The 137,707-nt window shown below is 56.9% G+C and overlaps 4 protein-coding genes and 1 long non-coding RNA gene across 16 annotated transcripts in view; 3 read left to right on the forward strand and 2 right to left on the reverse strand.

The window, feature by feature from the left end:
- Window positions 1–9,521: 9,521 nt before the first annotated feature.
- OGDH (oxoglutarate dehydrogenase) lies at window positions 9,522–71,813 on the forward strand. Of its 6 annotated transcripts, none has more exons than XM_070059886.1 (24): window positions 9,522–9,624; window positions 25,007–25,255; window positions 37,216–37,389; window positions 38,749–38,839; window positions 45,338–45,382; window positions 52,511–52,626; window positions 56,937–57,091; window positions 57,316–57,462; window positions 58,539–58,629; window positions 58,791–58,970; window positions 61,969–62,097; window positions 64,296–64,475; window positions 64,802–64,954; window positions 65,341–65,443; window positions 65,604–65,732; window positions 65,951–66,101; window positions 66,301–66,428; window positions 66,529–66,707; window positions 66,867–66,938; window positions 67,376–67,504; window positions 68,161–68,233; window positions 70,331–70,494; window positions 70,595–70,749; window positions 70,841–71,813. In XM_070059886.1, exons 2-24 carry the CDS (start codon window positions 25,034–25,036, stop codon window positions 70,959–70,961), a joined length of 3,087 nt encoding a protein of 1,028 aa, XP_069915987.1. In that variant the 5' UTR covers window positions 9,522–9,624; window positions 25,007–25,033; the 3' UTR covers window positions 70,962–71,813. The 6 variants fall into 6 exon arrangements, with proteins under 6 accessions (XP_069915987.1, XP_051709025.1, XP_069915989.1 ...); XM_051853065.2 differs by lacking the exon at window positions 38,749–38,839 and adding an exon at window positions 38,958–39,060; XM_051853064.2 differs by lacking the exons at window positions 9,522–9,624; window positions 38,749–38,839 and adding exons at window positions 9,929–10,067; window positions 38,958–39,060.
- LOC103349517 (uncharacterized) lies at window positions 70,977–82,682 on the reverse strand. Of its 3 annotated transcripts, none has more exons than XR_007922281.2 (3): window positions 81,336–82,682; window positions 80,631–80,925; window positions 70,977–75,918 (listed from the first exon to the last, which is right to left on the reverse strand). It is a non-coding gene; the product is annotated as an uncharacterized lncRNA (long non-coding RNA). The 3 variants fall into 3 exon arrangements; XR_007922282.2 differs by lacking the exon at window positions 70,977–75,918 and adding an exon at window positions 78,847–79,086; XR_007922280.2 differs by lacking the exon at window positions 70,977–75,918 and adding an exon at window positions 78,847–79,172.
- A 46-nt stretch (window positions 82,683–82,728) lies between these two features.
- On the forward strand, window positions 82,729–99,882 carry ZMIZ2 (zinc finger MIZ-type containing 2). 3 transcript variants are annotated; one of them, XM_051853069.2, is made up of 19 exons: window positions 82,729–82,842; window positions 89,521–89,632; window positions 89,721–89,835; window positions 90,088–90,290; window positions 90,457–90,640; window positions 90,791–91,051; window positions 91,235–91,417; window positions 91,953–92,021; window positions 92,121–92,289; window positions 92,763–92,907; window positions 92,987–93,197; window positions 93,830–93,935; window positions 94,092–94,249; window positions 94,968–95,035; window positions 97,374–97,442; window positions 97,575–97,819; window positions 97,928–98,097; window positions 98,177–98,416; window positions 98,959–99,882. In XM_051853069.2, exons 2-19 carry the CDS (start codon window positions 89,583–89,585, stop codon window positions 99,064–99,066), a joined length of 2,754 nt encoding a protein of 917 aa, XP_051709029.1. In that variant the 5' UTR covers window positions 82,729–82,842; window positions 89,521–89,582; the 3' UTR covers window positions 99,067–99,882. The 3 variants fall into 3 exon arrangements, with proteins under 3 accessions (XP_051709029.1, XP_051709028.1, XP_051709030.1); XM_051853068.2 differs by lacking the exon at window positions 82,729–82,842 and adding an exon at window positions 83,040–83,198; XM_051853070.2 differs by lacking the exons at window positions 82,729–82,842; window positions 91,235–91,417 and adding an exon at window positions 83,040–83,198.
- Window positions 99,883–114,576: 14,694 nt separating this feature from the next.
- On the forward strand, window positions 114,577–117,999 carry PPIA (peptidylprolyl isomerase A; the record flags this gene model as incomplete). The annotated part of the gene is given in 5 exon segments (NM_001082057.1): window positions 114,577–114,686; window positions 116,510–116,540; window positions 116,628–116,716; window positions 116,912–117,084; window positions 117,751–117,999. Coding segments are annotated over 5 exon segments (495 nt in total).
- A 14,889-nt stretch (window positions 118,000–132,888) lies between these two features.
- The window catches only part of H2AZ2 (H2A.Z variant histone 2), a 14,417-nt gene continuing 9,598 nt past the window's right edge, over window positions 132,889–137,707 (reverse strand). For 2 of the 3 annotated variants that reach the window (XM_070058412.1, NM_001170941.1), the window contains 3 exon segments: window positions 135,981–136,094; window positions 133,859–133,988; window positions 132,889–133,216 (listed from right to left, as the gene is read on the reverse strand). In XM_070058412.1, the coding sequence (XP_069914513.1) occupies window positions 133,155–133,216; window positions 133,859–133,988; window positions 135,981–136,094 (306 nt within the window). In that variant the 3' untranslated portion in view covers window positions 132,889–133,154. 3 annotated transcript variants of the gene reach the window in all.

Genomic DNA, 137,707 nt, shown 5'->3' on the forward strand with positions numbered 1-137,707 from the left:
CGGCACCAGCCTCTGTCTCTCTTCCTTTCAAACACAATGAAAAGAAATAAACATTAAATTTTTAAATGATAATGAAAGAATACTGTAAATAACTGCACACTGACAAATGAGATAATTTAGATGAAATGAACAAACTCCTAAAACTACATAACTTTCCTGAAGTAATACAAAGAAAAGTCCAGACCTGGATAGCTTCCTTGGTGATCTATGAAACACTTAAAAAATCATCAGCAGTAGTCCTTCTTTTTTTTTTTTTTTTGACAGGCAGAGTGGACAGTGAGAGAGAGAGACAGAGAGAAAGGTCTTCCTTTGCCGTTGGTTCACCCTCCAATGGCCGCCACGGCCGGCACGCTGCGGCCGGCACACCGCGCTGATCCGATGGCAGGAGCCAGGAGCCAGGTGCTTTTCCTGGTCTCCCATGGGGTGCAGGGCCCAAGCACCTGGGCCATCCTCCACTGCACTCCCTGGCCACAGCAGAGAGCTGGCCTGGAAGAGGGGCAACCGGGACAGAATCCGGCGCCCCAACCGGGACTAGAACCCGGTGTGCCGGCGCCGCTAGGCGGAGGATTAGCCTACTGAGCCGCGGCGCCGGCTAGCAGTAGTCCTTCTTAAACTCCGCTATGGTTTGAACAGATTTGGCTCCCAAAAACTCACACAGACATTTAAATCCCAAGTGTTATGTTTTTTTTGTTTGTTTGTTTGTTTGTTTTTTGACAGGCAGAGTGGACAGAGAGAGAGAAAGAGAGAGAGAGAGAGAGAGAGAGAGAAAGGTCTTCCTCTTTCCGTTGGTTTACCCCCAAGCGGCCACTATGGCTGGCGCGTTGCGGCTGGCACACTGCACCAGTGCGAAGCCACAAGACAGGAACTTCCTCCTGGTCTCCCATGCAGGTGTAGGGCCCAAGGACCTGGGACACAGCAGAGAGCTGGACTGGAAGAGGAGCAACCAGGACAGAATCCAGTGCCCCAACTGGGACTAGAACCTGCGGTGCCAGCGCCACAGGCAGAGGATTAGTCTGGTGAGCCGCAGCGCCGGCTCCCAAATCTTATGTTAACAGTTGATGAATTCCGGGGGAGGTTTGATCCAATCACAGTATCTGGAGGTGAGCCTTTGGGAAGTGAGCGGACTGGATTAGGTTGCTAGGCTGAGGTTCTACGATCAGATTGTGATGGCTTTATAAAGAAAGGCCATCAGGAAGGTAGAAGAAAGGTTTATCCTGTCTCTCTGCTTCCTGGTTCACCACGTGACCAACCCTCCGCTACCCTCTAACGTCTTCAGATGCCCAAAGCAATGGGGCCCTCCGATCTTGGACAGTGAACCTCCAAAACTGTGCGCTGGTATCCACTCTCCTCTCAGTTATTTCAGCTAAAGTCATGGAAAACTAACACAAATGTCCAACAAATTTAACAGAGGGACCAGTTCCTAGCTCATTCTATGAGGCCACCATTATCCTGATACTTAACAAGATGAAGACCAAACCCAATATTAGACCACTATTTCTTAGGCTATATATAGATCCTCAACAAAATACAGCAAGTTAAACCTGACGGCCTACGGAGAGGATTGCACACCACGACTCTGGGCTTTGTCCCAGGAAAGCAAGGGTGGCTCTGCAGGGCAGGCCCACTGCGCACTGGCCCTTCAGCCCACTGCATCTGGGACTGCACCTTGAGTTCCTGCCTGAGTCCAATGAGGCAGAGCATGCAGACACAAGCTCAGTGGAGCGGGTTTATGATCCACAGACGGGCAGCAAAGGGCAAAGAAGCCCCGGGTCAAGGACAAGCAGCTCTCCCCAGACTCGGGGAGCTGCCCAGGAGTTCTGTGTGCACTTGCCCCACGTGCACCCCAGCTGGTGGGCCCTGGGAGGCAGTGTGCCCAGGTGTGTCCCAGGGGCCTCATGACACACTGGGCTAAGAGCTGGAGGACGTCCTGTTTCCAGGAGGCCTGGAACAGAGCCTCGCTTTGCTGGCCAGTTCTCTGGTATCACAGGACGCTGCGTTCTCGCACATTCTACAGTCACTCTTGAGAACCACAAGTGACAACGGGTGGAGAATTGGATCAGTTCAAGGCCATCCAGAAAAATGTCCTGTAAGGTCAACATAAAATTAATATAACACATCACATTAACAGAAGGAAGGGGTGAAACACAGGACTATCTCAACTGATGAGCAAAAAGGAATTTGACAAGATCCAACTCCCTTTCATATTAAAAACATCAGTGCTCAAATAGGAATAGACAGGAACTCCCTTAACATGTTAAAGAACATCTATGAAAATTCCACAGCAAATGTCATACTCTGGTGGAAGACTGAGTCCCCGACAGCCAGGAACAAGACAGGCACGCCCAGTTTTACTGCTCTGCTCACCACTGTCCTGGATGTTCTAGTCAGAGCACTTGTGTAAGAAATAGAAACAGCCGGTGCCCATACAGTGAAGGAAGAAGTAAAACTATTATTTCTGCCCACAGACAACATAGTCCTTGGGGCCAGCATTGTAGCACAGCAGGTAAAGCTTCTGCCCGCGACACTAGCATCCCATATGGGCACCAGTTCGATTCCCAGCTGCTCCACTTCTCATCCAGCTCCCTGCTAACTTGGGCAGTGGAGATGGCCCAAGTGTTTGGGTCCATGTACCAATGTGGGAGACCGGAAGAAGCTTCTGGCTCCCAGCTTTAGCCTGGCCCAGCTCCAGCCATTGTGACCACGTGGGGAGTGAACCAGCAGATGGAAGATCTCTCTCTGTCTCTCCCTCTCTCTCTTTAACTCTGCTTTTCAAACAAATAAATAAACATTAAAAAATAAAGAAATATCCCTGTCAATCTTTTGTGCTCCAACTATTTTTTTCTTTTCTTTTTTTTTTATTTTTCTTTTTCTTTTTCTTTTTTTTTTTTTCTTTTTTTCTTTTTCTTTTTTTTTTTTTTTTTTTTTTTTTTGACAGACAGAGTTAGACAGAGGGAGAGAGACAGAGAGAAAGGTCTTCCTTTTCCATTGGTTCACCCCCCAAATGGCTGCTACGGCTGGCGCCGCGCCGATCTGAAGCCAAGAGCAAGGTGCTTCCTCCTGGTCTCCCATGCGGGTGCAGGGCCCAAGCACTTGGGCCATCCTCTACCGCACTCCCGGACCACAGCAGAGAGCTGGACTGGAAGAGGAGCAACCGAGACAGAACCGGCACCCCAACTGGGACTAGAACACGGTGTGCCGGTGCCGCAGGCAGAGGATTAGCCCAGTGAGCCACAGCGCCAGCCTGTGCTCTGACTATTAAAAACAGAGAACATATGCGACTGTACAGAAAATTCCAAAGAATCCAGAAGAAAGTGACGAGAGCTCATAATCAAATTCAGAAAAGTTGTAGGATAACATCAACACCCCAAAATCAATACACCAGTAATGAACAATTTCAAAGGGAAATTAGGAGTGCAATTCCATTTACAAATTCATTGGAAAGAATAAAATATCTAGGAATAAAATTACTCAAGGAGGTGACGCCTTTTATAGTGAAAACTGTAAGACGTTGCTGAAAGAAATTAATGATGGCCTAAAATAAATAGAAAGAGATCCTGTGTTCATGGACTAGAAGGCTTACTACAGTACAATGTCAATAATACAAAAAACGGTCCACAGATTCAACACAATCCCTATCAAAATTCCAACAAACTTTTTCGCCTTTTCCATTTGGAAAAGCCAATCTTCAAATCCATATGGAATCGCAAGGACACTGAAGAGCCAAAACAATCATGAAAGGGAACAACAGAGTTGGAGATTTGACACTTGCCAATTTCAGAACTTACCACAAAGCTACAGTAATCAAAACAGCATGGTACTGGCACAAGGAGAAACCTTGTGTGATAGAACTCAGAGTCCAGAAATAAACTCAACCTCTATGGGGAGCTGATTTTCAGAAACGCTACTAGATTCAACAGGACTTGATTCCTAAAACTCATGTGGCCATTTAAACTCCATAACCTCATGTTAGTGGTGACAGACGAAGGATGGAAACTAGATCTAATATGGCCTCTCGGCGGTGGGTCTGGTGGGAGGTGGGACTTGCTCTCCAAACGCTGTTCTTGTGAAAGGGTTGGTTATGCAAGCCGGGCACGCATCCTGTGTCTCTGCTTCCCGGCTCCCCGTGTGACGGTTCTTCCACACCTGCTCCACCAATGCCAGCTCTCCCTAGAAACCAGAAGCAGCCGACCTGTGAACCTCCGAACTACAGGATGAAACAGCCTTTTCCTGCCCAGGAAGCCCCTCTCAGGCACTCTCATCAGAGCAACGGAAAGCTAACGCAGGTGCCAAGTCCATTCAATGGGGAAAGGCTGTCTTTCCCACAAATGCTGTTGACAACAGCTGGACTTCCACAAGCAAAAGAATGAAGCTGGACTCCTACTGCACCTCATGTACAGCTAACTAAAAGCCATCGACAAAGCAGTGAGTTAAAACCATAACACGTTTAGAAGAACCGTGGGAGCAGATTTTCCTGACTTTGGATTTGGCAGTGGATTCTTAGATGCGACATGAGCAATGTCAAAAACTGTGATGGGCAGGAGGGACACGGGGTAAGGGGCGGCAACACACAGATGAAGAGGCACATTGCAGTGCAGTGATGCCAGCTCACGACAATGAGCTGCCCACTGTGGGAAGAACTAGTTCATACTGTGTACATGTATGGAAACATTGCACTGTGCCCATAAAATACACACTAGCCAAAAATAACAATAACAGGGGCTGCCACTGTGGCACAGCGGGTTAATGCCCTGGCTTGCAGTGTTGGCATTCCACGTGGGCACCAGTTCGAGTCCTGGCTGCCCCACTTTTGACCCAGCTCCCTGCTGATGCGCCTGTGAAAGCAGCAGAGGATGGCCCAAGTCCTTGGGCCCCTACACCCATGTGGGAGACCCGGAAGAAGCTCCTGGCTCCTGACTTTGTTCAGATCGACTCAGCTCCAGCCGTTGTGGCCATTTGGGGAGTGAACAAGCAGATGGAAGATCTCTCTCTCTCTTTGTAACTCTTTCAAATAAATAAATCTTTAAAAATTTTTTTTAAAAAACAACTTAAATAAAAACAACTTCTACAGCATGAGCAACATTAAAGACGTTTGGCCTGTGGTGGCAGAATACCACGTTGGACTGCCCCGATCCTGGGTTTCCCCCTGACTTGCCAAACTCAAAAAACCTCTTATGTTCCCCCCATTCTTTTCCTGCAAGTTCCCCTATTTATTATTTTACCATGGGATTTATTTAAGTTCTTGATTTCCAAGAAGACATACTCAGAGCACTACAGCGCTATGCATGCCTGATTCCAAGCCCCTCCAAGGAGAACTGGTGCGCCAGCACTTCTGCATACCAGCTCCCTCCTACCTACCCCATAAAACCACTTCCAAGGCTCCTGTTCAGGGAGTCAGATTGGAGCATTACTTCTGACCTCCTACTTGCCTGCCTTGCAATTAGACTGTCCGCAAACCACCATGGCTTCTGACACATGTGGGCAGACAGCCACACCCTGTTTCCATAACAGCGGTGAGCACAAGGCCATGAACACCTAGGGCCCATGAGGGACAGACGAGAGGTGGGGCACCGCCTACCCACTGCCACAAACCACACATCAGCCCCCTACCCTGTGCCACACAGTGCACCTCTAGTATATATTTCTTTAAAGATCTGCTTATTTATTTTGAAAGTCAGAGTTAGAGAGAGAGGCAGACAGAGAAAGGGAGGTCTTCCCTCTGCTGGTTCACTCCCTGGATGGCTGTAATGGCCGGGGCTGGGCCAGGCCAAAGCCAAGATCAGGAACTTCCTGTGGGAAGGTGCTGGAGAACTTGGGCGTCTGTGCTGTCTCCTGTAGCTGCCCCCATAACCTGTACCCAGAACCCACCTGCTCATCCAGATCACAAAGGTGGGGGAGACAGGCCAGCAAACCCCACGGCCATACAGCTCCTCCACACCACCATCCGGTCCCATGGGCCTGCCATGTCAGGAGAGCCGGCTCTATCAGAGGTCCAGCACCTTCTGAGCGTAGGCCCTCCCTCCCAAACCACCAACATAAACTCCTTAGGAGCAACAAAGACAACTGTTAAAAGCTTCTGTTTTTCAAAGTTTTTGTCTTCAAATATTTCATCATCCTTTTGGAATAACACATCATGGAGAACATTAAGATAGCCCGAAATTTTTAATGTCACTCAATTGGATGCCACATTCTACATCACTAACAGGTTTTCTAAATGGAACCATTTGCTACAAAAAAAAGAAAAAGCCCCCACTTACCTCACCTATTTATTATCATAAATAGGAAAAGCAGCATCATTTGCCATAAATAGCAAAGACAAACTCAAAAATCATGAGGTCAGCATAGTGAAGGGCTGACTTTTTTTGTTTAAGATTTTATTTATTTATTTGAGAGGTAGAGTTACAGACAGCGAGAGAGGTCTTCCTTCCATTGGTTCACTCCCCAAATGGCCACAACGGCGGGAGCTACGCTGATCCGAAGCCAGGAGCCAGGTGTTTCTTCTGGTCTCCCACTTGGGTCATCCTCCATGCCTTCCCGGGCCACAGCAGAGAGCTGGACTGGAAGAGGAGCAACTGGGACTAGAACTCATGCCCATATGGGATGCCGGTGCCGCAGGAGGATTAGCCACAGCACCGGGCTTTTTTTTTTCTTTTAATTTTTTTGACAGGCAGAGTGGACAGTGAGAGAGAGAGAAAGGTCTTCCTTTGCGGTTGGTTCACCCTCCAATGGCCGCTGCGGCCGGCGCACAGCGCTGATCCGAAGCCGGGAGCCAGGTGCTTCTCCTGGTCTCCCATGGGTGCAGGGCCCAAGCACTTGTTCCATCCTCCACTGCACTCCCGGGCCACAGCAGAGAGCTGGCCTGGAAGAGGGGCAACCGGAACAGAATCTGGCGCCCCGACCGGGACTAGAACCCAGTGTGCTGGCGCCGCAAGGTGGAGGATTAGCCTAGTGAGCTGCGGTGCCGGTGGGCTGACTTTCTATTACTGCCCATCAATGTCTCACACTGATCAGCCTCATGACTGTCCTCTTGAAAAAGGAGAGGAAAACTGTCGCTCCCCCATTCGCGGAGGAACGACACTAGACCCTGCGCTGTTCTTTTGTCTGCTCGGCCCTTCCCGGGTTTGCTGCTGGTCCTTCCCGGGTTGGCTGCCGACCCCTCCACCTCCGTGGAGGGGCAGCTCCCCCTGCCACTTTCCCCACTTCCGCGGGGGAGCGGCACACCGCCGGCCGGCTCTCTCGGGGGCTGCTCAGATGTTATCCGGATGTTCCTGGTGCATGTTGTCTCTCTCCTCCTGTATAGTCCTCTTCCACCAATCCCAACTCTGCTACCCACACGCCGAGCACGCTGCTCTCCTCCAATCAGGAGCAGGATCAGCTCCTGCAGCTTGTCAAACTGATGAGGCAGCTGCGTAGAGGTTGTTTGGTCTCTTTCTCTCAGCGCCATATTGTGGGAGAGCAGATGCATAGAATAAGTCTTAATTCCAGTAACTTAGTCTAGTCTCAGTTGCTCCCCACAGAAAACAAAGCGTTGTGAAAGATACAAGCATGAAATGAGGCTTTCCCCGGCTTGGAGGGCCTGGTCTTGGCCCAGAAGAGAATGCAGATGCGAGACACAGCAGTGGTCAGCAAGGCAGCAAAGCTGAGAGGAGCACTGGTCGGAGCCAGCAGGTGCGCAGGGAAGAACCGAGCGCTCACTTGGTGACGAGTACGTGACAGCGCAGGAGGGCGGCCCAGCAAAGGGCTGAGCCCTGTGTTCAGACTGCAGTCCTGTGGGCAGGAGTACGGGTTCCCTCCTTCTCCCTGCCTCCCTCTTGTGGGAAATTGTGGGTGGGGAGTTTTCTGGGTGTGGAGTTCCCACAAATCCTCCTAGGACCTCATGAGCACAGTGTTGTGGACCTAATGGTCCCCTTGGTGAAGGGCAGGGGAGTTCCCCTGCGCTGGCCCCTGGGAGATGGTACAACTGCTGGGCTGTTTGCAGGGTGTTTCCTTGTTCCACTGCATATAAGGCTTTCTTTAAAAACGTTCATTTTCAGGGGTGGTGCTGTGGCTTAGCAGGTAAAGCCGCGGCCTGCGGTGCCGGCATCCCATACGGGCGCCTGTTCAGGTCCTGGCTGCTCTACTTCTGATCCAGCTCTCTGCTGTGGCCTGGGAAAGCAGTGGAGGATGGCCCAAGTCCTTGGGCCCCTGCACCCACGAGGGAGACCAGAAGAAACTCCTGGCTCCGGATCAGCCCAGTGTTGTGGCCACTTGGGGACTGAACCAGCGAATGAAAGGCCTTTTCTCTCTGCCTTTCAAATAAATAAATAAATATGTATTTTAAAACACTCATTTTCTGCAGCCCCTCTTTGGCATACGCTACTATGCACCTACCTACCTTAACAAATTGGCTTCCAGGGTTCCTGGGGGGATTAACGATAAGGAATTCTGAGGCTACGGCTGGGGGTTAGAGGCAGGTGCGCACCCAGGTGGCCCTCCTTTGCTGGGTCAGCAACAGGCCGGGCACCTGATCTTGAGGGGCTCCCTCCATTTGAGGCCTCCATGTGGGACCTGGGACCCAGATGTTGTCCGTAGAGGGCACAAAGGAGGCCGGTGCCGCGGCTCACTGGGCTAATCCTCCGCCTGCGGCACTGGCACACCAGATCCTGTCCCGGTTGCCCCTCTTCCAGGCCAGCTCTCTGCTGTGGCCCGGGAGTGCAGTGGAGGATGGCCCAAGTGCTTGGGCCCTGCACCCCATGGGAGACCAGGAGAAGCACCTGGCTCCTGCCTTCGGATCAGCGCGGTGCGCTGGCCGCGGCGGCCATTGGAGGGTGAACCAACGGCAAAGGAAGACCTTTCTCTCTCTCACTGTCCACTCCGCCTGTCAATAAATAAATAAATTTAAAAAATTTAAAAAAAAGAGGACACAAAGGAGCTCCTGCGTCTGGCGACCCGGGACGCCCGTGGGGTCGGCGGGACCACCACTCCCTCAACTCAGTCCTCACGGAGGGGCTGCTCTGCGACCAGAGGCCGGAGATTCGCTCCGTCAAAGCCGTCCCAAGGGCTTGCCTCAGTACTTGACGAACCGTAACTCACCGGACGTCATCAGTTTGGAAAGACTTTTCCCCAAATCCTAACACTCTGAAAGGGGCCCATCAGCGTTCTATCTCGGTCGAGGGCTCTGGGGCCAGGGGCCGGGTGGGCCCCTGCCTTCTGCACACTAAGGGTGGAACACTCAGAATAGCGCAGCCGAAGCGCCAGTCACAGAGCCTGGCGCAAAATGGGCGCCTACTGGCGCGGACTTTGTTGCTCAAATTCGACCCATTTCACCGCTCTCGAATTCCCAAGAGGCTTAGGAAACACGGCTGTCAGGCACCGGGCACTGAGGCCGAGGAAGCGGCAGCTGAAGCCCACCCGTCCGTCCTGCGGGCCCGAGCACAGGCCTGGGTTGCAGCAGCCGGCGCCCCTACCCCACCGCCCTCAGAGTCCGGCGCGCTTCTGTGACGCCACGACGCCAACTCGTGGAAGGGGCGGGGCTCCTGCTCGGGGCGGGGCTACGTGCTGACGCCACGCGCCGGGGCGGGGCCGAGAGTTTGGTGCCCCGGAGCGGGGTGTCGGCGCCTCAGTCGGGTGGAGCCGCGCGGGAGACAGGTAACCGCGCGCCGCTGCGGGCTGGGGGCAGGGGCCGGGGGCTGCGGCGCCCGCAGGCTCGAGTCGCTGGTCACGGCGAGGGTGGGGCCCTGCGCCCTTGGAGCCGCGGGCAGCTTGGTGACCCGGAGTGGAGTAGGACAGAGCGGGCGGACGGGGCGGTGGGAGGGGCGCGCCTGACGAGCGGGCGCGGCAGCCAATGGCGCGGCGAGGCCCGTGGGGGCCTGGGTGGGCCCCGGCGGCGGAAGTGGGGAGCGGCGGCCAGGGTGACCCCCAAGGTCGCGCGGCGTCACGTGTCGGGCGGCGGAGAGGGCGTCCCGTGCGCCCCGCGTGCCTGTGGCGAGCCCGCGGAGGGCGCGCGCGTCCTTGAGCGCCGCGCGGGGCGGACGGAGCCGCGTCCTCGGGCTTCGGGGGGCCCTGGCACGTTTCGGCGCCGCGTTCTTGAGGTAGCGCCTCGCGCGCCGTAGGACGCGCCCACGTGAAGTGCGCCATTCCGCGTCCGGAGTGAACCGCTCGCGGGCGAGACACGAAGGACTCCGGAGTGTTGGCAGAGCGCAGCGAGGAGCTGGGGGTGCCGCGGCGCGGGCTGGGGAGCCTGGTCCTGACGCGCGGTTCCCAGGGGCTCTGCGTGCGTGGAGCACTTGGTTTTAAAATGTTGAGGCTTATGTAAGTCAGGGAACCTACTCCGTTGGTCCGTTCCGTGCGGGTACAGGGCGCGGAGTCCTGTACCCACTTCTCTGCTTGATACGCTCTGGAGACCACAGCCGAAGACTGCCGTTGGTCCAGGCCGGGATGCGGGGCGTTTCTGCCGCCGCGGACCCGGTGCCTTCTCGTACCACACCCACCGCTTAGCGCCCTGCGGTGGCCTCGATTCGTGTTGGGAATGCAGCAGCCGGACGTGCCGGCGAGTTCACCCAGCTGGCCGCTGGCGTCTCTGTTTCCCTCCAGGCTCTGCGGTGGGCTTCTCTCTTCCTCCGCGGAGGGCCGTGGCCATCTGGGCTGGCGCTCCCGTAATGCCGGTTTACTTCCCAAGGGCTGGTGATAGGTCAGGCACAGCCCGGGTTTCCCACGTGAGTGGCCGGAGTCTGCTGGACCTGTGGCCGCTGCCTCGCAGGTGTGCGTCAGAAGGAAGCTGGGAGTGCCCGAGGCGTTCTGGTGTGGGCGGCAGCTGTCGCCCCGGGGCTAAATGCCCACTGCCTCTTGTGCAGGTTTCCATGTGAACAAAGTTGACGTTTCTCTGAAATAAGTTACCGGAAGTGCGATCCACAAGTCAGAGCAGCTGCGTGTTGAATCTAGCAGAAATGGCCAGCTTCCTCTGTGGACTGGCCGCGCACTCCCCGCAGCAGTGTGTGTGATCCGGCTTTTCCACAGCTGCTGACGCTATTTTCTACGTCGGCCGTGCTATTAGATGTGTAGTGATGTCTCATTATGTCTGTAATTTGCACCTCTCTGGTGGCGAGTGACGTTGACCATCTCCATGTGCTTGTTTGACATCCTTGTGTTCTCTTGGGTGAAATGTTTACTCATAGCCTTTCCTTTTTTTTTTTTTTTTTTTTTTTTTTCTCTAAGATTTTTGTATTTATCTGGAAGGCAGAGTTACAGCGAGAAAGAGCGAATTTTCCATCTGCTGGTTCACTCCCCAAGTGGCCACAGCCAGGAGCCAGGAGCTGCTTCTGGCTCTCCCACATTAGTGTAGGAGCCTAACACTTGGGCCATCTGACGATGCTTTCCCAGGCCGTTAGCAGGGAGCTGGATCAGAAGGAGAGCGGGAACCACCGTGTGGCGTGGCGGGGTAAAGCCCCAGCCTGCAGTGCTGTCATCCCATGTGGGCGCCGGTTCTAGTCCCGGCTGCTCCTCTTCTGATCCAGCTCTCTGCTATGGCCTGGGAAAGCAGTACATGTCCAAGTCCTTGGGCCCTGCACCTGTTTGGGAGGTCTAGAAGTTGTTCCTGGCTCCTAGCTTTAGATCAGCTCAGCTCTGGCCGTTGGGGTATCTGGGGAGTGAACCAGTGGATGGAAGACCTCTCTCCATCTCTCTGTAGCTCAAATAAATAAAATAAATCTTAAAAAAATAAAAAAAGAAGTAGAGCAGCGGGACTCCCAGCTGGCACGCATATGGGATGCCTGTGCTTCAAGCTGCGGCTCTACCCACTGCAGCGCTCGCCCCATGTTTGCCTGTTTTGTAATTGGATAAGCGTTGAGGTTTGGAAATTCTTTGTATATTCTAGATAGCAGGTCTTTTTGGATGTGTATTTTGTACATATTTTTTCCTAGTCTGAGCTTGTCTTTTCATCTTTACTGCATCTTTTGCGGAGCAAAAGTTTGAGGGTTTTTTTTTTTTTTTTTTTGAGGTTTATTTATTTGAAAGAGTTACACAAAGAGAGGAGGAGAGAGATCGATCCATCGATCTTCATCCTCTGGTTCACTCCCCAAATGACTGCTACAGCCGGTACTGAGCCAAGCTGAAGCCAGGAGTCAGGAACTTCTTCTGGGTCTCCCACATGTGTGCAGGGACCCAGCACTTGGGCCGTCTGCTGCTGCTTTCCCAGGCACATTAGCAGGGAGCTGGGTCGAAAGTGGAGCAGCCCGGTCCTGAGCCAGCGCCCAGAGGGGATGCCGGTGTCACGGGCAGCAGCTTTTACCTGCTATGAGCAATGCCAGCCTCAAGGGTTTTAGTAAAGAAAAAAATTATTTTTAAGATTTAATTGTTTTATTTGAAAGGCAGAGTTCACAGAGGGAGAGAGATCTTCCATCTGCAGGTTACTCCACAGATGGCCACAGTGCCTGGGGCAGGGCCAGGCCAAAGCTAGGAGCCTGGAATTCCACCCGGGGCTCCCACAGCACATCAGCCCGGAGCTTTATTGGAAGTGGAGCAGTTGGGATTTGAACCTGGTGCTCATACAGGATGCTGGTATTGCAGGTGGCAATGTGGGTCCCCATTTGATGGTCCTTCACTTTGATGAAGTCTGGTTTATCAGTTTTGCTTTTGATTAGATTGCGCTTTTGCTGTCAGATGTAAGAAATTTTTTTGTTGAGCCCTAGTTCCTGAAGGTTTTATTCTGTGTACTTTTCTGGAAGTTTTATGCTTGTGCTTTACATTTAAATTGATTAATTTTGAGGTGATTTATGTATATTGTAAAGTTTTTGGCCTTTGGTTTTTCTGCTTGTGGATCTTTAACCAGGACCATTTGTTAGAAAACATCCTTTCTCCACAAAGTGGCTTTTGCACTTTCGTCAAAAATCAGGTGTGGGGCTGGTATAGCAGGTTGAGATGCCACATGCGACGTCCGGATGGGAGCTCGGTTCAAGTCCCAGCTGCTCCACTTCTGAGCCAGCTCCCTGCTGATGCACCTGGGAAAGCAGCGGAAGATGACTCAGGTGTTGGGCCCCTGCCGCCCATGTGAGAGGCCCAGGTGGAGTTCCCAGCTGTGGCCATTTGGGGAGTGGAGCAGCTGATGGAAGTTGTCTCTGTCTCTCTCTTAACTTTGCCTTCCAGGTAAATCAGTAAATCTTAAAAAAATCAGGTGTGTGACTGTTTCTGCGTCCTCTGTTCTGTTGATCTGTCTCATCACCAGTGCCACCCAGTGGGTCTTGAAGTCAGGTAGACTGATCTTGTGTTTTATTCCTTATCAGGATTGTTTCTTGCTAATCTGGTCGCAGCGTCTCATGCACACTGCCTGGGGACCCTGGGGGACACACTTAGCCTATCCGATCCACCACAGCCGTGTTGTCTGTTGCCTTTGCATGTTTTGTATTGCCAGAGTGTGCTGATGTGACTGGTGTTGGGGTAAGGATTTTGCATCTGTACTCATGAATGATGTTAGTCTGAAGTGTGTTGCTTTTAATTGTCTATATGGGTTTGACACTAGGAAAATAATAACTTCATAAAATGAATTGATAAATGTCCTCTCTTCCTGTGTTTTCTGCAAGATTCTGTGTGGAACTGGAACTAATTCATTTTTAACATTTGGTAGAATTCTCCAATGGAACCATCTGGGCCTGGAAATAGCTTTTTCAGCAAGTTTGCAATTACAAATTAAATTTCTTTTGTAGTTAATAAAGATTAAGTTATCTGTTTCAAATTGGGTGTGGTGTGATAGTTTGTACTTGTTTTTGTCGATTAGAGTGAGCTTTTCAGGACCGTAATACCGGAGAGAAACTGATTTACGAAGGAAAGGTTTCCTTTTGCTCATGGATTTCAAGGTTCGCACTCCGAGCTCGGGCACCCTCTGGTCTGCTGTCTGAGGGTGGTGAGCTATGGACTGTGTGCAGAGGAAGGGTCACATGACAGCCAGGGCGCAGAGAGGAACGGGGGTAACGCGGCAGCTGGTGTGGTCTGGCCTCCTAAAGCCGCCATGAGCTGTTCATGGGCTCTGCCCTAGCAAACTGATTCCGTCCAGTCACCTCCCACAGGCCCTCCCTTCAGACTTGGCGATTGGAACAAGTTCCCACACTCTCTGTCTGCACCAGTAATGTCGGGCCGTGGAGTTTATGCGTGTGAATTGGGAAGCCAGCTCATGTTCCCCTTACAGCAATGTCCTTGCCAGTTTTTTGTCCAGCTGTTCTACCATTGTTTAAAGGTGGGGTCGAAGGCTCCAGCTGGTAATTGTGGCTTTGTCATTTTTTCCTTCACACCTCTCAATTTGGTTTACATGTTGTACAGCTCTTATTTGGTACATACACAGTTAGGATTTTTTAAAGATTTATGTATTTGAGAGGTAGAGTTACAGGCAGAGGCAGGGAGAGACAGAGAGAAAGATCTTCCATCCGCTGGCTCACACCCCAAGTAGCTGCAACAGCCGGAGCAGAGATTCATCCAGGTCTCTCACGTGGGTGCAGGGACCCACGCGCTTGAGCTGTCTTCCACTGCTTTCCCAGGCCATCACCAGGGAGCCAGATCGGAAGAGGAGCAGCTGGGACACAAACCAGAGCCCATATAGGATGCTGGCGCCACAGGCAGAGGCTTAGCCTGTTATGCCACAGCGCTGGCGCTACTTTTAGGATTTTTAAAAATATTTATTTGAAAGGCAGACCCACAGAGACAGAAGGAGAGACAGAGAGAAAGATCTTTCATCTGTAGATTCACTCGCAAGAAGGCTGCAACAGTCAGGATTTGGCCAGGCTGGAAGCAGGAGCCAGTAACTCCATCCCTGTCTCCCAGGGGCCCAAGTACTTGAGTCACCCTCTGTTTCCTCACTGTCGATGTGAGCGCCCCAAGTGGCAGCTTAACCCCTGTGACTCGATGCTGGCCCTGCTGCTTTCTTGATTCATATTTGCATTGAGGCCAGCTTTGTGTTAATAAGCCCCTGCCTTCAAGTCATGGCTGCTCCACTTCACAACCCAGCCCCCTGCAGATGTGCCTGGGAAAGCAGCAGGAAGATGGCTCACTCACGTTGGAGACCTGGATGGAGGTCTGAACTCCTGGCTTCAGCATGGCCCGTCCCCAGCTGTAGTAGCTATTTGGGGAGTGAACTAGTGGATGGAAGATTTCTGCCTTTGCTCTCTTTTTTAAAGATTCATCTATTTATTTGAAAGGCGGAATTACAGAGAGTCAGAGAGAGAGAGGTCTTCCATCTGCTGGTTCACTCCCCAGATGACTGCAGCAGCTGGAGCTGCATCAATCCAAAGCCATGAGCCAGGAGCTTCTTCCGGGTCTCCCACGTGGGTGCAGGGGCCCAAGCACTTGGACCGTCCTCCACTGCTTTCCCAGGCCGTAGCAGAGAGCTGGATCAGAAGTGGAGCAGCCGGGGCTAGAACTGGTGCCCACATGGGATGCTGGCACTTCAGGCCAGGTCTTTAATCTGTGCACCACATCGCTGGCCCTCTCAAATAAATAATTATTTTTAAAAATGTATTTGTGGGGTCGGTGAGTGGCATAGAGGGTAAAGCCACCATCTACACCTGCATCCTGTATGGGCACCAGTTTGAGTTCTGGCTGATCTGTTTCCAATTCAGGTCTCTGCTAATGGCCTGGGAAAGGCCGTGGACAATGGCCCAAGTGCTTGGGCCCCTGCACCCACACGGGAGACCGGATGAAGCTCCTAGTTCTTGGCTTTGACTTAGCCCAATTCTGGCCTCTGCGGCCATTTGGGGAGTGAACCAGCGGGTGGAGGAAGATAACTTTCTCTGTCCCTCCCCCCATCTCTCTCTCTAAATAAGTAAATCTAAAACAAGAAAGATAATCTGACCAACTCCTGTCACCATGTCAGATACTGGAACGTCCCTTGTCTAATGCCTGGAATTTAGAGTTTTCTGTGAAAGGCAGAGATGCAGGTCTTTCATCTGCTGTTTCACCCCTCAGCTGCCCACACTTGCCAGGGCTGGTCAGGCTAAAGCCAGCAGCCCTGAAACAGTCTAGGTCTCCGTGCGAGTGGCAGGGACCCAGGTACGTGGGCTGTCATCTGTCTCCTGGGCACATCAACAGGAAGCTGGTTGGGAAGAGAGGGAGCAGCCAAGTCTCAGACTCGCTCAAGCAGTGGCTTAAGCTGCTGCACCATAACTTAGCCTGTACCATTTGCCAGGTAATTCTAATGTCTGTGTTGCCTTGGTTTTGGTGTCTATAGATGTCTTTTCAAAAGTTGTGATCAGGGCTGGCACTATGGTGTAGTGGGTAAAGCCGCCATCTGTGGTGCCAGCATCCCATATGGGTGCCGGTTCTAGTCCCGGCTGCTCCTCTTCTGATCCAGCTCTCTGCTGTGGCCTGGGACAGCAGTAGAAGATGGCCCAAGTCCTTGGCCCCTGCACCCATGCAGGAGACCCAGAAGAAGCTCCTGGCTCCTGGCTTCGGATCCGCACAGCTGCAGCTGTTGTAGCCAGCTGGGGAGTGAACCAGCAGGTAGAAGACCGCTCTTACTTTCTCTCTGCCACTCCTTCTCTCTGCAACTTTGACTTTCAAATAAATAAGTCTTTAAAAAAAAAAAAAGTGACCATCCTAGTTTCAAGTAATCGCTTATGTGAATGAGTTCATGAAGTCTTGCTTATTTGAAAGGTAGTTATGGGGGCCGGTGCTGTGGTGTAGCAGGTATACCCTCCACCTGCAGTGCCTGCATCCCACGTGGGAGACCTGGAAGATCAGATCGGCGTAGCTCTGGACTTTGTGGCCATTTGAGGAGTGAACCAGAGGATGGAAGATCTCTCTTTGTGCCTCTTTGTAACTCTGCCTTCCAAATAAATAAGTAAATCTTAAAAAAAAAAAAAAAAAAAGGTGGTCTTTGATTGCACCTGGGAGACTCTGGATACTCTGTTAGGAAACTCTTGGTCTTATTTATGTCTTTGTGCACACAGAGCAGGCTTCTCGGAGTGCTGGGGAGTCGTGGGTGCTGCCTGGTTGCTGGGCAGGGTATCTGGGGGAACTCCTTGTCACGGTGTGTGGGTGTGAGTTCTGCATTAGGCCTTGGTGATAGCACCCTGCCTGGGAGGGAGGGGTGTGGCCTCATCACTGCTGGGCGGGGTTGGAATCCAGGTCCCCACCTGCTGTCCCCTGAGTGGGTGAGGTGGGGTCACAGTGTTCCCTGTGGCTTTTGGCTGCAGCAAGCAGCTGTTTATCTTGCCAGCCCTTTGCTTGCAAAAATAGGCACTTGTAACTTTATTATTATTTTGTCTAACCCGTTGACATTTCTGGGTCGCAGATTTCCCCGGTGTGTATTCTAGGACTTGGAACTTGGAGCAAAAAGAACACTGGGCTCTCAGTGGATCTCAGCCTTTCTCTGGGTGCTGAGATTCCTGGCCGGTCTGCTTCCCTCTGCTCACCTTTGCCCTGTCTTAAACACAATGGCTCATGCTTGTAGTTGTATGAAGCAGGGAATAGAAGTCCTGCTTATGCTTTGGTAAGATGTTGATGAATTGCCTTGCTTTTCATACAGAGTGATTAACTTGCACTTTCTCAGCACTTTTAAGAAGTGCCTTATTATTATTATTATTATTATTATTTTATTTGATAGGTAGAGTTAGAGAGAGAGAAAGGTCTTCCTTCCGTTGGTTCACTCCCCCAAATGGCTGCCTCGGCCGGCGCGCTGCGCCGATCCAAAGCCAAGAGCCAGGTGCTTCTCCTGGTCTCCCATGCAGGTACAGGGCCCAAGCACTTGGGCCATCCTCCACTGCCTTCTCGGGGCACAGCCGAGAGCTGGACTGGAAGAGGAGCAACCAGGACAGAACCGGCGCCCCAACTGGGACTAGAACCCAGGGTGCCTGCGCCGCAGGCAGAGATTAGCCTAGTGAGCCATGGCGCCGGCCAAGAAGTGCCTCTTGACCTGCTCTTCAGACCACTGCCACTCTGGCCGCCTCTGGTGCTACAGCACCGGAGCAGTCAGATTCTGGCGCCTCGGAGGTGTCAGTCTCTCCAGTGATGATGGCCTGTGGGCTGGTGAGCCGAGGGGGCCTCTGTGCCACGTGGATGCAGCCTGTTGACGTTTCAGGCATTAGGTGGCTGCCGCTGCACATTAGCTGATGTTTAGCTTTATCTTGGGAACTTGAGGTTTTTAGAGATACCACTACTTGGCCTTTCAGTCCTGCTAAGTGGTAGTTCTGTAGTCATAGAAATACTTTGCAGAGTGTTTTCATGTTTGTATTATGTGTACAAAAAAGAGGGGCAGGCGTGGCCTAGTGGTAACCTGCTGTTTGGGGCACTTCTTCCCATCTCAGGGTGCCCAGGTCCAGTCCTGGCTCCGCTGTCCGCTCCAGCTTCCTGTGTGCTTTCCCCTGCCCCCTTGAGCATTGCAAGTGGATTTTTGTAGACACTGCCTTTTAAGTTTGGCCTCTGCCTGGCCCGAAGTGTATTGACCATTTTGTGTAGGGAATTAAAGATGGCCCCTCAGGCCAGGTGAGGAACTTGTAGTGCAGACCTCAAAGGCTTCATTCTTTAAACAGAATCTTAATATCTTGAAATTAATAGATTACACCTTGTGTACTTTTGTGTATGTTATTGGTAGGCTCACATCTTTACTTAGTACTTTTTTTTTTTTTTTTTTAACTTTTATTCAGGGGCTGGCATTGTGGTGTAGTAGGCTAAGCCTCGGCCTGCAGTGCCGGCATCCCATATGGGCGCCAGTTCAAGTGCCGGCTATTCCTCTTCCTATCCAGCTCTCTGCTTATGGCCTGGGAAAGCAGTAGAAGATGGGCAGGCGAAGTGCTTGGGCCCCTGCACCCATGTGGGAGACCTGGAAGAAGCTCCTGGCTCCTGGCTCCAGCACCGGCTGTTGTGGCCATTTGGGGAGTGAACCAGTGGGATGGAAGACCTTTCTCTCTGTCTCTCCCTTTCTCTGTTTAACTCTGCCTCTCAAATAAATAAATAAAAACTTTTTAAAAGTTTATTTTTTAGGTAGAAACAGATTGAGATTTATTCACTTCTCAAATGCCCACAACAGCAGGGGCTGCATCAGGCAGAAGCCAGGAGTCAGAACTCACTCCAGGTCTCCTACGTGAGTGGCAGGGACCCACATACTTTCCATCATCTAGTGCCTCCAGGTGCACATTAGCAGGAAGTTGGATGGGAAGTGGAGCTGTAATTGGAACCCCAGTACTCCAGTATGAGTTTTGGCTGTCTCATGCCTGTGCCAAATGTCCGCCCTCATGTAATTCTTTTTAAAGATTTATTTTATTTATTTGAAAGAATTACATAGAGAGGTAGAACCAAAGAGAGAGAGGGAGAGAGGTGTTCTATCCGCTGGTTCACTCCTCAAATGGCTGAAATGGCCAGAGCTAAGCTGATCCGAAGCCAGGAACCAGGAGCTTCTTTTAGTCTCCCACATGGGTGCAGGGGCCCAAGGACTTGGGCCATCTTCCGCTGCTTTCCCAGGCCACAGCAGAGAGCTGTCAGAAGTGGAGCAGCCGGAACTCGAACCGGGGCCCATATGGAATGCCTGCACTGCATGCAGCAAGGGCTTTAACCCACTGCGCCACAGCACTGGCCCCTGATGTGATTTTTTAAGAAAAAACTTCATTCAGATACAATCTGCATACTATACAATTCACCCATTTAAATTGCACAGTTAAGGGGCTGGTGTTCGGCCTAGTAGTTGAGACGTCTGCAAACTAAGTGCCTGGACTTGACTCCCAGCTCCTGCGTCCTGCTAACGTGGACCCTGCAGGCAGCAGCGGTGGCTCAAGTGGCTGGGTTCCTGTCACTCATGTGGGAGATGCAAATTGAGTTGCTGGCTTCTGACATCGTTCCAACTCAGTCTCTGGCATTGGAGTATTTGGGGAATGAACCAATGGTGAGCGCTAGCTCTTTCTGCTTCTCAAATTAATACATGAAATTTTTCAATAAATAATTGCCTGGCTTGTCATCCCTCATTCTGCATCCATCCCCTACTCCAGCACTGTCTGGATTGGCCTGTTCCGGACGTTTCATTTGGCAGTGGGATCATTAGATGTGATCTTTTGCTTCTGGCTTCTTTCTCTGCGTGTGAGATTCTCAGAGTCTGTTCATGTTGTAGCAGGTGCGAGGCCTTCCTGTTTCATTGCAGAATACCATTCCATAGCACGGTGTTCTGTGTTCTGTTTCTCCGTTTGTTAGCCAATAGACATTTCTACTTTTTAGGTTTTATTGGTAATGCTGCTGTGAGCACTAAGTTTTTGTGTGGACAGCGGTTTAACAAAACCAGATAGCATTCCCGCTGTGAATGTGTGAGGATTCCAGCTTCTGTCCTGCCGTGCCGGTGCTTCCTTTTCAAGGATAGCCAGTCTAGGGAAGGTGCCGTGGTATCTCCTGGGGTTTTTGCTTGTTTGTTTTCAGAAGATCTATTTTGTTTATTTGAAAGGCAGAGTGACAGAGAAGGAAAGAAATCTTCTCTCGGCTGGTTCACTCCCCAAATGGCCACAAGGCTGGTCTGGGCCAGACCAAAGCCACAAATCTGAAACTCCATCCAGGTCTCCCATATACGTGGCAGGGGCCCACGCACCTGGCCAGCATCAGCAAGGAGCTGGATTGGAAGCAAAGGAGCCAGAACTCAACTGATGCAAGATGTCGGGATCACAGTCAGCAGCTTGATTCTTTGTGCCACAACGCTGGCCCCAACTCCTTGTAGTGGTGTGGGGTTTTTTTGTTTGTTTGTTTGTTTGTTTTTTAAGTTTATTTGAAAGAGGTGGGGAGAGAGTGCACACAGGCACACTCCCCTCTTCTGGTTAATTCCCTGATGATTACAGTGCCTGGGGAGTGAAACTGGTAGATAAGACTTAATCCAGGTCTCCCGCGTGGACAGTGAGAACCGGACTACTTGACCCTGCTGTCTCCCAGGGTCTGCGTTAGCAGAAGGCCGGGAACAGGAGCCAGGGCTGGGAGTCAAACCTAGGCGAGCTCCACCCCTGCCGCTTTGCCTGCTCTTACTGGGTTGTCTTTATCATTTAAGAGTTCTTTCTTTGTATCATGCAAATCTAAGAGAAATGATTTGCAGATAACTTCTGTGTCTTAATTTTGTCATAAAGGGTGCTTTGGAGCACAGAAGTTTTTTATTTAGGTGGATTTCAATTTATCTGATTGTTCTTCCTTTGCACTTTTAGTGTCATAACCACAAGTCTACAGCCTGAACCAAGGCCATGAAGATTTGCTTCATCATAACTTAGAAGTTATATCTCAGTGTCTTATAATTGTAGCTCTTACAGTTGGGTCCTCTGTTCATTTCAGATTAATTTGTATATGGAGATCCAGCTTAATTCTCTTGCACTCATCCAGTTATCCCAGCACTTTCACAAGACTGTCCTTTCCTCTTTGCAACTCTGCCTTTTAAGTAAGTAAATTAATCTTAAGAAAAAAAAAAAAGACGACGATGACGATACCCAAGGCCGGGCCTGGTATTTGGCGTTGCGGTTAAGACACACCATTTGAGGTGTAGGCCCCTGACTTCGGCCTGATCCAACTCTGTTATGGGTATCTGGGGAGTGAATCAACACATGGAACATTCTCTCTGTCCTTCTCTCGGTCTCTCTGCCTTTCAAATAAATAAAAATAAAGGATTTTTAAAGAAGATCCTGAGACAGAGCAGCTCATAAAGAAGATGTATTTAGTACATAATTTTGGAGGCTGAGACCCAGGCTCAGACAGCCCTTTGGATCAGCCCAGCTGGGGTGTTGCGTGGTGAGCCGGGAGTCTGTTTATATCAGGAACTCCTGGAAGAACCGGGGACCTTTGAGATCTGCCCTAGTATCTTTTAAGTGCAGTGGCCCCAGTGACCCCGCCACTCCCGTCTCAAGGGTTCCGCCACCTCTCCACAGAGTGCACGAGAACCGAGCTTCTGGCCGGTGAACCTTTGGGGTACACTCACACCACGCCCAAACTGTAGCATCACCCTTGTCAAATAGAAATTTTCTTTTAAAGCAGAAATCGGAACAGTCGGACTCTGGGTAGTTCAGAGCTTTCGGGAAGGGGTTGGCACAGTTGAGTGGCTCTGCAGGTGGCTGTTCCTAAAGCTGACCGACGTGTAAGGCAGAAGCTCAGCTGGCCACCAGCTTGCTTTTGTCTTCAGTATCTTCTTGTTACGTAAGAGAGAAAGAGCAAGGGTAGGTTGCTGGCGTCAGCCGTGTGGGTCTGCCAGGCTGGACGTGAGCCGCTGTCCTGGCTGGTCCTCCGCTGTAGGACACCTGTTCCCACCATCCCAAGGGAGCTCGAGTGTTGTGACTTCCGGGCAGTGCTGTGTCAGATTTGGGGGGTGCAGGTGGCTTCTCATGATTTATTCACAGCATCGCCTGGAGGGAGGTCATATCAGGGGGAGCAGTGCCTGCTGGTTGGGCTGTCACAGCTCCCGAGTTGTGTCCTGCTGGTTAACCAGGGCAGGCTGCTGTGTTCAGGAGGTGACCCCACTCACGCAGCAGGAAGACTGACGGGGACATGGACCTGAGCAATACAAAATGAGTGTCAATGGCAGAAGCGTTAGTGTTTTTGCCATCGACATTAGGGCTTAAATTTATGAGTGGGAAAAGCACTGGAGTGTCCCTGGAGGTAGGGAGGACTGCTGCAGTTAGTGTGGCGTCGGCTCAGAACCGCTGATTTCTCAGGTGGAAGGGCGCCCAGGGCGTGAGGCCGCGCTCGCTGTTACATCTGAGCGTGTCGCTGTTCACCTTCCACGGTAAGGAGTGGGTTTCGATGGTGGCCGTGGTGGATTCGTGGGCTTCACGGACTCTGCTGTGCCCTTCTGCTGGCCTGGCTCTCCTGTGGGGGAGTACGATGTCAGTGTCTCTGGGTGCATTTTGAGCAAATCTGGGCCAAAAGGAAGGTTCTAATAAGCAATAGAGATTTTTTAAAATGTATTCATTTTGAAAGAGTTTGAGAGAGAGAGAGAGAGCGCTTCTGTCCACTGGTTCACATCCCAAATGGCTGCAATGGCCAGGGCTGGGCCAGGCCGAAGCCAGGAGCCGAGAGCATCACCCGGGTCTCTGGGTCGGGGCAGGGCCTCAAGTACTCGGGCCATCTTCCACAGCTGTTCCAGGCCATCAGCAGGGGCTGGATTGGAGGTGGAGCAGCTGGGACTCACCGGCACCCATGTGATGTTTTCATCTAGCATTTATTTCTGTGTAGTTCTTAGCCATCTCAGAGCTTGGGTTTCCTTTAGGGAGGCGTGGACGTGGGATGTAATTCCAGCTTTGCAGCCAGGCCTGCAGTTCTGGACAGGCCCACAAGCAGGCGAGGGTTTGACCAGCCAGCACTTTTCATTCCCTGGAGCCCTCATGGAGCCTTTTACTCTCCTCCTTGACTTCTGACCTTCGGCCCTGAGGCTGAGGGCTGTGACCCGGCCTGCGGGACACCCAGACCCCCGGGCTGCCCCTTGGCAGCCGCGCCTCTTGAGAAGAGAACCCCCTTTCCTGGGCCAAGCAGGATTTCTCGGTAGCGGAAAGTGGCTGGAGACCTGGAGACCCTTCGGCAGCAGGCACCTCTCATCTCTGGTGGACACATCACTTGCTTTAGACGTTGGCTGTTTTTGATAGAGAATTATAGATTAAGCAAATCCGTGAACATGTTGAGTTCCCACCTTCTGCTTGCCCCAGATGCCCCACCCCCATCCAGAGGAGGTCTGGCTCCTCCCCCTCCTCTTTGTTTTCTTCCTCTTCCTCTTCTTCTCTTTCTGCTTCCTCCCCTCCTTCCACCTCCTCCATCTCTTTTCCCCGCCTTCCTCCGTTGTTCCCTCTTGCCTTGGCCTCCTTGTCCCTCTCTCCAGCCCTGGGGTCCAGGTTGCTGAAGAGCCAGCCAGGCAGCTTGTCACGGAGAGAAGAGGGAAGAAGGTTGGTTGGAATGGGAGCCCTGTGACCCAGGTGAGGTTGTGCGTGGTTCAGTCGCATGAGTTTGCCCACCACCCAGGCCACAGGTACAGTGACAGCTGCTGTGAACTCTCCCTTGTCTCAGTGGTGGCGGTGCCTGTGACGTGCTAAGTTGTGCACACCTAGCCCCAGGGCGCAGGAGGGGGCTGAGTCAGGCCCTCAGGCTCCCTTCACTCTTCTTCCCAGCACTGCAGCGCTCAGTCCTCCCCTCCCATCTCTGCCCTGCTGCTTCTGGTCATCTCCTCCCTGCCTGAACGGAGCCCACCTCCCCGGGGGGTGCTGGCTGTGGCCTGCACCTCCCAAACACTTGGTATTGTCTCCCAAGTATATTTTATGTTTGCTTCTCCTCTGCTCAAAGGAAGGTTATTTGAGGGTAAGCAAAGTATTTGCTCATGTTTCTGTATTTTCCAGAATGCCGTGTGTACAGCAGGTGCTTGATTAGTTTCTGGCTAGGTTAGAAAATGCCTTTTTTGGGGACTGGCTCTGTGGCATAGTAGGCTGAGCCTCTGCCTGTGGCTCCAGCATCCCATATGGGCACCCTTCATGTCCCACCTGCTCCTCTTCCAGTCCAGCTGTCTGCAAATGCCCTGGAAGGCAGTGTAAGATGGCCCAAGTGCCTGGGCCCCTGCACCCACGTGGGAGACCTGGAAGAAACTCCTGACTCCTGGACCTTGGCTGCAGATTGGCCCAGCTCCAGCTGTTGCAGCCATTTGGGGAGTCAATCAGTGGATGGAAGACCTCTCTCTGTCTCTCCTTCTCTCTGTAATTATACCTCTCAAATAAATAAATAAATCTTTCTTTTTTAAAAAATGCCTTTTTCATTCCCAGTTTCCAGCCTTTGCAATTGTTTTATACAGTGTATGAACTTAGAGTGCTGACGTCCTCCAGTGTAGACAAGATTTGGACTTCTAAGTGACAATGGTGGTGGCTATGCTCCCACCTTCCCTGGGCTGCCGTGGCGTCCTGCACGGTCCCTGTATGGGGCCCACATGTGCACCATGGGACAGGATTGGCACACTGTCACAACCAGACTCACACACCAAAATCTCTCCTGGACAGCCAGACTTAGACAAGTTTTTTTCTATTAGCTTTATCTCCTAAAATGTTCTTTTTTAACTTTACTTTCTTGTTCTTTTGCGCAGGCTGTGGTGAAAGGCTTCAGGACTGAAATGCTCCACTTAAGGACTTGTGCTGCTAAGTTGAGGCCGTTGACGGCCTCCCAGACTGTTAAGACATGTTCCCAAAACAGGCCGGCCGCGGTCAGGACGCTTCAGCAGTCTCGGTGCTACTCTGCACCTGTTGCCGCCGAGCCCTTTCTGAGCGGGACTAGTTCAAACTATGTGGAGGAGATGTACTGTGCTTGGCTGGAGAACCCCAAGAGTGTGCACAAGGTAAGGCTCAGGGCTGCGGGTGCTCAGCGTGGCGAGTGGGCCCGGTGCCGCCCGGCCACCCAGGTAAGTGCGCACCCGTGGCTTCAGTGCCGGGCGGTCGGCCACAGCCCACATTCACCGCAGTGTGTGCATCAGGCCTAGAGCTGCCCAGTCGAAGCCAGCAGCAGGCACCGACCGTATGGAGACCTTTGAGAACATAGGATGTGCAGGTGCTGCCCCACGAAGACAGGAAGCACGAAATGAGGATGCACGCGTGCAGCTCCGGGAGGCCGTGAGGAAGCACACGCGTATACTCCAGGAGGCCATGAGGAAGCACACGCGTATACTCCAGGAGGCCGCAAGGAAGCACATGCGTGTTCTCCGGGAGGCCGTGAGGAAGCACACGCGTGCAGCTCCGGGAGGCCGTGAGGAAGCACACGCGTGCAGCTCCGGGAGGCCATGAGGAAGCACACGCATATACTCCAGGAGGCCTCAAGGAAGCACATGCGTGTTCTCCGGGAGGCCATGAGGAAGCACACGCGTGCAGCTCCGGGAGGCCATGAGGAAGCACACGCGTGCAGCTCCGGGAGGCCATGAGGAAGCACACGCGTGTACTCCAGGAGGCCGTGAGGAAACACGTGCAGCTCCGGGAGGCCGTGAGGAAGCACACGCGTGCAGCTCCGGGAAGCCGTGAGGAAGCAAGGAAGTGAAGAAGCACACATGTGTGCCCCGTGATCTCCATAGGCTGTCGCAGGATGAGCCGTGTAAAGAAGGAAAGTGCGTGGAGAAGGGAGCAGGGAAGCTGCTCCGTCCCGACGTCCCCGGAGGACGCTTTGTGTGTGACCTGCCTCAGAGGCGCCACCTGTGACTTCCGTGTCGATGGCCTCTAGGTCGTCGTGTTCTGGTTTTCCGTTTCTTCGTTATCTCTGTTACCCATAAGGCCACTTCCTCCTCAGACGCCTTCTTCCCTGAGCGTCAGTAGGAGCCACGCCTGGCATGTGAGGGGGTGGGCCGCCTGCCGCAGGGCCCAGGGCAGTGCCGAGTGGAGTCCCGTGCTCCATCCAGGGCAGCGGGCGCACGGCGGGGGTGCAGTGCACGGAGTGGGGCTCTGCCCATGTCCCTGGTTGCCACTGTGGACTTCACTTTCCTGTTTGGGACCTGGGGACCACGGCACCAGAAGTCTGCCCGGGCTGCTGTGGCACTTCAGAGTGGTCACACTTCCCGCCTCAGGGAGGGGAAGCCAGTCCATGCCTTGCCCATTTCCGTGGCAACCTGGGAGTGCCCGCGCCACAGCTTCCTCAGGAGATTGCCCGGGAAGGAGTGCGCGTGGAAGTGGCCCTTGGCCTTGTACTGGAGGCTCCCGAAGGGGGTCTTGGGTGGGAGACGCACCTGGGCTGGCCCGGAGCTTTGCCTTCCTCTCCTCGTCATAACCCTTTTGAGGGGCCAGCCAGGTCATCTTGAGTTTGGGGTTAGAGACCACCGCTCGGGAGTGACGGGCGTGCTGTGGCCTCGCCTGCGGTGGTTTGTGGTGGGGAGGGGCAGGGGGCTGGGTGTCACCAGGCTGCAGACCGCTGCTCTTGCCGGGAGATTTCCTGCTCCGTGGTCCGTGAGCAGGACTCCGGTTCCCCTTGCGCAGTGGTCTTCCCACCGCGGGTCAGGAGAGGCTGCACACCGTGGCTGGAGGCCCTGGGGTCATGGTGCCCACACAGCCCGCCTCCTAAAGCCTCCCTGTTCTTATCGCTGTGAGGATTTCATGTCAGGTTTTCTTGTAGAGCCGGCACGGTCAGTGCCCACAGCACAGTGAGAAGTCAGGCACTCACGTGGTCACCGTGGGACTGGGGAGCTCTGTGCTCGTCCTGGGCGCACGTGCACGGTGGTGGGCCCCTCGGCGACGTCTGGCCCTTCCGTGCTCTTGAAATGCAGTCTTGTGCTTCCTGTGAGGGAACCAAGTGAGGGCAAAGGGCAAGAAAAATGCAGACGTGACGGGGGAGTGACACGAGCCCGCTTCACTTGGCAGTCTCGAAACTACCTGAGCTGTGCTTTGAAGAGGAGGGCCTGATATGCCCACCCTGGCCTGGGACTCCAGGGTCCTGTTCTGTCACTGTCACAGCCACTGGGTGGTGCACATAGGAGGGGAGACACGTCAAGGTTGTGGTAGTCTGATAGGCGGAGCACCTGCAGAACACTGAGAACTCTGCAGAACACTGGTGCCACTTAGATGTTGGTTTCTGGGGGGAGTTCACAAGGTTTTTTTTGTTTTGTTTTGTTTTGTTTTTTAAATCACAGAGACAGGTGGAGTTCCCATCTGCTGGTTCACTCCCCAAATTCCTACAACAGCTGGGACTAGGCTGGGCTGAAGCAGGGAACTGAGGACTCAGTCCAGGTCTCCACGAGTGGCAGGAACCCAATTACTTGAGCTTTGTGGGTCTTTGTTAGCAGGGAGCTGGAGTCGGGAGCCTGAGCAGGGATTTGAACCCAAGCACCCCAGTGCTTAACCAGTTTTAACTGCTAGGCTAAGCATCCACCCCCGCAAAGCATTTTAGGCAAGGACAGTTTAGTGCTTAGAACACATTTTTGAGGGGCCAGTGGTGCGTGGATTAAGCCACCCTTGTGCCATGGCATCCCATATTGGAGTACTGGGTCAAGTGCCAGCTGCTGTGCTTCTGATCCAGCTCCCTGCTGATGCACCTAGGAAGGCAGCAGAAGATGGCCCAAGCGCTTGGTCCCCTGCCACCCACGTGGGAGACTTGAGTTCAGAACTCCTGGCTTTTTTTTTTTTTTTTTTTTTTGACCTGGCCCAGCCCCAGCTCTCATGACCATTTGGTAAGTGAACCAGTGGATGGAAGATTCTCTCTCGCTCTCTGCCTCTCCCTCTCCCTCCCCACCCCCATCCCCCTTCTCCTCTTCCTCTCTCCCTCCCTCCACCCCTCTCCCTCCCTGTCTCCCTTCCATCACTCTGCCTTTCAAATAAATAATTTTTTTAAAAATACATTTTTGAGTATTTTAATCTTTGATGTGTTAGCTTTATGAATGAAAAGAATTTATTTTAACCTTTTATGTAGTAGATTTCTTATGAAGCAGAGACATCTGTTTCAAGCCCATGGTCTACTTCAGCAGAAGCTCAGTGCCCAAGGCTGTGAAGTTGCTCCCTGTGGCCTTCAGCCTCTGTGCAGACCAGTGTCAGCACTGGGGGCTCTTGTGTCGGATCAGCGAAGCCTGCGCCAGCTTCAGCACAGGGCTTCTACGCAGGAGATGTGCGTTTGTGCTGCAGTCAGAGAAGTGAACTAAGCCCTCGGAGAGCCACAGAGGCGTGGAGCAGTGGCTCCGCTGCGCTCGTTGGCTGCTGCCGCTTGCATGGCTTTGTTCCAGGCCTGCGATACCTCTGACCCGGCGTCCTTAACTGGGTGGTTAGCGCCGAGCTTCTGGGGGCTGTGCCCTGGAGGGCAGGTGTTGCCCCAGGAAGCATGTGGTCACTCAGCTGATCAGGGGCAGCAGGAGAAACAGGAGTTTGGGCTAGGAAATAAATGGTGCAGTTCCAAGTTCCAGCTGAGGGTGCTCGTTAGGGGTGGGAGCAGGGCCACCTTTGGTGGGTGGAGGGAGAGAGTTGGAGGGCAGTGGTGGAGTTGGGGTCCCTGAGAAGAGGAGGGCCGAGGCCATGGCCACCTTACGGTCTGCCTGCAGCTGGGTGGGGAAGCTTTGGGTACAGATTGCGCTGTCTCTTAGAGCATGGTATTTTTAAAAAACGTCTTTTGTATTTTAAGCAAAATAGCTTTGTGTCAGTGACTAAAGGCAGGGGAGGGTAGACAGGAGTGGAAAGGAGCAGATTGCTCATGCGTCTGCCTGGGAGTAGAGCCAGCCGCAGGCCTGCCCCCCTTGAGGAGGGTCAGAGGCTTGACCTTCCTTTGACCTTCCTCCTGCAGCTGGGCCCAGGGCAGGAGCTTCCTGGGGGAGCTGGTGCCACCTGTGGGTGAGCAGCGTCGGCACCTGGGAAAGCTGTCCGGCCGCAGCAGCTGGTTCTGTCCTGCCCCAGGTGGCCCTGCAGGGAGGTGTGAGGGCTTTGGGACTCCACTTCCTGGCTCCGCCTGTCCTGTCCCTAAGTGCACTGGGAGGGGCGGGGCCTGGACGTGAAGTCAGCAGCCTTCTGCCTGTACTTGGAGCTGCTGCTCCACAGGCCCCCCACTCCTGCCGGGGGGTGGAGGGGCTGGCACTGGTCCAGGTGGGCCCCCAGCCGGGTGACTGCAGGTGATACCGTGGTTCCGCAGTGCCCTCCTTCCCTGAGGAGTGTCACAGGGCTGCTTAAAAGTGGGCACAGGCTGTCGTGGATGTCAGGTTTTTATGCAGGGGAAGTTTGGTTTCTGTAATGCACTCCCCAGAAACTTAGGAACTCGGAGCAGCACCAGTGTGGTGATTCTGTTTCGGCATTAGCTCCTGTGCACCTGAGGATTGGTGGGAACCGTGGAAGCCTCTGTTGGATTTGGCAGTTGGGGTGCTGGCTGCCCGCTGGCCTTCTGTCCTTCAGGAAGCCAGAGAACAGCTGTGGGATGTCTGAGGCCTGGGCCCGGGTCACAGGTTGCTGCCTGTCCCTAGGGACTGGGGAAGCAGAGGTCCATGGGGTGGGTTCTGTGGTCCCTGGGTGGCCCCCAGCCCTCTTCACAGAACCTTTGGTGTAGGGCAGAGTCCCAGCAGATACCAGATAGGTTCTGTGTCAGCAGATCCCACAGGGCTCGGCTGGGGCAGCTCTGCTTGCCAGGGTTTGTTGGCATTTGTTCACAGACAGGGAGCAGATGGTAGCAATTGCTGGGAAATATTCTCCAGCTCCAGGGTGGGGAACATCCAGCCCGCGGGCCATCAAGGCCTGTGAAGTCACGTGGTCTGCCCCTGTGAAGGCAGCTGATGGTGGGACTCAAAATTCAACAGATCTAGAGCAGGCTCTCTTTAAAAATATTTACTTACTTGAGAGGTAGAGTTACAGACAGAGAGGGGGAGAGACAGAGAGGTCTTCCATCCACGGGTTCATTCCCCAAATGGCTGGGACAGCAGGAATGTGGTCACCCTGAAGCCAGGAACTTCTGGGTTTCCCATGTGAGCGCAGGGGCCCAAGCACTTGGGCCATCTTCTGCTTTCCCAGGCCATAGCAGAGAGCTGGATCAGGAGAGGAGCAGCCGGGGCTTGAACCGGTGCCCATATGGGATGCCGGTGCTGCAGGTGGAGGCTTCACCCACTACCCCACAGCACCGGCCCCCAGTCTCATTTTTAGATTTTTTTTATAAGATTTATTTATTTATTTGAAAGTCAGAGTTATGCAGAGAGAGGGAAGGCAGAGAGAAAGCTTCCATCCGCTGGTTCACTCCCCAGATAGCCACAGGCCGGAGCTGCACCAATCCGAAGCCAGGAGCCAGGAGGTTCTTCTGGGTCTCCCACATGGGTGCAGGGGCCCGAGGACTTGGGCCATCTTCTACTGCTTTCTCAGGCCACAGCAGAGAGCTGGATCGGAAGAGCAGCCGGGACTAGAACCGGCGCCCATATGGGATGCCGGCGCTTCAGGTCAGGGCTTTAACCTGCTGTGCCTCAGCGCTGGCCCCCAGGCTCATTTTTAAGTTGGCAATTTTGTATGGCCCTTGAATAATGTTATAAGTATCCAAATGGCCCCTGGCAGAAGAAAGGTTCCCTACCCCTGGGTCTGAGGCCAGGGAACTCGTGCTGTGCTGCTGTTTGATTTTAGGAGTGCCTGGGTGGGACCCTGGTTTCATTGGGTCCATGTGAACCCTTCCCAGGGGTGGCCCCACTGCAGCCTGAACTCAGTGCATCTCAATGCTTCATACAGGGGAGCGTGGTGGGCAGGCCTCTGACCCCAGCCCGGAGCCCTGCTTTTGCCTGGGCCTGGTCTGTGTGCAACTCTCTGGGATGGAGGCCTTGAGGCCCAGCTCTTCCAACCCAAGCGCTACCCCTTTGGAGGCTCGTGTGCGTAGCCCCCAGCAAAGGATCACGTGCTCAGGGCTCTGGAGACAGGCAGTCCATCCACAGTTCTCCCCAGCACAAGTGTCCTGGTCCCGACCATCAGGGCAGCCGTCAGGTTGCGATCTTCTCTGTCTTCAGGAAAGGGCTGGGGCCTGCAGGTCAGAACGGGTTCTTGAGCCGCCTTGGAGGGGAATAGAGGTGTGCTGCGTCTCAGCTGTGCCCAGGAAGGGAGTGGGCCACACACAGGCTGGGTCAGAGCAAGCCAGAGGGCTGTGGCTGCTCTTCACCCTGCAGTTTATACCTGAGTACTTCAAAAGGTTCTTGGAAAATTTAATTAGAATACCAGTTTGGGTGCAGAAAATTGACATCCTGCGTAGTTTTTCATAATACCTATTTTCCATGAATTTCTTTTTCAGTGTCCATGTTTTTATAGCAATTAAAAAGCATTATTAAGTCATGGGCACTTGGTACACAAACTGCTTGGGATACCTGCATTACTTTTTTTTTTTTTTTTTAGATTTATTTATTTGAAAGAGTTAGAGGTCTTCCATCTGCTGGTTCACTTCTCAGATGGTCACAATGGCCATAGCTGTGTAGATCTGAAGCCAGGAGCTTCTTTCTGGTTTCCCATGTGGGTGAAATGGCCCAAGAATTTGGGCCATCTTCTGCTGCTTTCCCAGGCCATAGCAGAGAGCTGCATTGGAAGTGGAGCAGGCGGGACTTGAACCGATGCCCATATGGGATGCCGGCACTGCAGGCTAGGGCTTTACCTACTACGCTACAACACTGACCTTGCCTGCGTTCCTTATCAGAGTGCCTGAGTTCTAGTCCCAGCTGCACTCTGATCCAGCTTCCTGCTAATGCACACCCTGGGAGGCAGCACATGATGGCTCAAGTGTTTGGGTCCATGCCACCCATGTAGGAGACCTGGATTGGGTTCTGGGCTCCTGGCTTTGGCCTAGCCCACCTCTTTCATTTGGTGAGTGAGCTAGCAATGGAAGATCTCCCTTCCTCCCTCTCTCTTTCTTTGCCTGCCTTTCAAATACAATGAAGATTAGTAAATAAAAGTTACAAAAGTGTAGTGTTGTTAGCAATCCGAATTTAATTGGTGGGATTTTCTGATGGTGTAAGACCTTGTCACTGATATATCTAGAACTGTGTTTGGCATTGGATCCTGGGGGGGATACACCATGAATGAGGAGCCCAGAGCCTACCCTCCTATTCCCATCATTGTCTTACATACTTAGCGAGCCCTAGACAGAGATGAGGGGGCTGGGATTGGGGTTCCCAGAGGGTAGACACAGGGGAGCCCCAGGATCTGGCCTGTTGAGCTGTGGGCGAGAAGAGGCACCCCATTAGATCAGAACCATCCCAGTAATGAGTCAGGGAGCTAAGATAAGTTTTAGTGACCTGGGCTAAGTCCTTAACACCACACTGGGTCTGCCGTCCACTTCCTGAACAATGGAGAGAAACTGCAGGTGCAGAGTTGTCCCAGGGTGGTTGAGTGCCATTGGGAAGACAGACCCTGCTGTGAGCAGAGGGAAGATTCATGGTCTGAAGGTGATGTGCAGGTCAAGGGCCATGACTTCTGACCTGGAAGGCAGTTGCCTAGATGCCAGCCAGGCGTGGTTAGTCATCTACAGTTAGTTTCATTTCAGCCAACACATTAGCCGTCCTTAAACTTGAAAGCCTGTCATGTTGGATTTAGGGCATCTCGGTAGCAAGGTGTTGGTCCTGCCCTCTTGCTGGATGGCAGAGGAGGGTGGGAGCAGCCCGCTCCAAGCCTGCCTGCCTGCCGGCCGGCCGATGCACAGCTCCGTGCTTGTCTGGGTTGGTTACCAGTTTCCTCCCTCCCAGGGTATGCTGCACAGCCACTCCCAGCCCACCTCCCAGTCTCATTCTGACCATGCCTACCTCACCCTCCTGAGGCCACGCCTCGCTCTCAGCACTTGAGGGCTGGCCATAGCCCAGGCCCTCCTGTCACCTCCCGGGTCCCTCACGGACCGTCTGTCCTTTGTGGCGCAGGCCAGAGGCTGCCCTTCTAAGTGGCTGCCTTTCCTGCCACCTCAGCTTTCGGTCCCTGCTCCCGCACGTTTGCCTCCTGCGGGGTTTATGTGTTCTCTCGTCTTGGCTTCCTTGTGAGTAGGAAGCTCAGTCAGGCATCTTTCTGACCCAGACCCTGTAATGTGCTAGGGATTACGGTTAGCCTGGACAGGGAATTTGTTGGAATAACCTAGGGTGGTAGTCTCTCTTTAACGGCACTCACTTTGTCACGGGGCATCCTGCACGCCTCTGGCACCTGCCTGTGGTAGCAGCTGAGCTTGCCCTGGGCAGGTGCCTCCTGTCTCTGCCCGGCCCACTTTCCCAACAGCTTGTCCTGAGTGTCATTTCAGCTTTTCCGTCTTGCAGTGTCATTGTCCCTGGTATCAGAGAACCACATATCTGTGTGTGGCCCTTGTACACTCAGGGCAAGACAGGGAGCAGGTGTTTTCCATATTGGTAAGTTGTACAGCAGGACACAGGTGAGAGAACGGCTAGGCGAATGATGTTGGTGACGGGTGTGGTGCACGGAGGTGCCTACGTGGGTTGGTATGACTCAGAATCCACATGACCACCTTGTACCCAGCACTGCCCTCCCTGTCAACAAGCCAAAGCTGACTTGGCCTCTGAGTCTCATGGGCCAAGAGCCGTTTCTCTTTCTGGAAACTTCTGTGCTGATGAGCTCTGCCATGAGCCAGGCACTGCACTTCCTCCCTTCTGTTTGGTCCCTTGAAACGTCTCTGGGAGTAGAAACAGCTGCCCTGCCCACATCTGACCTAGGTTCCAGGCGTCCACACCAATGCAAGGGATAGCGGGAGGTGAATCTGGCTCATGCAAATACAAGCTCGGGTGCTTGGCTCATTTTCCTCACAACGCAGAAAGTCAGGGAGCTCGGGTGGTCAGTGGTGGCCACTGACCAGGTGCCACCTTTCCCAGTGAGTGTGCCTGTGTCTCCCAGCAGGTGGCGTGGGTTTCAGAAGCTGAGCCAGGAAGCACTCGCACTGGGGTTTCCTCTGTCCCTTTGGGAGGCGTGCCCTCCCTCCCCTCCCTCGCTGGTGGTCTCAGCTGCAGAGGGGGACACTGCTGCAGTAGGGAGGGGCTGACAGGAAGTAAATAAAGTATCAGATTGAGGCCGGGAAGCCGGCTTGAGATGGGTGTGGCCAAGACAGGACCAGTGAGGGGAGGGCCTGGCATCAGGAGGAAGGAGCAAGAGTGGCAGCATCAGACCTAGGGACCCTAAAGCCCCAGGGGTGCATGTCCAGGAGGGGCGGGGCTGAGGAGCTGGAAGAGACCTTGTAGATGAAGAGAGAAGCTAGCGGGTTGCAGGTTGACAGGGTGTGGAGAGAAACGGGCCTGAAGGGTGCAGGTTGGTGAGTGGGCAGGACGGGTGCCTGGACTCTGCGGCCACTCTTGCGGGAAGGTGAAACCTACAGAGCGAAAGTGACCTTCTGTTTTAAAGCCTTTTTTTTTTTTATGAGGCTTGGCTTGGGTGCACAAAACAACACTTAGAGTTTGCGGTGTGATGGGTTTTGCTGATGCAGAACCTCGTGTCCCTCATGTCTAGACTGTCTCCAGGTCCACGGGCAAGGGGGCCTGCCGGGGCTTGGTGTGCAGGTGTGGAGCGGGGCCTGTGAGGGAGTGAAAGAAGCTGCGTTTCCTGCACACCCTTCCCAGGGGGCTGTGCGGCACTACCTCCCCCTGCACCATTGACCTCTTCTATGGAGAATCACCTGGCATTTTATTTCAAGTACAAAAGGAGGTCAGGGAGAGGCCAGTGAGCAGTCAGTGCCTGCCCTCTGCAGGCGTGAGCTGGAAGGAGTTCTCCAGCTTCGCCCTTGGCCCTGACCTTGAGCTCTGGCTCCTGGGCTTCAGCAAGTGGCCATTTCTTTCATTTTATTATAAACCCAGAATTTTACAAATCCTTGTTTTCCAGTTTTCTTTGGTACTTCTGCTGGACAGATAGAGGTCTCTATGTAGGGCTTGCTCTGCTGTTGGCACACTAAGCCTGATCAATGGTGTGTGTGAATTCTTTTTAAATTTTTTTTAAATGTCATTTTATTTGAAAGGCAGACAGAAGCTGAGACAGATCTTCTGTCTACCAGTTCGCTTCCCAGATGTCCACAACAGCCAGAGCTGGACCAGACTTGAAGCTGGGAGCCCAGAACTCCATCTGGTCTCCCATGTGGATGGCAGGGACTCATACACTCGAGGCAGAATCGGGGTGGAGGTGGGCGTCGTGGTGCAGAGGGTTAGCCCACCATCTGAGATACCAGTATCATATCAAGAGTGCTAGTCTAAGGGGCAGGTGCCGTGGCGCACTAGGTTAATCCTCTGCCTGCGGTGCCGGCATTCCATATGGGTGCCGGTTCTAGTCCCAGTTGCTCCTCTTCCAGTCCAGCTCTCTGCTGTGGCCCGGGAAGGCAGTGGAGGATGGCCCAAGTGCTTGGGCCCTGCACCCCATGGGAGACCAGGAGAAGCACCTGGCTTCGGATTGGCACAGCTCCAGCAAAGCGGCCATTTGGGGAGTGAACCAACGGAAGGAAGACCTTTCTCTCTGTCTCTCTCTCTCTGTCTCACTCTCTCACTGTCTGTAACTGTATCTGTCAAAAAAAAAAAAAAAAAAAGTGCTAGTCTGAGTCCCAGTTGTTCCGCTTTGATCTAGCTTTCCTGCCAATGCACCTGGGAAGGCACTGGTGGTGATCCAAGTGCTTGGGCCCCTGCCACCCAGGATGGAGTGCCTGGCCTCTGCCTGGCCTAGCCCTGGCTGTTGCAGCCATTTAGGGAGTGAATCAGTAGATGGAAGATCTCTCTTCTTCCTCTCTCATTGGTATGCTGCCTTTCAAGTAAATCTTGGGAGAAAAAATGGAGCTGGAGCACACATCCATGGACTCTTATAGGGATGCGACATCTTAAATGCGGCATCAAGTGCCTGCCCCCCTCTGAGTTGGTCCTGAGCCTTTGCCTCTAGGGAGGACACAGTCCACACTCTAGCTTGGCCAGAGAGCAGTAATGTAAGTTGGTCCTTGCTGCTCTTCACTCCCACTGCTGCTGCTGCTGCTATTATTTTAAGATTTTTTAATTTATTTGAAAGGCAGAGCTACAGAGGGAGGAAGGGAGAGAGAGATCTTCCATCCACTTGCTGGCTCCCCAGATGACTGGAACTGCATCCAGTCTCCCACGTAGGCGCAGGGGCCCAAGCTGCTGTCCATGGTGTATTAGCAGGGAGCCGGGTCAGAAGTTGAGCACTTGGGGCTTGAGTGAGTGCCCGTTTTGGATGCTGGCACCACAGGAGGCAGCCTGACTTGCTGTGCTCCAATACTGGTCCTGAGAATGCATGTTTCTGTCCTTTCTTATAGATGGCAGAAACTGAGCCCAGAAGGACACCTCCCCGGGGCCTACGACCCCACTCCCATGTGCTCCTCCCGGGGAAGGGATGAGATTGCCTCTCTGGGGCGTTACTGCGGCCTCTCATAAACGATGAGCTTCTGCTTTGTGCCCAGAGGCATAGGACACAAGCTAGGTGTCACTGGGCCCCTGAGGGCTGTGCTGAACCTCTGGGGTCTTGAGGGAGGCCTAAATCTTGTGGGGGTGGGGGTGGGGTCACCTGGTGTTCCTGCAGACCTGGGAGGTTGGCGGACAGCGCCGTGATCCTCATCGCCTCCCAGCTGCAGGGCCTTGAGGGGAAGATGGGGCAGGACTGTGTGACTGTTGAGCACCAGCACCTGGCCCCAGGGCAGCCAGCGTGTGGCTTTGGGCCCCTGAAACATGTGCTGGTGGACGATGGCCCCTGGGCACGTGTGGCGGGTGTGGAAGTCAGAAGGTGCGTTCTGAGGGCAAAATGAAAATGGTGGAAAACCAGGACCCATCCTGGAGAGGCCTACGGTCGGCAGCGAGAGAGCGGGAGGCGCGCTTGCCTGCAGAGGCTAACTGTTGGTGGCCACTGTGGGGAGCAGTGGGCTAACCCTGTCTTTTTTTGTCTTTAGTCATGGGACATTTTTTTCCGCAACACCAATGCCGGAGCCCCCCCAGGCACTGCCTACCAGAGTCCCCTTCCCTTGAGCCGAGCCTCCCTGGCTGCCGTCGCCCAGGCTCAGCCCAATGTGGACAAGCTCGTGGAAGACCACCTGGCAGTGCAGTCCCTCATCAGGGCGTATCAGGTGAGTGGGCAGGCATCCCTGTGAGAAAGGACACAGCACTCCTAGGCCACCGTCAGCTTTGCTCGCGGTTGTCGCTGAGCTGAGTCCCGGAGCTTTCCCCCGTCAGGCCGCAGGGAGGTAGCAGTCGCACACAAGGGAGGAAAGGAGCAGGCTCACCCTGGTCGCATGGGTCTCCCCTACCCCATGCCAACCCTATAAGTAGCTCCTTACTGTTTTCCTAAGTGCATGAGAGAGATGTGGCCAGGGAAACCGAGTCAGTGCCAGACACCCCTACCTGGAGGGAGCAGTGGCTGGGAGGGCGGTGCTGTTGGGGGACACTGTGGGAAAGTCACCCCGTGGAGTCCGGGAACACAGAAGAGAGGGCCAAGCCTAGAGCGTGTGGGGAAGGGACAGGGCCCTGCTAGAGCAGCAGAAAGGGCCGCCTCCAGCCTTTCTGAGAGCAGTCTCCACGGCTCTTCCAGCCTGCTGCCTCACATCTGGGGAGAGCCCAGAGCTGAGTGCTTAGGCCACGAGAGGCGGGCTCTAAGGAGGGAGTTGGGGTAGGCAAGCAGGGCGCCTCCCTGAGGGCAGTCCCCTGGGAGCTCAGCTGGGGGACCTGTGCCCGCTCTGTTCTGCTTTGTGCTCCCGTGTCCTGAAGTTGGTGGCTTGCCTGTGTCCTCCACGTATAAGGCCCCTAGTACAGGCATCCAGGGCGACTCAGGGAGGGCCCTGGGCCACAGGCCCCTCCTGCTGTCATCTGGCGGGGAGGGCTCTCCCTGGGCGCACAAGGAGACGTGCAGGCATTTCCACGGTGGACCTGACCACAGGTAAGAGGCACAGCTGGTCCCTCCCCACCGTTGCTTGCACCTGGCAGTGACTGGTCAGCACCTGCCCCTTCTCAGAACCTGGCAGGAAACTGGATAACGTACCCAACACTGAAGACCTCAGGATGTCCTCAGGGGTGTCCTTTCTCCCTTGGGTTTTCTCAGAGGGCCTCGCTGCCACAGGGCTGACAAGGGCACACCTCCGGGGGATGTGGGGGAGATGCTCATCCACGCCACCATAGTCACCACCAGCACCTTCACGGGCTTCCTGTGCGCACGCTGGGGTCCCCTTTGCCAGCATGCCGGATTCCCGTTTCCCCGCACACGCTCCTTTGAGACTGCTGAGTTTAGCAGAACCAGGGAGCTAGTTTATCCCTTTCTTCTGAAAGCACAGTTTTACCCGAGTGCCTTGGAAATAATCCCTGGCTGTTTCAGCTGTTGGTTTTGTTGTGCGGGGCCCTCGTGCTGTGCTCCTGGCTGGGCGAGATGCTCGCGGCGTGACTTTCCCCAAGTGCCCTGCCCTCTGCTTACTGACTTGCTTGTGTTGTTATTCCAGGTCAGGGGTCACCACATTGCAAAACTTGATCCTCTCGGAATTAGTTGTGTAAATTTTGATGGTGCTCCGGTAACTGTTTCTTCAAACGTGGGTGAGAATTAACCTGTAAACACTAATTTTAATGTAATTTTACTTTTTTTTTACCCTTCCCTCTTTTTTTCTCCTGTCCTTTTGTGTGTGTCCTTCCCTCTCATCGCTGGCCCTCGTAGATCCGAGGGCACCATGTAGCACAGCTGGACCCCCTGGGGATTTTGGACGCTGATCTGGACTCCTCCGTGCCCGCTGACATTATCTCATCCACAGACAAACTTGGTGAGGGTCTGGGAGCCGTCGGCTGCGTTGCTTGAGCTCCTCTCGCTGTGCCAGCCCGTGGTAGCCAGACATGCAGGCAGGAGGGCAAGCTCCGGAGTTTCCCTGATTTCTGATCACTTGAAATTGCCCGTGATGCAGCCTCATGTTGAAGGAGGGTGGCGGGCAAGTTATTTGTGTATTTATATACGGATTCCAGTGTCCAGCCAGGTTGGCTGGAGTCTCGATCTGGAGAATGAAGTTTTGTTCAGGGAGCTCTGGCATGGGGAAGAGCTGGCCCGCCCAGGGCAGGAGGTTCAGAGAACAGCCTGTGCCGAGCCCGCCACGCAGTGCCGGTGATCACACGGAGGAAACTGGGGGCTGCGTTCCCGCAGCGTCAGGAGGCAGGGCCTTCGGGAGGTGCATGTGTGGCCAGTCGGGTCTTGTCACAGTTGCCACGTGTTCCCACCCAGACCCGCCCTCCTCGTGAGGTGACGCGGGTGTCAGGCTGGCCTGTCATCTGTAGTTGCTTCCAGAGTTAATCTGCTTTCCGTCACCTTGCTGCTAACCGTACTAAGGAAATGACAGCGTGACTAATTGAAACGGCCAGGCGTTCGCAGCAGGCACCGCATGCTGGTGAAGTTGATCACCCACCTGCTAACCCGCTTTCAGGTCGGGCCGACTTAGCCTCCTCTGGGGCACTTCGTGGGAGGGTCAGAGAAGCCGGCTCTGGGGCTGCCAGGACGTGGTGTGACGCCTGCTGGCGGTGACTCTGGAATTGGTGTTGGCAGTTGGTGGCTGCTCCTGTGTCTTGGTTTCAGAAACCCTCCCAGATGATAGGGGATTGCCTCTGCATCACAGCAGCCCTCCGCGGGTCCAGGAAGGAGGCTGAAACCCTTTGAGTCTGAGTAGGACCAGTTGGGACTGTAGCAGGCGCGTGAGTTGAACCTTGCTCCTTTGTTCCGTGATGACAACTTTGTGCTCGCCAGAGTGCGCCTCCCTTCACAGTGTCCCCAGGAGAGCCTCTTTCCCACTCCTCACCCCTTACAGTAGACACCCCTGCCCTCGAGTCTCCTCCCCCCGCCATGCTCACTGCCCGGTCGGGGCTCAGGACGGGGAGCCACTGGCTGCTGGACTCTCCTGCCTGGTGGGAGAGGAGCACCTCCCTGTGTCGGTCACAGTGGGGCTGGCCTCTTCGCCCGCCTGAGCCTGCACTGTCCCAGCTCCCCTTCCCCGACACCTGCAGTAGCCAGCATCTTCAGATGTGCCCTCTCGGTGGTTCTCGACTCAGCACGGTGGTTACCAGAGAACTGCAGAGTGGTTCTCTGCCCGCCTGGATCAAGACGGTCAGGCCCACCACCCCCACCACCCCACCCCTCCTGGATCAAGTCGGTCAGGCCCACCACCCCACCACCCCAGCCCGCCTGGATCAAGTCGGTCAGGCCCACCACCCCACCACCCCAGCCCTCCTGGATCAAGTCGGTCAGGCCCACCACCCCACCACCCCAGCCCTCCTGGATCAAGTCGGTCAGGCCCACCACCCCACCACCCCAGCCCTCCTGGATCAAGTCGGTCAGGCCCACCACCCCACCACCCCAGCCCGCCTGGATCAAGTCGGTCAGGCCCACCACCCCAGCCCGCCTGGATCAAGTCGGTCAGGCCCACCACCCTACCACCCCAGCCCTCCTGGATCAAGTCGGTCAGGCCCACCACCCTACCACCCCAGCCCTCCTGGATCAAGACGGTCAAGCCCACCACCCCCACCACCCCAGCCCTCCTGGATCAAGTCGGTCAGGCCCACCACCCCACCACCCCCAGCCCTCCTGGATCAAGTCGGTCAGGCCCACCACCCCACCACCCCAGCCCTCCCTAGGTCCTCAGCTGCCAAGCCAGAGCCAGGACCCGAGGGGCCTCCCTCCTTCCAGCAGCAGCGTGGTGAGGCGGGAGGGCCAGAGCAAGGTCACCGAGCAGGTCTTTGGAGGAGACGAGTTTTGAACCCTCTGGCTGGGAGCATTTAAGAAGCGCCCAGAGAGCCGGGGAGTAGCGCCCACTTGGGGAGAAGAGAGTGCATTGTAATCCATCCATCTGAAACAGTGTGACGTAAAAATTGAGACAAAGTCTCTCGCATGCACACATGGACACAGTGTGAATTCCTTACAGGTTTGAGACTGTAGGAAAATTGGTCTCTCACAGCTCTCACCCTTGATGTGGGCGCAGCCTCAAGAAGGGAGAAGGCCCAGTGTGAGTGCCAGGCAGCGTGGGCAGCTCCTCCAGCCCCGCCATCCCTGCCGTGGCCATCACTTAGCCCTGTGTGCCTCCTGTGCATCGCCTGTGCAGTGGCAGTGATGGCACCTGCGACCGTCTCAGATAGTGCCTGGAGCCTGCTAATTATGTGAGAGTGAGCTGAGTTAACAAATAACCTCTGAGGTCAGTGGCCAGCAGTGGTAATGAGGTGGACCCAGCGGGGGGCCCAGGACCCTGCAGGAAACAGGCAGGAGCCGCGAGTACCTCGTGCCAGAACTGGAACACAGGCAACACAGACTCCATGGAGGGGAGGGTTGGAACCAGGAGACCAGTTTTTAAGAGGTTGGGAAACTGGCCTGGGGCACCTGTCCTCACTTCCCAGAAATTCTCCTGACCCCTGAAGCCGCAGTGGGAGAGGCTCAGCAGTTAGACTCTCCCCAGGCAGTCCTGGCCAGGTTCACCGTCACATGCTGCGGGCACACACATGTTACGAGTGCCACAGAAATGTGACGGAGACGCTGGGGTTTGTGGTTGTTTTCATTGAGGTTTAAGAAGTCAGTTTTAGGACAGTTTCTCAGGTAGATGTGGGTTTTGTTTCCTGACTGCAGGTGATAGCGGGAACAGGGATATTTGCAGAGAATGTGAGTTGAGCGCTAGGCTCACATGACCCCAGCAGCCCATCTTAATTGGTGCCCACTTGCACCGTAGCCCCCTCCCTGAGAAGGAGGGTTGAGTGTTCAAAAGGAGACCACAAACCTGGGAGGGGAGGGCTAGTGGAGTCCCTGGGAGTGCCCTGTATGGCTCTGGCCTAGGGGCAGGGCAGCCCACAGCCTCCGGCAGGGACGCTGGCCCTAATGAAAGGACATGGTTTAGGGTGCCAGGGTAGAGATGGGAGTCAGTTGCCAACACCAGATTCAGGGGGTTGTTAGCAAGTGGAGGAATACGGACAGTCCCGGGGCTGGTGCCCTCCTCTGCTCTCGCTGTCTGAGTGGAAACAGGTTAACCTGCAGACCTAGCGGCTGTCCCCGGCTTGCCTTCGGGTGTAGGTTCCATGCCAGCCACCCCTTCCTTGTCTGGTTTGGGGTGAGAAGGGTGGCATCTCATCCCCATTACCTCCAGTGCTGACTTTCTCCTGTCTTCCAAGTGTAGCATTTAAATTAGATTCTCATTCAAAATTGCCTCCATCTGTGGTTTATGTATAAATTCTGTAACTTGTCGTAGTGACAAAGATAATTGAGGTTTATGTTACCCCATTAAGTCCCAGATTTTCATTTCTGCAGATAATTTGATAGCATAATAATCACAGATTTTAAAAAGATTATTTATTTATTTGAAAGGCAGAATTACAGAGAGCAGAGGGAGAAAGGCTGAGAGAGAGAGGTCTTCCAACCACTGGTTCATTCCCCCAGATGGCCACAGCAGCTGAAGCTGTGCCAATCTGAAGCCGGCAGCTTCTTCTGGGTCTCCCACGTGGGTACAGGGGCTCAAGGACTTGGGCCATCTTCTACTGCTTTCCCAGACCATAGCAGAGAGCTGGATTGGAAGTGGAGCAGCCGGGACTCGAACTGGCTGCCCATACTGGATGCCGGCACTGCAGGCGGTGACTTTACCCACTATGCCACAGCACCGGCCCCAATAATCACAATTAACATGAGTTTATATTCATTTTATTGCTCAATTTAAGACTTCATGGGTATCCTGTGTATAGGCCCATGGGATATAATGGGTTAATGAGAGATTTCAACATAAAAGGTGAAATCGAAACAGCAAATTCTGTCAATTAATAGGAGAAAGGTGTGACTCTTACCCATTTACCATTAGTGTTTCAGGTTGCTGATAAAGCTTTTCGGAAATGAACTTGGGTTTGGTAATTAAAAAGTCAGTGCACGGGCAGTTGTTTGGCATAGCAGCTGAGACAGCTACATCCCTTACCCGAGTGCCGGGGCTGGCGTCGGCTCCAGTCTGTTCTAGCGTGTTTCTAATGCACACCCGGGGAGCAGTGGTGCTGGCTCCGGTAATTGTACCCCCACCACCCACTTGGAGAGACCAGGTTGAGTCCCCAACTTCAGCCCGGCCTGTCCCCACTGTTGAGGACATTTGGAGAGTGAACCAGCAGATAGGATCTTGTTCTCTGTCTCTGCCTTTCAGATAAGTGAAGTTAATTTTTTTTAAAGAGATAATTCAGGAGTTTCAAAGATATGCCAGTATTTCAGCTGCGTAACCTCTAGACCAAACACCACCCAAGAATTCCAGCTCTTGAAATGAGTCGCTGCTTGCTTCTGTGTCCTTGAGAGCACAGCGAGCGATGACTGTCCTCACGCCCTCCTGACATACCAGCAGTGCTCTGTCCCTTGAGGGCTGAGAAGAATGAGCTAAAAATAGAGTTGATTTCGCTCTCCATGTTTCAGAGCAGTGAGGAAGCAGTCGGTTTGCAAACGCTGCTGTGTGTGGCATGTCCCCTGAGGGACTCAGCAGGGCTCTGTCAAGCTGAGGATGCCCCTGCAGGGGGCTTGAAGTCCTGGTAGACATGCTCACCTAGTCACCCTCGGAGAGTGAGGCCTGGGCCATGCAGACACCTGACGTCAAGAGGATTCCTCGTCTGTAGACCCCCAGGAACTGGTAAACAGTCTGCTTAGCTCCGAGTGTCGCTGCGTGGGTCCTCACTGCTGCTCCTCACGTAGGGGGTCGTGGCCACCTCCCAGCTGCTCTGACCCCACCAGCATCCGCGTGCGCTGCTCAGGAGGTGCTGGCTAGGACGCTGGCAGGCTCTGTCCTGATGACTGGAATGGCTGCTGCTGTTCTCTTCCCTCTCCTCCTCTTCGGTTGTCTCTCTGCTTTTATTATAAAATGCAGAACATTTCAGGAGGATACGAAAACATCCACTTCCCAGTCTCCAGGATATGAACATTTGGCCAGATTGCCTTTGTGTGGCCCTTTGTACCCATTCCTCCCTGGAGTTGCGGCGTGAACACACCGCGGCGCCGCCCTGGAGCGCTGCTTCTTGCCATGTCTCACGGCTTGGTTGTGAAGGATGAAAGAAGAAAGATCGCTCATCCTTGTCTTGAGCAAAGTGCTGGCACTTGTGTGCAGAGCTCGGAGTGTGTCTTGCAAGCTGCTGGGCTCTGAGGTCTTGGGTGGATGCTCTTGTCCTTCAGGGGAAGGAAGCAGAGCCTGACCCCTTGGTCCTGCCCATGGGAGTCCTGTGGACCCTGTGGCCTGCTCTTGGGATCTCTTCTGAGTCAGGTCGCACTGTCAGCTGGCATGCCCGGGCAGGGAGTCTGCAGAGGGACTGTGAGGTAGCTCTGAGTACTCAGCCGTCAGCCCGTCCATGCAGCCCTTTTGCCACCCGCCTTCCTGACCGGACCCCTCCAGCCCGCACTCCCAGTGTCAGGGGTCAGGAGCATACTTTGCGTGTCCAAGTAGGCGTCTTGGTGTTCACCGGCGGCTGAGAGCATTCAGGTGGTGTAGCCTCTGGTGAGAAACTTGCAGGCAGAAGGGACCCGCACCACTGAGCGTGGCCAGCGGCCGTCTGGGCTCTTCCCGGCCTTGCTGCTTCGCCGCAGGCTGCCTTCTCGGGAGCAGAGACCGGGCCTGCTCCCATTCTTCAGAGGCCTCTGGGATCGTAAGGCCCGGAGTGCGGGCCGTTGCCCAAGCCCAGTTCTGAGAAATGGCTGCCCTGAAAATGAGGCTTTTCATTTTCTTGCCCTCAGTTTTCCACGTGACAGTCCTCTAGGTGAGGCACACGCGACTTCCCAGGAGCGCACCCAGCCCAGCGCCTCTCGGGCCCGAGGCTGGGACGCGAGGAGATCAAACGACGCTGCCTGGTGGCTGCCCAGTGTCCGGGGAGTGCCCCCCCCCCTCCCGCTCCAGCTGTCCTGTGCACAGTTCCATCGCGCCCCGACCCCGCCTCCCACCCTCTTCTCCTCATGTGTCCCTGTGCCAGTGTCTGTGCCTGTGCCTGCGGTGGTGATGTGGTCTCGTGTTTGGTTTTTCCTGAACTAACTCTCGCCTGTCTTTTTCCTTCTGCGCTCACCCATGCCCCCACTCTGCCTCTCAGACCTTGCAGTTTTCAAGGAGCGACTCCGAATGCTAACAGTAGGAGGTATGGAGAGGGTGAGACTGTCGCCTGCCGAGCCGAGGACCTCGCTTGGACAGGATGTGGGGCTTTCCTCGCATGCGTTTGGGGAAAGTTGGCACAACTTCTGTCCGGTGTTTGAAAGCTTGTCACGACGTTGTCCCTTTCATGTAGCCACTAACACACAAGTAGAGCTGCTGACCTGGGGTCTTTCTGTCCCTGTCCATTGTGTGTTCTGAGAGCATTCCTCATCTCTGCGTGTGCGTCCCCACCGCTTCACAGGCAGCGGCCATTCTCAGCACAGCTTGCCTGTGGCCCCCGTGGTAGCCTGCGGGGACTTGAGGCTGTGTCACTTCTGCATGGGGGCTTGCCCTGTCCTCCACGTTCCGTGCTGCTGCTTGGGCTGGACTCTGCATTCTCCAGATCCTGCTTCTGGGGCAGGACAAGATTTCCAGAATGTTCCCTGTTTGAAGGACAACCAGAGTCTTCGTTAAGAGCCTGCTGGGAGCCCTGCTGACCCTCGGTCTGCACGGAGCACGTTTGAGGAATCCAGAGTCGGGGTGCGGGTCATCTGCCTGCTCTCATCCCCCCATGCTCAGCCTCTTCCTTCCACGCAGCTCCTCTGAGGAGATCTCTTTCTCCTCTTACCCATAATATCTGTGAGACTCTGCCTTGACCTAAACTTCACGTGGGATACTTGGCGTGCGTGTGCAGTTGTGAGCACTTTCCCTGGTGGTGACACTTTGGAAGCTGTAGCGCTTGGCCTTTACTTTTCCCGGTGAATTTTAGAGTAAGTGTGTCTTTCTACGTGTAACATAGCCGACACTTTGATAGGAATTGTGTTAAACCTTCAAGGGAGAATTGACATTTTTACTGTGTTGTCTTGCAATCCACGAACACAGTATGTCTCTCCATTTATTGAGATCTTTGATTTCTTTTATCAGTTTTTTGTAGTTTTCAGTATTTAAGTTCTTTATGAGTTTTATATTTCTAATTTTGTGTCCACACTTTCATTGAGAATGTATAGAAAACAATTGATTTTTTTTAAAAGATTTATTTATTTGAAAGAGTTACACAGAGAGAAGGAGAGGCAGAGGTGGGGAGGGGGAGATAGAGGTCTTCCATCTGCTGGTTCACTCCCCAAGTGGCTGGGACAGCCAGAGCTGGACCGATCCAAAGCCAGGAGCCAGGAGCTTCTTCCAGGTCTCCCATGCAAATGCAGAGGCTCAAGGACTTGGGTCATCTGCTGCTGCTTTCCTAGGCCACAGCAGAGAGCTGGATCGGAAGTGGAGCAGCTGGGACATGAACTGGTGCCCATATGAGATGCTGGCATTGCAGGCGGCAGCTTTACCCACTATGCCACAGTGCTAGCCCCAACAGTTGATTTTTGTGTTTATGTTGATGAACTCATTTATTCCAGGACTTTCTTGGTGGGGGTGTAGTTTCCTTGGAATTTTCTGTATAGACACTTAAGCATCTGAAATAGGAGCAGTTATTCCGCCCTGTCTGTCCTGTGTGCCTTTTATTATTTTCTCTCCTCGCTGCTGGGGAGCACCATGTTGAGAGAGTGGTGAGCGCAGTCTTCAACCATGAAGTACATTGTTCTGTAGGCTTTCTGTAGATGCTCTTTGTCAAGTGAGGACGCTCCCTTCCTTCTGGTTTTCTGATAGTTTTTATTGTGAATGGGTGTTGGATAATTTCAGGTACGTTTTCTGTGTCTCTTGATAATAGTCATAGATTTGTCTTCTTAAGTATAGAAGTATTTTTTAAAGATTCATTTTTATTTGAAAGAGAGAGAAGGAGAGACAGAGCTTCTATCCACTGGTTCACTCCTCTGATGGCTGAAACAGGTAGGACTGGCCAAGCTGAAACCAGGAGCCAGGAGCTTCTTCCAGGTCTCCCACATGGATGGCAGGGGTCCAGACACTTAGGCCATCCTCCTCTGCTTTTCCCAGGCCATTGACAGGGAGCTAGATCGGAAGTGGAGCAGCCGGGACATGAACTAGCAGCCATATGGAATGCCAGCATCGCAGGCATCCGCTTTACCCACTGGAAGATTTAATGATAATGTAGTAGATTGTATTGATTGCATATCAAACTTTGAGTTACAGAAATAAGCCACACTTGGTTACGGTATTTAACTTCTATAGATTGCTGTATCTGTACTCATCCAAATTTTTTTGTATCAGTATTCATGAGGGATATTGATCTGTAATTTTCTTCTTTTTGTCTGCTTTTGTTATCAGTAATTCTGGTTTCATAAAAATAAACTGAGAAGTGTTCTTCCTATTCTGTTTTCTGGAAGAGATTGTATTTAATTGGCACTAATTCCTCCTGAAACGGGATTTTCCAACCGAAGCATCTGGCCTTGCGGGGATTTGTGTTTGTGATTTGAGCCTCAGATGCTCTGTTTATTGGATGAGTAATGGTGGTTTGTGTTCCATGGTATGCAGTTGTTCACGGTATTCCCCTCGGATCCTTCGGATGTCCCGAAGGTCTGCCCTGGCACCCTGTTTCATTCCTGGTGTTAGTAATATGCGTGTTCTCTCTCTCTCTCTCTCTCTCTCTCTCTCTCTCTCTCTCTCTCTCTCTCTCTGTCAGTCTTGCAAGAGATGTGAGTACTGTTTATACAGATCCTGTCCACAGGTCGGTTGCTTGTTCCTTTTTCCTTTTTCGGTCTTTGCTGTTCTGCTGTTTCCGAGTGCATGCTTCCTGCTCTTTGTTGTTTTCCTCTGCTTCTTGGTTTTGTTTGCCGTTTCTCCTCTTCTGTAGCTCCTTGGGGATCAGAAATGGTCTTTTTCCTTTTGTGGTGTATGTATCTACTACTTAGAAATTTCCTTCTCTGTGCCTCTTTGGCTGTCCCAACAACTCTGTATTTTCACTCAGTCCTCTGGCTCATAGGTTATTCCAGAGATGAGTTTCACCATTTATATAGGTTTCTAACGGCCCGTATGTTGGCTGCCTTGGCATTTGTTCTGCAGCCACGTGCAAAGCAAAGCTGCTGTTGGGTGCAGCGTCAACATCCGTGTTGATTTGGTCCTGTTGGTGGTCGCCGAGTTCTGCGTCCATGCTGATGTCCTGTCTAGTTTATTGGTCATTTGTGGAGAGGAGAATTGAGACTGTCAGCTATGGAAGTGAGTCTCTGCTTTCAGTCCCGTCAGGTTTTGGTTCCCATGCTTTGCAGCTCTGTTTTTGCTGCGTACACACTTAGGATGGCTGTGGCACCTTTTTCATGATGTAAACGCGTCTGTCGCTGACCATTTTCTTTCCTCCAAAGTCAGCTTTACTTGATGCTAATAAAGGCACCTGCAGCTTTAATTTGATGAGTGTTTAGGTCACGTGATTTTTCTATCCTCCTCCTCAAATTTTTTTCATTTTATTTAAAAGGCAGAAAGAAAGCGCTCTTCCCATTCACCGGTTGACTCCCCAGATGCCCACAACAGCCGGAGCTGAGCCAGGCGCAAGCCAGGAGCCCAGAACTGAGTCCAGGGTGACAGGGACTGAGATCCTTGAGCCGTCACCTGCTGCCTCCCAGGGTGTGCATCCCCGGGAAGCTGGATTGCAAGTGGAGCAGCCAGGGTTGTACAGGGCACCCAGACAACAACTCCTGCACCACAAGCCTACCCAGATTTTCCATTCCTTTTTTTTTTTTTTTTAAGATTTTATTTTATTTTTATTTATTTATTTTGACAGGCGGAGTGGACAGTGAGAGAGAGACAGAGAGAAAGGTCTTCCTTTGCCGTTGTTCACCCTCCAATGGCCGCCACGCCCAGCGCACTGTGGCTGGCGCACCGCGCTGATCCAAGGCCAGGAGCCAGGTGCTTCTCCTGGTCTCCCATGGGTGCAGGGCCCAAGCACTTGGGCCATCCTCCACTGCCTTCCCGGGCCACAGCAGAGAGCTGGCCTGGAAGAGGGGCAACCGGGACAGAATCCGGCACCCCAACCGGGACAGAATCCGGCACCCCGACCGGGACTAGAACCCGGTGTGCCGGCGCCGCAAGGCGGAGGATTAGCCTAGTGAGTCACGGCACCGGCCTTTTTTTTTTTTTAAGATTTATTTATTTACTTACTTCCATCTCTTCCATCCACTCCCAAAATGCCCACGGCAGCAGGTGCTGGGCCAGGTGGAAACCAAGAGCCTGGAACTGCATCCATTTCTCACCTGTGGATGGCAGAGGCCCAAGCATTTGAGCCGTCACCTGCTACCTCTCAGGGTTCGTCAGCAGGAAGCTGGATTGGAAGTGGAGCAGTGGGCGTGAATCAGCGCTCAGTATGGGATGTGGGTGAACCAAACAGCAGTGCAATCCAGCTCAGCCTGCCTCACGGTAACGCCCACCTCATTCTGTATTTCCAGCCTGCCCATATCATATATGACGTGAGTTTCTTACAGATGAGTATATATTTGAGTCTTTTTTTTACCCGTTTTGGTTTTCGTGTTCCTTCTTTTTCTGATGTTCCAAGAGTCCTTATGTTCATTCCTTTATACGTCGAGAGCTTCCTTTAGGGCAGGAGTGCTGGTGACCGTCCTCTAGTTGGCTTTCACCTGGAATCTCTCGAGTCTTCGTTCTCCGGGGCCTTTTTGGTGGACACCGCTCTTTCGGCCCCCTCATGGCCTGCCTGTTCTGGGAGGAACCTGTCCCTCCACGTGTTCTCCCTGTTGCTGAGGTGCCCCTCCCCCCAGCTGCCTCCCGGCTCTGTGCCTGCTTTCATTACCACAAGTTTACTTAGCATGTGTTCTGCATGGTTTGTGTAGGCGTGTCCTGTGGACTCTCTCGGTTCCTGGAGTCTGTAGGTTGTCTTCTGCGTGGCTTTTCAGCTCCCTTTCTCCTCCACGCTGGGCTGTCCCTGCACAGGTGTGAGAGCTCTCGTCGTCTGTCACAGACCCCTGAGGTTCTCCTTCTGCTCTTCCCTTTTCAGATTCACCTGATCCCTGTCCTCTCCTGCCACCGAGCCTGCCCATTGGCAGGTTTTTTAGACATTTTTCTGGGTTTTCTTTGTGCTGGTGCTTGCTGGTTGTGACTGCGTGTGTCTGTGCATGGCCGTCTCGTGGCGAGGGCTCCCCGAGACCGCTGGTGACTCCCACATCCGCAGCGGGCACCACTGTTGGTTATCTCCTCCCTCAGCCTGAGTGCGTTCCTGTTGAAGCCAGGACCTGGCTGAACTCTCCTGTTGGACAGACATCTGGGCTGTGCCCTGGGGTGGGGGGCAGGGTGCAGCCGTGACACTGCAGGCTGGCAGTGGGGGGCCATGATGGCCTGCTCAGGGTGGCTGGGGCTCTGGTGTTTTGTGAGGTTTGGCTAGAGTAGGACAGCTGTGATCGGGAGGTTTTCTGTCTGCGTGGGCTGCCCATTCCATCCTTGGCTCCAGCAGCTGGTTTTCTCTACTCTCTCGTGGTTTCTAGGTTGCTGATTCTTCTGCCCCAAGTCTGGGGTCTTGGAGGCAGAAAGGAAACCCAGCAGCCTCCCTGGCTGCTCTGCCTTCTTGCCTCCACCATTCAGGGTTGGCTTGGGTTGGTTTTGCACGTAACACCTGGGGTTTAGCTGTGCTTGGTAGGGGAGCAGGTCTGCTCCACCTGCCTGGGGCAGACGCCTGCCGGCTTCGTTTCTCAGTGGCCGCCGTGGGGCTGAGCAGTGAGCTCAGCAGACAGAGTGAGGGCCGGCCCTGCTTCGCCTGGAGACAGGCAGTTCTCACCTAGGGGCGTGCGCTTGCCTGGTGAAGCCCACCAAAAGGGTTTTCTGACAAAATGCGCACTCTTGGGAGACTGTGTTCCCCGCTGTCCCTGCCCACGTTCTAGCCGCGAACACTGCCTCGGGTGATTGTTTTTCCTCCACAGACTCTAGGGCCATTTCCTGCGGCTGGGCCGTGGATGTGTGTGCTGTGCGTGTCCCCGGGCGAGCAGTAGCTGTCAGGGCCGGGGCGGGGCGGGGCGGGCTGCACTGCGTCACTTGTGTGTCTCCGGCTCCAGGTAAAAGAAGCCAGATGTGCTTGTTTTAGTAAGACAAAAGGACTTAGTGACACAGAGCGTGCTTCTAAGACCTGAAGACTGTCCTGCGACATTAGATCAGTAAAGGCTGCAGTTCTCAAACCCAGAGTCGGAATCGCCTAAGGAGATTCCTGGCCTGCCTGAGCCAGCCCCGTCTGCCTGGGGGTGGAGCCTGGGGATGTATCTGTGAGTCTCGGAGACTCGCGTCCACCGTTGTGTCGGAGCTGCTGTGCAAACCCCGCAGCAGCCCTGGCGTCTCAGCGAGTCACGTTGGCACTCGTGGCTGGGAGACGGCGAGGCCAAGCCAGCAGCCGGGGAGCTGCAGAGCGCTGCGGACAGCTCGCCTCTCCTTCCTGGCGCCTGAGGGGACCCTGGCTGAGCTGTCCACGTGTTGTCCTTCGTCAGCCACGTCCGTTGCCCCGCTGTCACCCACACGTTTCAGGGTAGGTGCTGGGCGGGACATTTGCCAGCCCTCCACCGTGAGGTTTCCATGGCGTGAAGGGGTTGAAGTGTTTTTGCAGGCAGGGAGACAGGCCAGGTGCTCTGTGAGCCGCGAGAGGCAGGTTAGACTCGGGACTGCTGGGTCCTGGCTCAGAGTGGGCGTCCCGCTCGAGCTGGGTATTTCAGGAGGAGGAGTCTGTCCTTACTTACCTTGAGGCCGGGGGCTCTGTGCCCACCACCGCAGCTCTCGGTGGACTGCTTGGCTCCTGGCAGCTGCTTCCCTCACTTCTTGATTCTGGCTCTTTGTCACCTGCCACACACGTAGTCTTACCACAGGAGCACCTGTGGTCCGCTGTGCTGTCAGGTCCTCGCTTCCTACTCAAATTCCCTCCTTAACTCTTTAGCTTTCTGATTGACTTACACAGTGCCTTCTCATGGCCCTCTTCTCAGCCCCAAAACTGGGACCTTGAAATTTGTCTAAATTATGACTAATTGGAACACTGAGCTAATATATTCGTAACAGGAGCTTGATTCTGACTTACCTGTGGCATTTCTCGCTGCAGTCTCAGTTTCTGACTGTCTGTGTCACGTTCATACATGTCAGGGTTTTTATATGACTTTTTCTTTTCTTTTTACTCACCTGGGGCGTTCTTCCCCTTCCATAAACCGTGGCCCCTTATGGCTCGCCCCGTCCCTCCTCGTCCGGCTTGTCCTACCCACGTGGCCTGCAGGGTTCTACGGCCTGGACGAGTCTGACCTGGACAAGGTCTTTCACCTGCCCACCACCACTTTCATCGGAGGACAGGAGTCGGCGCTGCCCCTGCGGGAGATCATCCGTCGGCTGGAGGTGAGGACGAGTGTGGCCCCAGGAAACCCGTGTCCCCACAGCGGGCGCAAGATGAGCTTTCTTCCATGTAAGGGAGGAAGCTGCTCTGGTGCTGTTCTGTAGATCTGTCTCTTGCAAAGGTAGAGAGCTCTTCCATCTGCTGGTTCACTCCCAGGTGTGGGCCAGGCCGGAGCCAGGAGCCCAGAACTCCGCCATGGTCCTCCATGTGTGGCAGGGGCCCGAGTACTTGGGCCGTCACCTGCTGCGTTCCCAGCCGGATTGGAGCAGAACAGCCAGGACGGAACCAGCACTCCAGTGTGAGACGGCAGTGTTGCAGACTGAGGCCTACCTCACTCTGCCACAGTGCCAGCCCCAGAGAAAACATCCTGCCTTCACATCCCTTTAGGAGTTTATTTCAGTTAGCCCCACCCTCAGGACAGGTGCAAACAGGCACGGCCCCTCAGATGGGTTCCTTCCGCTGGGTGGAGGCTCTCTTCCTGCCCCCCCCCATCCTTCTGTGTTTCTGTTCTCCTTCCTGTGCACATGTCAGGCTAGAGTTGTGACACTGGGCTGGGCTGCACCACAGTGACCGCTGTGGAGGGAGAGGGTCTGGTGAGAGGTCTGGGCTGGCGTTCGTGGTCGCTGTTAATGCTGCCTGGTCTTCTGAGCTGAAGAACCCAGTTTAAGGTAGACAGAGAACTCCTTAGGGTGGGCTTTGCAGATGCCGGGCATCTTGCCCACCCAGGGTCTGAACCCGATGGTGGCTCCTGATGTCCCCAGCAGGCCCACTGGGCTCTCAGGCAGCTGTTCCCGGGCTGATGTTGGCATCATCTGGAGGACTCTCAGAACTGTCCCCTGCCTCAGAGCCATGCCACCCCAGGGGTCAGCTCCTGCTCCCGCGGAGTGAGGTCTGCTGTAAAGTTCTCTTGTCACTGGTCCCACACTTAGCAGAGTGGCTTAAAAGGCCTAAGTGTCAGATGGTGCATTTCCCATAGTCTGCCAAGCATCCGCACTGTGGCCAGCATCTTCCTGGAGCTGCTCGCTCCGGCTTGTAGGTGAGAAGGGGCCTGGGGAAGGTGTGGGCGGGGGCGGGGGGCCTTAGTCCCAGACGAGGTACCTTCATACCCTCCCCGTATCCCCCTCTGCTGCAGCGGCACCACATTGACCGCACTCTGCTCCTGCCCTGGCCAGCGTGGGTGCCGTGAGTTGTGTGTAACAGTCGAGTGCTTGCATGACTTTCTCAGTACTGAAAAGAGAATGTGATAAATGGGGTCAAGTTAGGAAAATTCACCTCCTCTCTTTCTACCAGGAAAGCGTAAATGCTGCTTGTGGCTCCTGTTACATTTCTTTTTCATTCATTTTTTTCAAATGGGAGAGACAGATCTCTTCCATCGCTGGTTTGCTCCCTAAAAGCCCAGTAGCAACACAGCCTTGCCAGGCTAAAGGTGCAAGCCAGCATCTCAGTCAGGTCTCCCGTGGGGGTGACTGGGACCAGGTCCTGGACCCATCACCTGCTGCCTTCCAGAGTGCACACTAGCAGGAAACAGATTGGGAGGAGAGGCAGGCCTCAAGTGAGATGCAGGCCCCTGGGCAATGTCGTAACTTATGCCAAATACCGCTGATCCGGAGGTTCTCATGCTGCCGAGGCCCACAGATGGCACCCACGGAGACCAGGCCTCCGAGGGCCCTGCCCCCAGTCACTTGACTGCCCATGTGTCCAGCCCCTTCCCTGGGCTCTCTGCAGTGATCTGTTAGGACAGGAAGTGTGAAAGCAGTCTGTCCTCAGGGCACCCTGTCCTCAGGTCCCCCCGGAGCCCGGCAGCCTTGGTGGATAGCTCCTACTGGGGTCACGTCCCCTGTCCTTCTCGGGTCCCCCCGGAGCCCGGCAGCCTTGGTGGATAGCTCCTACTGGGGTCACATCCCCTGTCCTTCTCGCGTTCCCCCCGGAGCCCGGCAGCCTTGGTGGATAGCTCCTACTGGGGTCACATCCCCTGTCCTTCTCGGGTCCCCCCGGAGCCTGGCAGCCTTGGTGGATAGCTCCTACTGGGGTCACATCCCCTGTGGTTCCTGCTCGCCCTGTCCCAAACTGCAGAGGGCACACGGTCTGCACAAGGGCCGCCTCCCTCAGCCCACGCCGCAGCTCTGCCTGTTCTCAGTGAATGCAGGTGATGGTGCCCACTGCCTTGTCCTTAGAAGGAACTTGAGCTGTTGCCACATGGCGTGGGGATCACGCGGTTAGAGGAAGTGTGACCAGTCTTGCTGTAATTTGTCTCTTGAGAGAGACACAATCAGCCCCTCAAACTCCCGCCCTTTTTGCCTAACTAAGGCAAGGACAAAAGGCACGGCGGGGTCTGCAGGCCAGGAGCGCCCTCCGAGGTCATAAGTGGACCCTGCTGAGTGTGTGGGCAGTCTGCTTTGTGGAGTGCTCAGTGACAGCAGTGCAGCCGCCTGGCGTGCAAGGACAGGGCCGGGTGTGGGCAGCACGCTCCGCAAGGGTGGACTTGGTAGTGACTGAGGGAGAGGGTCGCCCCTGCCTCCAGCCGGCCACTTGGGATGGGGAATGAGGTGCGGGCATTGCCACCTACAGTTGGCAGCCTCCATGGACCAAGGGAAGACGGGGCCTCTGAGGGGCCCAGTGGCACTGGGCTTTGTGGAGCGCCTTTGCTTCGGCTGCTCAGTACCTCGGGGCCCAGGGGCATGTGTAAGGAGGAGACAGGACAGTGTCCGTGTGGGCCCTGAGTGAGGGGCAGGCTGACCACACCCTCCCTGGCCTCCTTGTGTATCTGACTTAGAAGTTCCCAGTTTGGTCATCCTGCAGGCTGTTGCCTAAATTCCAAGGCCTCTCCCAGCAGCATTTTGTCCTTGTCCCCAGGGAGGAGCTGCTCTGGCCTAGGTGACAGTGAGAGCGGCCGTGTGGCCGTGCCTTCGAGTTCAGGCAGGGTCTGCGCCGGCTCTGGCTCTGCAGAGCAGGGAGCAAACGGGCTGAGGTCCAGCAGCCCATTCCCTGCCCGTGCCCGCTGCTCTCCTTGTCTTGGGAAAGCCACAAGGGGGCCACGGGCGGGAGCCTCTGGGCGGGGGACACGGCTCTCTGAGGCTCAGGGCTGTTGTGAGACAGCTGAGCGAGGTCTGCGAGAGTCCTTGGGGGCCAGGTCAGCGTCCATTCCCGCTGCTGCTCCAGTGCTGCCCCGGAGTTTGCTCTCAGCGCGCTGGACTCAGGCGGCCCCGAGATGGGTTCCTGCAGAGCTCTCTGCTCTTCCGGTTTCCTTCCTGCTGAGCCCTTCTTTCTCGGGACCTCCCACTGAGCTGCCTCCTGTGTGAGGACACCTAACAATGCCCCCAGACTGTCAGGAGCCCCCCCCCTCCTTCAAGATTTATTTGGAAGTAAGTTACAGAGAGAGATCTTCCATCCACAAGTTCACTCCCCAAATGGCCACAGTAGCCAGGACTGGGCCAGGCCGAAGCCGGAGCCAGGAGCTTCTTTGGGGTCTCCCACCTGGGTGGCAGGGGCCCAAGCACTTAGGCCATTTCATGTTGCTTTTCCCAGTCCACCAGCAGGGAGCTGTAGCAAAAGTGGAGCAGCCAGGACTTGAACTGGAGCCCATGGGGATGTCAGCGTCCCAGGGGTGGCTTTCCCCGCTACACCACAACTCCAGCCACCAGGGCCTGTCTTTAGTCATGCGTGCAGTCACACTTCCTAAAAAGTAGAAGTTAAAAATGTAAAAGCCTGGGGCCGGCGCCGTCATGCAGCGGGTTAACCTGGAGTCTGCAGTGCCGACATCCCACATGGGTGCTGGTTCGAGTCCTGGCTGCTCCACTTCCAGTCCACCTCCACGCTCATGGCCTGGGAAAAGCAGTGAGGGATGGTCCAAGGCCTGGGCCCTTGTACCACGCAGGAGACCCGGAAGAAGCTCCTGGCTCATGGCTTCAGCCTGGCCTAACCCCGGCTGTTGGGCCATTTGGGGAGTGATCCAGTGGGTGGAACATTCTCTCTTTCTCTGTGCTTTGTCTCTAACTCTTTCAAACAAACAAATACATCTGAAAGCAATGTGAAAGCCTGAAACTCTCACTGGCCCTTGAGCCCTTGGTGGCCTGTGGGCCTCCCTGTCACAGTGCCAGTCAGGGTCTCGTGAGGATAGCCCATCTTCCCACGGTGGACATGGCTCTGCTCCCCCAGCCACACGGCTTGGCGGCATTGGAGGAGGAAGCCCCTTCTCCACAGCCCTGTGGCTGAGTGGGCAGCCGGCACTCCAGCTGGCCGGGCCATGCATGTGACACGTGGCCTTGAGCCAAGCAACCCCTGCTGACCATGCCCTCTCGTGTGCGTGACACAGATGGCCTACTGCCAGCACATCGGGGTGGAGTTCATGTTCATCAATGACCTGGAGCAGTGCCAGTGGATCCGGCAGAAGTTTGAGACCCCCGGGGTCATGCAGTTCACCAACGAGGAGAAGCGGACGCTGCTGGCCCGGCTTGTGCGCTCGACCAGGTACACACGATGCTTACAGGAGAGCCATGCCTGTGCGGGTGGCTGCAGTGGTGTGTGGGGGAAGGGCAGCCAGGAGGGGAGAGTCGGCCTTGCGTGCCGACTCCTGCCCCGACACCGGGACCAGCCCGAGGGACGTGATGCGCCAGGAGGGGAGAGTCGGCCTCGCATGCCAGCTCCTGCCCCGACACCGGGACCAGCCGTGATGTGCCTCTGTGCCCGTGCAGGTTTGAGGAGTTCCTGCAGAGGAAGTGGTCTTCTGAGAAGCGTTTTGGTCTGGAGGGCTGTGAGGTGCTGATCCCCGCCCTCAAGACCATCATCGACAAGTCGAGTGAGAATGGCGTGGACTACGTGATCATGGGCATGCCACACAGGTACCACAGGCCCTGAGCGTGCTGGAGGCACTGCGTGGGCCCTCCTCAGGTGCCAGCCAGCAAGCTGGGGACATGCCAAGTCTTGTTTTCCAGGGGTTCTCAGCACCACTGCCCCAGGGTGGCTCTGTTGTCATTGTCACAGCCAAGGTCACACATGGTTCACATTGGCGTTGGCCTTGCTCTACAGTGGTGTGTTTTTGTTTTTAAGATTTATTTATTTATTGAAAGAGTTACAGAGAGAGAGGTCTTCCATCCACTGGTTCACTCCTCAGATGGCCGCAATGGCCGGAGCGGCACTGATCTGAAGCCAGGAGCCAGGGGCTTCTTCCGGGTCTCCCATGTGGGTGCAGGGGCCCAAGCACTTGGGCCATCTTCTACTGCTTTCCCGGGCCATAGCAGAGAGCCACATCGGAAGTGGAGCAACCAGAACTTGAACTGGCGCCCATATGGAATGCCGGCACTGCAGGCAGTGGCTTTACCCTCTACCCCACAGCACCAGCCTCATCTGCATTTTTTTTTTTTTTTTTTAAAAACAGGCAGAGTGGACAGTGAGAGAGAGAGACAGAGAGAAAGGTCTTCCTTTTGCCGTTGGTTCACCCTCCAATGGCCGCCACGGCTGGCGTGCTGCGGCCGGCGCACCGCACTCATCCAATGGCAGGAGCCAGGTACTTATCCTGGTCTCCCATGGGGTGCAGGGCCCAAGCACTTGGGCCATCCTCCACTGCACTCCCGGGCCACAGCAGAGAGCTGGCCTGGAAGAGGGGCAACAGGGACAGGATCCGATGCCCCGACCGGGACTAGAACCTGGTGTGCCGGCGCCGCTAGGTGGAGGATTAGCCTATTGAGCCGCGGCGCCGGCCCTCATCTGCATTTTTTAAAAAAATTAAATCCCAGTGCCCTGTTGGGTGTAACCCAGAACCAAGGCTGCACGGGGCCAGGCCAGGGAGGAACATTTCTGTAGCTGCCACTACTCCACTGCCCACACACATGGCCTGGGGTGCCTGGCCAGGCTCAGGGCCCACCTGCGTTGCCGGGGAAGCCGGGCCGTGGGGCACAGCTCACTCCCTCTGTCCCAGGGGGCGGCTGAATGTGCTGGCAAACGTCATCAGGAAGGAGCTGGAGCAGATCTTCTGTCAGTTCGACTCTAAACTGGAGGCCGCTGATGAGGTGAGGCCCACGTCAGACCCCGGCTCTCCTGTCGCTGGGGGCAGAACTGTCCCCTGCAGCCGAGGCCCTCCCTCCTGTGCCCTGGGGGTTGGTGCGGGGAAAGGGCTGCCCTTCTGAGAGGCCCTGGCGGACAGGGTCTGACTCGCTGTTTGCACCGTCAGGGCTCCGGCGACGTGAAGTACCACCTGGGCATGTATCACCGCAGGATCAACCGCGTGACCGACAGGAACATCACCCTGTCCCTGGTGGCAAACCCGTCCCACCTGGAGGCTGCAGACCCCGTGGTGATGGGCAAGACCAAAGCTGAGCAGTTCTACTGTGGAGACACCGAAGGGAAAAAGGTGAGCCCTGGGGCCGCCCAGTGCTCCAGCCCCGGCCACTGCGGCTCACGGTCCCAGAGTGGGATGCCAGAACTGGCTGGGGCTGGCTGTGCCTCCACCCCATCTGGGGGCAGCCTGTCTTGCAGTTACCGCTCATGAAGAAGGACGTGTTTGTGAGGAGAGGCAGGGGTGAGCCTGAAGGAGGAAGTGGAACCAGCAGCCCTCGAGGGAGGGCCTGTCGTGCTGGGGGAAGGAGCTCGCACAGGGGCCACAGCTGAGTGTTTCCCGTGTTGGCTAGCCAGCCCGCTCATGTGCAGGAATCCTCAGTGGGTTATAGCCGTGGCCATGGGCTGCTTCTTAACCTAAGGTGGAATTGTAGCATTCTTTCCATACAACCGTGGCCTAAAGAAAGAAAAGTCAGGCATCTGTCGTCTTGACTGTGTGCATCCTGGGGAACGTTCAGAGTGGGCCCCGCAGACCAGCTCCGGGACTCTGCTGTTCATCTGGGAAAGGATCACGTGTCCAGAGGTCACAGATCCCACGCAGAACCACCAGAACCTGTGGTTAGCCGGCAGCTGCAGACCGGGACTGACACACGCCATAGCTGTTTATAGCGGGGCGGGGTTTGTCCTGTGTCCCTGGAGAAGCACCAGGACTGAGCAGGTGGGGAAGAGGCTGCTGTCTGCCGGGGTGGGGTGGGCGGGGCAGGTGTGTCTGTGTTACAGGCAAAGCCAAGTAGTTTGCTGGGTGCCGCAGTTGAAAGCGCTCTTAGTCAACCAGCTGCGTCCTGAGGCTTTGAGAGAGGGAGACTGCCCCCGCGGGCCTCGGAGAGGGGCTGAGGGCCCTTGCGACGACACTTGCTGCACATAGTCACCCACCTCGGTGAGGAGCATACCCCATGGCCTCAGCTCAGGGCCAGGACAGTGCCACAGAGAGGCCTTGGCTGCTTGGGGTCACGCAGCCCCCAAGATCACTGATGATGCCGGAGTGTGGTCCTGGAGCAGGGGGCCATTGCCATGGTGTCTGGCCGGCACACACCCTGCGTTTGGGGCTGAGTGGCGCAAGAGATGGCAGAGACCTTAGTGACTTGGGCGTACAAACACGGACAGAAATACGCTGGGGCGGAGCTTGCCTGGAGTGCTGAAGTGTCCTGGGAAGGCAGGAAGGAGAACTAGCGGTGGAGGGTGGTACACGTTACAAGTGGAGCACACGTTGGTCCTTTGGGAGAGGCCAGGACGAGGACCTGCTGAGACTCAGTCCCTGTTTAGGGAATGCCCCTGTGCAATGCGCTCTCTGCTGCCACTTTCCTGGGCCGCCTGGCCCCAGGCCTCACAGGTGCTCAGTGGGCTCAGGGCAGCCTCCGCCCCCTGCCCGCTGTCCTGTTGCTCCGGCATGCCCAGGGAGTGATTCGGCTTTCACACACATCAGTACTCGAGAACGTTCCATGTGGTCTGTAACTCCTGGTGTTTCTGGAAGATTCCATCCTTTCCATAACTGGAGGACGTCCCATAACCTGTGTGCTTGTGAAACTGACCTGCTCTGGCTCCTGCTAACGTGGCCTTTGGGACACGCGTCCATGGGAATGTGTCCTTCCTCGTTGCAACCATGGCAGCCCGCGCACAGGGGTACCGTGCTGCTGCCAGAGCTGGTGGTCAGGCCGCCAGACGGCGTCTCCGCAGCCATCGCTGCCGTGCGTCTGATGTCCCGGTGCAGAGCGATGCCCCTCTGTGGCGCTGCAGCGGGAAGCTCTGCGGGGGGCTGGGAAGTCGGCCGCTGGGGAACACCATGTCCGCTGTCCAGCTGTCCTTGTCAGTGCCCCCACGGCTACCAGAGACGGCACACGTGCAGTCCTGTTTCTAAAACTGGACAGCAAATCGCGAGCCTTGCCTTCCTCGCCGTAGGCCGAGAACGGGGTGAGAGGCCGTTGAGCACCGTGTCGGGACACCTTGCTGTGTTGCCATGACGGCTGTTATAGATGAGATCGTGTTCAGACCTGAGGCCTTGGAGCGAAGCAGATGGCCCTCCCCGGGGTGGTGGACCTTGTCCCGTCCGTTCAGGACTTGGAAGGAGACTGAGGTCCCCACGCAGGCACTCTGCCTCCAGATGCCTCTGGACTTGAGCGCAGGCTTTCTCCTCCCTGGCCTCAGTCAGCCATGCCCTGCTGTCCTACTTCCTTTGAATCACCCAGTCGCTGCCCCCAGCCTGACCCCCGTGGTGGTTTCTCAGCAGGGCTCGGGCCAGCGTGCCCCGCAGTAGCAGGCCGCAGCAGATGGGCAGCCTTGGGGCAGTGGAAGCGACGTGTGCACGGCTGGAGGAGATACCGCAGTTGTGGGGAGGTGGTGGCAGGGCAGGAGCACAGTTTACGTGCACATGTGTGTGTTTCCCGCTCTGTGAAAGGGCCCATCCTCCAGGGGGAGGCTGTGGCCGCGGTGGTGCACAAAGTACAGACGGACGGGGCAGCCCGGTGGTGCACGAAGCACAGACGGACAGGCCAGCCTAGGGGAACAGCAAGAGCGTCGGATAACGACGGGCTCTGTCAGCCACACGCGGCCTGTGGGCGGGGAGAGCACACCGGCTCAAAGTGAGGGCTGGGGGGAGCCGGTAGGAAGTGTCACCTCACAGTGCTACCCTGTGCTCCCCACCAAGGAGGAAGCAGAGAGGGAGACCTGTCAGGTGACCAGGGTGCTTGGTTGATGTCACTCACAGTGGCCCTGGCCTGCGGGTCTGGGGCAGACGGGGCCAGTGTTGCCTCCTGTGGGAGGGCATCTGGAATGGTGAGCCACAGTGGCCGTCCGTGTAGCACAGCAGACAGTGGGGGCAAGATGGCAGGTGTGTGGGGTTGGCCACAGGATCGGGGTCCCTGTGCTCTCCTGCCACCTCAGAACAAACCATGGCTCCCCATCCGCTGCCTGCCCTGCGGGTCCGGGCTCAGGATGTGGTGGGTTTGGGTTCTTCGCCGCCTGCCCTTGTGGGCTTGGTGTCAGAACACAGTGCATGCGGCTCTGCTTGGCGTCCACAGGTAATGTCCATCCTCCTGCATGGGGACGCTGCCTTCGCCGGTCAGGGCATCGTGTACGAGACCTTCCACCTGAGTGACCTGCCGTCCTACACGACCCACGGCACCGTGCATGTGGTCGTCAACAACCAGGTAACCCCCGCCCCATCTCCCTGCACAGTGCAACTTGGTTGTGTGAACGTCTGTTGCTTTCCCATTGTGAAAGTGAGTTGGAGTGGGCGTTGAGCCCAGTGGTTAGAACGCTGGTCAGGGCACCCGTTGCCACGTTGAAACATTCAGTGCCCAGCTCCAGCCCCTGACTCCAGCTTCCTGCTGCGCAGATCCTGGGAGGCAGCAGTGATGGTTCAGGTGCCTGGGTACCCGGATCGAGTTCCCAGCCTCAGCCCAGCCCTGACGTTTGGGCATCTGGGAAATGAGCCAGTGGATGCGGGCTTTTTTTCTTTCTGTTTTTCCCTCTCAAATAAATAAAATTCTTTTTAAGTCGTTAATTATTTTCATCCATTTGAGAGGTAGAGTGACGCAATCTTCCACCTACTGGTTCACTCCCCGAATGCCCACAACAGCCAGGGCTAGGCCAGGCCAAAGCTGGGAGCCCTACCTTCCATCCAAGTCTCGGGTGTGGGTGGCAGGACCATGCGAGCCAACACCTGCTGCCTCCCAGCGTGCATTAGCAGGAAGATGGATCGGAAGCGGAGGCGCTGGAACCAGCACTCCAGTGTGGGATACAGACATTCTAAGCTGTGGCTTACCCCATGCGTCACACTGCCTGCCCCATAAAAAATTTAAATATGGAAATGTTTTTTAAAATGTCAATGCCCGGAGCAGACTTGTAGCACAGTAGCCAAGTCACTGCTTAAGTCCTGGCTCCTCCACTTCTGACTACAGCTTCTGGCTGATGCACACGCTGGGAAGGCAGCAGGTGATACCTCAAGTACTTAGGTCCCTGTCACCTGTATGTCGGGCCTGGTTTGAGTTTGAGGTCCTGGCTTTGGCCTGACCCAGCCCTGGCTGTTGCAGGCATTTGGGGAATAAACCAGCAGATGGAAGTTCTCGTCTGCCTACCTTTCAAATAAAATGAAAAAGTAAATGTTTTTAAATGTCAGTGCCTTGAAAACAGAGGCAGGCACAGGAGCCTTTAAGATGGACTGGACTGGCCAGCTCTGCGGCTCACTAGGCTAATTCTCTGCCCATGGAGCCAGCATCCCAGGTTCTAGTCCCCGTTGGGGTGCTGGATTCTGTCCCGGTTGCTCCTCTTCCAGTCCAACTCTGCTGTGGCCCGGGAGTGCAGTGGAGGATGGCCCAAGTGCTTGGGCCCTGCACCCACACGGGGGACCAGGAGGAGGCACCTGGCTCCTGGCTTCGGATCGGTGCAGCACCGGCTGTGGCAGCCATCCGGGGGGTGAACCAACGGAAGGAAGACCTTTCTCTGTCTCTCTCTCTCACTGTCTAACTCTGCCTATCAGGGGGAAAAAAAAAAAAAGATGGACTAGGCTGAGGGAAAGAAGTCAGGGTGGTGCACAGGGCGTGCGTGTGGACTGTGGTTCGGAGAGCGGGCAGCGGTGACGTGTGGTGTGCGGGTGTTCTGTGATAGGAGCTGTTTGCAGCTGAGCTGTGCTCTGGGCAAGGACGTGTCCTAGCTGCTGGGAAATAGGTCTTGTCTGTCAAAACGTAGTTACCAGCAAGCCAAGAAGATGGTGCTGGCTGTTTGTGGACAAGTGGAACAGAGAGAGCGGCCCGTGGAGCTGTCCTCTTTTTCAGGACAGTCAGCTGTGGGCAGGGACCTGTGGGTTCAGGCCCAGAAACAAGAATAACGAACCGTCCAGGTTTGTCGTTGCTGGGGATGGCTGCGTGGAGGAGCAGTGTATTATCATTCTGTGTCTGAAATACTTCATACAGATGAAATTTTAAAGTTAAAAATTAAGAATGTGTAATTTTGTTACACCCGGGGGTAGGAAGTATCATGTAATTAAATGTTAATGTACCCAAGGGGTAGGGAGTTTTATTTTCAAAGGAAAAATGCTCAGTGTTGATAAGGCACAGAAATCGTAGAAATCATAAGCTTCTGACTTTTCAATATGTTTGCGTTTATGTGCATACAAAAAAGATAGTCTGCAGACATCGGCACTGGTCTGTGGAATCACAGAATGCTTGATTCTCTGTGTTGAACACAGATGAATTCTAGAAATCAGAACAGGAAAAGCCTCGGGAGAACGTGGGCACTCCCTCCCTCTGAGTGGCCGAGCGGCAGGGCCAGGGGCCCACCTTGCCCGCCGCCCTCCTGTCACTGGCTGCGCCAGCTGCCCGTGTGCCAGACTGTGTATTCCTTGCAGATTGGCTTCACCACAGACCCGCGGATGGCCCGCTCCTCCCCGTACCCTACCGACGTGGCCCGTGTGGTGAACGCCCCCATCTTCCACGTGAACTCAGACGACCCTGAGGCCGTGATGTATGTGTGCAAGGTGGCAGCCGAGTGGAGGAGCACCTTCCACAAAGATGTGGTCGTTGATCTGGTGAGTGACCCCAGGCAGAGTCCCCCCCCGCCCCCCCCCCCCCGCCCTGGTGTCCTGTTGGAGGGGCTGGACTCCCTGAGCACCCTGGGACTTCCTAGCTCTGGCCCCCACGTGGGCTCCTCCAGCCAGAGCATCTGAGCCTAGCACAGCCCGGGTGCTGTGGGTGCCAGAGTTTATTCTTGGGCCTGCTTGGAGAGTAAGGAGTGTGTGTTGCTATCACTCTGATGGCAGCCAGGTCAAGAGACAGGACCCTCATTCTAGGGAAGGAGCGCTCCTTCCCGAGGGCTTGCTGCGGTCCCTGACAGCTCCGGCCCTGTTCTGTGCAGGTGTGTTACCGGCGCAATGGCCACAACGAGATGGACGAGCCCATGTTCACGCAGCCCCTCATGTACAAGCAGATCCGCAAGCAGAAGCCAGTGCTGCAGAAGTACGCAGAGCTGCTGGTGGCCCAGGGCGTGGTCAACCAGCCCGAGTATGAGGTGCGTCCTGGCCCAGAGCGGGGAGGCCGCCGTGGGCAACCCAGACAGGGAGCGAGAGCTCCACCCCTACAGCCCCTCAGCCCCCAGGAGGCCACTGAGATGGGGTCTGCGGTGGGGGTGGCGGCCGCTGGCTCCCTCAGCGACACAGCAGTGCAAGGTCTGGCTCCACCCGGGGCCGGGTGTGGTCCCACAGAGGCTGTGCCTGCTCGCTTGCCAGCAGGCAGCCCAGGCAGACACCCCAGAGACGGACGTGTGGGCGCAGACAGAGCTCTGGAGCCCTGCACCCCAGGGCTGCGAGGAGCAGGCACACAGGAAGTAGGAGGTGCAGCGGGGTGTGTGCGGCAGGGCCGCTGTCCCCGTCCAGCGGTGTCATGCCCGACCCTCAGGAGGAGATCTCCAAGTACGACAAGATCTGCGAGGAAGCTTTCGCCAGGTCCAAGGACGAGAAGATCCTGCACATCAAGCACTGGCTCGACTCGCCCTGGCCTGGTGAGCAGAGGGCCCCGCGGAGACCCCTTAGTGCCCGCGAGGTGACCAGGAGGCCCCTCCCAGAGTCCAGCTCCTCCGGCGTGTGCCGCAGTCAGCAGCACCCCGCGCAGGTGTCGTCCCGACACGGTGCTACGGCGCCTCTGCCTGCCCTCCCTCGCAGGCTTCTTCACCCTGGACGGTCAGCCCCGGAGCATGTCCTGCCCCTCCACGGGCCTCACCGAGGACGTCCTCACGCACATTGGGAACGTGGCCAGCTCCGTGCCCGTGGAGAACTTCACCATCCACGGAGGTAAGTGCGTCGGGCTGGCCGGGGGGAACACTGGCCCTCTCTCGTCCTGCAGAGGCCCCGCGGCCCCTCCCACTGCTGCTGTCGGCAGAGCCCTGTGCTCACCGTGCCCTTCCACACCACTGGAAGCCCGGGGCTGCAGGGGCAGAAGGCCCTGGCCCCAGCAGAGTGGAGCAGCCACGCGGGCCAGGCCTGCAGCGCTGTGAGGGCTCTGTCTGCAGGGCTGAGCCGGATCCTGAAGACCCGCGGAGAGCTGGTGAAGAACCGCACCGTGGACTGGGCTCTGGCGGAGTACATGGCTTTCGGCTCGCTCCTGAAGGAGGGCATCCACATCCGGCTGAGCGGCCAGGACGTGGAGCGTGGCACCTTCAGGTAGCGTTGAGGCACACGGGATTCTGGGGAAACAGCCACGCGGCCCAGGCATTGCGGCTACTCTGCCCTCACCTCGTTTGCTGTGCCCCGCGTGCCGGGCGGTCGATCCCTCGAGCGTGCAGGGTCTCTGGATGTCCGTCCTGGCTGCGTGGGCTGTGGCAGCTGCACTCCAGGCTCACGGGTCCTCGTTCCGCCCCAGCCACCGCCACCATGTGCTCCATGACCAGAATGTGGACAAGAGAACCTGCATCCCCATGAACCACCTCTGGCCCAACCAGGCGCCCTACACCGTGTGCAACAGCTCGCTGTCCGAGTACGGCGTCCTGGGTGAGCCCCACCCACGCCCCCCCCCCCCCCCCCGGCCTGCAGCCCCGCCCCGCCCGCTGGCTGACGGCCAGGATGTGGCTCTCCCCCTCGTCCCTTACAGGCTTTGAGCTGGGCTTCGCCATGGCCAGCCCCAACGCCCTGGTGCTCTGGGAGGCCCAGTTTGGTGACTTCCACAACACGGCTCAGTGCATCATCGACCAGTTCATCTGCCCCGGGCAGGCCAAGTGGGTGCGGCAGAATGGCATCGTGCTGCTGCTGCCCCACGGCATGGAGGGCATGGTGAGCCCAGGTCGGGCACGGTCTTACACCACGTGCTGTGCCGGCGGGGGGTGGGGGGGGGATCGAGATTCATCGCCAGGAGGAAGAACCAGAAACAAGCGAGGTGGTCCAGGAGGGGAGCCGCGAGAGCTCCCAGGCCAACTCGGGGGTCTGTTCCAGGGGCCAGAGCACTCCTCTGCACGCCCAGAGCGGTTCCTGCAGATGTGCAACGATGACCCAGATGTCCTGCCGGTGAGTGAGCGGAGTCCGTCGGTCACCCTGAGCCGTCCTTCCCTGGCCTGGGGCTCAGGTCAGGCTGTGGCACAGCTTCGCCTGCTGGCCACACCCCGCTGCTGCTGAAACCACGGTGTGCCGTGTGGCCACCTCCACACAAGCTCCTGAACCAGGCCCGCGCAGATGTTGGAGGGAGAGAACTTCGGGGCATTCTACTGAGATTCCAAGACCTGAAAAGAACGGGTGGTCCGTTTCTAAGGAGGATTGGGGTTGGCTTTAGGGAGAACCGGTGTCTCCTAAAATAGCATGTTTTGTGCTGGGTGGAAGTTCACAGCAGTGGGAGGGATCCAGGGGGAAGCAGAGGGCAGGGCCCTGGGAGTGGCGCCCCTCGCTCCTAGACGCCCGCGTGAGGGGCTCAGCGCTCCTGCCCAGCCCCTGGCCGCTGCTCCCCACAGGACCTGCAGCAAGCCAACTTCGACATCAGCCAGCTGTACGACTGCAACTGGGTCGTCGTCAACTGCTCCACGCCCGGCAACTTCTTCCACGTTCTGCGGCGCCAGATCCTGCTGCCCTTTCGCAAGCCGGTCAGTGCGGGCCTGGCCTGGCCTGAGGATGACCTGTGACCCAGGGCGCTGACCCTGCAACGCCGGCACGGGGCCAGGCTTTTCCCAGGGCCTCTAGCTTGGGGCTGGCCAGTTGTTGCCTGGAAGGGGTGCATGGACAGGATGGAGTCAGAGCTGGGTCCCTCTTGGCGTTGCTCCCAGGGAAGGGCAGGCTGTGAGGTCCAGCCCAGCAGGGCGAGGGTGGTCATGGGAGCAGCTGGGGTTGGGGGGGTGCTGAGTACTGGAAGACAGAAACCCGCAGGGGCCCAGGGCTTGCAAGGAGCTGCGTGTTGGAGAGTAGGTAGGCGCCGGGTCGGGGTACGAGCAGAAGGAGGGGAGTGTATTCCCAGCAGCCAGCCCGTGAGCCGGCGGGGCAGGGCGGTCCTGGGGTTGGACCTTGTCACGCCCTCTGGCAGGCCGACGGTGTGTTTGCTGTGACTGCCAGAGGCTCGGGCTCTTCCTGGGTGCGGGGTGGGGCCAGGGCCTCAGCAGCTGGGAGCTGGGTGTCTGCCCCCGCTGAGGGAGGCTCCGCCCAGCACTGGGCGTTGTCTGCTGGGACCCAGGGTCCAGCTTGGGTGGCCTTGGCTTCCGACCAGCTTCTGGGACTTGGAGAGCATCGTGGGCCTGTTGTCTTCCAGCTGATCATCTTCACGCCCAAGTCCCTGCTGCGCCACCCTGAGGCCAGGACCAGCTTTGACGAGATGCTTCCAGGTGGGTGGGTGGGGTTGGGGGTTCCCTGCTGCTGCTCTGTGGGGCTCGCAGGACTTCACGTTTGACTTTTCCTGGCCGTGGGCAGAGGCTGCTGGCTCTCGCCTGTGAGTGCCCCCAGGACTGCGTAGAGGCTCTTGAGAGCCAGCGGCTCCTGTGACTCCTCCCCCGCACCCCGGCTCCTGCAAGGAGCGCTGGCTGTGCCGGTGCGGAGTGAGGCCCGGGCCTGAGGCCTCCGGGTGGCTGTGGGGAACAGGTGCTGGCAGCCGTGGCCACTTGAACGTGCCCAGGTGCTCCTGGGGCCAAGGCACTCACCCCCTCCCGGCTGCCAGGCCTCCTCAGGGCCGTGCGCGGACGAGCACGTCTCCGCAGCCCCGCCTTCCGCCCCGTGTTGGTGTGTGGCAGCGGTGGAATCTCCCTGGAGCGTTCGCCAGTTCTGTTTTCGCGCCGAGGAGCTGCCAGGCCCCGCCAGCGGCGCTGCGCCCTGCTGCATCCCCTGCCGCGGCGCGTCCGACACTCACACTCGCGCTTCCCGCTGTGCTGCTGTTAGCAGCCGTCCTGCTGGGCATGAGGCAGTGGCTCCTCGTGGTTTTGATTCTCATCTCTGAAAACCTGACGCTGGGCGTGTTTTGTGCGCTTAGTGGCCTTTAAAGAAACATCTCCACCAGCTTTGCCCACTTTTTTTTTTTTTCTTCCCCTGACAGGCAGAGTTAGAGAGAGAGACAGAGAGAAAGGTCTTCCTTCCGTTGGTTCACCCCCAAAATGGCTGCTATGGCCGGCACTGTACCAATCCGAAGCCAGGAGCCAGGTGCTTCCTCCTGGTCTCCCGTGTGGGTGCAGGGCCCAAGCACTTGGGCCGTCCTCCACTGCACTCCCGGGCCACAGCAGAGAGCTGGACTGGAAGAGGGGCAACCGGGACAGAATCTGGTGCCCCAACCGAGACTAGAACCCGGTGTGCTGGCGCCACAGGCAGAGGATTAGCCTAGTGAGCCGCGGCGCCGGCCAGCTCTGCCCACTTTTAATCCAAGTGTCTTTGTGTTGCTGAGCCTCAGCTCTCTGTCCCCGCTGTTGTTCCTCACCAGAGACGTGCTTCCCCTTCCATGAGTTGCCTTTTCATTCTGTTGACAATGTCTGGTTTACAGAACTTCTAGATTTTCATGAAATGCAAACGGTCTGTTTTCTGCTGTTGCCTCTGTCTTTGGGTCATATCCAAGAAATCATTGCCAAGTCCATTTTTATAATATTTTCCCATCTTTCTCCCAAGAGATTTGGAGGCCTAACTCTTAGATTTAGCTCTTTGATCCTCTTTAAGTGAATTTTCCATACATGCGTTCACAGGCTTCGTTCTGTCGCACATGGGTCCCAGTTTTCCTAGTACTGTTTGTCAGAACGACCGTCGCCTCCCCCAGCAGACGGAATCCTGCTGGTCGATCATTTGAGTGTGTATGCAGGGGTTACCTGTGGGCCCCGTCTGTACTGGTACCACACACACTGCCAGGCACAGTCCCAGTCTCGCTCGTGGGTGGCAGGGACCCAACTGCTTGAGCCGTTGTTTGCCGCCTCCAAGGAACTGCGTGGGCAGGAAGCTGGAAGCACTCTGAGGGGGGCCTGGTGTCTAAATCAGCGTCTGAATCACCAGGCCAAATGCCCGCCCCATGTCCGTGACCTCAGAGCAGAGCCGTCAGCCTCCAACCACGGAGTCTGACGGTTCCTGTGGGCTTCACAGATGGCTTTTCTCATGTTGACATTTGAAAATTTTCATCATGGCACTGAGTTTGAACGTGATTTCCTCACTCAACCTTGTTCCCCTCGGCACCTGGTCTGTCCTCTGACCTCTGTTGAAAGTTCTTAGATTTGTAGACGCGTGAGGCATAGGCATGCAGGAGACGGGTGTCCTGATGGCTCGGTTGTCCCTGAATGCCCGTATCAGGCTCTGTGGGAGAATCAGCCCTCGCACAGTGCAACACGCTTCTCCAGTGCTCGGTGTGCAGCAGAGGCTGCGCGGGGTGGCCTCCGTCCCACGCGATCCTCCGCTCACAGCCAGCACCGCTGGGTGGGCCTGGAGAAGGAACCAGCCCGGCCCCGGGGATTCTCTTGTAGGGACCCACTTCCAGAGGGTGATCCCAGAGAGCGGCCCTGCAGCTCAGGCCCCCGCCGGTGTCAAGAGGCTCCTCTTCTGCACGGGCAAAGTGTACTACGACCTCACCCGCGAGCGCGCCGCCAGGGGCATGGCCGAGCAGGTGGCCATCACGAGGATTGAGCAGGTGAGAGGCGGCGTCTGTTCCGCGAGACAGCCCCTCAGGGCAGCCCTGCCTGCGCCCCGCGGCGCCCTCTTCACCACCACCCCCCACCCTCCCCCCGCAGCTGTCACCGTTCCCCTTCGACCTTCTGCTGAAGGAGGTGCAGAAGTACCCGAACGCCGAGCTGGCCTGGTGCCAGGAGGAGCACAAGAACCAGGGCTACTACGACTACGTGAAGCCCAGGCTCCGCACCACCATCGACCGCGCCAAGCCCGTCTGGTGAGGCCCCGCCCCGCCGGGGGACGGGACGGGACGGGATGGGCCGGGCCTGCCGCGGCCGTCGCCCTCACGGCCCGTCTGTCTGTCCCAGGTACGCGGGCCGGGACCCAGCGGCCGCTCCGGCCACCGGCAACAAGAAGACACACCTGACGGAGCTGCAGCGCCTGCTGGACACCGCCTTCGACCTGGACGCCTTCAAGAACTTCTCGTAAACGCTCCGGGGTGCGCCGCTGCCCCCCACGCCCACGCTGCCCTCGCTTCTCAACTGAAGGATAGTGCCTGAGCGCCACCCACTCTGCCCCCGCTGTGCCCTCGTAGGAATTAGGCCCCTGTCCCTGAGTGCCGGCTGCCCGCCGGCTCCCGGGCTGTCCTGACTTCTGTCAGGCCGAGCAGCTTTCTGGGAGGAGGGGGCAGCAGGGGAGAAGGATGCCCCTCCCCCCAGCTCCGGCTACACCCCTCCCCCAGCACCCCCCCTAGGGCAGAGGAGAGCCCCTGTGTGGCCTCCCGGAGCGGCTGTCCTTGTCACCCAGCGAGGCGTGGGCTCCTGCACTGGGACAGGGGCTTTGTCTTCCCACAGCCAAGCCTCAGGATCCAGAGGGCCTGGGCTGGCAGGGCTTCCGGGAGGCCCCGGCTGTGGGCTGAACCGTGGATGCTCGCGGTGGCTCGAGCCCCACAGTGTCCATCCCAGGCTTCCCCGTGAGTCCAGGGCCCCACATGGGGCCGTGTCCCACTCACCCTCTTGGGGCCGGGCAGCACCCTTGGTGCCCACAACCGGGCGCTGGCCGCTCCGTCTCCGTCCCAGTCCCGCGGACCTGCTCCCCGCCACACCCCGCTCCCTGCTGTTTCCCATGATCCCAGTGGAGACTAAATGAGTCCTTTCTTTGCTGTGCCAAAGCAGGTCAGGAGCAGGAGGTGGTAAGGGCTGCAGCCGAGGGCCAGCCGCCTTCGTCCTCACTTCGACCTTCACAGGGACAGATCTGATTATTTATTTTGGTTAAAAAAAAAAGAACAAAAACAACTTTGCATTGCATCGGCTTGACCCATAAACTAAGTTATCCACAGGCTGTCTGAGTCATTCTGTGCACTCCGCCTTCTTCCCGGGGGCCAGTCCCCTTCTCGGACATAGCAGCCGAGGCCACCAGCGGCCCCCTTGCACGCTGGGGCAGTGTGGCCCAGGCCCAGGCCCCGACGTGCACCGGTGCTGTCCTCGTGAGCGTGGTGCGGCGGCCTGGCTGCAGGGCTGGCTTTAGGTGCAGCCTGGTTCTGACCATTCCAGGCCCTGTGTCCTCTCTGGTCAGGAGTCCACGATCTAACCCATAATGACCCAGGCGTCGGCCTCCTGGTGGGGCAGGTGCCTGGGAGTGTGTCCCCAGGCCCGGCCCCCCTTGCCCAGCAGTGCCCACCTGAGCCATGCCCGCAATGTCTGGATCTCGGGTTTACCCCGCTGCTGCCTCCTGACCCCGGCCGATGCTGGCAGGAGCAGGTGCTCGGGACACAGGTCCCCGCGCCCGATGCAGTGGGGACCCAAGCCGCACGCGAGCTCCCTGGGGCTGGAGAGTCCTGTGTGCAGGAGGAAGCTCTCGGAACTTCCCCCACTGGAGCCTCCATCTGGGCAGGGGTCTGGCCTTTCCTGCTTCACCCCAGCCCCAGAGTCCTGTTGGAGGGTGGCCACGACAGGACATTCTGGCACGGGGCAGCCGGCAGCACTTCCGGGTCAGGTGAGGTCACCGGCCCTGAGCCCTTCCTGTGGGGCCGTGACCTCGGGGTGGGCCTGGCTCCTCAGAAAGCTGTTGAAATGAGTGGGGGCTCTAGCCGTGCTCCAAGCATGGATCTGGCCCTGAGCCCCCTACAAGACTGACGTGCACTGGCCAGGGGCCTGCTGCTGCAATGCCCTGGACTGGCCTGCTGGTGGCGCCCTCCTCACCTGCGTTTGCTGCAGGCCAGGGCCCACGTGTGTGCGGTGTGGGGTCAGGGAAGGGAACGTGCACAGTGGGCAGGGATGGCCCAGGGTAGCGGCATCGGTGAGGGAGGCGTGGGTCTGGTTCTCTGTACAAGCCTGTGCTCAGGGCTTGAGCGCACGGACCCCAGGAGCTCCTGGCTGCACCTCTCCAGGTGGGCCAGGGGACGTCCTGTGCCACTCTGGATGCGAAAGGGCCCACGCGCCCCAGCCGCACGCGAGACTGGATGGTGAGATGGACTCTGCCTGTGGCCACACAGCTGCTGACAGCTGTGAGCCCAGGTGGGCAACGGCTCCCTGGGCTGCCTGGGAGGTGCTGCCCCTGTTGGCTGCTTAGTCCAGGTGGCTGTGGCGGTGAGCTCGGGTCAGGATGGGATTCAGCTAGGACTGGCGTGAGGAGAGACCGTAGAAAGTGCCCCTGTTTTGGCGTCTGTGAGCCCGCAGGCGGAGACCCCCGCTTGTCCAGCTGCAGTGTCCACACTGCACAGCTAGCCAGCCTGATCCTCCCCTAACCAGACTGGGTCAGGGCCTGATGCCAGCTCTGCCTCCCCCAGCCCACTCCAGGATTTGGGTTCAGTACTCACTGGTGACAGAGTTCACCGGGGGCATCCAGGGGTAGTGACACCTCAGGGAAGCCAGGTAAGGGTTGCCCGTGGGCACGGCAGGCAGGAGGCCACGCCCACACAGTGAGCAGGCCTGGCTGAGAAGGGAGGCCAGGTGTCAGGGCGATTGGGTAAGGGGAGGAGTTTTCCTTTGGATCCTGGAAACAGCTCACAGGAATCCTGCTTGGCTGAGGAATGGAGAGGAGGAGCATAGGGTGGCCCCCAGAGACCTAGGCCCGGCGCTGCCCGGGCAGGTGTGCAGGCCCCAGCTGGAGGTGGCCTGGCCCAGAGCCCTTTGATTGCAACAGCAGTGAGAGGCCTCCAAAAGGCATCTGTGGGGGTGGGGCTAACGTACAGGCCCTGAGGCTGGAGTGACTGGCAGGGTCCAGGGAAAATAAGTAAATCCTTTAAAAAAATGACAGCCGGCGCCGCAGCTCACTAGGCTAATCCTCTACCTGCGGCGCTGGCACACCGGGTTCTAGTCCCGGTCGGGGCGCCGGATTCTGTCCTGGTTGCCCCTCTTCCAGGCCAGCTCTCTGCTGTGGCCTGGGAGTGCAGTGGAGGATGGCCCAAGTACTTGGGGCCTGCACCTGCATGGGAGACCAGGAGGAAGCACCTGGCTTCTGGCTTCGGATCAGCACAGTGCCGGCTGTAGCGGCCATTTGGGGAGTGAACCAATGGAAGGAAGACCTTTCTCTCTGTCTCTCACTGTCTAACTGCTTGTCAAAAAAAAAAAAAAATGACATTTCTGGGGATACTCACATACCAGAACCTGTGTCTGTTGATAAAATCATGATTTTTTTTTTCATTAGCCTGTTACACTGACTCTCAAACTTGGATTCCTCAAACAAACCCCAGTTTCTCATAGTATATAATTCTGCATTGTAGAGTTCTTTCCTTATATGTATTCCTGCTTTTGACTGGCACTGCCATCAGTCATGGCTGTCTACCGCGTGCGGGGTGACGGCCCTCGTCCCTGTGCGTTGGGAACACGCCAGTGCTCTCGCCCAGCTGCTTGGAGACCTACAGTTGCTGTCAGTTTGGCTGGGCTGCCCTCCTGCGGCTGGGAACATCATTCTGTCCTGTGGTACCCTGGGCCCCATCAACCCAGCTCCCCTCTCCCCGTCCCGCTCTTCCAGGCCCTGGTAACCATGGTCCCCTCTCTGCTCCTAGGAGACCAAGGCTGTGGCGTCCTCGTGTGTGTGTGAGCATGCGGCATATTGTGCCTGATTTCATGTAACACGGTGTGCTCCACTTCCATTCGTGTGGCTGCCGGTGACAGACTTGCATTCCTTTTCATGACACTGTGGCTGTAGACACATTTATCCTCTCATCTGTTGCTGGACACAGGTTGATGCCGTGTCGCGCCCACTGTGCATCCAGCTGTAACGAATCCGAGTACCGTTAGAGCGCGAGTCTTTTGGCGGTGTACCCAGTCCTGGAACTGCTGCGCCAGATGGTAGATCTAGTTCTAGTTTTTTGAGGAAACCCCACACTGTTCTCCGTAATGGTCATATGAATCTACAGTCCCAAAATTTTGTGTAAGGGTTCTCCCTTCTCTGTATCCTTGCCAGCATGTGTTATACTACTCCTTTTTATTTATTTATTTATTTATTTATTTATTTATTTATTTATTTGAAAGGCAGAGTGACAGGACAAGCTTCCACTAGCTAGCTCACTCCCCAGATGGCTGCAACCGCCAAGACTGGCCAGGCTGAACCAGGAGCCAGGAGCTCCGTCCAGGTCTCCGAGGTGGGTGGCAGGGACCCAAGTACTTGAGCCACCACCTGCTGCCTCCCAGAAATCCGGGACTCAAATCCAGGCAGTCTGACAGGGATGTGGGCGTCGGCGGCCCTGCACCAAACAGCTTGGAAGAGCTTAATACTGGATCTGGTGGTGCTCCAGGTACTACACATGCAGAGCTTACCACAGTCTGCTGATACTTCATTTTACCAAGTGATGTGTAGGAACCTTGGCTCCCTTTGCATCCTGTTACCCTGCTCCATTTTGTGGGGGTCGTCCCAGAGCGTGGGAAAGTCCCAAAGCAGATGTGGGCTCCCCAGCTCCGCCCAAATATACAAATCAACTGCCCAGGGGCCGGCGCTGTGGCGTAGTGGTTAAAGCCGCCGCCTGCAGTGCCTGCATCCCTGTTCGATCATGGGAGAAGAGCACCCTAACTGCCAAGCTACGGCAGTCTCCATTGCTTTCTGCAACACACTTACTGGACAGTTTCCATAAATTTTTCTAGATACATTTAGAGCCAGGTCAGATGTGGTGTAACTTTTCTTCAGCCACCAAACATCCTGTGAAGGACTGGAGGGAGAGAGAGGGCTGTTGCATTTAGCTGCACGTTTTGCTTTCTGTGTTACTGTGTCCCTGGTGCTGTAGGAGACCTGTTATCATCATTGCCCTCCTAGAATGACCCGGGGCCGCCCCCAGATTAGCAGCTTCCGGAGGACTGTCAACAGCCAGGACAGTGCGAGGGAGACTCCCTCCAGGCTTCTGTGGGAAGTGCGTCCTCTGCCAGGCTGTGCGGTGGCCGCTGAGAGGAGCTCCAGTGACCCAGTGGGGTCAGACACCAGGACCCCGGCTCTTCCGGAAACTCCGCCCCTGCAGAATAAGAAGAAAAACTCAGTTGCGAGCAGGATCAGATGGAGTTCCAGCCATGAGTACAGGCATACACACCGCCTTCCTTAATTAATAAATAAATAAATAAATAAATAAATAAAAAGTTTATTTACTTGCTTGAAAGGCAAAGTGACAGATTTTTTTTCCCCACCCCAAATGGCCACAACAGCCAGGGCTGGGCCAGGCTGAAGCCAGGAGCCCGGAACTCCATCCGTGTCTCCCACGTGGGTGCAGGGGCCAAGCACTTGGGCCACCCTCCACTGCCTTCCCAGGCGCGTTAGCAAGGAGCTGGTTTGAAAGCTGCAAGAACTGGCTCAACCTGCTGCCCCGCCACGCTGGCCCCTTTGCCCTACTTGCTAATGGGTGCCACCCTGCAGTCACTCATCTAATAAGGGAACTACAGCCCTCTTGCCCGTAGCTGGCTGTTTTGAAACTCTCTGGAGAATAAAAATAACCTCCACTTGTGATATTCCACGAGGGAGCGCTCCCTGAAGACCCTTGGCAGAGCGTGGCGTAAGGACAAGCCCTGCCTTTGTCCAGGATACCTTCCCGGCCCTTCTGTCAACTGTCTCTGCACCTGCGCCGTTTCTCTGCATATAAGTGTTCAGACGCAGGCGCTGTGCCTCCGAGGGGCAGGTTTTCCACCTTGTTGGCCAGGCGTCCTTTGGAGGTATGAAGGTAGGGTTTCCTGTCCGGGCTGCGGGCCAGGTAAGGCCAGGAAGCCACGTGTCTGGCCCCGCCACGGCTACCACACGCAGACTCAGCTCAGCACGCGCACAGCAGGCTGCTGTTTAGCCTGAGGATTTCGCCCGGCCCACGAATGATGCTCTAAACGTGCAGATGGCCCCGGCCAGAGAGAAGTTCCCCAGCCCTGAATGGAAGGGATAGTCTGCAGGCTGATGTCCCAAAGCGGGGAGGCAGACTACTGCAAACTGAAAAATGAAGAACCTTGGTGCCGGTGCAGCGGAAAAGCCGCTGCCTGCAGTGCTGGCATTCCACACGAGCGCTGGTTCGAGTCCTGGCTGCTCCACTTCGGATCCAGCTCCCGCTAACGTGCCTGGGAAAGCAGTGGACGATGGCCCAGGTTCTTGGGCTTCTGCACCCAAGTGGGAGACCCGGATGGAGCTCCTGGATCCTGGCTTTGGCCTGGCCCAGCCTGGGCTGCTGCAGGCATTTGGGGAGTGAACCAGTAGATGGAAGATTCTCTCTCTCTCTCTCTCTCTTTCAAATGAATAAAAACAAGCAATTTATTTTGAGAAAGGCTTCTTTAGCTCAGAGTTGGAGGTTCAAGTCCAAGATCAGGCAGGAGAGGAAGCAGAGGAAACGTTCAGCCAACCCTGGGGTGAGAGCTGCCTTCTGAGGGCCTGACCCCAGTGACCCAAGGACCTCCCACCAGGCCCAGCCCCCAAATGCCATGATTGTATTAACTTCCGCTGTCTTAATTCCAGTAACCTACGACTACGCGTTCCGAGTCCTGTGTGAGACTGGGAGTGGAACCCCACGGAAACACGGGCTGCTCCCTGGCGCCCCGAGGCCCGTGTCCTTCTCCCACACAGCACGTGGTCATTCCTCCCCCATAGTTCCAAAGTCTTAACTCAGTCCAACAGGAGTGCACAAGTCCAAAGTCAACACTCAAGGCAAACTCCTGAGGCCATGAGCCTGTGACAATGCAAGTTAGAATGCAGGGACACTCAGGGTGTCCAGTCCCAAACCAGAAAGGGTTGAATGGATAATTCCAGAGGACTCTTTGTACCAAAGCAAGGCCAGCAGGGCAAACAGTATCTCTTAAAATCTGTATTTACATCTATTTTTTTTTTTTGACAGGCAGAGTGGACAGTGTGAGAGAGAGACAGAGAGAAAGGTCTTCCATTGCCGTTGGTTCACCCTCCAATGGCCGCCGCGGCCGGCACACCGCGCTGATTCGAAGCCAGGAGCCAGGTGCTTCTCCTGGTCTCCCATGGGGTGCAGGGCCCAAGCACTTGGGCCATCCTCCACTGCCTTCCCGGGCCACAGCAGAGAGCTGGCCTGGAAGAGGGGCAACTGGGACAGAATCCGGCGCCCCGACCGGGACTAGAACCCCGTGTGCTGGCGCCGCAAGGCGGAGGATTAGCCTAGTGAGCTGCGGCACCGGCCTATATCTATCTATATATGTATTTCTAACTACATATGATATATATTTTAAGATTTATTTATTGGGGGGGCAGGCACTGTGGTACAGTAGGTTAATTCTGTGCCTACAGTGCCGGCATCCCATATGGGCACCAGTTCAAGTCCCAGCTGCTCCACTTCCGATCCAGCTCCCTGCTGTGGCCTGGGAAAGCAGTAGAAGATGGCCCAAGTGCTTGGGCCTCTGCACCTGCATGGGAGACCAGGGGAAGCTCCTGGCTTCAGATTGGCGCAGCTCTGGCTGTTGCAGTCATTTGGGGAGTGAACCAGCGGATGGAAGATATTCTCTCTCTCTCTTTTAAATAAATAGGATAAATCTTTTTAAAAAATTTCAAATGAATTAGGGCTTGCGTAGTCGGGCAGAGTCCCAGTTAAAGGGCGAGAACGAGCTCCGAGGATGGCCCGAGCGGAGGGTGGGCGCCCTGGGTGCAGCTGGGCTGAGCCAGCAAAGGCGGGACAAACGGCGGCCGGCCGCTTCGAGCTGTGCCCGCGGCAGGGACCCCTTCTCTGTGACCAACTCACACATGAGCCTGCGGCGGAGCTGGCGAATGTCGCGTCCCAGCTGCGGTCGCCGTGGAATCCGAAGTGGAGCAGCCCGGGCGTGAACTGCTCCCATCCGGGATGCTGGCGCTGCGGGTGGCGGGCGGCTCAACCCACTGCGCCACAATGCCGGCCCCGAGTCTAATTTTCAGTAAGAGAGATGTCAGAGCAGACTTCCCCGGAAATAAATCTTTGCAATATTAGTTTTTTTAAAGATTTATTTATTTATTTGAAAGTCAGTTACACAGAGAGAGGAGAGGCGGGGAGAGAGAGAGAGAGAGAGAGGTCTTCCATCTGCTGGTTCACTCCCCAGTTGGCTGCAATGGCCAGAGCTGTGCCAATCCAAAGCCAGGAGCCAGGAGCTTCTTCCGGGTCTCCCACGTGGGCACAGGGGCCCGAGGACTTGGGCCATCTTCTACTGCTTTCCCAGGCCATAACAGAGAGCTGGATTGGAAGTGGAGCAGCCGGGACTCGAACTGGTGCCCATATGGGAGGCAGCGGCTCTACCCGCTATGCCACAGCACCAGCCCCTGCAATATTATTTTATGATGAGTACGGATGCTGTTACGAACAGGGGCCTGTGTATTGTGTATCTGGATCGTGTGACAGAAGAGGGATGCAAAAGTCCTGCTGATGCCGGTGTGCACAGGGTGCTCTGCAAAGAGAGACATCTGGGCGAAGCTCCCCAAGGGCCCTCTCACACAGCGGTCAGTGTGTCTGCCCGTCCACACAGCGGTCAGCGTCTCTGCCCCGTCCACACAGCGGTCGGAGCGTGTCTGCCCCGTCCACACAGCGGTCAGCGTCTCTGCCCCGTCCACACAGCGGTCAGCGTGTCTGCCCTGTCCACACAGCGGTCAGCGTGTCTGCCCCGTCCACACAGCGGTCAGCGTGTCTGCCCTGTCCACACAGCGGTCAGCGTGTCTGCCCCGTCCACACAGCGGTCAGCGTCTCTGCCCCGTCCACACAGCGGTCAGCATCTCTGCCGCGTCCACACAGCGGTCGGAGCGTGTCTGCCCCGTCCACACAGCGGTCAGCGTCTGCCCCGTCCACACAGCGGTCAGCGTCTCTGCCCCGTCCACACAGCGGTCGGAGCATGTCTCTGCCCTGTCCACAAAGCGGTCAGTCTCTGCCTTGTCTACACAGCGGTCAGTCTCTGCCTTGTCTACACGGTGGTTGGAGCGTGTCGCTGCCTTGTCCACATGGCGGCTGGAGCGTCTCTGCCCCGTCCACACAGCAGTCAGAGTCTCTACTGTCCACACAGCGGTCAGCGTCTGCCCTGTCCACACAGCAGTCAGCATCTCTGCCCCGTCCACACAGCGGTCAGCGTCTCTGCCCTGTCCACACAGCAGCTGGAGCGTCTCTGCCCCATCCACACAGCGGTCAGAGTCTCTGCCCTGTCCACACGGCAGTTGGAGCGTGTCTCTGCCCTGTCCACATGGCGGTCAGAGTCTCTGCCCTGTCCACACGGCGGTCAGAGCGTGTCGCTGCCCCGTCCACACAGCGGTTAGTGTCTGCCCTGTCCACACAGCGGTCAGCGTCTCTGCCCCGTCCACACGGAGGTCAGCGCCTGCCCCGTCCACACAGCGGTCAGCGTCTGCCCTGTCCACACAGCAGTCAGGATCTCTGCCCCGTCCACACGGCGGTCGGTGTCTCTGCCCCGTTCCACATGACGGTCAGCATCTGCCCTGTCCACACAGCGGTCAGTGACTCTGCCCCGTCCACACAGCGGTCAGCGTCCGCCCTGTCCACAGCTGGGGTACCGTTGTCCTGGTGAAGCAGCTGCGGCAGGTTTTGTTTCTCTTGTCAAGGTCGGTTTTGCAAGTTGAGAACAGGTGGACGCGGGTCCGTGCAACACGGGGCCCTGGGCAGCGCCACACTCGGGAGGGGCTCCATGCAGAGCCCGGGGGCTGGGGAGGCAGACCGCTCAGATCTCGGGTTCTCTTTCTGGTGTCCATGTTGTTTTATTTTTTAAGGATTTGTTTGCTTACCTATCTGAAAGGCAGAGTGATGGAGAGATCTTCCAGTCACTGGTTCCTTCCCCAAACACCGACAACATCCGGGCGTGGGCCAGGCACAGCCAGGAGCCAGGACGCTGGTGTCTCTGTGCCTGTGCAGACGGCAGTGGCAGCTGCTCCGAGAACACGCACCTGTCAGTGTTGCAGGGGCCGGTGCACCTGTCGGCCGGCGGCAGACTTGGGGCAGAGACGGCGAGTAGCCGAGTGAGGGTTCCTCTTTTACCGGTTTCAGAAGGCAGATTTCCCCCAGCAGATCGAGAGCACTTGCCTAACAATGTATATAGGAAAAAGGAGACCACTAGGGAGAGGGACCGGGTGCACGGCGGCCTCCGGGGGCGCCGCAGCAGGTGGGGTCCAGAGCCGCTCGGACGCCTGCAGCCCCGCTGTGGCCACTTCGTGAAACTGCCTACGACCCTCTCCCCTCAGAACACGCAGCCTCTCCCAAGCAGGGTCCCCGCCCCCCGTCCTGGGTTTTCCCCTTAGGACCAGCTCCCCCCAAACCTAACACTCCCTTCCCCGGCTCGCTGGGTTTTCCTTCCAAACACTTCCCCCTGGCCACAGTGCCGCCTGTTTCGTCATTTCCTGTTCCTCCCTTCCCCCAGGTCTGTTCTGGGGCAGGGGGCCCCTCCTCCCGGGCTGTGGGTTCAGACCCGGGCCCCCAGCATGTGTCCAACGAACCAAGATTCCCTAAGGGTGCTGCTGCAGCCGTGAGGTAAGGAGAAAGCCGAGGGCCTCCTTCTGCCAATGGAGAGGTCACGGAGCCGTCCAGTGCGACATAGCCCTATTCCGCTATGAAAGGAGGGAGACGCAGACACCGGCCCCCCTATGGACGGGCCTGGGGCACCTGCCCAGTGACGTCAGCAGACAGACTGCACGCTTCCACCTCCACGACGCAGGGCTTTCAACATGTCTTTCTTTCTCTGAAAGGCAGAGTGACAGAGACGGAGACGAGAGAGGGAGATCTTGCATCTGCTGGCTCCCCAAATGGCCACAAAGGGCTGGGCCAAGGCCGGGAACACCATCCAGGTCTCCCACACGGGGGTCAGGGGCCCAAGGACTTGGCCATCATCTGCCTTTCTCCCAGGCCCACTAGCAGGGAGCTGGGTGGGAGGCGGAGCAGCTGGGACTCAAACCCACGTTCCCGTAACGGATGCTGGACGCCCACGCAGCAGCCTAACCCACCGAGCCCCCACGGCCACTCCAAGTCGGGGCTTAACAGAAAGTGGCTGGCATTGTGGAGCCGTGCCTTATAGGAGCCGGTTCGAGTCCCGGCTGCTCCACTTCCGATCCAGCTCTCTGCTGTGGCCTGGGAAGGCAGTAGAAGATGGCCCAAGGCCTTGGCCCCCGACCCCTGTGTGGGAGACCCAGAGGAAGCTCCTGGCTCCCGGCCCGGATGGGCGCAGCTCCGGCTGTTGTGGCCAATTGAGGAGTGAACCAGGGATAGAAGACCTCTCTCTCTCTCTCTCTCTCTCTGTCTCTCCCTCTCTGCCTCTCAAATAAACTTTAAAGCAACGTAGAACGCGGAGGGCAGCCCGGAGACGGGGTGCGGCTGACCTCGCTGAGCCCCTCCCCACACGCGCAACTCTCGGGGTGGGGTGGGGGGACAGCAGCGCGACAGCCCCGGCCCCGAGAGCACTTCCGGGTGTTAGGAAGGTGGCTCCGGGCAGACCTGAGCCCGCTCGGGGCGCTCTGGGCTTCTGTCCCGACGAGGCCGGTACCCAGCCCTGGCCTCCCCGCGGCTGGGACCACCCCTCCCTCAGCCTCCCGCTCGGACCCCGCCGCCTCCGCCCGGCTCCACCCCGCAGCCTGGCCCCGCCTCCGCCCGGCTCCACCCCGCAGCCTGGCCCCGCCTCCGCCGGCTCCACCCCGCAGCCTGGCCCCGCCTCCTCTCCCAGCCAACCCGGGAGGCCTGGCTCCGCCTACCCCTCCCAGCCACACCCGCAAAGGCCTGGCCCCGCCTTCCCTCCCAGCCACACCCGCGAAGCCTGGCCCCGCCCCCGGTCCCCGAATCGCGTTCCGGCCCCGCCTCCTCCACTCGGCACGGCCTCGGCGTCCTGGCCCCGCCTCCCTCCGCCTGGCCCCGCCCCAGCGTCCAGGCCCCGCCTCCGCCGTTCGGCCCCGCCCCGCCCCCGGCGGACAGCGAGCAGGAAGCGCGCGGTGGCTCCCTGACGCCGCTCTCGGACAGGTGTGGAGGGGCAGGGGGCGCAGTTCGCGGTCGGGCCGCCTTTCTCGCCGGTCTGGCCTCCGTCAGCCCCGCCTCACGCGCAACCCTGGGCCGTACAGGCCTGAGGTTGCCCCCGCCCGAGCGGTGGCTCGGAGTTCGGCTGCTTTTGCCTGGGAGGCGGGGCTGGCCGCACGACGTCATGCATATGCATGAGCGGCGCGGCGGCGGCTCCATTGTGCCCTCGGAGCGGGCGGCGGCGCGATGGCGCGGGCGACTGTGTCCCCGGGGCGGCGGGCGGCGCGGAGGGCGGGCTGAGCGCATGGAGCGGCGCGGTCCGGGGGCTGCCGCGGCTAGGGGCCGGGCCAGGCCGGGCGCAGGTGAGCAGGGCCCCGGGTGGTGGCTGGCGACGCCGCCCGCGGGCAGGTGCGGGCGGCGGAGGCGGGCAGGTGCCGCAGGTGCCGCAGGTGCGGGCCGGCAGGTGCGGCCAGTCTCCCGGGGCGCCGCCGGCCCGCTGCTGCGCCCGCGGCAGGGCTGGGTGCCGGGGCTCTGTCGGCACCTGCCACGCGAGCGTCGGTGGTCTCGGCCCCGTGGGTGTCGGGTCGTCCTACCCCTTCGTGGGCCTTTGTTGGGGGCTGGCCCAGGGATGTACGTGGTCCTCGGGAACCCCTGGAGCGTCGGACGCTGACGGGCCCTAGCCCCAACCTGACATTCTCAGCTCTGGGCCCCCGCGGTCTCACCCCCCCCCCGCTCGCACCTGGTGCCCCCCGCAGGGTGATACGGGCCCGAGGAGGAGCAGCGCGCTCCTGGGCCGAATGACGCTCACCTGTCAGTCTCCAGCTGTGGTTTGGTGGGGACACCCCTTCCACATAACACGCTGAGCTCAGGCTGAGGGTCTCTGCTCTCCCTGGGCTCTGCCCCCTCTCTCAGGTATCCTGTCCTCCTCCACTGCCTGCGTACCCTGCACCTGCCCTGTCCCCTACCCTGGGCTCTGCCCCCTCTCCCAGGTATCCTGTCCTCATCCATCTTGGGTACCCCTGCACCTGCCCTGGCCCCTACCCTGGGCTCTGCCCCCTCTCCCAGGTATCCTGTCCTCCTCCGCTGCCTGCGTACCCCGCACCTGCCCCGGCCCCTACCCTGACCTCCTCCGCTGCCTGCGTACCCCGCACCTGCCCCGGCCCCTACCCTGACCTCCTCCACTGCCTGCGTACCCTGCACCTGCCCTGTCCCCTACCCTGACCTCCTCCGCTGCCTGCGTACCCTGCACCTGCCCCGGCCCCTACCCTGACCTCCTCCGCTGCCTGCGTACCCTGCACCTGCCCCGGCCCCTACCCTGACCTCCTCCGCTGCCTGCGTACCCTGCACCTGCCCCGGCCCCTACCCTGACCTCCTCCGCTGCCTGCGTACCCTGCACCTGCCCTGTCCCCTACCCTGACCTCCTCCGCTGCCTGCGTACCCTGCACCTGCCCTGTCCCCTACCCTGTCCTCCTCCACTGCCTGCGTACCCTGCACCTGCCCCGGCCCCTACCCTGACCTCCTCCACTGCCTGCGTACCCTGCACCTGCCCTGTCCCCTACCCTGACCTCCTCCGCTGCCTGCGTACCCTGCACCTGCCCCGGCCCCTACCCTGACCTCCTCCGCTGCCTGCGTACCCTGCACCTGCCCCGGCCCCTACCCTGACCTCCTCCGCTGCCTGCGTACCCTGCACCTGCCCCGGCCCCTACCCTGACCTCCTCTGCTGCCTGCGTACCCCGCACCTGCCCCGGCCCCTACCCTGGGCTCTGCCCCCCTCTCCCAGGTATCCTGTCCTCATCCATCTTGGGTACCCCTGCACCTGCCCTGTCCCCTACCCTGGGCTCTGCCCCCTCTCCCAGGTATCCTGTCCTCATCCATCTTGGGTACCCCTGCACCTGCCCCAGCCCCTACCCTGGGCTCTGCCCCCCTCTCCCAGGTATCCTGTCCTCCTCCGCTGCCTGCGTACCCTGCACCTGCCCCGGCCCCTACCCTGGGCTCTGCCCCCTCTCCCAGGGGTGCCCCCTTCCTGGCAGTTACAAGTCGTTTTGTTGTTGCACTCAGAACACGTGACCTGGTCCAAGCCTGTGGGGGCAGATGGGGTGGACACAGGTGCGCCACCAGGTCCCGGCGGGCTGGAGCAGGGTGTGCTCGAAGTTAGAGAAGTGAGGAGTCCTCCTCAGAGGGTGCTGCCTGCAGGCCCTTGTCTTGCCCAGGGGCTGCTGCAGGCAGGAAGTGTGAGCGGAGGCAGAGGCGGGAGAGCAGGCAGGTGTAGACGCCGCCAGCACAGCTGGCGTGTTTGAGTGGCATCCTCGTGGCTGGGCTGGGGCTCCACGCCCGGGCCGCTGGGCGGTGCTTGCACCTGCCTCCCCTCAGCCTCACTGGGCTGAGGAGGGCCGGGGCCGTCCAGTACCGCGTGGGCGTGCGAGCGCCCCACCTTGTGCCAAGGACCTGCTCCCCCGCTGTTCCAGAACCATCGCTTCTCTGAGCCCTTCTGACCCCACCGTGGGTCAGGTGGGGCCTGGCCCTGGAACCTTGGCGTCCTGGTTTGTGAGCGGTTGCCCACCTGACCTCCCAGAGGTGGCCTACAAGAGCTATGTCCTGCTCCCAGGCTGGCTGTGCGGGCAGGGCAGGGGCTGCTCTGGACAGCTGGGGAGGAGGGCCTGAGCAGATCTCAGACCAGAAAGCCACATTGGCCCTCTGGACTGACCTCCTGTGGCCCCTGCAGCTCTGCCGGGTTCTGGCCTCCCAGCGGGAGATGTGTGGCGGGAAGGTGGGCGGAGGCCGTGCCCAGACTGCGGTCAGGGGACCAGGCTGGGCAGCGGACTTCCCAGAGACTGCCCTGGGAGCGGCCCAGAGGCAAGTGCTCAGGAGCTCAGCAGGGACCCCCACCCCCACCCCGCCCCGCAGTGGGGAGTAAGCTGGGGGAACTGGAAACTCCTCAGCCCAGAAGCGTTGGGGGGATTCCCCAGGCCACGTGGTCCCGGAGGCTGCGGGGCGGGGGGGGGGGGGGGGCCTGCCCCGCCCCCCACCCCTGCCTGCCTGCTCCCAGCTCTCGCCTCTCCTAGGTCCGAGCCCCCGACTGGGGTCCCCACAGCAGCAGCCCCTGCCAACCTGTTAGAAACACAGGCTTGGGCCCCGCCCACCCTCCTGACGTGGGGCGGGGCGGGGCGGGTGGCTGCAGGCCCATCCCCTTGTGCCGCCCCCGGCAGGGGTGGGGAGCTGCCGCCCCTGGGTGACCGGAAGTGAGCACTTTGCCTGCCTGCCTGCCTGGTTCCCTTGTCCCGCTTCCGGGTGGGGGAGGAGGGGTGGGGTGGTTTTGTCATGAAACTTTATTCTGAGGCATTCTAGATGCACCTGCACTTGGGAGCAGTCAGAAGCCCCCGTATCCTTCCCTGGGCTCCCCCAGCGGTAACGTCTTGCGCAGCAGTGGCTCGGCGTCCCAGAGCCCTCACTGATGCTGTCCAGCTGCTTCCTGCTGCCCCCGCCCCCCCATTTCTCTTTGTTTCCAAGATTTAGTTCTTTGTAGGGGAGATTCTTACACGCATGCACACTCACAGATCTTCCATCTGCTGGTTCACTCCCCAAATGGCCCCAGCAGCCAGGCCTGGACCAGGTCAGAGGCAGGTCAGAGGCAGGACCGAGGCAGGACCTGGAGCTCCATCTGAGCCTCCCACGTGGGTGCAGGGCCCAAGCACTCGGGCCACCCCCTGCTGCTCTCCAGACGCGTTGGCAGGGAGCTGGATCGGCAGTGGCGCTCTGCTGCGGGGTGCCAGCACTTAGCCCCCTGCTGCCTGCTGCCACGCCCGGGCACAGACCTGGAGAGCAGGCGGCCTCCCCAGGCGTCCTCGGTTTCCCAAACTGCTGGCAGCCCTGGGGCTTGGCACTTCCCACTCAGCCCCGTGCTCGGGAGATCACCCAGTGGTGGTGGTGCCCGGCTGTGTTCAGGCTGTGGCTGCGCCGCGGTGGGTTTAGCTCTTCCTCCGGCAGAAGACGCGGGCTGGCTCCCCTGTTTGGCTGCTGGGCCTGAAGCCGCCTGGAGTGCTCGTGCAGGCTGCCTGTGGGAGCCGCTCTTCCTGTGCTTGTTGGCCATCTGCCCCCCCCCCCCGCTGAGCCGCTCCATGCGTTTTGCCCATTTTCTCAGCTGGGGCCAGGCCAGGCTGGAGCCGGGAGCCTGGTGCTCCCTCTGGGTGTCCCACGTGGTTGCAGGGTCCCCAGTACCTGCCCATCTCCTGCCGGTTCCCAGGCACAGTGGGGAGCTGGACGGGCAAGTGCGGGAGCTGGGCCCCTGCTCCTGTGCGTGGGGATCAGGTGGCACTGCCTTCTGCACCACGAGGCTGCTCCTAGAAGGGCCCTTCACCGAGAAAGGGTGGGAGAGGCAGGAGGCAGATCTGGTTCATCCCTCGGATGCCTGCAACGGCTGAGGCCGGCGCTGGGAGCTGGAAACGCAGTCCAGGTCTCCCGCGTGAGCGCTGGAACCCAGTCACTAGGGCTCACCACTGCCTCCGCGGCGTGGGCGTGGGGAAGTGGACCCGGACTCCCGGACGCTGGCATCTAACCTGCGAGGCCAGACAGTGCTTTGGTGACGTCCAGTGTGTCAGTTTTTTCCTTTTATGAATCATGCTTTTGGTGTCAAGGCTGAAAGCCATTGGCCTGGCCTAGATCCCAAAGATGTTCCCGTCTGTGTTCTGAAGACTTCATAGTTTTGTGTTTTACGTTTAAATCCGTGAGCTGCTGAGTTAATGGGACGTTTGGTTACAGCACGTGGGTAGGAAGGCCGCCCTTCCTGCCTCCTCCAGTGGCACTGGCGTGCTTGTGGGGGTCTCTTTCTGGGGCTCTGCCCTGTCGGTGCCGGCCGTCTTGGTTGCTGTGTCTGAGTCCTGAGCTCACAGCCCCCGCGTCCACCTACACCACCGCCCTGCACTCAGGCCTGGCTGCGCTGTCCTGGCTCCTGATAGGGGAGGGGCCTCCCTGGGCAAAGGGGCACCTCTGCTGTCTCCCAATTGGCCCCTGCCCTGGGGGCGTGGCTCTGGGCGTGTGTCTCCAGTTGGGCTACCGCTGGTCCCACCTACTGGCTGCTGAGCTGTGGGCAAGGCCCTGGGATCAGCACCCAGGAATGTCTTGTGTACACGCGTGGGCCGCCCTCCCTCTCCTGGGGTGGTGGGATGTGACACACGTGGCCCTGGGCCTCCCTCTCCCGGGGTGGTGGGGGGTGTGACACGCGTGGCCCTGGCCCTCCCTCTCCCGGGGTGGTGGGGTGTGACACGCGTGGCCCTGGGCCTCCCTCTCCTGGGGTGGTGGGGGGTGTGACACGCGTGGCCCTGGGCCTCCCTCTCCCGGGGTGGTGGGGGGTGTGACACGCGTGGCCCTGGGCCTCCCTCTCCCGGGGTGGTGGGGGGTGTGACACGCGTGGCCCTGGCCCTCCCTCTCCCGGGGTGGTGGGGTGTGACACGCGTGGCCCTGGGCCTCCCTCTCCCGGGGTGGTGGGGGGTGTGACACGCGTGGCCCTGGGCCTCCCTCTCCCGGGGTGGTGGGGGGTGTGACACGCGTGGCCCTGGGCCTCCCTCTCCCGGGGTGGTGGGGGGTGTGACACGCGTGGCCCTGGGCCTCCCTCTCCCGGGGTGGTGGGGGGTGTGACACGCGTGGCCCTGGGCCTCCCTCTCCCGGGGTGGTGGGGGGTGTGACACGCGTGGCCCTGGGCCTCCCTCTCCCGGGGTGGTGGGGGGTGTGACACGCGTGGCCCTGGGCCTCCCTCTCCCGGGGTGGTGGGGGGTGTGACACGCGTGGCCCTGGGCCTCCCTCCCTCCCTCGAAGCCGACCGTGTCTGTAGCAGCCTTGTAGCCCTGCAGGCGGGTGTCCAGGGTGGAGCAGGTGGAGCACGCCCTGGCCCCTGGTGCTGTCCCGACAGCCAGCCGGGGACTGTCATGTACCCACCTCCCACCGTGCTGCCACCAGGGGGCAAACCCAGCAAGCTGTGCGCCTGCGGTGTCGGCGCCCGAGGCAGTGCCAGCCAGAGCTGTGAAGAGGGTCCCGGAGTAGCCAGGCCTGGCAAGGGGCTTGCTCATGGCAGCGTTGCAGTGTGACAGTGCTGAGCGTCACAGCCTGGAGGTGTGCACACCGACTGGGCAGCACAGCGTCGGTCCTGGGAGCACCCGCCTGCCGCAGGCCCTTGTCTGCCCAGCCCTGTGCCCCCTCCCGTAAAGGCCCGCCACATCACTGTCCACGTGGCCGAGTGCCCACCGACCCTCCACCTGTCGCTCTGTGTGTCCCTGGCCTGGTGCCTCCAGGAGGCCTCTCAGTGGCAGAGGCTGGGCTGCTTCCCCCCAACCCTGGCGTCCCGCGTGCCCCCCGCCCTGGCCAGGCCCTACCTGCACAGCCCCTTCTGGCCCTGCTGGGCACGCAGGGAGGTGAGACTCGGGGCGGGCAGTGCCCCCGCTGCTGTCCTCTGCCCCAAGGCCTTGTGGGGGCTTCCGGGCAGCTGGCCCTGCAGCCCTCAGTCACCAGGCGACCAGCACTGTCGCCTACTTTGCGTGGACTCCAGGCCTTGGTGTGGGAGGAGAGCGTGGAAGGGAGCTGGACTCGTCTCATCCAGGGTTGGTGCCCTGGCAGGAGGAATGGGGTCCCCTCCACCCTGGCTGCGGGGGGCCCTCCTGCCGCATGGCGCTCACTTCCCTCTCTCCCGCCTGGCAGCCAGAGCCGCGGAGTCCCAGTTGAGGCCCAGCGGACCCAGCCTGTAGGCTGCTCTGTCGCCAATGAACTCCATGAACCCCATGAAACCCGCCCTGCCCCCCGCACCACACGGGTGAGTGCGGGGCCCCACGCCCACCCCCCTCAGGCCCTGGGCTCTCGGGTGCCTGTGGCCCCGGCCTCACTGGCCACTCTCCCTGTAGTGATGGTTCATTTGCATACGAGTCTTTGCCTTGGCAACAAGGCGCCACTCAGCCGGCCGGCTCGCTGTCCGTGGTCACCACCGTGTGGGGCGTCGGCAACACGGCACAGAGCCAGGTGAGCACGGCCGGGCCCACCCCGAGCGCTGAGCGGGGAGGCTGGCGTGGTGTGGGGATGGGCTTCCTGACCTCTTGGGCCCTTGCAAATCTGCCAGAGTTCCCGCTGCCACGCCCACTTGGCTCCCACCGCGGGCGGGGGTTCCCCGGTTCCCCTTCCCCCTGGCCCAGGCATCCTGGTCCCAGCCCTCAGGGCCGCTGCCTGAAGCAAGTTGCTTGACAGGTTCCCTTCGTGATTCCTGCTTCCTCCTAGGTCTTGGGGAACCCCATGGTCCCTGCGGGGAGCCCCCCTGGCAGCTCCATGATGCCTGGTGTGGCCGGCGGCAGCTCCGCCCTGACCTCCCCGCAGTGCCTGGGCCAGCAGGCGTTTGTCGACGGCAGTGCCAGCAAGGGCTACGTGCAGCAAGGCGTGTACAGCCGTGGGGGCTACCCTGGGGGCCCCGGCTTCAGCACCGGGTAAGCAGGTGCCTCAGCTGGCAGGCACGCCAGGAGCCATCAGCCTGCGGCACCGTGGAACCGTGCCTCGCTGCTAGCCCGGACAGCTACAGTGGAGGGTCTAGAAAGAGTGCTGTGGGCCCTGGGGGAGCCGGTGCAGAGCGTGGCAGCCCCCTGTCTCTTGCAGGTATGCAGGTGGTGCAGGGGGCCTGGGCCTCCCCTCCCACACTGCCCGGCCCTCCACTGACTTCACACAAGCAGCAGCTGCTGCTGCCGTGGCTGCAGCTGCTGCCACGGCCACGGCCACGGCCACGGCCACTGTGGCTGCCCTGCAGGAGAAGCAGAGCCAGGAGCTGAGCCAGTATGGAGCGGTGAGCCCCCACAGCTCCTCCCACGAGGGCGGGACTCGGGCATGAGGGTCTGAGGGGCGAGGATGCCGGTAGGGGGACGTGTGCCCGTCACAGCGGGGGCCGCGGGCCATTGTGGATGGCACTGACCATTCCACTTTGTTCTCTTCCCAGATGGGGGCCGGACAGTCTTTTAACAGCCAGTTTCTGCAGCACGGAAGCCCCCGGGGGCCCAGCGTCCCCGCTGGCATGAACCCTAGTGGCATGGGAGGGGTGATGGGCCCGTCTGGCCTCTCCCCCATGGCCATGAACCCCACCCGGGCAGCAGGTGTGACGCCCTTGTATGCAGGGCAGCGCCTGCCGCAGCATGGGTACCCCGGGCCTCCCCAGGCCCAGCCACTGCCCCGACAGGGGGTCAAGAGGAGCTACTCGGAGGTGAGTGTGCAGCCCGCCCCACCCGAGGCCTGGGGCGCCCTCAGAGCTGTGGTAAGAGCGGCTTCTGTAGCGAGAGAAGACGGTGCCCCAGCAGAGTCCCAAGAGGCCTGCGCCCAGCAGAGGGGCCGCTGCGCCCTCCTCTGATGCTCTGCTCTCTCCCTCTGGGCGTTTGCTCTTCTTCAGGTGTATCCGGGGCAGCACTACCTGCAAGGAGGCCAGTACGTGCCCAGCACTGCCCAGTACGCCCCCGGCCCCGGGCAGCCCCCCGCCCCCTCCCCCTCCTACCCCGGGCACAGGCTGCCCCTGCAGCAGCAGGGCGTGGGCCAGTCCCTGTCTGCTCCCGGCCCTGCAGGACTGCATTACAAGGTAGGGCCGGCTCCCCCGGGCCCGTGCTGGGTTCTGTGCCACATGTCCCCTGGGGGCCTCCGAGGAGTGACAGCTGGGAGGGGTGTCTGCATCCACCTGGGGTCCAGAGCCTCCTGGGGTCCGGCCAGTGCAGGAGCATCTCCAGGTGGGGGGCTCTCAGGGACCATCTGTCTCGGTGGAAATTCAGCGTAGGGAGCTGCAGGCAGCACCCAAGCCATTCTGATGTCCTCTGTGTCAGTGTCCCGGTCCCTCTGCTTGTCGCGGAAACGCCTGCGAGGGGCCAGGCCTGCTCTGCAGGCCCTGTGCCCCATGGGGAGTGTGGGGGTGGCTGAGGGGAGGAGAGAGCGCAGCCCCGCAGCGTGCGAGCTCACAGCTCTATCTGGAGCCGTGGTTGTTCCGCCGTGAGTCAGTGTTGTTCCTTGTTGACGATCGGGAAAGGAGGAGGGCAGGTAGAGAACAGGGCGGCGCCCCGTGTGCGCTGGGCCTCCAGGGCCAGGTCCACAGCCCCCGGCGCACTCAGCTTTCTCTCCCGCAGCCCACAGAGCCGTTCAGCGGGCAGGGCGCCAGCTTCAACGGGGCCGGCGTCAGCTACAGCCTGAGTGGGGTATGGGCCCTGGCCGGGCGGACGGGAGGGGAGGCTCCTGGGGTGGGCCCGTGGAGTAAGGGCACCCGCCATCTGCCCTGTCTGTGCTCGACCCTACAGCCTGCCCGTTCCATCCCCGGCTACCCCAGCTCCCCACTGCCGGGGAACCCCACACCACCCGTGACTCCCAGCGGCAGCCTGCCCTACATGTCTCCAAGCCAGGAGGTCAAGGCTCCCTTCCTGCCCGACCTCAAGCCAGGCCTCGGCTCCCTGCACCCGTCACCCTCTGGTGAGCACTCAGAACCACAGCAGTGACCAGGCCAGGGCGGGGGCGGGGGCTCGCAGGGAGTCTGGGGTGATGGGACGGCCACTGGGTGCTGGAGAAAAGCCCAGGATTCCGCCTGGCGGCCGCAGCGCCACCACCATTGCACGGCTGTCGGAGGCTGTGGGTGGGCTCTAGAGAAACACCACACACACACACACACACACACACACACACACACACGAGTCAGCCTGCGGTGTCAGGAGTTTCTGATTCCTCCCCGGCCGAGCCCGTTCCTGGTGAGGACCTCTGCTTCTGGGTCGAGTGCAGGATGGCGGCAGGTGGCACGCAGTCCCCGTGTCTCTGAAAGCACTGGGCCCGCTCTCTGAGGTGCGGGCTGTGTTGCCTGCCATCGTTCAGGGGACGGCGGGCCAGGTGACCGAGCCAGGACAGGGCAGGAGGGGCCAAGGCGCCGCAGCTCACGCGGGGGCTGCCTCCAGGTGGCGGCCCCTGCGACGAGCTGCGGCTGACTTTCCCGGTGCGGGACGGGGTGGTGCTGGAGCCCTTCCGCCTGCAGCACAACCTGGCAGTGAGCAACCACGCCTTCCAGCTGCGGGACTCGGTCTACAAGACGCTCATGCTGAGGTGAGACCCCTACCCCACCTGCACGGCCCGCCCCGCGCCCGTCCGCGCTCAGCACCGGCCCTCCGCCCATCCCACGCAGGCCCGACCTGGAGCTGCAGTTCAAGTGCTACCACCACGAGGACCGGCAGATGAACACCAACTGGCCGGCCTCGGTGCAGGTCAGCGTCAACGCCACGCCCCTCAGCATCGAGCGTGGCGACAACAAGACCTCGCACAAGCCGCTCTACCTGAAGCACGTGTGCCAGCCGGGCCGCAACACCATCCAGATCACCGTCACCGCCTGCTGCTGCGTGCGTGCGGGCCCCGGGGCTCCAGCCTGGCCCCCCCTCCCGTTACCGCCCTGCGGTTTCCCTCTGAGTCGTTTTCCTTTAAGGAAAGAGCGCTGGCTCCCCACACCCTGTCTTCTGCTTAGACTGCACGTATCAGATTCCATGCTCTTAGCTGTGAGAAACCTCGCGCGGTTCCAAGTCCCCGGCTGAGGACTTGCAGCACGTAGGTCAGGTCCTGGGCAGAGCTGGGCTGGGCCGGGCCGGGCCGGGCCTGGAGCCCGCAGCCTGGCTGCTCCCTGCTAAGGGACTCCGGAGCCAGCACGGGTAACAGGATGCTGTAGGCTGGGGGTGTCCGGGGGGCTCTGGGTGCTTGTGTTTCAACAGAGAGATGAGCACTGGGCAGTGCTTGGACGTCAAGTGCAGGCAGCACAGCACAGGTGTGCTTAGGGAGGGGCGTGGCTAGCAGCACGGGTTGCTGGGCTCACGGCGGGAGGCGGCAGCGCCCTCCCCGTGCCTCCTGCTCCAAGGAGGACGGGGCCCAGCTGCCCAGGAGCATGGCTGGCCCGGTCTGCCCCAGACCCTTGGCTCTCCGCATCCTAGATGCCCTGCTCGCCTCCCAGTCCCCCTGACGGCGTTTTCCGGTCGTGTTGCAGTCCCACCTCTTCGTGCTGCAGCTGGTGCACCGGCCGGCCGTGCGCTCCGTGCTGCAGGGCCTCCTCAAGAAACGCCTTCTGCCCGCGGAGCACTGCATCACCAAGAGTGAGCGCCGCCACCTGCCCCGGCCCCGGCCCCGGCCCCGGCCGAGCGCTGCTGCCCCTGGGCAGTGTCCCCGCCGCGTGAGGCCGTCTCCCGGGCATGGGTCAGTGGCGCCGCGGCAGGGACCGCCGACTCACGTCCTTTCCCCGTTCCTGTCAGTAAAGCGCAACTTCAGCAGTGGCACCATCCCGGGCACCCCTGGGCCCAACGGGGAGGACGGCGTGGAGCAGACGGCCATCAAGGTGTCCCTGAAGTGCCCCATCACCTTCCGCAGGATCCAGCTCCCCGCCCGGGGCCACGACTGTCGCCACATACAGGTGGGTGCTCCCAGCTTCGCCAGTTGATGATTCCTTTTTAAAGGTTTATTTGCAAGAGCGTTAGAGGGAGAAATAGGGGCCGGCGCCGCGGCTCACTAGGCTAATCCTCCGCCTAGCGGCGCCGGCACACCGGGTTCTAGTCCCGGTCGGGGCGCCGGATTCTGTCCCGGTTGCCCCTCTTCCAGGCCAGCCCTCTGCTGTGGCCAGGGAGTGCAGTGGAGGATGGCCCAGGTGCTTGGGCCCTGCACCCCATGGGAGACCAGGAAAAGCACCTGGCTCCTGGCTCCTGCCATCGGATCAGCGCGGTGCGCCGGCTGCAGCGCGCCGGCCGCGGCGGCCATTGGAGGGTGAACCAACGGCAAAGGAAGACCTTTCTCTCTGTCTCTCTCTCTCACTGTCCACTCTGCCTGTCAAAAAAAAAAAAAAAAAAAAAAAGAGGGAGAAATAGGGAGATCTTGTGTGTGCTGGCTCACTCCCTAAATGGCCACCACAGCCAGGAGCCAGCAACTCCATCTGGGTTTCTCACATGAGTGGCAGGGCCTGAAGCACTCGGGCAGGTGAGGGACGCCGGCGTTCTGTGTGGGCTCTGGTCCATGTCCCAGTGGCTGCTCCAGTTCCCATCCAGCTCCCTGTTAACGCACAGGGAAAGCAGCGGGGGATGGCCGGCCTGAGTGTCTGGGCCCGTGATGAAAGATGGCCTCTTGCTCATTTTCCACAGTGCTTCGACCTGGAGTCGTACCTGCAGCTCAACTGTGAGCGGGGGACCTGGAGGTGCCCCGTATGCAAGTGAGTCTCCGAGGCGTGCTGTATGGCGGGGAGGGCTCCCCACTTCTTCAGACTTCTGGGGGTGAGACTGCCAGCAGTGTGACCAAATGTGTAAGCCTGGGGACGTCTGTGCTGGTGTCAACAGCACAGCCTAGGATGGTGTGGCTCAGGGCAGAAACCCTATACAGGGTCACCCCTCGTAGCAACGCCTGACGCAGGGTTCCCTCACAGCGTCACCTTAGGCAGGCCGCTACAGAGTCACAATCAACATAGAGTCTGTCACCTCAGACACTCACAAATGATGACCTCGTGTGTCATGTCACCTCACACAGGGCCACCTCACACAGGGTCACCTCAGTCACCACACCCAGGACCACCTCACACAGGACCACCTCACAGTGTCACCTCAGTCACAGCACAGGGTCACCTCAGTCACCACACACAGGGCCACCTCACACAGGACCACCTCACAGTGTCACCTCAGTCACAGCACAAGGTCACCTCAGTCACCACACACAGGGCCACCTCACAGCGTCACCTTAGGTAGGCCGCTATAGAGTCACTGCGTGTGTCACCTCAGTCAACTCACAGTCTGTCACCTCAGACACTCACAAATGATGACCTCGTGTGTCAGTCACCTCATACAGGGTCACCTCACACTGTCACTTCAGTCACCTCACACAGGGCCTCCTCAGTCACCTCACAGGGTCACCCCACCCTGTGTCACCTCAGTCACCTCACACTATGTCACCTCAGTCACCTCACAGGGTCACCCCACCTTGTGTCACCTCAGTCACCTCACACAGGGCCACCTCAGTCACCTTCACAGGGTCACCTCAGTCACCTCACAGGGTCGCCCCGCACTGTGCCACCTCAGTCACCTCACAGGGACACCCCGCACTGTGTCACCTCAGTCACCTCACACAACGTCACCTCAGTCACCACACACTGTGTCACCTCAGTCACCTCACAGGGCCACCTCAGTCACCTCACAGGGTCACCCCACACTCTGTCACCTCAGTCACCTCACAGGGTCACCTCACACAGGGCCACCTCAGTCACCTCACACAACGTCACCTCAGTCACCACACACTGTGTCACCTCAGTCACCTCACAGGGCCACCTCAGTCACCTCACAGGGTCACCCCACACTCTGTCACCTCAGTCACCTCACAGGGTCACCTCACACAGGGCCACCTCAGTCACCTCACAGGGTCACCCCGCACTGTGTCACCTCACAGGGTCACCCCGCACTGTGTCACCTCAGTCACCTCACAGGGACACCCCACCCTGTGTCACCTCAGTCACCTTCACAGAGTCACCTCAGTCACCTCACAGGGTCACCCCGCACTGTGTCACCTCAGTCACCTCACAGGGTCACCCCGCACTGTGTCACCTCAGTCACCTCACACAGGGTCACCCCGCACTGTGTCACCTCAGTCACCTCAGTCACCTCACAGGGTCACCTCAGTCACCTCACAGGGTCACCCCGCACTGTGTCATCTCAGTCACCTCACAGGGTCACCCCGCACTGTGTCACCTCAGTCACCTCAGTCACCTCACAGGGTCACCTCAGTCACCTCACAGGGTCACCCCGCACTGTGTCATCTCAGTCACCTCACAGGGTCACCCCACACTGTGTCACCTCAGTCACCTCACAGGGACACCCCACACTGTGTCACCTCAGTCACCTCACAGGGACACCCCACCCTGTGTCACCTCAGTCACCTCACAGGGTCACCCCGCACTGTGTCACCTCAGTCACCTCACAGGGTCACCTCACATTGTGTCATCTCAGTCACCTCACACAGGGCCACCTCAGTCACCTCACAGGGTCACCCCACATCGTGTCACCTCAGTCACCTCACAGGGTCACCTCAGTCACCTCACAGGGTCACCCCGCACTGTGTCATCTCAGTCACCTCACAGGGACACCCCACCCTGTGTCACCTCAGTCACCTCACACAGGGCCACCTCAGTCACCTCACAGGGTCACCCCACATTGTGTCACCTCAGTCACCTCACAGGGTCACCCCGGACTGTGTCACCTCAGTCACCTCACAGAGTCACCTCACATTGTGTCATCTCAGTCACCTCACACAGGGCCACCTCAGTCACCTCACAGGGTCACCCCGCACTGTGTCACCTCAGTCACCTCACAGGTCGCCCCGCACTGTGTTACCTCAGTCACCTCACAGGGTCACCCCGCACTGTGTCACCTCAGTCACCTCACACAGGGTTGTCTCATCCAGGGTCACCACGCACAGAGGCAGCACGTGAAGGTCTTGGGCTGTGACAGGGCTGTGCCCAGGATGAGACTGGGCAAGGCCTCTGCGCCTGTCCCCTTTGTTTCCCACAGCAAGACGGCGTTGCTGGAGGGCCTGGAGGTGGACCAGTACATGCTGGGCATCCTGATCTACATTCAGAAGTAAGCGCGCTCGCGGCCTCCCAGCGTCCGGTGGCCCGCGGAAGCCCCGGGACAGGCGGGAGACGCCCCTGGCTGCGTTCGGCAGGGAGGGGCGGCGGGCCGGGGGTGAGCGGCCGCACGTGTCCCCCGCAGCTCCGACTACGAGGAGATCACCATCGACCCCACGTGCAGCTGGAAGCCCGTGCCCGTCAAGCCCGACGTGCACATCAAGGAGGAGCCCGACGGGCCGGTGCTGAAGCGCTGCCGCACCGTGAGCCCCGCACACGTGCTCATGCCCAGCGTGATGGAGATGATCGCCGCCCTGGGCCCCAGCGCTGCTCCCTGCGCCCCCCTGCAGCCCCCCGCCGCCCCCGCCCCCGGCGACTACCCTGGCCAGGGTGAGTACCGCCCGCCCAGGCAGGTGACTCATCCCCTGCAGACCAGTGTCCTCGCCCGGGACTGTCAGGGTGCCTGCCGCCCCCCAGGACCTGACTCTCCTCTCACAGGTTCCAGCTTCCTGGGGCCCGGAACCTTCTCCGAGTCTTTTCCACCGACCACGCCCAGCACCCCCACCCTTGCTGAGTTCACCCCAGGGCCACCCCCCATCTCCTACCAGTCTGACATTCCCAGCAGCCTCCTGACGCCAGAGAAGTCGGCTCCCTGTCTCCCAGGCCAGGTCAGTGCCATGCCAAGGGCCAGGCGGGGCTGTCACCCCGGAGCCCTGGGCTCTTCCAGCAAGTTCTCTCCATCCATAGATGGCACCAGTGAGCCACCTGGACCCAGCCCACAACCCTGGGCCACCAGGGCTGCACACCTCTAACCTCGGAGCCCCCGCAGGTCCCCAGCTGCACCATCCAAACCCTCCAGCATCCCGGCAGCCCCTGGGCCAGGTGAACTCAGGGCCCACCGGCGAGCTGGCCTTCAATCCTGCCACAGGCGTGATGGGGCCCCCCAGCGTGTCTGGGGCGGGGGAGGCCCCGGAACCAGCTCTGGACGTGAGTACCAGGCCCTGCGCTGCCAGCGCATGGGAGCCCACAGCACCCACATCCCTGGTGGCAGGGGCGGGATGGGGAGCGCTCGGGGAGCCTGGTGCTCACAGCGCGGCCCGGACTGGCTGCGTGCCTGGTCTGTGAGTGACTTGCTCCTGGGGGCTGGTGGCGGGCGTGGTGGCGTCCTCAGCCCAGAGCGGGCTGGGGCCCACAGTCCTTAAGAGACCTGTCTGCCTGCTCCGGGCACCTGCAGCCCAGCTTCGAATGCAGACTTGGCTACAGGATAGGCAGTCGTCGGTCCCCAGACCATGACAGAAACTCGCTGCCCAGCAGGCAGAAAATTAGAGCAGCTCCGAGCAGAGAGCCCGGGGGCCGGGGGCCGGGGGCCGGGGCCGTGCCCGCCGCGTTCGCTCCCGAGAGGCCCGCGGGCACGCGTGGCCTGTGCACCTCAGCTCTCCGGAGCAGCCCTCCCCCGCTGGCGTGGAGAACCACCCCGGGGCGCGGCAGGCCCGAGCCAGCACTGCTGACGGGCGTCGCTTTGTCCCCAGCTGCTCCCGGAACTGACCAACCCGGACGAGCTGCTGTCCTACCTGGGCCCACCCGACCTCCCCTCCAACAGCAACGACGACCTGCTCGCTCTCTTTGAGAACAACTGACTCACGGATGTCACCATGGCCCTGCCCACCACGCCCCGCCCCGCGGGGCCCGCCGGGGTGGCCTGCGGGGCCCGGTCTGTGCTGTGGGGTGGGGTGGGGGCCCAGGCCAGAGGCCCGCCCTCCTCCAGGCTGGCCCGCTGCAGCACGGCTTTGGCCGGGGGGCCCTGCCCACCCCACCTCGCCATGTCCACACTCCTCGCCCCTGCGTTTCCAGCCCTGCCTGCCCCCGCCCTGCCTGCATCTTGTCCAGTGTTGACCCTTCTGCTTGATCCCTTCTCGACCTCAAAGAGCAGGCGTGCAGCGAGGCTGGCCCCGTCTCCGGGCCTGCGGCCCCGACAGCCCCTGTGCCCAGCGTCCCCGGCTCTTGAAACCACAAGGCTCGCCGGCCAGCAGGGGCCTGAGCTCTTCCAGCCGGACCAGTCCCTGGCACAGCTTCAGGCCAAGGCCAGGGTGGGGCTGCCGCGGAGCACCATGGTGCGCCCGGCGCAGGGACCCGGCCAGCTGAGGCAGGGCAGGCAGCGAGGCCACCTGCCCCAGAGCGCCCCTCTCCCAGCTTCCTGTGTGCGGACAGCTCCGGGAGGGACGTCCAGCAGGGAGGGCCGGGCTCCCAGCGCGCCCTGGCGGGACTGTCCAGTGGGCTGCGCTCCCGAGTCCCCTGCTGCCCGAAAGTGAAGTTAGTGCAGCTGTGTTTTTAAAACCGCCTCCCCTGGCTCCACCCTGCGGCTCGTGCCCGGGGAGGAGGCAGCTGCCGCCTGCTGGCCCGGGGCCCACTCTCCCGTCTGTGCGGTCTCTATTAAAGGACTCCCTCCTGGTGGACCCGCGGTCCTGCTTTGTCTCCGGGGGCCAGCCGGCCTGCCAGCGGCTCCGCAGCCCCAGCTGTGCTCTGGGTGTTCCCAGCCGAGGCGCAGCTGCTCCCTCCCCGCGGTAAATTTCCTTTTCCCTGGAATTTTCCAAGTTGGCTTCAGCATTCCTGTTTCGTGACATAGCCCAGGCTCACCCGGGAGAGACATTTGCACCATGTCACCTTCCCTGGGCGTGCCTCAGGGCAGGGGCCGGTGCAGCTGGGGCCTTGCCAGTGTGGAGCACCGTCCCAGGGGCTCTGCTCACTCCCCCACCCCCAGCGCACACACAGCAGGTGCAGAGTGTCCTGGCTGCCATCTGCCTGTCAGGCCTGGTGGGGTCCAGTTACCACCTCTGCCTGGGCCCTGAGGCCCCGCCCAGCTGGAGAGGTGGGGGATGGGCACCTCCGGGAGGAGGGGCCCTGAGACCTGCTCTGCTCTGTGGAGAAGCAGGAGTCTGTGGGAGTGGGAGGGAGGGCAGGGCCCCTGGACTCTGAGTGTCCGTGCCCTCTGCGGCCACACAGGCGTGCCTTTTTGTCCCCTTCCAGAGGGGAGAGGGAAGGAGCAGCAGCAGGCACGTGGCTGGGGCTGGGGTCCGGGACAGAGCCACAGCCCCCGGCCAGCGGGCATCACAGGACAGGGGAGCACCCGCCCACTCAGCATGCCCAGCTGGGGCGTCCTGAGGGATAAACCAGGGTGCTGCTGGCTGCCCGGAAGCCCAGCCTCGGGGCGCAGGACATCCTGGAGCCACAGCTGGGCCTGCAGCCTGGCGCCCTCACGTGAACATGTCTGAGACACGGGTGGACAGGCAAGGTGCACGAGCTCACAGCATGCTCCAGGCCAGGCCTGGCGTGTTGGGATTCACACCCACATGCTCAGGCGGCAGAGGACAGCAGGGAGCAGCCCGGCCCAGAGCTGCCCCGAGGGGGGTGGGGCCGCACCGGGGAGGGTCCTGGGGAAAGCAGTGACTTCACAGGTTTTTCCCTTTAGCGTCCCTGGGCGTCACATCTTACGTTTGTGTCCCTTGGGCGTCACATCTTACGTTTGTGCAAGTGGCACATGACTTGAAATAAGCTCACGAGACCTAACAGGCGTCCACACAGCGGCAGGAGAACACGTCCTGTCAGGTGCACGTGAATGTGACCCAGGGCAGACCACGCACCGGGGCACCGAGCGAGTCTTGGTGAAGACATGAAAATCTTGCCAATGACCCTCTCCACTCACAATGGAATAAAAAATTTATAGCGGAAGAAAAAAGAAAATTTGTGAATACGTGGCAGTTAACAAAAGGGGCAAAATCACACGAGAACTTAGAAAATGAGACGACTGAAACGGAAACAGCAAAGCCTGAGATACAGCAGGAGCAGTGCTAAGAGGGAAACGGAGCTGCCCAGGCCTACGCTGAAGAAGGGGGCGGACGGGCGCGCTCGGCACCTTAAACCACTGCATCCCCTGACACAGGCCCTAGGATCGAGTCCTGCCTCAGCTTCCCGCTAATGTGCCTGGGAAGGCGGCAGATGATGGGAGACCTGGCTTTGACCTGGCCAGTCCTGGCTGTTTTGGGCATTTGGGGAGTGAACCAGTGGACTGAAGATCTCTTTCTCTGTCATTCTGCCTTTCAAATAAATCCTATATATATATAATACATATATATATATATATATATATAATCTTTTATCCACTGCTTCAGATGGCCCCAACGGCCAGAGCTGGGCTGATCTGAAGCCAGGAGCTACTTCTGGGTCTCCCATGTGAGTGAGGGGCCCGAGCACTTGAGCCGCCTTCCACTGATTCCCAGGCCATTAGCAGGGAGCTGGATGGGAAGTGGTGTTACTGGGACTTGAACTGGCACCCAAGGGATGCCGGCACTGCAGCTGGAGGCTGAAGCTGCTACGCCACAGCGCCAGTCCCCAAATGAATTAAAGGAGAGAGAGCTCAATAACAATGGTACACAAAGAGTAGAAAAAGAGCAAAGTAAAACCAAAGCTAATGGAAGGGAAAAGTAAAGATAAAACAGAATGGAGGAAAAAGAGAACCGATGTAGACAAAATTGGCTCTTTTGTCAAATGTAGCAAAGCTTTAGCTCTAGACTGACTAGGGGAGACAGAGGATGCAAATGACTGACAGCTGCACTGAACGGGGGGGGGGGGGGGGGCGTTAACTGCTACCTCACAAAGTAAAGGGATGATGGCGCCACGAGCTGCTCTGTGCCGACAGATCACGTACCCCGGAAGAAATGGGCGAATTTCTAAAGACACAAATGGCCGAAACTGACAGTGGTTTGAACAACAGATGCACTGAGCCTCAAAGCCTTCTGTTTGGTCCGTAGATGAAGGGAGAGACTTGATCTAACTATGGCCTCTCAGTGACAGGCCCAGGGGCCAGTGCTGTAGGGCGGAGGGTCGCGCCGTTGCCCGAGAAGCTCACGTTTCTCATGGGCACTGGTTTGAGTCCTGGCTGCTCCACTTCTGATCCAGCTCCCTGCTAACGCTCCTGGGAAGGTAGCAGAAAATGGCCCAAATGCTTGGGCCTCTGCTACCCATGTGGAAAACTGGGTAGAGCTCCAGGCTCCTGGCCACAGTCTAGCCCAGCCTCTGCTGTTGCAGACTTTCGGGGAGCGAAGCAGCTGTGGTAGATTCTCTGTCTCTTCCTCTCTCTCTGTCAAACTGCCTTTCAAATACATAAAATACTATTTTAAAAATGGGGGCTGGCATTGTGGCGTAGATAGATAGAACCGCTACCTGTGACAAGGCATCCCATATGGGCACTGCTTTCCCAGACCATAGCAGAGAGCTGGATTGGACGTGGAGCAGCCGGGACTCAAACTGGCAGCCACATGGGATGTTGGCGCTGCAGGTGGTGGCTCCGCCCGCTTCCAAATGCTGAGGGGGGACAGCGCCTGCCTCCTGGGCCAGGCCCCCCCCCGGTCCCCCTGCAGGAGTGGATCCGGCCTGGGCGCCTCTTGTTGGCTGCTGTGACTCCTGAGGTGGCCCAGCCTGTCTGCCTGCAGGGGCTGGCGCCGAGGGACAAGTGCCCAGGCACCAGCCGGACGCCACTGGGTCCCGGCTGCTGAGGCCCTCTCTCATCTGGTGCTCACAGGTTGGGCTGGGAAAGTGTCCGCTGGTCTGCCGTAAGACCGGTGGCCGAGGGAGACCTGTGGCCCACAGTTCCGCGTGGGCTGGAGTCTGCTGTTGGCAGCACGGCCAAGCACAGCATAGCAAGAGCCTGGCACCCCAAGCCCCCACCTGCTCCCTCTCCCTGGGCGACAGCAGCCCTGGCTCGCCCTCCCTGGGGGTGCTCCCGGGGAGTGGGACCCAGAGGGTGTTGTGGGCTGGCTCCCAGGACGTCGCCTGCCTGCGGGCAGCAAAGTGCCCTCCTCTGGGCTGTCGCCCAGGGAGAGGGAGCAGGTGGGGGCTTGAGGTGCCAGGCTCTTGCTTTGCTGTGCTTGGCCGTGCTGCCAACAGCAGACTCCGGCCCGCGCGGAACTGTGGGGCACTGGTGCGGGAACATGGACATGAGGGTCAGCATTGGCCTGGAGCTGGCGCCAATGTCGAGGGGGGTGCAGAGAGAAGATGCCCAGTGCCAGGTCTCCAGTGCTGGCTGGGACCCATCAGCTGGCCTTTGCTGCTTTCGTAAGAAAAGCAGACGTCCTCGCAGTCGGCCTGGTGCTTTCCACCGTGTTCCAACAGGGCCACCCAGGACCACAAAGCCAGAGGGGCCCAGGGGCTTCAGTCCCTCGGGCGGAGAGACCTGGGACCTCCCCTCCCCTTCCTCCCTGGGAGCGGGGTTGGTGCCGGCGAGGCCTGCTCCGCCCGGGGCTGCTTGCAGTGAGGGCTGTTGCTTCTGCACCCAAGGACCCCTCATGGTGAAAATAAATAAACAAGCAAACAACTAAACAAACGAAATGTGAACGATCCAGGAGCGGAGCAGCAGCCTCTCCGTCGGTGCTGGATGCATCCCGGCGCAGCCGCAGCCGAGCCTGTTTCCTTCAACACTAAACGCGCTCTCACGATTGCCCCAAACTCGGAAGCAAGCAAGACAGCCTCCAGTGGGGACCGAATGACTGTGGCTCTTCCAGACACCAAAAGGAAACCCACCACCCAGACAGGAAAAGGAAGGTTATAGGCATAAGTTTGTTTTTGTTTTTGTTTTTGACGGGCAGAGTTAGACAGTGAGAGAGAGACAGAGAGAAAGGTCTTCCTTCCGTTGGTTCACCCCCCAAATGGTCACTATGGCTGGCGCTGCGCCGATCCGAAGCCAGGAGCCAGGTGCTTCTCCTGGTCTCCCATGGGGTGCAGGGCCCAAGCACTTGGGCCATCCTCCACTGCCTTCCCGGGCCACAGCAGAGAGCTGGCCTGGAAGAGGAGCCACCGGGACAGAACCGGTGCCCCAACCGGGACTAGAACCCAGGGTACTGGCGCAGCAAGTGGAGGATTAGCTAAGTGAGTTGCGGCGCCGGCCAAGCATAAGTTTTTGAAAGAAAGAAGCCAACCTGGAAAAGCCACACATCGCGTGATCTCAACCCTGAGACGCTCTGGGAAGGGCAGAACCACAGAAATCCAAGTAAGGAGACGAGGGGGCTGTGGGATGCAAGGTGTGAACCCAAAAAGCTCTAGAAAGTAGTCCAGTTCATTAAAAACTTGGCGTCTCTAGGGAGACCCTTGCTGCCATGTGCCTCAGACCCTGCCCACATGGGCTCTCCCCCAGGGTGGGCACAGGGACTCGGCCTTCCCACTACCAGGCTGGTTATGTGTGGGTGCAGGCCTGTCGGGTAGTGATGGGGCCTGTGCCCGCCCTTCCCGTCCAGCTGCCTGCTATGGCCTGGGAAAGCAGTGGAAGAAGGGCCAAGTGCTGGGGCTCCCACACCCCTGTGGGAGACTGGAAAGAATTTCTTGGTTCCTGGCTTCAGATTGGTGAAGCTCTAGCCATTGTGGCCATCTGGGGAGTGAACCAGCAGATGAAAGATCTCTCTCTCTCTCTCTCTCTCTCCCTCTCTCTCTCTGCTTCTGCCTCTCTATAACTCTGCCTTTGAAATTCATAAATAAATCTTTAAAAAGAGAGAAAAACAGAGGGGGGCCTTCTGAGAAGTCCTTTTGAGTGTAATTTAGCTGAAGTGAGATACTGTTGATTGCAACGAAATGTCTGGCTGCTAGAGAGCCTACATCTTTATAAGGGATGCATGGGGGTTGGCGTTTTGGCATAGCCAGTTAAGCCAATGCTCGCCACACCGGCATCAGAGCACTGGCTCAAATCCCGGCTGCTCTGCTTCTGATGCAGCTCCCTGCTAATGCTTCTGGGAAAGAAGTGGCTCAAGCACTTGGGCCCCTGCCACTCACGTGGGAGACACAGAGGGAGCTCCTGGCTCCTGGCTCCAGCCTGGCCCAGCCCTGGCTGTCGTGGCCTTTTGGGGAGGGAACCAGCGGATGGAAGAGCTCTATCTCTTCTTCTCTCTGTGTAACTCTGCCGTTCAAATACATAAGCATTTTTTAATTAATTACTTTTTTATTTTATTTATTTGAAAGGCAGAGTTACAGAGAGGCAGAGGCAGAGAAAGAGAGAGAGGTCTTCCATCTGCTGGTTCACTCCCTAGATGGCTGCAAAGGCCGGAGCTGAGCTGATCGGAAGCCAGGAGCCAGGAGCTTCCCCTGGCTCTCCCACGCGGGTGCAGGGGCCCAAGCACTTGAACCATCTTCTACTGCTTTCCCAGGCCACAGCAGAGAGCTGGATCAGAAGTGGAGCAGCCGGGATACGAACTGGTGCCCATATGGGATGCTGGTACTGCAGGCAGCAGCTTTACTCGCTACGCCACAGCACCAGCCCAGTGCGTGTGTGTGTGTGTGTGTTGATCACAGCACCAGCCCAGTGTGTGTGTGTGTGTGTGTCACAGCACCAGCCCAGTGTGTGTGTGTGTGTGTGTGTATCACAGCACCAGCCCAGTGTGTGTGTGTGTGTGTGTATCACAGCACCAGCCCAGTGTGTGTGTGTGTGTGTGTGTCACAGCACCAGCCCAGTGTGTGTGTGTGTGTGTGTATCACAGCACCAGCCCAGTGTGTGTGTGTGTGTGTGTATCACAGCACCAGCCCAGTGTGTGTGTGTGTGTGTCACAGCACCAGCCCAGTGTGTGTGTGTGTGTGTGTGTGTGTATCACAGCACCAGCCCAGTGTGTGTGTGTGTGTGTGTGTGTGTGTGTCACAGTACCAGCCCAGTGTGTGTGTGTGTGTGTGTGTGTGTATAAAATAAAAGACACTCTGGGGTTGGGTGCTTGGCACAGCAGTTAAGATACCACCTGGGATGCCTGCATACATACCAGAGGGCCTGGGTTCGAGTCTGGGCTCCACTCTGATTCCTTCTTCCTGGGAGGCAGCAGGTAATGGCTCAAGCGGATCCCTGCCACCCACAGGAGAGAAAAGATTGAGTTCCAAGCTCCTGGCTCTGGCCTGGCCCAGTCCTGGTTGTCTAGGGCATTTGGGGAGGGAACCGGAACATGGAGGCTCTCTCTCAGTCAGTCGCTGTCTCTCTGCCTTTCAAATAAATGAGACATAAATCAACAAAGCATTTTTTAAAAAGGTTGTGCATGTTTTATTTATCTGAAGGGCAGAGTGACAGAGAGAGAAGGAGAGAGAGAGATCTTCCATCTGCTGATTCACTCCTCAAATGGCCACAAGCGCCAGGTCTGGGTTAGCCTGAAGCCAGGAAGTCCACCCCGATTTTCCAAGTGGGTGACAGGGGATGAAGTACTTGGGCCCTCTTCTGCTGCTTTCCCAGGTGCATTAGCAGGTGCCAATAGCAGAGACCCAAATAGTTGGGACCCGAACTGGCGCTTGGTATGGGCGGTGGCTTAACCTGCTGTGCCACGGCACTGGCCACATGGATTCCGGGGCTGGTTGTGACAGGGTGGCTGGTGTGAAACTCACCACCTGTTTGTGCTGCACTTAGGAAGCTTAGATTTGGAGAGAGAGCCCCAGGCCACCCACCTTCCCTCCAGCCAAGCCCATGCAGGCAACAGGATCCAGATGAGGGGGCCGTGTCCAGGGCTGCTCCGGTGGCTGGGACTTGGCGACAGGGACCCAGAGGAGAGGCAGGCCTGGGTGGCCAATTCCCTCTGGCCTTCAGCTGCATATTCAGGGCACGCTGGGCTGGTCACACGGGGCCTCGCCCAGAGGGCAGTGCAGGCGTTAACGTCTACTGTCTCCAGTGTGAAATTCTTCCCAACAAGCGTACAGGCCGCGTTTCAGTCTGCACTGCGTGCTGGAATTCGTGGGAGCAGCTGCTGGGACGAGACTGAGCTCTGAGCCGACGCTGGAGGCGGCCCAGGCTGGCAGAGGCGGCACGCCGGGCTTTCTGGTTCTATCTGACTGACATGACTCTTAAGTCTCTTTTTTAAATCACTTATGCTCTTTTATTTAAAAGGATGGGGAGGGAGAGAGAGGAGCATCTTCCATCCCCAAGCTGGGCAGGGCCAACGTCAGGAGCCGGGATCTCCCTCCGGGTTTCCCAAGTGAGCGGTGGGGACCCAGTTATAGGAGCCGTCACCCACCGCCTCCAGAGGTGTGCGTTAACGGGAAGCGGGACTTGGGAGCACAGCTGGGACTCCCGCCCAGCCGCCTCTCACACGGTGGCCTGCCCTTTGCCCAACAAGAAAGCGTGGAACGATTCAGAACCCGTCTGCTTCAGGATTCGAACCTGCGGCAGGCTTGCAAGCCAGGAGCTGGCTGTTACAGATCCCAGTTATGCACTGAAAATGCCAGTTTCCATCAGCCACACGGGGAGATGAAATTATCTCTTTTCTCTATGACAAGTGACATTGTGAACCAGCAAGCAAATGAGACGAGGCTCCCGAGATCCTGGTCTGTCCTGTGAGGCCGCTCACCACGCAGACCTCAGGTGCAGCGGGCTGGGGGGGTGGGGGGTGGGTGGGGGGGTGGCTTGTGCCACCAGAGCTGCGGTGTCCTTCGAGTGCGGGGACAGTGCCTGGAGGGTGTTTGGATAGGGGTGGCCTCGCGCTTGCTGCGGCCACCTGGGCTAGACCCTGTAGCCTTGCACTTGAGCGCGGAGAGGGAGGAGGGTAGGGGGCTCCAAGCCCTGCAGGCCAGGCTGTCCTGAGGGGAGAGGCTGCCCTCCTGCCGCCCCCACGCGGCTGCCCTCAGCTGCGCCCTAGGCCTGGCCCATGAGGCAGGATGGTAGGGGCTGTGCCCGGCCCCTGCACCTGCCGAGTCAGCCCAGGGCCAGCGAGGTCCCAGGCAGGGGCCACTGGGCGGTGCAGAGAGAGGGCAGGAGGGAAGGCGGGCCCCAGGAGGAGGGGCGTGGGGGGCGGGGGCTGCGGGCCTCCTGAGCCTCTGCGGGTTGGTCTGCAGGACCGAGAGACTGGGAGCCGCGAGCGATGGGGGCGGCGGGCGTGCACGGGGTCGGCCACAGCTGGAGGGCGGGCGGCGAGCCAGGCAGCCTGGGGCCCAGGGTGGCTGGAGCTCAGGCCGGCCGCCTCTGGCTCATTTTCCTCCTCTGAGCTTGGTGTCGGCCTCCCCGTCCGAGCAGAGGCGCCACTGCCCGTCCTGTGCAGGCCCCGAGGCGGTGGCGGCGGCGGCCCGGCTCGCATCCTCCCGCAGCCCGCCCTCTCCCGCCGGAGCTGCGGAGGCCTCGGAGCTCCGCCCTCTTCCTTCGGGACTCGATCAGACGTCCATCTTTGATCTTCCCGGTCCTAAAGTGAACTGCTGTCTCCACCCTTCTGTGATCAGTTACTGCACTTGGAAAAAAGTGTGTATGTAGCTGAAAGTCGGAGATAGCGAGAGGGAGAACCAGGGAGAGGCCCTTCTTCCGTCTGCCGGTTCATTCCCCAGATGGTGGCAGCCATCTGGGCTGGGCCAGGCTGAAGCCAGGAGCTTCCTCCGGGTCTCCCACGCGGCTGCAGGGCCCCAAGCACTTGGGCCATCCTCCACTGCCTTCCCAGGCCATCAGCAGGGAGCTGGATAGGAAGGGGAGCAGCCGGGACTTGAACCGGCGCCCACGTGGGATGCTGGTATTGCAAGTGGCAGCTCTACCTGCTGCGCCACAATACAGGTCCACAGTGTTACTGCACTTTTTGAAAAATTATTTATTTATTTATCTATGTATTTGAGAGGTAGAGTTACACACACAGAGAGGGAGAGAAGGAGAAACAGAGAGAAAGGCCTTCCATCCATTGGTTCACTCCCTAAATGGCCAGAGCTGAGCCAATCTGAAGCCAGGAGCCAGCAGCTTCTTCCAGGTCTCCCACATGGGTGCAGCAGGGGCCCAAGGACCTGGGCCATCTGCTGCTGCTTTCCCAGGCGCGTTGGCAGGGAACTGGACCGGAGGTGGAGCAGTGCAGCCCATATGGGTGTCAGCACTGCTCCGGCTTTATCTGCTAGGCCACAACACCGGCCCCAACAACTCAATTTTTTAAAAGGGGCAGAGGGGGACTGCACTGTGGGGCATCCCATATGAGTGCCAATTCAACTTTCTTTCTTTCTTTGGTTTATTTATTTATTTATTTGAAAGGTAGAGTTACAAAGAAGCAGCGAGAGAGAGAGAGAGAGAGAGAGAGGTCTTCCATCCGCTGGTTTACTCCCCAGATGGCCGCAAGGCCAGAGCTGAGATGACCTTAGCAGAGATCTGGATCAGAAGTGGAGCAGTCGGGACTTGAACAGGTGCCCATATGGGATGCTGGCCCTGCAGGTGGCGGCTTTACCTGCTATGCCACCGTGCTGGCCCCAGCCTGCTCCACCTTCTATCCAGCTCCCTGTTAATGTGCCTTGGAAGGGAGGCAGCAGCAGACGATCCAAGTACTCGCGACCCTGCCATCCACACGGGAGACATGGATGGAATTCCAGGCTCCTGGCTTCATCCTGGCCCAGCTCTGGTCATCGTGGCCACTTGGGGAGTGGACCAGCAGGAGAAAGATCTTTCTCTCTGTCACACAAACCAATGAATTAACCTTCAAGAATCCAGAACAGCAGGTGTTGGGGAGGGCAGGGGGAGCTGGGGCGCTTGCATGCTCCATGCTCGTGGGGTTGCAAGCGGAGCGGGCGCTGGGGCGAGCCCTGGCAGCTCCTCCGAGCGCGAGCACGGACCGCGTCACCCGGCCGTCCCTCTCTGCGCTGTCAGGAGACTGGAGAACTCCGTGTGCCCACGGCAGCCGTCGTCCCAGGAGTGCGGAAAGTGGTGCAGCCCAGGTGTGCAGAGCGGCTGAGTGGGGCAGCACCAGCTGTGGCCAGGCTGTGCCGTTCCGTGAGACGGATTCCGCGCGATGCGACGGGAATGCGGTCCTCAGAGTGGCCGGATTCACAGACAGGAAGTGCGTAGCTGGGGGCCGGGGAGGGCGGGAGGGGAATGGGGCATTCATATGTAATACGTTCAGTTTCAATTTGGAAAGAAGAAAGTGGCTAGTGATTGTCCAACACTGCCCATGGACTGAGCGCCGCCGCACAGCACACTTAGCCATGGCCGGAGCAGAGGCGGCCGTGCGGGCAGCTTGCTGAGCCTTGCTTGGGCTGTCCACTCCCCACATCAAGAGGCCGGCCTGAGTCCCAGCCACTCCATCCACTTCCGACCCAGCTTCCTGCTCATGCTCATTCTGATGGTCCCAGTGCTTGGGTTCACCCGCCGGAGAGACTGGATGGAGCTCCTGGATCCTGGCTCCAGCCTGGCCCAGCCCTGGCTATAATGGGCATTTGGGGAGTGAATCTGCTGAGGGAAGATTCTATCCTCTCTCGGTCTCTCTGTTGTTCTGCCTTTCAAACGGTTGCAAATAAATAGGCCTACATTAGAAAATGTCGCTCTTCCGCCTAAAATGGTCAGTTTTATCTTGTGCTTATTTTAACTCAAGTTGTAAAATATTGAGGACTTGGCTGAGTGCTGATGGGCTCAGGGCCCGGAGCCGGGTGGGGCCAAGGTCAGCAGTAGCTCCACCTCTCGGCTGCTGTGGGACCCTGGTAGTGTCTGCACCGGGCCTGCCAAGACCCCACCAAGAAGGACTGTGAGAACGAAGCACTGGTCAGCAACCCTGTCTAGAGCTCCGAGTCACCAGTTCCTGCCATGCGGTTACCGGGAGATTCCCCACCTCTGAGCACGAGTGGGAGGCGGTGGGAGCCCAGAGCAGCGCTGCTCCCAGCCCAGCCCAGCCTCAGCTCCCTCTTCTTCCCAGGCAGCCCCTGGCTGACCCAGGCTCCTCCCGCATTCCCCTCGGCCAACAGGGCCCTGGGGGATGTGGGCAGCCTAGCGCCTGGTCAAAATGCTATCCTCCTGGATTCCGCTGCCGGGCGGGGCTCCTGGGCCGGGCTGCACGCGGGACCACAGTGGCTGCTTGGCGCTTGCTCTGGGCTCTTCCTCCTTTTCTTTCCGGTCGTCCAGGACTTGAACCTGAACCCGCAGGATGCTAGCAGTCGGGGTAGAGAAGCGCAAGGCCCTGGGCGCCTTGTGTGGTTTTGTGCCTGGGGCATTTTGTGGAGAAAGACTATCCAGGAGATATTTTATGAGTTGTTGGCAAGTGATATTTAATTAAAGCTTCAACTTTAAAACTGACTTCGCTCCTGGGCTTTAAATGTAGCTTATAAACCATATTAGACTCTTTATAAGTCTAGTATATTTGCTCTCTTTTAATACATTTTCAAACACGTTAAACTGCATTTGTCAATGCAATATATTTGGTGTCCTTTTAAAGTGCTCAATTGTCCTAATTAACAAAGAAAACCTCCCTGAGTATGAAATAACGCTGCTACACTCTTCAATGTGTTGTTGGGTTTACAGTTCTAACGCAGGAGAGGCGTGTGGCACAGCAGGTCAGTCCCGCATCAGCCCAGGTTCAAGTCCCAGCTGCTCCACTTCCGATCCAGCTCCCAGCTAACGGCCCAGGTGCTGGGTCAAATGCCAATAAACACAAATCCCTAGAAATTTCTTAAGGCCGTGAATAATAATAGCAATAATAAGAAGAAAAATAAGAGGCAGGAAAGGCCAGACAAGTCAGAGCCAGGGTCGGGATGGTGCCGGTGTGGACAGTGTGTCTGAACTCACTCACACGGGCTTCAGGGCCCTCCTCCAAGACGCCTCATTCACACGCTCACTCATGCAAGCGCTCGACCAGTTTCCCGAGTTCTGATGCCTGCCGGCAGGGTATGAGATACACGGATGGGACACACAGAGATCGCACACGGGGCGGGCAGATTCAACCGGAGGCTGCTGAGAGGGCCCGCAGTGGTGGGCTGTGCCTGGTGGAGTCCAGGGAAGCTGGTGGGCAGGGATGGCACCGAGAGGGCTGGGCAGCTTCTGTGCTTCGCAGGGGCCTTCTCTAACGTCGGCTGGAGCGGGTCAGAGTCGGACAGTGTTCAGAGGATTCATTCTGGATGGAGCAGGTAGGCAACCGAGCTGAGTAGTCAGGCAGGAGGCCTGGGGGCAGGGGGAGGAGGCCTGGGGGGCAGGGTGAAGGGGAAGTGGCCTCTTTGATGAGACACTTGGGCCAGGAGAATCCCCGCAGAGCTCTGGAATGCGGGCCGGGGAACTGCTGGAGGCCGACCGTGGAGGGTGTAGGCATCAACGGGAAGGAGGGAGTAACTCTGGGGGCGGCGGGCGTCGTGGTGGAGGGAGTTAAGCTGTGGCTTGCAGTCGCCGGCAGCCCACACTGGAGCACCGGTCTGAGCCTCCGCTGCTCCACTTCCGATCCAGCTCCCAGCTAAAACTCCTGGGAAGTCAGCAGACGGCCGGAAGGCGTGTCTCCCTGGGTCCCTGCCACCCACGTGGGAGGCACGGACGGAGTTCAGGCCCCAGCCATTGTGGCCATTTGGGGAGTGAACCAGTGGAAGGAAGATCTGTTTTCCTCTCTCGCCCTCTATTACCTTGCCTTTCGAATTAATACAGCTTTTTGAAAAATAAGGAAAAAAATGTGTAACTCTGACACTGGAGATTTGTGGAATTGTGAAAAGGGGGAAGTGTAAGAGACCAACACAAAGGCATCGAGGCAGGGCAGCTTTGACAGGAGGCAGTGATGTGGGGCAGCCCCGGGCCTGCGGAAGCGCATGGGCTTGTGGGACTGGCTTGGGCAGCGCTGGCTTCCACTCAGGCTGGAGAGAAGCTGGAGGCAGAGGTGCTGAGAGGCACACGGGAGATGGCCTTCCAGTCACCGCGCCTGTGGCACTGCGTCCGTGTTTCTCCCCGTCACGCTCCCTCGCGCTGTGAGCCATTTTTGGGGCAGGCATTGGTCTATAAGGTGCTGTGCAATCAACAGTTAACAGAGTTGTGAGGCTGGGAGGAGCCCAGCTCAGCCAGCCAGGGCTGGGCACTGCGGATCTGACTCCTCCAAATAAGGCCTGGGGCAGCCCCACGCTACCGAGGCTGTGGCTCTTCTACCGAGTTAGGGAGTCCAGTCCAGGACAGTGCAGCTGGGGGTCCCCCGCAGCACCAGCTACCCCTCCCCAAATCAGGGCCACGCCTTCTTGAGTGCACACATCCTGGACCTATGTGGACGAGACCTAGGACCCTGTGGCGGCCGTGTTGGCAGTGGCAGCAAGGCAGAACTGCAAATACATGGCGGAGGGGGACAGGTCACTCCTTCAGGGTCCTGCTTGCTCTAGGTTTCCAGCCGAAGCCTTCTGCGCCTGGAGGCCTCGGCTAGCCTTGCCTTCCACCCTTGTGAGACGGGGACCCCGGGGTGGCCGTGCGCAGACAGCCACACTCTCCCACTTCCAGCACATCCGGGGCTCGCGACATCAGTGCTAATTCCAAGGGCAAGAGGCCAGACACCGGACTTCGCGGTGCCCCACCACGCCCCGCCCGGGCTTTGCAGACGCTGAACCCCAGACATGAAGCAACATTCTGAATGGCGCGGCTCAGGGGCAGCCAGGAGACTCCAGGTTTCTTGAACAAAAGACCTGCTCACGCCTCCGCCCGAGGAGTCCACGCTGCACCGAGCCTTATCTTCCTCCCGGGCGTCAGAGCCGGCTCGCGCTGCGAGGGGCGGAGGGGAGGCCGCGACTGAAAGAGGACCAGGACGGGGCGAGCCTCCTCAGGTAGGGGCCTGGCCAGCAGCCCGTCCGAATGGCTTCCGCCCACACATTTCAGCACACGACGCGAGCTATTTTCGGAAAGTAGGGCATTTTCAAAGCATTTCATAATCGCCGACAGGAGGGTACTGCCTGTGACCCACCCGCGGCTAAGAAAACGGGGATGCTCCAAGGCCACCTCGCCTTTCGGACATGGCCGCTCCGGGCGGGGCGCGGCGGGTGACCGGCCGGACGCGGGACCCTGCTCGACCTTGACTGGCCGCGCGACCTTGAGGCCGCGGACGCCTCAGTTGCCCGCTCTGTGCAATGGGGAGGTAGCTCTCCTGGTGGCGAGGGACTCGAGGTCCACGCGCCCCGGCCTCCCGCTTGCCCACCCAGCCCGGAGCCCGCGGCTCGCAGCCGACACTCCCCGCACCTCCGCCCCGCGCCGCCGCCCCACGCCGCAGCCACCGCGCCGGAGCCCGCGGGCGGGAACCTGCCTCCGTGCGTCAGGGCGCACGCGCGCCGCTCGCCCGGCCTCCAGCATATGTTCCCGCCCATAGGCCGGTTGAGCCTTCACTCAGGCTGGGCCGCAGTTGCTACTGGTCAGACCAAGGCGCGCGACCGGGTGGTGGGCGGGACCCGTATCCGCTATAAAAGGGCCGGGCGCCGGGGCTCGTGCCGCTTTGCAGACGCCGTTGTCGCCCGCAGCTGCTCTCCGTCAGCCATGGTCAACCCCACCGTGTTCTTCGACATCGCCGTCGACGGCGAGCCTTTGGGCCGCGTCTCCTTTGAGGTCGGCGGGCGGCGGCGCGCGGCGCTGGGGTCTAGGAGACGGGTGGGGGGCGCGGTGGGCGGTGGCGCCGGGCGGGCCGGGCCGACCCTCTGAGGAGCGAGGGCGGGCGGCGGCGGCGCCATTTCCTGACGAGGGGCCATTTTGGGAGGCCGGCGAGGCGCGGGAGGTGGCCGGCGAGGCGGCGGACAAAGGCGGGCGGGGCGGCCGCGCGGCCGGTGGGGGAGGGGGCCGCGCCCCCCGCCCGCCTCCTGCTCCACGTGGCCGCGCCCTGCCCGGCGCACGTGCTCGGCCGCGCTCCCGCCCGCGCCCCGCCGGCCGTTGGGCTCCGCCCTGCTGGGCTTCGCGCCGCACGGGCAGCGCAGCCGGCCGGGCCCCGGCGCCCTGGCCGCCGCCGCCCGGGGAGTCGCCCGGCCCTCGTGAGCGGCGTCTCGGAGGCCGCGCCGGGAGCGGGCGGTGACGGGCTCTGGCGGTGGACGCGGAATGCGGCTGCAGGCCCCGCACGGCGCCCCCCGCCCCCACCCCCAGCGGAAATGGAGCGGGCCCGGCCCCTGCTGCGCCCGGGGCCCGCCTTCCGCTGCAGTGGCGGCGGGGGCGGCGCGCACGAGCCCCTCCCGGGCGTCCCCGTGGAGCAGGCGTGCTGCAACTGGCCGCGCGGCGGGCGCGCCGCCCCAAGGCGCACTGCCCGTGGTCACCCAGTTCGTGTTGAGGGTGTTCAGGGTGAGTGAGTAGCTAGCGCGGGGCGTCTCCAAAGGTTGACTGGTGAAGGCGACTCCACTCCAGGACACGGTGGGCTTCCGTGCGAGGTGGAGCCGGATGGATAGTGCCTTTCACTACTTCCCAAGCCACCAAAGAATGCAGGTTTCCCCCTTAGGCTCTCGTAAGAGCGTGGGGCATTGTCTCGCCGCCGGCTCTGTGCAGGTGTTACCCGTCTCCCCCTGCTTTTACCTGTAGGCAGCTGCTGATGGACCAGGCCCTCCTGGAGACTTGGCCGGCTCGATGCTGGGCCGCAGGTTGCTCCCGGGTTGGCCCAGAGAGCTTGATGGGAATGAGACAGCCCCCGCCCCGAGAAGGGAACGAGAGGGCCTCAGCTGAAAGGTCCAGAAGGGGTAGTTGTAACAGAAATGGATTGCCGAGCTCTGCCGTGTGTTGGCGATGAGATTTGTATGTGCTGCAGATTTCTGGCTAGCAGCGCGCAGCCGTGGGAGCGGGTCCAGTTCCACCTCTGGAATAGTCTGTGAAACGTTCAACAGCTCCCTTTCCGGAAGGGCTTGGCGGTGCTTCCTTTGGTAGCTGACCTCCATGTCCAGCTGTGTTATGCTCTCAGGGAAGGTTCCAAGCAGATGTGTTAGAAACCAGTCTATTTTCACCCCTGCTAGTAGGTGAGGGGCCTGGAGACCAGGAAGTGACTGCTCGTGTAACCCATAACGCTGTGTTAACGGCCTGGAGGTGGTGGCGTTTTCATTACACACAGCTGTTTGACCCGGGTCTTGGGGCAGCTCTTGCCCTTCCTCGGGATTTTGTCCTGAAGTTGGGGGCGGATGAACATTGGAGAAGCCGTCTATCTCTGTGCAGAAGTAGGTGTGACATCGTAAAAACGTTGAGTCACTTTTTACAAGTCTCACTATTTCGAGCCCTAACTGCCCCTGGATTTTTGGCGTGTTTGGGTCTCAGGTTTCTCGGCCCAGCCCGCAGCACCCTCAGGCTGCCTGTCAGGTCGGTGGCGATTACTGCAGGAGCAGCCTCTTCCAGTGAGGAAATGACTGACTCAGACGCAGCACGATGTGTGAGCGGCGGGTGTTAATTGTCGATTTTTTCTCTTACAGCTATTTGCAGACAAAGTTCCAAAGACAGCAGGTTGGTTCCATTTTCCAAATGTAAGAAATTATTACAATTTGCATGTGTATTTTTCATATTTATGTATATATACATTTTTTCAAACAGAAAACTTCCGTGCTCTGAGCACCGGAGAGAAAGGATTCGGTTATAAGGGTTCCTGCTTTCACAGGATTATTCCAGGGTTTATGTGCCAGGTAAGACATTTCCTGATTTTTATTAACGCTGCTTCCTTAATTGAGGATTGTCCAGAACGTTCTGTATCCGAGCTGGTCCACAGTTCTTGTTCTACATAATGCTTTTATTCAGTTTGAAGTTGCATTTTAAAGTTTGAGCCTGTAATGTTTGCAGTTGCTGGTTAATGGTGCCAAATGTTGCCATCACGTTCACAGGGTGGTGACTTCACACGCCACAATGGCACCGGCGGCAAGTCCATCTATGGAGAGAAGTTCGAGGATGAAAACTTCCTGCTGAAGCACACAGGTCCTGGCATCTTGTCCATGGCAAACGCTGGGCCCAACACAAACGGCTCCCAGTTCTTCATCTGCACTGCCAAGACTGAATGGTAAGGGAAGGACATGCGTGAAGCAGCAGTTCATACCCTCACCCTTGCCTCAGTCCGCTAAGGGCACGAGCAGCTGCGCATTAGCCGCTGCGATGCAGAACGCATGGAACTGAGTGTGTGTGTGTGTGTGTGTGTGTTTTGGACAGGCAGAGTGGACAGTGAGAGAGACAGAAAGGTCTTCCTTTGCTGTTGGTTCACCCTCCAATGGCCGGTGCACCACGCTGATCCGATGGCAGGAGCCAGGTGCTTCTCCTGGTCTCCCACGTGGGTGCAGGGCCCAAGCGCTTGGGCCATCCTCCACTGCACTCCCGGGCCACACTAGAGAGCTGGCCTGGAAGAGGGGCAACCGGGACAGAATCCGGTGCCCCGACCGGGACTAGAACCCGGTGTGCCAGTGCCGCAAGGCAGAGGATTGGCCTAGTGAGCCGCGGTGCCGGCCTTTTTTTTTTTTTAAAGGAGGCCAGTTACACTTGGAGGTGGCTCATACAGTAAACTCTGATGGTAGCATTTCTCAGATACTGACCGAAGTTTAACAAAAGGCTTGGCGATTCTTCCCGACATTCTCTTGGCTGTGCTAGATTGGTGTTGCGCTCATCTTGGTACACAGTGCATATCTACGCACTCGGCTCTGGTCACAGGTACTAGGGATTTTTCTTGTGCTTGCAGGTTGGATGGCAAGCATGTGGTCTTTGGCAGAGTGAAAGAGGGCATGAGCATTGTGGAAGCCATGGAGCACTTTGGGTCCGAGAACGGCAAGACCAGCAAGAAGATCACCATTGCCAACTGTGGACAACTCTAATGCGTCTGTTTTATCTCACCCACCTGACCATTCCTCTAGCTCAGGAGAGCGCCCTCCGCCCCATCTGCTCGTGACGCCCTGAATTGTGCTCTCCCTGCAGGTCTTTGGTTCCGTGTTTTCCTTACTTCCCCTCCAAGTCTAGCGGAATTGCAGAGTTAAAAGTTATGATTATGAAATAAAAACATAAACAAGTTGCCTGTCCTTCCTTGGTCTGAGGGTGCTCTTGGGCTGCTCTTTACTTCCCTGGCCTGAGTGTCCTGATGCTCGGAGATGGCTAGGCTTTGCGAGAAAGGCAGTGCTCAGATAGGGAGGTACTGGAGTTGCACACAGCATTTACAGGGTGAAATTCTCAGCGAAGTAGTTGATTCTTGTTGAAAAGCCACAGTGGGACTGGAAGGCCGAGGTGCCTGGTGTAACAAGGATCCCAGAACTCCGGGTGGGTCTCCCAGGTGGTGGCAGGGGCCCAAGCACTTGTGCTGCCACTGCCTCAGGATGGAGGAGAGCTGGTTGGAAGTTGAGCCAGGCAGGACCTGTTCCAGGCGGCAGTTGAATGCCTGCCCATGTGAGATTTACACCCCTCTCAGTGTTGCTCATGTCCCATCAGGCCGTGTTCCCTGCTTGTCCTTCGTAACAAGGGAGCCCTATCAACTTTTACCTTTACATTTTTTATAGCTGCTTCAGTAACAATTTGTTAATCTACCCTTTTGAAACTTTTTATAGAAATTTTTTGTGCTTATTTCATAACAGGATTACATAATTGTTAGCTGAATTATGCACTTAAAATAGCTCTGGGAAGAATTGACTTGGTAATTCTATGAGGGGGCAGAGCTAGGCAATAGTTTGGCTATAACCCAGAAAGCCATTCCACACTAATCCAGCACAGATACAAATGTAACAATTTTTTTAATTGCACAAAATTTTTTTAACAAGAGGCAGAGAGAGGTCTTCCATCTGCTGGTTCACTCCTCAGTTGGCTGCAGTCACTGGGGCTGTACCGATCTGAAGCCAGGAGCCACCTTTGGGTCTCCTGCATAGGTACAGGGGCCCAAGGACCTGAGCCATCTTCCACGGCCTTCCCAGGCCACAGCAGAGAGCTGGATCGGAAGTGGAGCAGCTGGGACCCATATGGGATGCCGGTACTGCAGGCCGCAGCCTTACCCACTGCCACGCCACAGCTACAGCCCCTGAATTACAGCAATTTTTAAAATAGATCACCCACCCATGATCTAATTTACTCCCCAAATGTTGAAAACAGCCAATGAATGCAGTGCCAGGTAGAAGCCAGGACCCTGGAAAGTAATCTGGGTCTCATGCCAGTGACGGGTACCCCAGATTTGAGCCGTCACCACTCTGGTAAGGGCTGTGAGGTTCTCCTGGTGTCCTGTGTGCTGTGCCGAATGCCTGCCCTGGCTTCTGTGGACTCAGGTGCTTGTGTACTTCATCCTCAGGGTCTTTCCACCAATGAGCGAGTCGCAGATGTACCATCTGTCCTGACCATCTTCCCTCCACCGCCCCACACAACCCAGTGGTGATCTGGCTCTCTTGGTTTGATGGCTGCTGGAGTGGCCCTGCGGGTAGGGCAGACCAGATGGGAAAGCCGACTCAATTGCTTAGTTGCTTTTAAAGACATCTTAATAGGGTGTCTTGTGAAAAACTGGACAGCAGGGAGGGAGTACCACTCAGCTGGTGCCTTGTCATGTCCAGTGTGCAGCCTTGTGCTTGGAACCTTGTGTGCCCATTTCTCTTCCCTCCACTTAAGTTACGAGTGGCTTCAGGGCAGCAGACAGCAGTCTCCCTGACACCCCCCGTTTCCCTTGCAATGGCGTATGCCGGGATTTCCTACCTGAAACCCAGGGGAAGAGATGGAAGTCACAGCCACTGATGGGGAGATCCCCCCTCGGTGAGAGGATCCAGTAGGGGAGGCAGCTTCAACGTGTGTCCGCAGCCGTAGGCAACGAGGCTTCACCTTCCTGGATGAGACTGGCACCATCGTGTATCAGAACCAGGATATGAGAAGTCTAAAGGGACACTATGAACCATCACTCCTAGCAGTGATGTGCAAACTGGGTTAAAACTGGAGCACTGGTTAGGTGGCTATCGCAAGAGTCGAGGTAGAGGGGTTGGTGCTGTGGCATAGTGGGCTAAGCCTCTGCCTGCAGTGCCGGCATCTCATATAGGCACTGGTTCGTGTCCCAGCTGCTTCACTTTCAACCCAGCTCTCTGCTGTGGCCTGGGAAAGCAATGGAAGATGGCCCAAGTGCTTGGATCCCTGCACCCACATGGGAGACCCGAAGAAACTCCTGGCTCCTGATCAGTCTAGCTCTGGCCATTGCGGCCATTTGGGGAGTGAACCAGCGGTTGGAAGACCTTTCTCTGTCTCTCCCTCTCTGTAATTACCTCTCAGATAAATAAGAGTCAAGGCAGAGTGGAAAAGGAGAGAATTTGCATCAATCCAGTGAGAGGGAAAGCCAGAGCCCGTGCTCAGCCCAGTGCGGACATGGTATGAACATACTGCAGGAAGCGCCGAAAACTGGGCGCAGGAGGGTGGGCAGAGGAGCAGGCGGGTGGTTGAGGAGCTGATGCTACTGCAGTGAACTGGAAGAAGGAAGCCTGTTGGAGTGGCGCGTGTGGAGGCGGGTAGCACGCCTTTGGCCAAGATAGACTGCTGAAGTCCGCCAAGAAAAGCCAGGGCAGAGTTCCCCAGCGCCCGTTCCTGTGAGCACACCGTGCCCACCCAGGTGGGAGGCCCGAGAGTCCACGGACTGGGTGGTTCCCAGCATGGAAGTTCCCTGTCCAGAGAACTCGCCTGCCAGGCCAGGGCCGGACTGGACAGTGCCAGCTGATGCCACGGATGTGCCACCTTTCCTAACACCACCCTCAGGGATGTGCCACCACTTCCTTCCACCCAGGGAATACATCTGTATCTCAGCCCAGAAAACAGAGACAACAGACGTGAGTGAGCTCCGAAGGCCAGCGGCTCTAGACAGAACGAGGGCTTTCATGCAACCCTTCACAAATTCATGGCTGGCAGCAGACCATGGGGCTCTGTGCACGGACAAAGCCTGCACTCGGGGTCAGATTGGCTCATGTCCAAATTCCAGCTGTGCCACCAACTGGAGCCATGTGACCTTGGGCTTGTGCTAATATCTTTGATTTTCTTCAACTAGAACATGAGGCTGGTATCCATTTCCCAGATTCACAAATATTCAGGAGATGACATGAGCTAAATCCACATAAGGCATACTGGTAGGTTTTCAAAGAAAATACTTATGAACTACATTCTCTACAGAAAAAAAAAAAAAAAAAAAAACACCACTTGGATTTAAATAGACTCCCAGCTCTTTTCCACGTCAGATGTGTGACCCCAGGAGGCTGAGTCATCTTCCTCTGCCTGCGCTGCCTTATCTGCTGTGCAGATGGAACCGGAGGGCAGCCTCTGAGGCCCCAGAGCATCAGCACCGCGCGGCGCAGGCCTGGCCCAGGCTGGTTAGGCCAACCCTGCCCCAGCGCCTTCCGTGATGGGAGGCTCACCTGCACAGTCCCGAAGCTGAAAAGCCATCCACAGTGAGGCAGATGTGTGACTCCATCACACCAGCTAAGGGCAGTCTTACTAACAGAAAATGAGACGAGCTATACACGCTAAAGCTCAAGCACACACATTCATGGGAAAATCATGCCAGTCAAGTATGATCAGCACTCTGATGAGTGTTCAGTGCCAGTCTTTCATCTTCTGCTGAGAAGCACTACAGGAAAAGTTCAGAAAAAACTTAACATTCACATAGTCATGAAGCAGCTTTTTCTCCTGTCATTTGTAAAAAGGCTGCCAATATTCAATTTTATTATGTAACACACTCATCCGGGTAATGAAACACCTGAAAAAATAGTGTGGGAACCCTCATAAAGTAGTAAATCCTAACCTCACCTGTCCAGATGCAGATATAGGAACAATGGATACAGCACTTCCAATAGCAAGAAGTCTTCATACAGAGTTTAAAAAATGAAGTTTCATTTTCAGAAGTATGTACTGAGGCCGGCGCTGTGGCGTAGCGGGTAAAGCTGCCGCCTGCAGTGCTGGCATCCCATACGGGCGCCGGCTCAAGTGCTGGCTGCTCCACTTCCGATCCAGCTCTCTGCTGTGGCCTGGGAAAGCAGTAGAAGATGACCCAAGTGCTTGGGCCCCTGCACCCACATGGGAGACCTGGAGGAAGCTCCTGGCTCTGGATTGGTCAGCTTTACTGTTGTGGCCATTTGAGGGGTGAACCAACAGATAGATGACCGCTCTTTCTCTCTCTGCCTCTCTGTTACTGACTTTCAAATAAACAAACAAATCTTAAAAAAAAAAAAAAAAAGTATGTACTAGGTTATGGCTAATCGTGGCATTTTTGGAAATCTTTCAGTTTCTTCTTCAAGATTTATTTATTTGAAAGTCAGAGTTACACAGAAGAGGCAGGGAGTGGCAGAAATCTTTCATCCGGTGGGGTTCACTCCCCAAAAGGCTGCCGTAATGGCCTGAGCTGAGCTGATCCAAAGCCAGGAACCAGGAGCTTCTTCTGGGTCTACCACGCGGGTTCAGGGACCCAAGGGCTTGGGCCACCTTCTACTGCATTCCCAGACAACAATAGAGAGCTGGGTTGGAGGTGGAGCAGCCTGGACTTGAACAGGTGCCCATATGGGATGCTGGCGCTGCAGGCGGTGCCTTTACCCACTACGCCACAGCACCACACCAGCCCTCCTCTCACTTCTATCCAGATGCCTCTCTACAAACCTCCGCCTTCGCAGAAGCTCCCAAGGGTCCACAGAACAGAAACACCCCATGAAGAAAGAACTCACGGGAAAGAGCAGGTGGAGGCGAGTGGGCAGGCCTGTGCCTTCTTAGCGGAGAGAGGTGAAGAGCTGTCTGGCTGAACTGTGCTTCCACGAAGAATCCAAGCCAAACAGGAAACTTAAGGTCAGGTGCTGAGATCTTGGCTGTCCAGTGGCTGCACCACATTCAAAATAATTTACAGAATCAGAATGATGTAAAAATGTTTTAAGAGGGAGATTTTGTGGAATTAAAAACAGTGACGAGATTCACAAGCTGTAAAATTTGACTCTGCAGCTGCCACTGCATCAGCACGCGACACCCACGCCACCAGGCAGGGTGCTCGGCTGCTGCTCAGGGGGCCCACCCCTGCCTCCTGGGGCTCTTGGGTCAAACAGAACACAGATCACTAGCAGGCAGAGGTCACATTCTTGGTTTCACTAATTTTCATGCATCTATGTCCTTATTTATTTATTTGAAAGGTAGAGTTACAGAGAAGAGGCAGAGAGAGAGGGAGAGAAATCTTCCATCCGGTGGTTCACTCCCCAAATGGCCACAATGGCCTGAGCCGAGCTGAGCTGGTCCAAAGCCAGGAGCCAGGAGCTTCTTCCATGTCTCCCATGTGGGTGCAGGGGACCGAATGCTTGGGCCATCCTCCACTGCTTTCCCAGGCCACAGCAGAGAGCTGGATCAGAAGAGGAGCAGCTGGGACTGGAATGGGCACCCACATGGGATGGTGGCGCCACAGGTGGAGGCTTAGCCCCGCCACAGCGCCTGCCCCATGCATCTGTTAAAGGTCCATGATGCACACGTTCATTTTGTTTTCCAGGTGCATCATTTTCCCTCCTGGTGCTTGCAACTAGAGGACAAAATAACAGAGCTAACTCCCAGGCACACCTTTTTTAACAGTGAGTTTTTCTCTAGTACTTGGCACATTACCAGGATCTGGTGTGCTCTTTGAATGTGCTGGCTGCATTTCCAGCTTGGGGATACAGAAGATACCCCAATACATCGCTCCAGATGTCACGGGCCTACTTAACATTCACACGGATCCCCCCATCCTGCATCAGCACTGACTCTTCACGCTGACCTCAGTCGTCTAAGCCAGCACCGGCGTGGGGAGGCTGGCTTTCGCATTTTGCACTCTGGGTAAATCTGCCACGTGCCTGTTGTCCCTCTGGTAATAAAAACTCTGCTAAGATCCACTGACCAAAACACAAGAAGGACCGCTGTGCTGTCGAGGCGTGCCGCAGCCCTCCGGCACCAGCTCCGGTGCCTCACTCGGACCCGAGCACATGAGGTAGGTAACTGATCTCCATCTTAAGGATGAAGATGGAGGCTGCAAGAGGTGAAGCCGCACAGCCAGGGACCTGCCAGCAGATGTGAAGCCTGGTGTGTCGGCTTCCAGAGCTGTGTTGCCTTCCCAGGGCCTACACAGCCCTGTGCTGGTCACAGGCCATCAATCTCTACCCTGCAGGGCCTGAAGCCAGTAAACAGTCCGTGGAGAAAGGGAATTAAGAGATTTTTGGTGCAAAAACTCCCTTGAAATCCATGCATATGGTTTTTTCCTTCCTTTTTTTTTTTTTTTTTTTTTTTTGACAGGCAGAGTGGACAGTGAGAGAGAGACAGAGAGAAAGGTCTTCCTTTGCCGTTGGTTCACCCTCCAATGGCCGCCGCGGCCGGCGCACCGTGCTGATCTGATGGCAGGAGCCAGGTGCTTATCCTGGTCTCCCATGGGGTGCAGGGCCCAAGCACTTGGGCCATCCTCCACTGCACTCCCGGGCCACACTAGAGAGCTGGCCTGGAAGAGGGGCAACCGGGACAGAATCCGGCGCCCCCGACCGGGACTAGAACCCGGTGTGCCGGCGCCGCAAGGCGGAGGATTAGCCTAGTGAGCCGTGGCGCCGGCCTTTTTTTTTTTTTTTTTTTTAAGATTTCTTTATTTATTTGAAAGGCAGAGTTACAGAGAGGCAGAGGCAGAGAGAGTTTTTCCATCTGTTGGTTCACTCTCCAGATGGTTGCAGGGCTGGAGCTGAGCTGATCCTGAGCCAGGAGCCAGGAGCTTCTTCCAGGCCTCCTACTCAGGTGCAGGGCCCCAAGGACTTGGGCCGTTTTCTACTGCTTTCCCAGGCCACAGCAGAGAGCTGGATAGGAAGAGAAGCAGCTGGGACTGAACTGGCGCCCATATGGGATGCGGGCACTGCAGGAGACTTTACCTGCTATTTCACAGTGCTGTCTCCTGCCCCCCTTTAAGATTTATTTGGGGGCTGGCGCTGTGGTGCAGCAGGTCAAGCTGCCATCTGCAGTGCCGGCATCCCATATGGGCGCTGGTTCAAGTCCTGGCTGCACTACTTCCCATCCAGCTCCCTGCTAATGTGCATGGGAAAGCAGTGGAAGATGGCCCAAGTCTTTGGACCCCTGCACCTGGCTTCAGCCCAGCCTGGCCATTGAGGCCATTTGAAGAGCGAACCAGTGAATGGTTAGATCTCTCTCTCCTTCTCTCTCTGTAACTCTGCCTTTCAAATAAACAAATCTCAAAAAAAAAAAAAAAAAAAAAAGTTTGAAAGAGAGAGAGAGAGAGAGAATCTTTTATCCACTGGGTTCACTTCTCAAATAGCCACAAGGGCTGGGGCTGGGCCAGGAGCCAGGAACTTCCTCCGGGTCTCCCACAGGCTGGCAGGGACCCAAGCACCTGGGCCATCCTCCTCCACTGCCATTCCAGTGCCATGAGCAGCACAGCTGGGACCTGAAACAGCTCTCCAATACGGGATGCTGGCGTCGCAGATGGCAGCTGAACCTGCTGCAGGAAGCCAGCCCCCGTGCAGTTTTCACAGTAACGCATTTCCATGAACTTTTTAAGAGACCCTGTGTTCCTTTTTTTTCTTCTTTTTTCAGAAACACACAGCCACATAAAGACAGAGCTGCCATCTGTTGGTTCACTCTCAAATGCCCACAGTGGCTGAGGCTGAAGCCAACAGCTGGGAAATCACTCCAGGTCTCTCACGTGGGTGGTAGGGACCCAGCGACTACAGCTGTCACTGCTGCCTCCCAGGGTAAGCACTGGCAGGACGCCAGAGCCACGTGTTGAATCCCAAGTACTCCAAAACGGGTCAGAGGTGCTTATCCCAAGTTTCTGTTGCCACTGTAACAAATTACCACAAACCTGGTGGATTTTTTCTTATTTATTTTTAATGACTTAGGTACTTATTTGAAAGGCAAAGTGGGAGAGAGAGATTCCATTTACTGTCTCACTTTCCAAATGCCTGCAACACGCGGGGCTGGCCATGCTGAAATCAGGGGCTCCACCCCCTCTCTCACGTGGGTGGCAGGAGCCCAAGCACTGGGCCATCACCTGCTGCCTTCCCAGGCACATGAACAGGGAACTGGGTGGGAAGTGACGTGGAGCAGCCGGGACTCAAACCAGCACTGCCATGGGTGCAGGCGTCAAGCAGCAGCTCACCCACTGTGCCAAAACGCCTGCCAGCGAGAGGCTTTAGACAAGTTTCTGTGGACAGAGACCAAGCATGCACTGCTGGCTCCACACTTCGGGTCTCACTGGACTAAATCAAAGTACTGGCTGAGCCTGGGGTTCTCACAGGCGCCTCAGGGTTTCCAGACCCACTGGTCGCTGGCAGGATTCTATTCTCCCCTACCGTCCTTGTGGCCCTGCTATCTCTAAGGCGGCAAGGGCACCTCAAGCTCTTTCAGGCCTGCCTCCTAACCTGCTACCCGGGTTCACGTGACAGTACTGAGCCGACGAGAAGACCCAGGACATGTGCAGTCTCTTACCCCCCCGTGTGACATCGGAAGACAGGCCACAGGGCCGCGACTCTGCCTTCCCCTCCCGGCATCTCCTAGTGCGCACGCCCACAGGCCAGACGCCCTCCTCCTCCAGCTACCTTCCAGCACTCTGCCCCTGGCGGGTGCTCACCAGTCAGAGCAGCTGCACTGGGCCTCACTCAAGCAGGGACTGACTCGGTGGACTCGTACTCGGACATACCCAAGTCAACTGGGAGACTGTAGAAGGGCCTATTTTCACTGGAAAGAAGGGTGGGGTGGTCTTCAGCTTTACCATTTCAGGCTAGCCCACTCAGGACTCCTTTATGAAGCAGTCCCTGAGAAACGGGCACAGTACAGCCCTCCTACCCCCATGTTCTCACCCTACCCAGCCTGAAGATCCCCACACACAGTCAGTCTTCAATCTGAGACAACGGGTCTACAGTCATCACTGCAGCAACACCACTGTTTGTCCAAAAGGACAAACATAAATGTAACATCTTATACATTCATAAAATTCATAAACAGTGGCCAGTGCTGTGGTGCAGTGGGTTAACGCCCTCGCCTGAAGCGCCAGCATCCCATATGGGTGCTTGTTCAAGACCCGGCTGCTCTACTTCCCATCCAGCTCTCTGCTGTGGCCTGGGAAAGCAGTAGAAGATGGCCCAAGTTCTTGGGCCCCTGCACCCGTGTGGGAGACCTGGAAGAAGCTCCTGGCTCCTGGCTTCGGATTGGCGCAGCTCCAGCCTTTGCAGCCAATTAGGGAGTGAACCATTGGACGGAAGACCTCTCTGTCTCTCTCCTCTCTCTTTCAGATGGATGAATAAATCTTAAAAAAAAAAAAAAAATCAACAAATACTGTGAGAGTGAGCAAGCACGCACGCACGCACGCACCCCCCCCCCATCGGTTTACTCCCCACGCCCCAGTGCTGTCAGCAACAGCCAGCAGAGAACCCATCCAGGCCTCCTAGAGGATTGGCGGGGACTCCTCCACCTGAGCCATCATCCGCTGCCTTCCAGGGTCTGCATTGGCAGGAGGCTGGGATCAGCAGAGCTGGAACTGGAACCCAAGTGGGCACTCCAACTGGTGGCTTAAATGCTAGGTCAAACGCTCACCTCTGAAATATTTTAAGTCAAAACTCCTCAGTCAAGAATCTTCCCTAAAGTTAACTGACGAATCTGAGAAGCAAATGTCTTATCCAGTCTGTTCCTTGGTGCAACTGCTAAGCTGAACACCCCAGCATACACCCCATAGAGCCTCGTTTCACTAGTTCATCAGAACCGCTCATTTACTACATTCACACCATCTGCTCGAAGCCCACCTTCTCTTCTCCAACAAGAACAGTAGCAAACAGAGAATAAAAACAGGGAGCACCTAAGTGCTATCCCAAAGAAGAGTAATGTGCTAAATACGAGTAAAATGTCACCTGTAGATCTGGGTAACTCGGTATAACAACCATGCACCATCTAACTAAACTTTTTTGCATTTTGAAAAACTTCTAATAAAATGCCATCAAAAAAGAACCAGCATAATAAATTCAACCAAAAGCATCAAAGTCACCTCAGGCCATTTGTAAAAATCGCCCTACAAACACCAATCATTACTTCCAAGACCTTATTCGTGTGGTGTCCCTACTGAACTCTTTCCAAACGCAACCCATTCTCCCAGGCCCAGTTCAAGTCCTACCTTTAGGAATAAGCACCCTGCCTCCCCAACCCTGGCGCCCCAAACCACTGCCCTTCTCTGTGCTCTATTAACGATACCAGTCCAGAATTACCGAAAGGAAATGTTAGGTGTTACAGTAGACTGGGTCTTTGCAGCCTTAAAAACATTTAAAAAGCAGAAGCTGTTTTTTAGAGATACGGACCAAGATCGGTGAAGTGACGATGACGGCTGGGACCTACTTTAAATAACCCAGTGGGAGGAAGAGCCTGGGAACAGATGAGACAAGTCTGACAGTGACTGTGGGAGCGCAGTCAACAGTACACAGCCTAGTTACTCTACCCCAGTGTGAAGTTTTCCACTAGAAAACATACAAGGACAACTGTGGGCCTGGCTTTCTATCTACAAACCTCAAAATGTATGCCCAAAGGATTTAACTGGAATTTTAAAATTTGTTTTATCCTGCCTTGTAATCGATGAGCAAAAGTTCTTTGACTAACAGATGCAGAAAGAATGACAGGGTATCACGGGATGGCATTCCCTAATCCTAAGTCTGTGTGAATATTAATGATGGATAAAAGCATTAGCGAAAAAGCGGCTAGAGAATTTTACAATGGATGGAGTGGGCTGGCACCATGCACCAATCTCAATTTCTAAGATTTAATTATTTATTTGAAAGACAGAGGGTAAGAGAGAGGCATGACAGGAAGAGATCATCTATCCCTGATCACCCCCCAGATGGCAACAGCCAGAGCTGGGTCAGGCTGAAGCCGGGAGTCTGAACTCCACGGGAGTCTCCTACAGGCTCCACCATCACTCTCAGCACTAGAAGATGAGAGGCATTACGTGCATCTTGATGTGACGTGATAGGAAGTACATGCTGTCACCAAAATTTAACAAAATAAGCCCTTTAGGTCCATCAGTTTATAGGAAATGCAAGGGACAGAAAAATTTTAGATGATACCATGAAGATGATTCAGTAGAATCCAGAGGGGAAATTCTATAGGAAGGATGACTCGGCTCCTTAAAGATCAGATTATAAGAAAACTGCACCGATGCAGGCATCCAGCAGACTAGCAGGTAGGACGGCCGCACTCCTCTCTGGAGCCCCTGGGCTGGACAGGCAGCTCCTGACTGCAGCTTCTGTGATGCGGACTCTGCGAGATCACAGTGACGGCTCAAGGAATCAGGCTCCTGCCACGGGAGTTCTCCGCTCTTAGACACAAACCTGGCTCCAGATGAGCGCTGTGTCTCTCAAATTAATAAAAGGAAAATAATAATTTTTTTTTTCAAAAGAAAAACAAAGGAAATCTGTAGATTAAAAAGGAACTTAAGAGATCAACGAAATGCAAGATGTAGCTCGTCTGGGTCATGGTCCAGAGTGTGAAAACATTGAGACAGGGCCAGTGCTGTGGTATAGGAGTAAAGCTGCTGCCTGCAGTGCTGGCCGGCATCCCATGTGGTCACTGGTTCAAGTCCCGGCTGCTCATCTTACAATCCAGCTCCCTGCTATGACCTGGGAAGGCAGTGGAAGATGGCCCAAGTGCTTGGGGCTCCAGCATCCACATGGGAGACCCGGAAGAAGCTCTTGGCTCCTGGATTCATATCGGCCCAGCTCCAGCTGTTGCAGACATTTGGGGAGTGAACCAGCGGATAGAACTCAGGTAAATAAATATTAAAAAAATTTTTGAGATAATTATGAAAATTGGAAAACTGGTATTTGATTTAAAGAAATGTTTTACCTGGTATTGTGATTTGTTCTACAAAATGCCTGATCTTTTTAAAATATATTTTTCACTTGTTTTTCATGTTAGTATATTAAAAATCCTTATTTTTACATGAAACATTTTCAAATATATTTCTGAAGTATACAAACATGAACTACTGGCCGGCGCCGTGGCTCAATAGGCTAATCCTCCACCTTGCGGCGCCGGCACACCGGGTTCTAGTCCCGGTCGGGGCGCCGGATTCTGTCCCGGTTGCCCCTCTTCCAGGCCAGCTCTCTGCTATGGCCAGGGAGTGCAGTGGAGGATGGCCCAGGTGCTTGGGCCCTGCACCCCATGGGAGACCAGGAAAAGCACCTGGCTCCTGGCTCCTGCCAGGATCAGCGCGGTGCGCCGGCTGCAGCGGCGGCCATTGGAGGGTGAACCAACGGCAAAGGAAGACCTTTCTCTCTCTGTCTCTCTCTCTCTCACTGTCCACTCTGCCTGTCAAAAACTAAAAAAAAAAAAAATAAAAAAAAATTAAAAAAAAAAAAAAAAAAAAAAAAAAACATGAACTACTATGCATAAAATGGTATTCAAACCATTCACTGGGGTTGGGAACAGGGAAGACAGCTGTTGAAGGTAGAGGATGGACACACAGGGCTTCATTATATTATTCTATTTCTGTGTATTTGTGAGAAGTTCCATAATATGGTTTTTAAAATGAGTTTTCCTTTGATAGTGTTATACTATAAAACATTTTTAAGTTCCTTCTTTATGACCATTTCTAGGCAGAAAAAATAGAATTTTGTGGACTATTAACTAGTCTATTAATGTATATATTTTTAAAATTTTTACTTATTTGAGAGGTAGAGTTACAGACAGTGAGAGACAGAGATAAAGGTCTTCTGTCCATTGGTTCACTCCCGAAATGGCCGCACTGGCCAGAGCTGCGCTGATCCAAATCCAGAAACCAGGAGCTTCTTCTGGTCTCCCACGTGGGTGCAGGGGCCCAAGGACTTGGGCCATGATCTACTGCTTTCCCAGGCCACAGCAGAGAGCTGGGTGAAGAGGAGCAGCCGGGATTCAAACCAGTGCCCATATGGGATCTGGCGCTGCAGGTGGAGGATTAACCTACTGTGCCAAAGCATTGGCTCTTAATGTATATTTTTGAAAAGGTACTTGGAAACTTAAGAGGAATGATAATTTTCAAAAGACTATACAGCCGGCACCGTGGCTCACCAGGCTAATCCTCCACCTTGTGGCGCCGGCACACTGGGTTCTAGTCCCGGTCGGGGCACCGGATTCTGTCCCAGTTGCCCCTCTTCCAGGCCAGCTCTCTGCTGTGGCCCAGGAGTGCAGTGGAGGATGGCCCAAGTACTTGGGCCCTGCACCCCATGGAAGACCAGGAGAAGCACCTGGCTCCTGCCTTCGGATCGGCACTGGCCGCAGCGCGCCGGCCACAGCGGCCATTGGAGAGTGAACCAATGGCAAAGGAAGACCTTTTTCTCTGTCTCTCTCTCTCACTGTCCACTCTGTCACAAAAAAAAAAAAAAAAAAAAAAAAAAAAAAAGACTATACAGTTGGGGCTGGCACGTGGCTCCTGGCTTTGGATCGGCGTAGTTCCAGCCATAGCAGCCATTTTGGGGGGGGTGAACCAACAGAAGGAAGACCTTTCTCTCTGTCAAATAAATAAAAATAAAAATAAAAAGACTATACAACTGCAAGCCAAAATAAACCTTCTTTCCTCATGCCCCCCTCAAAAAGTCTTAAGTGTACCACTAAGTTTTAGTGTATCAATAAAAGACCACTAAATGTTGGAATTTGAAGTCAAAAACAGAAAACTCTGATAAATTTAATGTTAACTCCAGGTGAGCGCATGGGCTCTGGAGCCAGCCAGATCTAAGGGTGAATCCTAGCTCTGCCACTTTTTCTATCAATTAGTTGAATGTTTTTCACAATCATTTAATTCTGTGAGCCTTGGGCTTCACATCTATCTCTATCAAGTGGGGGTATTAAGATTTCTTTCTTTCTTTTTTTTTTTTTTTTTTGACAGGCAGAGTGGACAGTGAGAGACAGAGAGAAAGGTCTTCCTTTTCTGTTGGTTCACCCCCCAATGGCTGCTGCGGCCGGTGCGCCACGCCGATCCAAAGACAGCAGCCAGGTGCTTCTCCTGGTCTCCCATGGGGTGCAGGGCCCAAGCACCTGGGCCATCCTCCACTGCACTCCCTGGCCACAGCAGAAAGCTGGCCTGGAAGAAGAGCGACTGGACAGAATCTGGCGCCCCGACTGGGACTAGAACCTGGTGTGCCAGCGCCGCAGGCAGAGGATTAGCCTAGTGAGCCGCGGCGCCGGCCAAGATTTCTTGATCAGTTAAACATGTAGCAAGGCCTGGCACATAAGTGCTGAGAAGAGAATTCAAATAATTTCATTACCCATTTCAGTCTGAAATGCACCCTTTTCCATATTCTAACATCTCTGAAATTGGGATCATTACACAATTGAAGGAATGTCATTATTTAATTGGCAGTTTTTTTTTTTTTTTTTTTTTTTTTTTTTTTTTTTTAAGATTTATCTATTTATTCGAAAGGGAGAGAGACAGAGAGAGAGAGAGAGAGAGAGTGAGTCACCCATCCACTGGTTCACTCCGGCTGCAACGACCAAAGCTGGGCTGATATGAAGCCAAGAGTGTGGGTGCAGGGGCCCAAGGACTTGGGACATCTTCCACTGTTTTCCCAGGCCGGAGCAGAGAGCTGGATAGGAAGTGGAACAGCTGGGACTTGAACCAGTACTCATATGGGTGCCGGCACTGCAGGCGGTGGGAAACCTGCTACACCACAGCGCCGGCCCCAGGAGCTTTTCTTTCTTAGGGTATCTAACAGCATATACAACATCACCGAAGAGTCAATACATTATGGCAACAAGTCGTGGTATCAAAGCTGTACTTCCAATATTTTAAGGTTATTCAGAATATGAGGATTATTCAGAATATGAGGATTTAAAAATTTCAAAATTTGATAAAACTCTCAGCATTTCATGAACAGAACAATTTTGAGACAAATTGTTTTTTAAAAAATGGTTTATCAGTTCCATTTTTGTATAAAACACGGAGAAACCTCGCCAATCAACACAACTGTTACCACATGAAAAGGTACTTTTATCAAACTTCCAAGTCTGAGAACGTACAAATGTTTCTTTTATCATGTCTACAGTAATTGTCTATGCTTTCCATTTAAATGTTTTAAAAATTCCACATATCCCCATGATTTCCTCTGTCCCCGTTACAGTACAATGATGGGGAGAACGAGGGCTGGGCGAAACAACCCTCTAAGCAGTTTTCTGTTGTCCCTTCTTTCCAATCAGAGATTTGTGGATGTGAGGGATCACACCTAGAATGAAATTTTAAAAGTTAGAATTAGAAACTTTTAAAGTGGCTACATCTTAACAGTGCCTCAAACCAAAAGCAGTGATACAAAGAATGAAACTTGCTTAAGTACCTGTTCACATCTTGATCCTGTTAAGGTACACCTCTGGGGTCTGTGAACCCCTCCCTCTACACTGTGTGTAACTGTGTGACAGACTGCACTTAGAGAACAGTACCACAAGCTTTCATTAGCTACTCCAAGCGTAACCCAAATAAGATAAGGCACCAACTTCCCTCTCCCCTCACTGATCCTGACCCGTTTGGTTATTTCATCCCTTTCAAGGGTACCAGATTAAGCGATTTCTTATGATCATTTCTGAACATAGTTTAAGAGGTATGGGGAATATTTTAAACACCAAGCTTTAAGTATCACGTATGAAATTTAGACAAAGAACTGACTGAAACAAAAATAGCATTACTGTATGACTACAATGAGAACAAATATTTATTTAGATCATTATGAAAAGAAGACTACTTGTAGATTTAACATGGAAGTAAAGTGCATATACTTTCAATCATTTGAATTCACTGGATCAATGATCTAATGATATACTAATTAGAAAGACCAATAATAACACTGGCTTAAGTAATAATACTTAATACATACCACCCCCAGCTATGGTAGCCTTGATAAGAGAATCCAATTCTTCATCACCACGGATTGCAAGCTGCAAGTGACGTGGAGTGATACGCTTTACTTTGAGATCCTTGGAAGCGTTACCTGCCAGCTCCAGTACCTACAAGCAGCCGCGAGTTTACACATCAAACAAATGGTAAAGTATTTAAAGATTCTGTTATACCTAAAGGATCCAATTACAGCTAAAAATATAGCTAGCATCTGTAAATACAATACGCAGATGATAAATACAAACTGATAATACATCTTTCTTTCTTTTTTTTTTTTTTTGACAGGCAGACTGGATAGTGAGAGAGATAGAGAAAAGAAAGAAAGGTCTTCCTTTTCCGTTGGTTTACCCCACATTGGCTGCTGTGGCCGGTGCACTGCGCTGATCCAAAGACAGGAGCCAGGTGCTTCTCCTGGTCTCCCACGCGGGTGCAGGGCCCAAGGACTTGGGCCACAGCAGAGAGCTGGCCTGGAAGAGGGGCAACCGGGACAGAATCTGGTGCCCCGACCGGGACTAGAACCTGGTGTGCCGGCGCCACAGGTGGAGGAGTAGCCTAGTGAGCTATGGCGGCGCCGGCCACATCTTTCTTTCTTGTATCTCTATTAATGCTTTTATATCACTCTCTTACTACTTCATTTGACCCCTTATCATTCTCTGCAACAGAGGAGTAGGCAATAAGCTAGAAGTCTCTTATTCTATTATCTTTTTTTTTTTTTTTTTTTTAATTTATTTGACAGATAGAGTCAACGAGAAATTTCAAAATCCTAGTTAGGTACCAAACTGCATTTTTTGATTTTGCCTCTATAAACTGTGCTGGCATTATGGGAAGCTGTGTGAATTCCTCTATAGATAGGAAATCATTAGAGTAGAGCCTTGCTTGGTAAGATTGGTGTATATTAGTAGTCAACTGTTTAAAAGATTCATTTATTTGAAAGGCAGAGAGAGAGAGAGAGACTGATTGATTTCACCTGCTGGCTCACTCCCTACATGGCCACAACAGCCAGGCTTGGGCCAGGCTGAAGCCAAGAGCCTGGAACGCCACCTGAGTCTCCTACACGCATGGCAGGCAGTCTAAGCACTTAGATCATCCTCTGCTGCTTTCCCAGGCACGTCAGCAGGGAGCGGGATTGGAAGTGAAGCAGTGGGACTCGGACTGGCGCTCGTATGGAGTGCCAATGCTGTGGGCAGCAGCTTACCCCACTGCACAACAGTGGCCCCCAAAATGTATACATTTCTAAAAAGAGTATGTAAAACGACAAGACTTGGAAAGAAAGCTCCTCAACTAGAACTATGATGTCCACACAAATCCTCTTTCTCATAACAAGCAAACCAAAACTACTGTGATCGATGTCACATTTCCAGTGAGACAAGATGACTTGAAGTTACTGAAATGACAGCTGACAAACAGCTAAGACCTGCATCCCCGTCTGGCTCCACGCCACATCCTCCCCGGAGTAAGAACCCTCCTGCTTGCTGCTTCTGCCACCACGGGTGACTACACCACCTGCTTGCTTCTCTGATTCCCAGCCTGTCACACAGCTGACGGAGTTTCACAGCTCCACAGCTTCCCACTCACTGCTCAGGGGAGGAGTAGGGCTGAGCAACGTGCTGCTCCATGGCCTCGGAATTCAGAACCCTCGCTCAGGTAACTCATCTTTCTGGAAAGTCAAATTCAGCATGTACAACCAGCAGAGAACCACAAGGATTAATTAGATCTTTACCCTCTGATATCATCATAATATATTTTGCGATTTTTACATATCATCACACTGGCAAACTTTTACCCCACTCCAAAGCCTCATAAGCTAAGAGGCTTTGTGGTAACGTCACAAATATTGCCTATTGATAATAGGAATACTTCAGAGTTCAGTTCATTTATACTGCTTTTTTAATATGCATTGCTGGCCCTGGCTTAACTTTAAAAACAGGTACATGAAGGTTCTTTTTGATACTGCCACCAGGTGATGGGCTGACAACATTCATCTAAAACTGCTATTAAGCCAAAGAACGTGTTTGTTTGTTTGTAGTACATTCTATGGGTTTCAGCCAATTAATTTAGAACTCCTTTTGAAATCCCACGTACAACAGACATCCCCTACAAACCTCAGCAGTGAGGTACTCCAGAATTGCAGCACTGTACACGGCAGCAGTGGCACCCACCCTTCCATGGCTTGTGGTGCGAGTCTTCAAGTGTCTGTGGATGCGGCCCACGGGAAACTGAAAGACAGACGTCTCAGTGAGAAGACTGTAACTGATGGTTGAATAACACGAATAAAGCGTGAGAAAACAAAAAGCTGCTCACACAGATCAGAAGCCAAACCTACAAGGGTACTTCAAAAAGATCTTAGGGAAAAAGAAATTAAAAGATGAGTTTATTTTGGAGCAAATTATTCTAAAGTACATTTGGCAATTAACAGTTCCCAGGGCCAGTGTGTGTATCCTGGTAATCTGCCTCATCTCTTTAACTTCTGCACGATATGAGCATTTCATCACGAAATAGAGAAGCTATGCTGTGCTACTACCAGAAACACACTCCACAAGGCTCCATCACGGCACTAACACCTGTCAGTCCCTCACCTAACAGCCGCCGATAACCATCTTTCTTGGCCTCTAACTTCACTGTTCTTCTCTCAGTTAAGGGTTGACTGTTAGCAAAGAAAAACCAATGCCATTCACTCATTGTGACTTTGTGCCTTCTGAGAAGAGGGCATGTTCTTATTTCCAAAGTATCCCAATTCTACTGTCTGCACAACGTATTCTCAACTCTCCTCACACTTCAAGGCCCCATTATTTCAACAATTCCAATTAATTCCTCCACTGGCTCCTTTCCTTTCACAGACTTTTCTCTACACATCTATGGTAACTATTCTACTACAGTTTAGATATCTTCTTTCCTAAGACAAAATTTAAAAGCAAATCCTAAAACCCTTTTTTCTTGTCACCATTTCTCCCAACCCAAACCTGTCTTGTTAAACACTGCTCTTGAAGGCCAGCAGTGACATTTCAGTTACCGAATTTATCAGCTACTTCAAGATCTCATCCTTAGAGAGAAAAGGCATTTGCCCCCCCCCCCACCTTACACGTATTCCCTCATGAGTATAAGCTTCTTAAGAGTTGGATCCTGGAGGCCAGTGGTGTGGCGCAGTGGGTTCAGCTGTTGTCTGCAGTGCTGACATCCCACACATGCACCAGTTTGATTCCCGGCTGCTCCACTTAGGATCCAGCCTCCTGCTAATGTACCTAGGAAAGCAGTGAAAGATAGCCCAAGTGCTTGGGCCCCCATACCCACGTGGGAGACCCAGAAAAAGTTCCTGGCTCCTGGCTTCAGTCTGGACCAGCTCTGACTGTTGTGATCATTTGGAAAATATACCAGTGGATGGAAGATCTCTCTCTCTCTTTCTCTATGTAACTTTGCCTTTCAAATAAAAAAAAAAAAAAAGATGGGGTGGGCGCTTATGGCGCCACCATCCCATATGGGTGCTGGTTCGAGTCCTTACTGCTCCACTTTTTTTTTTTTTTTTTTTGACAGGCAGAGTTAGACAGTGAGAAAGAGAGACAGAAAGGTCCTCCTTCCATTGGTTCACCCCCCAAATGGCTGCTATGGCCGGTGCTGCACCGATCCCAAGCCAGGTGGCAGGTGCTTCCTCCTGGTCTCCCATGTGGGTGTAGGGCCCAAGCACTTGGACCATCCTCCACTGCACTTCCAGGCCACAGCAGAGAGCTGGACTGGAAAAGGAGCAACCTGGACAGAATCTGGCACCCTAATCGGGACTAGAACTTGGGGTGCCAGCACCGCAGGTGGAGGAATAGCTTAGTGAGCCACAGCGCCA

The sequence above is a fragment of the Oryctolagus cuniculus genome, chromosome 16 (assembly GCF_964237555.1).
Source record: "Oryctolagus cuniculus chromosome 16, mOryCun1.1, whole genome shotgun sequence".
NCBI lineage: Eukaryota > Metazoa > Chordata > Mammalia > Lagomorpha > Leporidae > Oryctolagus > Oryctolagus cuniculus.

What these genes read in the sequence shown, in the direction of transcription:
- OGDH (XM_051853065.2), top strand. Translation starts at nt 25,034, where the DNA reads ATGCTCCACTTAAGGACTTGTGCTGCTAAGTTGAGGCCGTTGACGGCC. An exon ending in CCGAATGCTAACAGTAGGAG is followed by an intron (nt 45,383 to 52,510) that starts GTATGGAGAGGG and finishes CGTGGCCTGCAG; the next exon opens with GGTTCTACGGCCTGGACGAG. An exon ending in ATGACCCAGATGTCCTGCCG is followed by an intron (nt 66,939 to 67,375) that starts GTGAGTGAGCGG and finishes TGCTCCCCACAG; the next exon opens with GACCTGCAGCAAGCCAACTT.
- ZMIZ2 (XM_051853069.2), top strand. Translation starts at nt 89,583, where the DNA reads ATGAACTCCATGAACCCCATGAAACCCGCCCTGCCCCCCGCACCACAC. An exon ending in GGAGCACTGCATCACCAAGA is followed by an intron (nt 93,936 to 94,091) that starts GTGAGCGCCGCC and finishes CGTTCCTGTCAG; the next exon opens with TAAAGCGCAACTTCAGCAGT. An exon ending in CTCCCTGTCTCCCAGGCCAG is followed by an intron (nt 98,098 to 98,176) that starts GTCAGTGCCATG and finishes CTCCATCCATAG; the next exon opens with ATGGCACCAGTGAGCCACCT.